Raw genomic sequence first — 111,788 nt, forward strand, 5'->3', positions numbered from 1 at the left:
GTGGGTGGTCGTCTCCGCCCTCTCAGCTCCCAGCCGGTTCTTATCGCTTCCCTATCTCATTTTCCTCCATGTTTTTTCTTATGGATTTAGCTCATTTTTTAAAAACATATTTTTAAAAACATTTTATAAAAATATTATGTGCTTATTGTAAAGAATTGAATGGTACAAAAATGGCAGAAGGAATTACCACATGGTCCCAGATATAAAACCAAGAAGAATGAAAACATGTCCACATAAAAACCTGTACATGAATTTCAGAGCAGAATTATTCGTAACAGTCAAAAAAATGGAATCAACCCAAATATTCATCAACTGATGAATGGATAAATGATAGTATATACATATGATGGTATATTAGTCTACAACTAAAAGGAATGACATATTGATACACACCGCCACATGGATAAACCTTGAAAAAAACGTGCTAAGTGAAAGAAGCCAGACACAAAGGACCACAAAGTAATATTGTTCCATTGATATGAAATGTTCAGCATAAGCAAATCCATTGAAACAAAGTCAATTAGTGATTGTTGGGAGGGTCTGAGAGGAAGAGGTAATGGAGAGTGATTGCTATAGTGTACAGGGTTTCTTTCTGGGCGAGGAGAATATTCTGAAATTAGATAGTGGTCAAGGCTGTTGAATTCTGCATATACTAAAAGCCACTGAGTTGTACACTTTAAAAGGAGACATTTTGTGGCAGGTGAATTACATCTCAATAAAGCTGTTATTAAAAAATGGTAATTTGGATGTGGTTAAACAGGGAAAGTTGAGGTTGTATATATGTTACTAGAATAAAAATTTAAAAAACAACAACATAGGACTGTAGGACACAAAACAGTGAATCCTAATGTAAACCATGGACTATAGTTAATAGTACAATTATAATAATATTCTTTCATCATTTGTAACAAATGTACTACACTAATGCGAAGTGTTAATAGTAGAGGAGGTATATGGGAACTCTATTTTCTGCATGATTTTTCTTTAAACCTACAACTTCTGTAATTAAAAAAAAAAAATGGTAGAAGGAAGAAAAGTGAAATACCCTTTAAGTCACCCCAACCCAAACTCCCCCAAGTCGTCACTCATTCACTCCATAAATTTTCACTGAGGCTGTTCTGTGCAGGCTGTGAGCTGAGGATTCAGTGTGAACCAAACCACTCACATCCTAAGAGCCAAGGCCATCACTATCCATATCCCCACAACCAATAACTGCACCTCTTCCATAATTTCCACTGACTGCATCTCCGGCCCTTAGTTCCTTTCTTTCCCTCTACCACCCCAACTCCAGCAATCCTCTGGCCTTCCCGGAGCCCACAATACAAGGGTCCTACACCTTTTCACTGTTCCTCACCTCCCCCCTGCAACACCCTCTACCTCTGCTTTCCCACCCAGCCCACATTCCATCGTCAGCCACTACCTCCCCTCAACACGATGAACTTCATACTCTGCCTCCTCCACACCTGCACCTGGCAGCTAAATGTGGCTGGAAGGAAACATCCTCTGGCCGGTCTCACTTTAACTTCATGACACGGCTCCCCAGCGGTCTCTCGGTGCCACCCTCCAACTGCTGCATCCTCTCCTCTCCCTGCTAGAAAATGGGGGCAATAATATTTCTGTCCCCTGGGTCTGTGGCCAGAGCTAGCCCCTGGCACATAGTAGGCCTTCAAGCGGGGGTCCTTTCCTCTGGTGCTCAGTCCAGGAGCTCCCTGTTGCCTTGGCCTCCGGGAAGACCCGCCCTGTGGTTGTTTCTTTTGTTCCACTGGTCGGGCAGGTTCTTCGCCATATCCAATCAACCTCCCAGAGGCTGGAGGGCACGGGGCGCCGGGCAGTGACAAGCATGGACGAGCTCAGTGGTGGGAAAGCAGAGATTACAGCTTCCTGCTGGTTGACTGTGCTGGGTGAAGGGTCAGGCTAGAGTCAGACTGTGGGGCCAAAACGGAAACTTACCAGGGCCTCAAAAAGGGTGTGGGAAGGGGAGGGAGGGGAAGCCCAGACAGCCCGGCGTCCTAGTCTGGAGAAGGGCCGCCCCCAGGAGTCCACCACCTCCCTTCAGGGAACTGAGATCAAAGCCCGGAGGAAGGAGGAAGTGTGAACTTTGCCTCATCCATCTGGGGTAAGTCAGGGCTCACCCCGCTGGAAGCCTGCCTTCCCGCCCAACTGGATCATCCTGTAACACTGACCCCGATTTGGCCACATACCCTTCATGACTCCACCTGGGTATAGAGATGTTGAGATGTTTACAGGTGTTCTAGCACTTGCCCTGTCTACCTGTGGAAGGTAACAGAAGCAGTGGGAGGGGTGGGAAAAGCTCTGTCCTGGAAGTCAGGACTCCTGGGGCTTGGCCAGTGGCCAGCTGGGTGAGGTTGGCAGGTCCTGTGTCCTCTCTGGACCTCCGTCTCTTCTTCTGGGAGAAGGGGCAGCTTCAGTCGATGCCTTGGCTCTAGAAGTCTAGCAGGACTTGGGGGGCTTCCCTCTCACCACTGCCCTCAGAGAAAGTCCCAACCCTTCACCCAGCCTTTGGGGCCCTGGGTGAGTTGGTTCCTGCCCCAAACTGGACCTCAGCCCCTGCTGGGTCCCACATGTCCAGTGCTCTCCACCCAGCCCCTCACCTGGCTGACCCCCAGTCACCTAGGGCCCCAGCTTGGCTGTCACTTCTCCTCGGGCAGCCTCTCCTGGCACCTGCCAGCCACCTGTCTTCCCCAACTGAGGACATTCTCTGTTCCCTTGTCCCCGTCAGACGGCACGCCAGGATGCGTTCAGTGGCTGGCATTCGGAAGGAGCAATGAAATGTTATTTTCTGATAAGGTGAAATTCACACACCATAAAATTAACCATCTTAAAATGAACAATCCAGTTCACTTTAAGAACAATCCATTTAGGACATTCACAAGGCTGTGCAACCACTACCTCTATCTAATTCCAAAACATTTTCGTCATCCCCAAACCCACGGCCGTTAAGAAGTCACTCCCCACTCCACCTCCCACCCCCAACCCTTGGTCACTACTAATCTGCTGTCTGTCGCCATGGATTTGCCTATTCTGGATATTTCTTGTAAGTGGAATCGTGATATGTTGCCCTTTGTGTCTGGCTCTTTCACTTACAGTAATGTTTTCAAGGTTCATGCTTCTTGTAGCCTTGTCAGAACTTCATTCCCTTGTATGACTGAATAATATTCCACTGCATGTATGTATACATATAATACATATACATACACACACACACACATATATATATACACTAAATTTTGTTTATCCATTCATCCATTGATGGATATTTGGGCTATTTCCACCTTTTGGCTCTTGTGAACAGTGCTGCTATGAACATGGGTGTATTGTTTGAGTACCTGCTTTCAATTCTTTTGGGTATATACCTAAGCATGGAAGGTTAGTGAATATGTTTTGAATGAATGAATGAATGATGTAGAAGCTCTAGGTACTTGGAGCCATTGTTTGCTTCCCCCACATGGGGCAAGGAGCAAGGCCACCACACACAAAGCATCAGGGGTCTTTGCCAAGGAGGGGGTGCTGTTTGGAGGGGTGCAGATTTTAATGGGAAGTTCCAGTGGGGCTCCGTGCCCCCCCACAGCAGGTGTGAACAAGCCTTGGCCCAGGCCAGGTAACTTACTCTAGAAGTCCCAGGCTGCCTGGCACATGACTTGTAGGCCCTAAACAAAGCTTCGGTACCCCTCCCTGCCCTCTCCCGATCTGTCTTCTGTTCTCTTGGTTTCTCTCCTGCTCAGCCCAGCCCCTCTCTGGGGGCCTGAAGGGCATTTCAGTTTGCCGGATCCCACTGGCTTTAAAGGACCACTTTGAGATTTCTAAACCATATTGTGTTTTCCTGAGGAATCCTTGCTCTGTTTATGGAGGGCAAGAGAATCATCACCCATGCTGGCTAAAGGTCACCCAGATTTCCTGAGTCCCCTTAGCCCCTGCCCCTATCAGCATCTGTCCCCCCAGGATCACATGGCAGCTGGGGGTGGAGGGGAGCCCTGGGTACTCCCAGTCTCAAAGCCCTCGTAGCCCTTGTCTACACTGGGTGCCTGCCCTGGATCCAGTGCTAGGAACAGTTGAGAATCCATAGGAATTGGGTGGGGAACCTCCTCTCCCCAGACAGGCACCCCTGCCTGCAGGATCATCTGACAGCCCCCTCTGATCCCGATCAACGAAAGGCAGTGCCTTCCGGGCTCCTGCTCACCGGCTTTCCCCTCATTCCTATTACCTCGTGTATTTATTTTGAAACAATAAACAGTCTATTTTGAAATAATTTTAGATGTACAGAAACACTGCAAAGACAGTTCTGAGAGTCCCCTCCCACCCTTCCTGTTTCCCCTGTTGCTGCCATTTTTTCAAAACAAAGAAATCCACACGGGTACCGTGCTGCTCACGCCAGCCCCGGCTTCACTCGCTTTTCACCACTTTTTCCACTAATGTCCTTTTTCTGATCCAGGATGCAATCCAGGAACCACATTGCAATTAGTCATATCCTATTTAATCCCTTTAAATACAGTGATGAAAATGTAATTGTCTCCATTTTATGGATGAAGGAAAAAAGGGCTCGGTGAGGTCACTGGGAGGCAGGAGAGGGCTTGGGGCTCGGGACTTGGTGTTTAGAGCCACGTCCACTAGCTGGGTCACCCCGAGCCTTTGTCCCCTTGTCTGAGCAATGGGATCATAGATAATTCCTTTAAAGCTGTAGTGAGGATCGAGGATCGAATGAGAGAAATGTGTCCGTAGGGTAGTGGCTATCCTATTGCTACTGTCAGTGTCATTCTCGCTAAGGGGCAGTGCCCTGATCTTAGAGTCCTGGGTCCTTTGTTGAGGATGCTGTATGGAGAAGCCCCAGCCACTCACCCTCGGGCAGCCCTGGTCTCCAGGAGCCTGCGTACCATAACTGGGGAGAACAGCAGGCAAGGCAAACCTTGCTTTGACTGGCCCTAAAGATCCGCAGATAGAAACCCTAGGGTAGAGTTCCGGTGTGGCCACTGGCTGTCCTTGTGTGGCCACCAGCTGTCCTTGGGCAAGTCCTGGGGCCTCCCTGAGCCCCAGTGTTCTCATCTGTAAAAGGGGACAATCAGAGCCTCTGTGCAGAGATGTAGGGAGGACTCCAGGGGATGAGGCCCAGGGCCGAGTCCCAGGAGCACTCTGTCACCTGAGGGGTGGGGCAGGCGGGTCACAGCCAGCCGGGGCCTCTGAGCAGCCAGGCCTGGTTCCGGTTCCAGTTCCGCCTCTGATTCTGAGTCGGGGCTCCCAGGCCAGCAGCCTAACCCTGCGGAAACCCAGCTTCCCGTTAGGGACAACAAATCATCCTGCCCTCCACGGCCTCACCCCAAATAAGAACTCAGGAAGTAAAGGTTTTTCCTGGCCTTCCTTGCTCTCCAGCTTAAAGAGGTTAAGTGTCTCAAGGTCAGGTGGCTGGTTAGTGCCTTCCCCAGGCCCTTTCCCAGCCACCCGAGTAGAACCCACCCATTCCCCACCCCCCGCCTCCCCCCTCCCCCTCCCTACCACACCCCCCCATTCTGAGACTGAGACCACTTGGGGAGGGGCAGGGAAGGCAGCTGCCTCCTGCCTGCTGGTCTTAATTGCTGGGTGGGGAGCCCCACAAAGGACCCCAGCACCTTGCTTGTCCTGAGGAGCTGCCTGTGAACACTCGAGGAAGGAAGTGTCAAAAGATAATTTTCTAAAAGTGATAAAACCACGACTCTCATATAGATATAAAATGAACACGTGAAACGTTTTATTTAAGTCATAAGGGAACCAGGCATTTGTTTTAACAGGCTCAAAAGGGCAGCGGAGAACATTCACGTTTATATGTCAGGGATAGAAATGAATGTACAAATGGAGGCAAAACTGGTTTTTCCATGAGGGGGTGACCTTTGCCACATCGGGAGCTTCTGCCAGACAAGACAGAATTTGCGTATTTCAGTTACCTATGCTTTACAGAGTTGTAAAATCATTCGAAGACAGTGAAAGGCTGGAATCTGATAAGAGGAGGTTGTGCTCTTTGCAGACACAGTGTAGGACAGTGTTTTCCACGGAGCACACGTACTTTTTCTGCAGAAGGTAGGTCTTGAATCCGCCCCACTCCAGTCTCTAGCATGGATGATCATTCACCGAGAATTACTATGATTCATGCACAGCATGCAAATTCCTTTCCGAATAAATCGGGGAGATTGCAACTCACTTACAAGAAGAGCCTGCAGTCAAAAAGCAGCAGCTGTTAAGAGGAAAGGCTGAAGAACCTAAAGATTCATTTCAGCCAGACTTCGGCCTCTGGGTTACATGGTGGGCTCTTAAACATTCTAGAACATTCTAGAACATGGGTGTCTTTGACATGGTTCTAGAGCAGAGGCCTGAGGATCTCACTGGACCAGTTTTGACCCTAACTCTGCAGTGAAGCCTGGGGCAGTTACACCACCTCCCTGGTGTGCAGCGTCCTTGGCTTTGAATTGGGGATAATAATAGCACCTAATTCATAGGTTGCTATTTTTTAAATATAGCATTGTTTGCTTTTATTTTTTAATTGACAGACTTTATTTTTTAGAGCAGTTTTAGGTTTGTAGAAAAATTGGGCAGAAAGTACAGAGAATTCCCAATCACCTCCTCTACCCTCCACCAAACGCATGGTTTCCCCATCACTGACATCTTGCATGAGTGTGGGAAATTTATTTCAACTGATGAACCAAAATTGATACATTATTTTTAACTAAAGACCATTTTTTATATTAGGGTTCACTCTTTATGTTATATAGTTCTCCTGGTTTTGGTGACAACGTAATGTCAAATATCTACCATTATAGTATCATACAGAACAGTTTCACTGCCCTGGCAACAACTGATCTTCTTACCGTCTGTATAGTTTTGCCTTTTCCAGAACATCATATCGTTTTCTGGAATCACATGACATGAAGCATCTGTCATGGCTCAAGAGGGCTTTTATAACCAAAGGACTAGAGAAAGCACCAGACACGTTCTGAGACATGAGCTTTTATTATAGGGCTTACCTGCAGGGTGGGAAGTAGAGTCACGTTGCCCTGAAATCAGGAGCTTCTCTGAATGGATTCAGGAACTGCTCTGAATGGCTGCCAGTTCAGAGCACAACGTGGAAATAGTCCGCAACTTGGGGGGCTGAATAAGCTGCTTATAAGGGCTCAACATTCCAATGGGTATGAGAGCATAAGGTGGAGGGGGGGGAAGTACAATGTAGGGAGGGATTGATGGTAATCAACAGGGAGGAGGGGAGGATTATAGACAGAACAGTATCTCAGGGAGCCTCAGGCATAAGGTAGTTTTAGGTATAGATTACATTTATCACCTGATATTACAAGGAGAATAGGTCAAACCTTAACTGACCCGGGTCACACAACCTGCTGTGTGCAGTCTTCAAGGCCCTTGGGGAATGCCCTGTGCCTGGGGTTCCCACAGCATTTTTGGACTTTTTTTTGTTTTCACTTAGCAATATACATTCAAAGTTCCTTCATGTCTTTTCATGGCTTAATAGCTCATTTCTTTTTACCGCTGAATAATATTCCATTGTATGGATGTACCAGTTTGTTTATCCGTTCATCTACTGAAGGACATTTGGATTGTTTGCAACTTTTGGCAATTATGAATAAAACTTGCTATAAACATTCATGTGCAGGTTTTTGTGTAGACATACATTTTCATCTCATCTGGGAAAATTCCAAGGAGCTCAACTGCTGAATCATATGGTGAGACTATGTTTATTTAGCTCTGTAAGAAATTCCAAGGTGGCTGCACCATTTTGCACTCCCACTGCAATGAATGAGTGTCCCTTTTGTCCACCTCCTCATCGGCATTTGAGGAGTTGAGCCATTCTGATAGGTGTGTACTGTACCTCGTTGTTGTTTTAATTTGCAATTCCCTAATGACATATGATGCTGAGCACCTTTTCCTACGATCATTCATCTGTGTACCTTGTTTCATGAAGTGTTTGTTCAGATCTCTTGCCCACTTTTTAATTGGGTAGTTTGTTTTCTTATTGTTGAGTTTGAAGAGTTCTTTGCATATTTTTGATACAAGCACCTTATACATGCTTTGCAAGTATTTTTCTCCCAGTTTGTGGCTTGTCTCTTCATTCTCTTAAGGTTAGTAATTTTTAAGAGTAGTTATACACTTTATGTGAATTGTATTTTAAACTGAGAAAGCTATTTATTTGAAAATGTCCTGCAGGAATTTTTTATCAGTCTGGCCATCTCTCCCCTCCCCCAGCCCCTTCTACTCTCTTAGCCCCTCACTGCTGTGTGGCCTTGGTTGAAGGGATACTGGGATGGGGGTTACCAACGGAAAGACTCAGGGATCCCCAGCAACCCCACCCCTTCCTTTGTCCCAGTTCTCTGCTCACAAAGCCCAGGTATCCAACTGCAGGGGAGGCTACCCAGGGGCTCCTGGTGGGACCCTCCCAACAGGTGGAAGGAATCCCAGTATCCCACCGGGAGGGCGTGTTCCTGGGACAGCTGCAGCAATTATATGACCTCATCCCTTTCTAGTTTCCTGACTCATTTTCTCCTCTCATCCCCACTGCAACTACGTGTGGTCAGCAGGCAGAATTATCCTCCACATTTTGCATGTGGACAAGTGGAAAACCTTGGCGGCCACGGGCCAGCCTCCTAGTTCTCTAGGCCATGCTGCCCCCTCGTGGCCCAGAGCCGCACCTGCCTCCAGAGCTGCTGTTTGCACACCTGGAGCCCAGGTTAGCCAGCAGCTTCTCACTGGGTTTAGACAGCAAGGCCAGCCCTGTGCAGATCCCGGCGGCGGGAGGCGTCTCCCACTCCCAGGACTCCCTCTCCCTGCTCTGGCATCTGGTTCAGGTGACATGTCCTCTCACCTTCGCCCAGGGCACTTTGCCTGGCACTTGGCAGGAGCCCTCCAACTGTTTGGGGGTAGGAAGATGGGGAGGAGGAGGAAAAGAGGAAAGGAAGAATAGGGGAGATAAATACACTGCAGAAATCCCCATAAAAGCATCCCCTTATGGGGTGACTTGTAAATGTGCAGCCCAGAAGACAAAGGCGCCCCATCCCGACACCACACTTCCAAACATAACCGGAAAGAAGCTGGGCCACAAGGAATTACAACACAAGGTTACATATTAATGACAGAAAAAAATCTTTGTGACTGAGAGAGAAGCAGCTCCTGACAACAGGGAGCTGGTCTGGCCCTCACGGCTGGGCCCCGGTGTGCTCCTGGGGTGCAGAGACAATCCCACCACTCACCAACATCGGACAAGGCCACGCTGACTGTGACGAGTCAAAAGCAACAACGCTCTGCCGCCACGGCCTGAGCACAGCGCTTCCGAACAAACCAAAACGTGACCTGCTGCTTCCTTAGCAATCACAGCTGGAGTGCCACATCCTAGAGAAAACGGATGAAGTTTCCCAACCATAGGCACCCCTGGTCCCAGACGGCACACATCCAGAGCCAAGACCAGCCTTAGTCTCTGGGCTGCTAAAAAAAAAAATACTGTAAATGGGTCGGCTTCAACACTGGGAATTTAATGGCTCACGGTTATGAGGTTAGGAAAAAGTTCAAATCAAGGAAAGCATCAAAGGTGCTGGTTTCTCCCACAAGACTGTGGCCTTCTGGGGCTTGGGGCTGGCTGCTGGTGATCCTTGGTCCTTAGCTTGTCACATGGCAGCTGGTCTCTCCCTTCTCTTCCGGGTTCCGTTGGTTGGCGTTCAGCTGCTTACTGCTCCCTCTCTCTGCATTTCATCCTGCTTACAAAGGACTCCATTAAGCAGGATGAAGACCCTTTCTGATTGAGCCGGGCCACACCTTAACTGAAGAAACCTCTTCAAAAGGTCCTACTTACAATGGGCTCACACCCACAGGAATGGATTAAGTTTAAGAACATATTTTTCTGGGGCACACACAGTGCCAAACCACCACAAACAGGCATTTATTGTCTTGCAAACTTGAAGCTAGAAGTCCAAAATCAAAACATCAGCAAGGCGATGCTTTCTCCCGAAAGACTGTGGTACTTTGGGGCTGGCTGCCGGTGATCCTTGGCGTTCTGTGGCTTTTCCAGCATATGGTAATGTCCTCTCCTCTCTCTTCTGAGTTCCACTGACTTCCGGCTTCTAGCTTCTGGTAGCTTTCTCTCTATGGCCTTCTCTAGGTCTCAGTAACAGGATTAAAACCCATCCTGAATAACTAACAGCACCGAATGGTGTGTGAATGAGGTGGAAAAGGGAAGCTCAGAGTCATATATGTCACCAGAAGGAAAGTTGGAGGTCAAAAGACGGGAATGTATAAAACTGAATCCTATGGTGGGCAATGTCCATGATCAACTATACAAATACTAGAAATCGCTTCCATGAACCAGAACTAATGTATGACAATACAATTAGAAGTTAATAATAGAAGGGCATATAGGGAAGAACTATATACCTATTGCAAACTATATACTACAGTTAGTAGTATTTCAACATTTTTTTCATAAACAGTAACAAATGTACTGTATCAATACTACAAGTCAACAATTGAGGGGGGGTGGTTAGGGATAGGGGAGGATTAGAGTTTCCTTTCCTTTTTTTCTTTTTTCATCGTTCACTTTATTTCTTGTCTGGAGTAATGAAAAGTTTCTCAAAATTGAACAAAAATTAAGTGTGATGGATGCACAGCTGTATGAGGGTACCCAGGGGCAAGTGATTGTACACTTTGGCTCTTTGGATAATTGTATGGTATCTGAACAATCTCAATAAAAATGAAAAAAAAAAAAAAATCCGATCCAGTTGGCCACAACTTAACTAAAAATAACATCTTCAAAAGGTCCTACTTACAATGGGTTCACACCCACCAGGATGCAGACCAAGAACAAATCCAAACTGGGTTACACAAGCCAATCCCCCACACTCCCCCTTCTGAAATCCCCCTAATCCTTTATACTGGCCCAAGACCTATGATGAGTCCCTAATACCTACTTGTGGAGATGCCCACAGTTCCCGGGCTGCCTGGTGCCCTCACAGCAGCAAGGACAATGAACTTAATTTTGTTGACCACAGGCCAGTTCTTGGTGGCCCCTGACTGATGGGCATCAACATGACCTGGGGGTTCTGATAAAGGAGAGCTGGGAGACAATGCAGCAGGTGACACATGAGCCAGGCAGAATCTCAGGAGCCCAGGATTTCTTTTTCTCCCCATCATAGCCACTCTCGGTGGGTTTTTTGAATTGTTACCATTTTACAGATGAGGAAACCAAGGTTCAGAGGGTTAATAACTTGCCCATACCACACTGAGCACTAGAGCCAAGTCTGAGACCTAAGTTTCCTGCCCCAGAGTCCAGCACTCTTTCCTGCCAGGCCCCCTTCTGTGTGGCATGGTGCCCACCCAGCAAGCCCAGATGCCACCATAGGAGCTTGTGGTGGATGAGCAGACCTGGTGTGTGCAGAGAGCTTGCCTTCTGGGTGGGTGTTGACTCTGCTTGGGGGTGTGGTGGCCTGGGAGGGTCTCCCCAGCAAGAGGGAGGCTCTGGCAGGCTCCACCTTGGACCACCTGCAGCCAACCCCACTGTTGGCGATCTGTGCCCAGAAGCACCCCCGCCTCTCTCGAGTTTGGCCAGGGCCAGGTTTTATTGCTGGGTACCAGGAGGGCCCTTTGCAGATAAGTCGTCTTCACCACATGCCACAGTGAGCAGATGCCCAAAGGAGACGTCCCCAGGGCCACTGCCAAAGGGCCCACCCACTCTCTCCCAGGCCAGCGTTTCCGTATACGAGATCTCAGGTGAACACAGGCAAGCATCTAATAGTTCTGGATTTATTTTAATGTATAATAGGAAATAACATAACTAGGACATCACGTGATTGCATGGATATATTGCTTAGCACAAGGCTAAAGTTGGAAGTGATTTTAAAAAGGTGTGTTGACCTAAAGAAAAAAAATGAAGGAAATAACAGGATAGAATAATAGTGGTCCTTGGTTCCGACAATTGTGGAGGTGGTAAGTGAATGCCTGAAGTTTGGGGCTCACTGCTCTATTCTTAGGGCGAGAGTGTGCTCTGTCTGAAGCCCCCTAAGGGGGTCTACAAAGGAGCTCTCCGAAGCACTTGGAATCGTGGTTCCCATCCAGAAGACTCCAGAGAGAAAAGCATATTTTAATTTGTGCATGGCCCACCACCATGCACGGAAGTCATGAAGCAACAACAGTGGGGAGTCTAGGGAAGAATCTTCTAGGTGGGGCCTTGCTGAGGCGGTGGGCACAGGGCAGCCTGGGGTGGATGGCCGGAGTGAGATTTGGGGGGGCAGGACGAGGAAAGCTGAGGGGATACTTGCCCGGGCCCGGCCCTGGAGGGGTGTGTGAGTGTGTGTGTGCACAGCCTGAGTCAAGGCTGTCGGAAGAAAGCTCAGACCCCTGAACCCAGCATGCAACAGCCACCCGGCTATGTCTGCTGAACCATTCAGGCACACGGGAGGAGGAACCTGGAGGAGGAGATGCAGCGGGCTTGGCTGTCCATCTCGCCCTCTCCTGCCCCTGCCTCAGCAGGACATGTCCCCGAGGTGGGAAGTGCATAGCCAAGCCACCACAAGTCACATTCTTGTACATTTATAAACCAAAGGGAGAAGTTTCCTACTACGATCTCAACCCAAAGAATCCTGTTCCCCATCTTTTAAAACTCAAGTTTTTAAAAATGCACTTTTTAAGGGACACTGGAGTTTTTTTCTCCAAAAGCTCAGTCCTGCCAAATAGAGCTGCTCCCAGCACCCCCTACCAGACAGCTGAAGTGTCAGTGCTAGGGACGTGGGGGCCATCTGGAGACCCCCATCCTCATCCCAACTCTCCCCTGGAAACAGGGGTCAGGGACAGAGCTGCAAGGCTGGGAGCTCCAGGCACAGCAGCTTTCCCAGTGCCCAGGGGGGCAGGAGAGGGTGAAAGCCTGAGGGGTGCTGTCTGTCAGCCCCCCACCTCTGAGCTGGGAGGAGGCCCGGGGTGGCTCAGCCCCTGGCACCCTGGGCGTGATGGGCCGAGCTGCAGCCTGGTCCTGTGGAGGCTCGGAAGGAAAGCGTGCAAGAGCAGGTCAGGAAGGGAAACCAAGGCAGGGCAGTTCCCCTGCAGGGGGCTGGTAGGCGGCTCGCCACCCCGGCGCCCCGTGGGGGACTCAGCAGCACCCCGCGGCGCTCCGCTTCACGTGGCACGGCTTGCAGAAGAGACGGTCGTTCAGGGGGTAGCAGCCTTGGTCCGTGGGCTCCACGGACAAGAGAATCCTGCAGTCCTGCAGGAGGAAACGGCACGTGAGCTCGTGCACCAGGCCTGAGTGCATCCCACACAGAGCCCCCAGAGGAGGGACTCATGGTGTGCGCTGGATACATGCACGGGCTGATTGCACTCCCCGAAGCCAGGCATGTGGCCCCTCATTCCCGGTCTCCCCAACACACCTGGGCCGGGTCCCCATGGGGGAAGACGAGAGACACCTGGGGGTTTACATCCACCGAGGGCCTAGACCAGAAACTGGCACATCGCAGACACGTGACATTAGCTGTTGACTGAACAACAGAATTTGGTCTAGTCCCTTCATTTTACTGGTGGGGAAACTGAGGCTCAGGGAAGGGCGGGGCTTGCCCCAGGGCACACAGCCAGCTCCAGAGCTGGGCTCGCATCAGGCCTCCAGGCTCAGAGTCAAGGGGTCTTTTTGTTGCTCCACTGCCCAGACAGCTTCAGCACTTTAATGTTTCCAATTTTTCAAATCACCAAAGGATTTCAGGACATGGAGGGTGGAGATTCCGGGGCCAAACTTTGCCAGCCATCACTGTTTTGCCCCAGGCCAGCACCTCACCTGGGCATTTACCGGAGAGTAAAAATCGAACAACCAATGTCCCGGGACACAGTTCAGGGCCCGGCTGGGGCCCTTGGGAAACTGCATTGGTCTCTGAAGCCACCTGAGGGCCTGGTCCCCACAGAGACAACTCTGGGGTCACAGGTGTCCATCCTGCCCCAGCAGGGACCAAGGTCACTCTACATTCGGCCGTGGCCAGCCGGGCAGGGTGCCCTCATGTGTCACTTCTCTGCAACTCCACCCTAAGTCTCTCAAGTGGACCCCGTGAGTCTCAAGCAGTCCCGGTATCTGCACTACTGACAATGCCCACGAATCTGCAGGGAGAGCGTGAAGTGCCAAAGGGGCCCGTGGTGACGTCCCCTAAAGAAGACTCAAACGGGGAAAACACCTCAAATACGACCGAATCTCACAAAACCAGCAAAAGCTCTATGGGGTGGCCAAAAGCTGGCTGGACCCGGCTCCGACCAGCTCGAGTTGGAACCCCTTTCCTGAACCTGTTTCTTCCTCTAAAATGGGGATAACAAATCCCATCTCACAGGACCACTGTTAGGATTCTTGAAGGCAATGCATACGGAAAGCACTGTAAAAATTACAAAACACCACACTTACAAAAATGATTTCTCTTCCAACAATGGTAATAAATAATATGGATCACCAAGTAAGGCAAGAGAGGTGAGCCATGTCAGCAAATGAAATCCATTGTCCTCACTGGAGAAATAGCACCCCAAATCCATTTCCAGGCCGCCATGATTCAAAAATCTTACTGCAGGAAATGTAACTGCTGGAGTCCAAATTCCGACTTCCGGCCGCAGCCTGGGTAACTTTCACAGTAGCCTGGGCAAGGCAGGGAGGGTTTATTTGCTCACTAGCCGGGCTCTGATCACCCCCGAACCTTCCTAGGGCTCCAATGGGATAACAACATTTGAATATCATCATTGTTTTTTCAACATGTGTTATCAGCTGGACCTTGAGCTATAACTAATAAAGACAACATAACTATGAAGCAATTTATCAGCTTCTCTACCAAGCTCCCTTGTCATCCTTGGTGGAAAATATAGCCTCTTGGTTTCACATCTGTTTAAATAAATGGGAGTGAACAAACCTTTAGAATTACTCATTGGCTGATTAAGACATTGTTCTGGAACTCCCCAGTTCAATGACACCCACAGAAGCTGCCACCTTGGACACTAGAGAGGAAGAAACTTTGGAGACATGGGGTTGATGAGAGTGGACAGGGCAGTAGAGGATTCTTGAGCCTCCCCAGCAGGACTGGCTACATAACCAGTTCAGGGCAAAATGAAAATGTGGGCCCCTCGTTCAAAAAGTATGAAGAATTTCAAGATGGCAGCAGCAGAGTTTAACACAAGTGCGGGGCTGTTCTCAGTGCAGGGCCCTAAGGGACGCCAGGGACATTTCTTACTGGGACGACTGTGCCAGCTTCTAACCAGCCTCCCCTCTGCGTGCAGCCTGAAGTCCAGCCTCCTCAGCCTGGCACGCGAGACCCTTTCCTCCTCTCTGGCCTCACCGCTACCCCCACCCTCCAGCACGTGTTCCAGACCCTCCCAGAGACCTCCACTGGCTCAGCTTCTCCAGCTTCTTGTGCCACAGTGACTTTCCATGGGCCTTTCCCTCTTTCTGGACTTCCTTTCCCCTCTCTGAATATCTGGTCAACTCCTATTCATCCTTCAAAACCCAAGCTAGGCGTAACTTCCTGTACAAGAGTGGCTTTCAACCCCCCATCCTGGGTAGACTCAATTACTGCTTTCTTTGCCCCAGAGCTGATTATTTACATGCTCTCTCCAGCATCTGAAAGGGGTTTCTGTGGTGTGGCCCCACTCAGTATCTTCTCCCTTCCTGTGGTCACAGAAACCCATCCCCCTGCTTTGTATAGTTCAGCCTCCCTGGCCTCGGAGTGGTCAATCATAGAACCAGCCCCTGGCCTTAGTGATTGGCCCCAGATGGTCATGTGACCCAGGTTGGACCAATCAGAGGTCTCCTTGGGACTCCATGGCTTCCCTGGGTGAGCAGACTGTCTTTCCCTGGGGTTTCAAGATGGGAAGACACACACCTGGGTCATCTGTGGCCATGCACCACATCCCCCTCCTCACAGAGGACGCCAGCCCACAGGAAGAGAAAATGAGGCACACAAACACAAAGGGCCGGACCAAGAGGGATGGGGGGAAAGCCTTGATTATATCACATGAGCTCCTGGTACCACCAGCCCCCCCACGAGCCAGCCGATTCCCAGGCTTGCAGGAAGCAATTCGAGTTGGGTTGAGTTCTGACCAATAGACTTATGTCTGCCATCATTTCCATACCGACTGGTCTCTGCCACTGGACGGTGCGGTAAGCGACTTGGCAAGCAGAGACCCCGACTTACTCCCATGTCCCAGAACCCAGCCCAGGGCCTGGGCCACAGCAGGTGCTCGGTGAGGCTCATGCAGCAGCCGAACGTGCTCCCGACAGCGTGTTGCTAAATCCTCGTGGCTTTACTCACCTCACACCTGTAGCAATTCTCATGGAAATTTCTCCCCATGCACTCGATTTTGAAGGCATCCTTCCCATCTCGGGGGATGATGGGATTATCACAGATGCTGCACATGGGGGCAAATTTCCTGGAGGGAAAAGAAACCTCGGTTCAGGAGGCAGTCGTGCTGACAACCACAGAAATAAGCTGTCAGAACTCACAAGCTACCTCTGGTTCACTTCCCAGAGCTACTGAGACCCGTTGCCAGGGGACTGCACCTGGAGCTACAACCACAAATGTCTATTTCTCGCTGGCAAGAGCGGATGGAGAGACCTGGGTAATTAGACCTGGCTTCCCAGGGTATAATTAGCTTGAGGCAAGGAAGTGAGTGGGAAAGCAGAGAAATCTCTTGTGTGTTCAGTGGGGTTGGGACCCATTTCATTTGTTTTGTAGCTTTGGTTGCTGCTTTTCCCCCTTCCCTTTCTTTTTTTAATTGGCATGTCTCTCTCTCCCCTTAGACCTTGACCAAGGACAGACTGAGAGGTCAGACACTGAGTCTTACGGCTATCTGTGTCCCTCCTGCCTTGTAGGCTCAGAAGGGAGTGAAGAGCAAGTTGCAAAGTGAGGTAGATGGGGGGTCGGGATTGGGGCTCCAATGCTGAACTGCCGCATGCCTCAGTTTCCACATTTGGTAAAATAAGACCTTTAATATTACCTCCCTGTTGCCAGTTTGAATGTATTATGTCTCCCGAAACGCTATTATCTTTGATGTAATCTTGTGTGGGCAGACATATCAGTTTTGATTAGATTGTGATTCTTTGAGTGTTTCCATGGAGAGGCGCCCCACCCAACTGTGGGTGATGACTCTGGATAATTTCCACGGAGGTGTTGCCCCACTCATTCAGGGTGGGTCTGAATTAAATTACTGGAGCACTATATAATCTCAGACAGAAGGAGCAAGCTTGCTACAGCCAAGAGGGATACTTTGAAGAACAAACAGAAGCTGAGGGGGGAGCTGCGGATGAGAGACATTTTGAAGATGGCCGTTGAAAGCAGACTCTTGCTCTGGAGAAGCTAAGATAGGACAAACACCCCAAGGGCAACTAAGAGTGACATTTTTGAGGAACTGCAGCCTAGAGAGGAACATCCTGGGAAAAAGCCATTTCGAACCCAGAACTTTGGAGCAGAGGCCAGCCACGTGCCTTCCCAGCTGACAGAGGTTTTCTGGACACCATTGGCCATCCTCCAGTGAAGGTACCCGATTGCTGATGTGTTACCTTGGACACTTTATGGCCTTAAGACTGTAATTGTGTAACCAAATAACCCCCCTTTTATAAAAGCCAATCCTTTTCTGGTGATTTGCGTTCCGGCAGCATTAGCAAACTAGAACATTCCCTAACAGAATGGTTTTGAGGACTAAACCCAAGTAGAGAGGCTGGCACGATGTAGGTGCTTGAAAAATGGTAGCTGCCAGCCAGTGCACGGTGAAACCTTTGGTGGGTGGCTAAGGTGGGCCTGGACAAGGATGGGAAGATCCAGGTCCCATCCCACACCTGCAGGGACCTGACTCCCAGCACTCAGGCCCAGCTCCTTGGTTCTGCCCGAGTCCCAGCCCTTCGTCCCCACCGCTCCCAGTGCAGGGGCCACTCCTGTACCTGTAGAAGTCGTCCAGGCAGTACACCTCATTCTGGTTGTCCAGGGCGAAGCTCTCGTCCCCGATGCACCGGGCACAGGTGACACATGTAAAGCAGCTGGGGTGGAAGACCTGGCCCAGGGCCCTGATGATATGCTCCTGGACCACCTCCCCGCACTTGCCGCACTTCTCCAGGGTGTCCTGGGACAGAGGACCACTGCCTTAGAGCCCTCCCTCGCGCAGGCCCGCCCCAAGCCACAAGGGGCATGGGTCAGCTATCCACAGGGGCCCAGGAGGCCCACGGCACAGAAGGGAGGCTCACACTCATGCAGTCAGCCCATAACCACCCCCTCAGCTCCACCATCACTTACAATGGGCCGAGCTTGCCTTGTGACAAGGAATCCCACCATGAAGGCGTAATTGCATTTTTTTTTGTTGTTACCGGGACATATTTGGGACTAGTGTCCACCAGGGCCCATAGGAGAAATTTCTCTTAAACCTCAGCCAGGAAAAGGAATTCTGAAAAGAATTGTGTGCTTTTATCTTATGGACAGTACACCTTGAAACTGATTTCCCTTTTCCATTTAGCCACCTGGAAGCTCAGGAAACAGCGTAGGGGTCTTTAATCACAAATTTGGGGGAACTAACTTTCCCTCTGGCCTCATCTCACATACTCTACTTCCATTTTCCTTCTGTTCCAATTTCTTTATTTTGCATCTCATAGTATTGTATGAATTATTTTTAAACTGCCTCAAATCACTTTTGGAATGAGGGATTAAAAAAAAAAAGAGATTCCTGAGGCAGAGCAATAGGCTTTCCTCTAATTCTTCCACCGTTTCTCTGGACATGTTGTCTCCTCCCCTTCCTGTGCTCCTGTTCATTTTAACCTCATTTCACCTGGACGGATGTTCTCTGCCTTTCCTAGGGCTGCTGTAAGAAAGTGCCACAAACTGGGCACAGGTGACACATGTAAAGCAGCTGGGGTGGAAGACCTGGCCCAGGGCCCTGATGATATGCTCCTGGACCACCGGGGTGTGTGCTCTCGCAGTTCTAGAGTCCAGAAGCCTGAAATCCAAGTGCTGGCAGGGCCCTGCTCCCGCTGGAGGCTCTGGGAAGGTTCTTTCCTGGCCTCCTCTAGCTTCTGGGGGCCCTGGATGCTCCTCGACTTGTGGTCGCATCATCCCAATCTCTGCTTTCGTCTTCCCACAACCCTATTCTCCCTGTGTCTGTCCCCACACGGCGTCCTCCTCTCTGTGTCTGTGTCCAAATCTCCCTTTTCTAATAAGGACACCAGTCATGTTGGAGTTGGGGCCCTTGAATCCAGGATGACCTCATCTTACTAATTACAGCTACAAAGATCCTGTTTCCAAACGGATGGACGTGAGTTCTGGGGTACACCATTCAAGCCAGCACAGATGCACAGATGTTTGGTGGGGGCAGCATTTCCCCCTCCTTCCCCTCCTGGGAAAGACGGTAGAGATCTCTCACTGGCATGTTGATGGGGTCGGAGAAATGGAGCGGGGTGGGGGCGGGGGCCTGGCTCCTCCACACAGTGCCCCACAGGAGGCTGTGAACAGATCATTCTGATTTTCCTGGATAGTCCCAACTCCAAGTTTACAAACTTCAGTGTGCATCAGAATTACCCAAGAAACTCGTTAAAAATGCAGATGGTTGGGTGCCACCAATTTGCAGGGTGGGGGGAAGCCCACGTCAACCCAGGCAATTGGGCTACAATTGGTCTGGAAATGCACTGAAAAACACCACCACAAACCATCCAAGAGTTGGAAACCCAATACCTCAGCCTGAAACTCACTCTCCCAGGCTGCATTTGGTACCCAGAAGTGGCACGAGATTCCCTGTTAGGCCACACTTTGGGGGCCTTGTAGCTCCAGATGAAGTAGTGGCAAGAACCTGGCACCCTCCAGAACCGACAGGGGCCTGGGATAGGATCCCAGCTCCACCACCTTCTACAGTAGGACCCCGTGTGGACGGCTGAAGAAAGGCCCCCAACGATATCCAAAGCCCGAGTCCCTCGGTCCTGGGAGAGTGACCTTGCATGGTGAAAGAGATGCTGGGGGGATTGCGTTCAGGGTCTCGAGATAGGGAGACACTCTCCTGGATCCCCCAGGGGACCCCTAAATGCCATCACAAGAGTCCTCCTAAGAGGGAGGCAGAGGGAGATTTGATAGTGAAGAAGGCGATGTGGCCACCGAGGCAGGAAACTACACTGCTGGCCATGAAGACGAGGAGAGGGCCACCTGCCAAGGAATGCGTGGAATCCAGCTCCAGACGCTGGAAAAGGCAAGAAGCAGACTCTCCCTGAGAGCCTCAGAGGGGGAGGGAGACCCTGCCCACACCTTGATTTCAAACCAGTGGAACTGATTTTGGACTCCTGACCTCCAGAACCACAAGAGAACACATTTATGTTGTTTTAAGCTGCCGTTTGTAGTGATTTGTTTCAGCATCCATCGGAAACAAATATCCCCAAGCTTCAGCTTCCTCGTCTGTGGAATGGGTCAAAAGCACCTGCCTGGTGAACTCACTGCCCTCCCCCTATGTGGGACCTGACTCCCAGGGGTGTAAATCTTCCTGGCAACGCAGGATACGACTCCCGGGGATGAATCTGGACCCAGCATCATGGGACTGAGAACATCTTCTTGACCAAAAGGGGGATGCAAAATGAAACAAAATAAAGTTTCAGTGGCTGAGAGGTTTCAAATGGAGTCGAGAGGTCACTCTGGTGGACATTCTTATGCACTATATAGATAACCCCTTTTAGGTTTTAATGCAGTGGAATAGCTAGAAGTAAATACCTGAAACTACGAAACTCCAACCCAGTAGCCTTGACTCTTGAAGATGATTGTATAACAATGTAGCTTACAAGGGGTGACAGTGTGATTGTGAAAACCTTGTGGATCATGCTCCCTTTATCCAGTGTATGGATGGATGAGTAGAAAAATGGGGACAAAAACTAAATGAAAAACTGGATGGGATGGGGGGGATGATTTGGGTGTTCCTTTTTTACTTTTATTTTTTATTCTTATTTTTATTCTTTCTGGTGTAAAGAAAATGTTCAAAAATGGATTGGGGTGATGAAGGCACAACTATAGGATGGTACTGTGAGCAGTTGATTGTACAACATGGATGTTTGTATGGTATGTGAATGTATCTCAATAAAACTGAATTTAAAAAAAGGAAAAAAAAAAAAAAGCACCTGCCTGCCAGGATTGCTGTGGGCATGAAATACCAGCATCTTCCATGTGCCCAGCTCCGTGCCCGGCACCCAGAGGCCCGCCACAGGGGCTTACCTGGTAGCAGGGCTCACAGAGGGGCCGTCCGTCCTTCTGGTAGAAGCTCTGTCCGGCCAGCTGGCGGCGGCAGGTGCGGCATGTAAAGCACTGGGCATGGTACTGTTTCTTCATGGCCTCCACGGCCAGCTGTCGGGGGGACACAGTCTTGTGGCAGAAGGCGCAGATGTCTGGGTGGAGGAAACACAGGCTGTCACCAGCCCCCCAAGAGGGACAGTGCCCAGGCACCACCAAGAACGCCCCGTGGGCCAAGCTCCGCCTCAACCCCCCAGCATCTGGGAGGGTCGCCTCCACTTCCCCATCTGTCAAACTCAGGGGGTCAGGAGGAGTATTGAAAAGGAATGCAAAGGGCCTTTGGAAAGCTAAAAATTAACAGCTGCATATTTTACAACCTTGGGGTAGAGAAGGCCTTTCTAATAATGACACAAAACCCAGAACCCAGAAAGGAAAAGGCTGATACGTTTGAATACTGAAAAATAAAATCTTTCCAGATCGCAAAACCCACCATAAGTGAAGTCAAAAGACAAAAGACAAACTCAGAGAAATATTCGCAACTCATGGCACAGATAAAAAGAGCCAGTTTCCCTAACCTCACCAGGATGGAACCTTGCTTTGCTCACGGTTACCTCCTCAGTGGCTCAAGCAGTGCTTTGTATACTGCAAACACTCACAGCTGTTTATGAAATGAGTGGCACTCGGTGCTGCAGAGGCTGTGGGGAAACAGGCCCTCGGACACTGCTGGTGGGAGTGTAAATCGGGGTGGCGAGTGAGTGCAATTTGGCAAAAGCTATCAAAATTACAAATGCACGTACCCTCCAACCACAGTAATTCCTTGTCTCACAAATAAACCTGCACATGGGCAAAATGACCTGTGTGCAAGGTGATTCATGGCTCATCTCAGCATTATTTGTTACAGCAGGAACTACCCAAGTGTCCATCAATAGGAGACCGGTTGAATGAATTAATGTGTGCCCCCACCAGAGAATATTATGCAGCTGTAAAAAAGAATAAGGATGTTTGGATGGTCTACATGGTGTGTGAATATATCTCAATAAAACTGCATTTTTAAAAAAAGAAGAAGGATGGGGATATAAAATGGTGCAGCTACTGTGGAAAACAGCTGGCAGGTTAACATAGGATTGCCATATCCAGCAACCCCACCCGTGAGTATATACCCCATAAAAATTAAAACAGGGAGTCAGATACTTGTACACCGGTGTTCACAGCAGCATTATTCACAACAGCCAAAAGGGGAAAACAAGCCAAGTTCCCATGAACAGAGGAATGGAAAAACAAAACATGGTTTATCCATACATGGAGTATTACTCAGCCCCCAAAAGGAATGCAGGGCTGATATATGCTACAACACACATGAACCTTGAAAACATTAAGTGAAAAATAAGCCAGACACAAAAAGCTAAATACTGCACCTACCATAGGTAAACTGCTAGAGACAGAAAGTAGATTAGGGGCTACCAGAGGCTGGGGCATTACTGCTTCTCGTTCATCATATTGGGGTGGTGAGAAAATCTTAGTCATGGATGGTGGTGATGGTGGCACAATATTGTGACTGTAATTAATACCACTGAACTGTACACTTAAAAGTGGTTAAAATGCTAAATATTATATATATTTTTTTTTACCACACACACACACACACACACACACACACAAGTTCCAAATATAGGGCCATTTAATGTCCTGATGTGGAATAAGCCTTAAGATGTACTACAGAAAGTAAGCAAAATGCAGAACAACATACAGAGTTTGCTGCCATTTGCGGAAAAATAGGAGAGGGGATGCATCTGGTGTTGGCTTGTTGATGCATAAAATATCTGTGCACAGATATGCAAGATTTTAACAACAGAGGTGGCCTGGATGGAAGGAAACTGGGTGGCCCAAGGATGGGGCAGGAGGGAACTTTTTATTTTGCCCTATGTGAGGGCAGCAAAAAGTGAAGAAAAGTCAAGGCATTTTTGCTGTCATAGCAAACTTTGCAGATGAATATTTAAATGGATTGTAAAGTTATAAAAGAAAAAAAGTTAAGGCAATATGAACGAAACTGGTGCACAAATCCAAGGCCCTTCACTGCAATGTGAGCTGGGGCAGACCCTCGTGGTCCCCACACTCCCAGCTCCCACCTGGAAGCCCCTGCTGGCCCCCCGAGGACCTCCCCAGAATCCTCCTGCCCGTACCTGTGGACGCTGCTCTGTCGGGGAGGCCGACGGGCTCTTCTGGGGGAGGCGGCAGCTCCTCATCCGCGGGCCCCAGGTGACCAGGCTGAGACTGGAACGGAGGCCCGTCCAGCGGGGTCTGGAGGGACACAGAGTCGGGGGTCAGGAGAGGTGTCATCCAGTGGGGACCCCACGCCCAATCAGCCCTACTCTGCAGAGGGGGAACTGAGGCCCGGAGAAGCAGCTGACCCCTCTAAAATCACTCAGAAGGAAGGGAACGGTGGCAGGGGTGGAACCCAGGCCCCCCAGCTCCTTGTCCCTGGTTCCCGCTATCAGACGAAGCCACTTCCTTCTACTTCTATGGAATCTAATGAAATCATCTTTCCTTTGACATTGGACTGACAAGGACTCAGCACTTGTCCTGGAATCTGGACCTTCCCTCCCTTTCCCATGTCCCCACTGGCCTCTTTCCTATGCAGCATGAAGGATTTAGGTTAGACACAGGGAATGCCCTCCTCAGGGTGGAAGGGAATGGCTGAGGTGGGGAGAGGGTGTGGCGCCCCTCCTCTGGGGACCTTGAATAACACGACCAATTTTTCCAGCCTGGGCCCTGGAAGAGCTTAGAGGACTGCCCTCAGGCAGAAAGGACCAAATGACCTCTAGACTTACAATCCTTGAAAGGTTCAGGAAGCCGGACTTTCCCTCTCCCTACCCATAATGCTCCGCTGGGGACCAAGAGGTTGGCGGTACCTGGGGTGGGGGTGGGGGCGGGGGCAGGTGCAGCTGCTCCAAGTCCGCAATGAGAGACGCCCCCGTCGGGACAGGGAGCTCCTCGTACGATGGAGGGGGCGGCAGAAGGAGGTCCGCGTCGGAAAGCGTGTCCTCAGCATCCAGGGTACACGGAGGGGGAGCACACCCTGCAAGCAGAGGGGAGGGAGGCTTGGCCAGAGTCTCCGCAGGGGGACAGAGGAGGTGTCTGCTTACCCAGGACATATGATGTGGTGGTTCCGGGCTCCGGTTGGACCTGGGCTCCAATTCTGACTCTGCTACTTACTTGCTGTGTATCCTTAGGCAAGAGACTTAGTCTCTCTGAGTCTCAATCTGCTCAGCTGAAAATGGGTAGCAATCACTTAGGGATGTTGTGGTTATTAAATGAGATGATGCAGTAAAGGGCTTGGCACGATGAGGGCACATGAGCAGAGCTCAGAAGACGGTAGCTGCCAAAGCCCTCCACCTCAGCTCTCCTCCGCCAGGGTGCTCATGCACCTCGCTTTCTACCTCCTAGAAGGCATGTGTTAGAAGGCAAGCATAACCAGCCCCTAAGGCTGTGGTTCTCAAGGTGTGGCACCAACATCACCTGAAGCACATCACCTGGGCACTGGTGAGAAATGCAACTTCTCAGGCCAGCTCCAGGCCTGAAGCATCAGAAACTCTGGGAGTGGGTCTTAATGAAGCTTCCTGGGGATGCTGATGCTGCTCAAGCATAGGAACCCCAAACCCCAATGAAATGATAGATTCAGGTAACCACCATCAGGTGTTGAAAGCATCAAGTGAAAGGGGGATGCAGGATGCACCAGAGGAGGAGTCCGGCTGTCACCATACGAAGCCGTCGATCATCCTTAGCGGACATGGTGGTGTCTCCTGATGTTACGCTACAGGAATTTATGGGCTATGAAATGTTGTAGCCAAAAAACAAGAAAAAGCCCTCAACCTAATCAGGTCTCAAGAGCCAACTTCCATTCATAATAAATATGAAAGGCAGAGGAGCAAGTTAATGAGACCACAAGTAAAGGGACATTCATACAGAACGTGGGACATTCTAGAGGACCTGACCCCATTTCTGTAACAAGTCAATAGCACGGGGGAGAGGAGGGGGATTTCCCCAGAATTAAGAGACTTAAGAGAAAAAGACCTTACATTATGTATATATCTGCACTGTTCAGTGTGGTACCCCAGCCACGTGCACCTGCTGAGCACGTGTCAGCACGTGACTACTAGCTGGTCCACCATGAGATCTGCTGTGAGACAGTACAAAAAAAAAAAGAATACGATATATGATGAATATTTTTATACTGATTACATGCTGAAATGATAATATTTTTGATATATTGGGTTGCAAACAACATATTATTTAAATTAATATCACCTTGTTTCTTTTTTTTCAATGTGGATACTAGAAAATTCAGAATTACACATATGGCTTACATATGTGACTCGCATTATATTTTTACTGGAAAATGCTGGTGTAGACCTTGTCTGGATCCTGATTCAAATAATTAATCATCTCATTTAATTCTCCTCATTCTGTAGATGAGGAAGTTAAGGTTCAGAAAAGCTAAATAGACCACTGAATTATATGGCCCAAAGGAAAGAGTCGTTACGTAAACCACTCATTAAAAGGCATTTTAAAGACAACCAGGGAAAATTAATTCTGGACTCAGTTAAATGTGATCATAGCACCATGGCGGTGTTTAGAACTGTTCCCTGAAGAATAAGGGGCCAAAATGTCATGTTGACAAAATGCCTCATGGGAAAAAAAAAGGGTGGGGGCAGGCAGAAGCAAATATGGCAAAAATCTTGGTAACTGCAAATCTGGATGTGAGCTATACAAGGTTCCTCGTGCTGTTCTCTCTACCATCGGGTACATTTGAAAGTTATTTGTTGTTGCTTTTTAATTAACACACACACAAGCTAAACACACTGGCACGAACTCATTATCATTACAGGCACAGCTGATGGCCAACACCTGTCTCACAGGTGTCTCACAGGTGACCCGCTCATCTAAAGCTCACAGCCATGGTCACACCTGCTTGACACTTTAGGACCAGAACAGTGATTCTCAAAGTGCAGTCCCTAGACCAGAAGCGTCAGCATCATTTGTAAGAAATGCAAATTCTCAGACCTGCTGTAGGAGAAACCCTGGGTGGGGCCCAGCAGCCTGTGTTTGAACAGCCCCAGGGAGGTGATGCAGCTAATGTTTAAGAACCAACCCTGGCCCCAGATGAGCTATTGTGACTCAGGAACCGATTCACCGATTCACCAAAAGAGCTGGGCCTCTCCTGGGTCCCACCTTAAAGTTCTAGGGCCACTGGCTGTGACAGGTGGCCAGGTCCCAGGAGGACTAGATCGGGAAGCAAGTGAGAGCCAGGGGGGCTGTCAAATGGGATCAAGGGCCTGGGGCAAGGCACAGAAAGGGAGGCCGAGCTGAACAAGATGATTCAGTTCAGGAGGGAGAACAGCTTTGCAAAGAGCAGCCAAGAGAAAAATTGACTTCCAAGTAAGAAAGATGGTGTGGGTGTCTCGTAGGGGGTGGGGAGGAGGGAGGGGAGGACGGAGACATCCTCTACGAGAAAAGGGCTAAAGAAATCCCGGGGGGTTCCTGAGGACCAGGACAGGATGGGGTGTCGGGACGACAGACTGCTGTGACTGGCAGGGAGGAGATCAGGTCCCCAGAGCCAGCTTTTGCATTCTGTGGTCAGATCAGACTCATGGCCAAGCCACATACCTAGAACGTATCTCACTCCAGAGAGTCTGCACCCCAAGATTCCTCAAGATCTGCTCGAGTTGGCAGACAAAACGGCTGACCAGTCCCACATGGTTAGGCCACCCTCTCCTAAGGAAGATCTGCTTTGTGTTTCCACACGCCCGGGCCAGGGAAACCTCCTGGAAATTTTGTGACACAAAGAGGCTGGGAGGAAGCTCTGTTTCCAGGATTTGTGGTTAGGAAGGAGAGAAATTTAGGAGGTTCTGTTGTCACGGAGAAGCACGGCACATGCATGTCCACATATCTCACACACAAACGTGAGTGGCCCCTTCCCCCAACCCCTTTCGGGCCTTGGTGATTGGCATCTCCTGTGGGTCCCTCGGTGGTTTTGGTGGTGATGGACTGACAGGGCAGCCCTGGCCCCTCTCTGGGACAGCAGGACGCTTGACCAGGCACCGGGGTTTGGGGGCTCAGCTGCCATCCTGGGCTGGCCTCTCACCCTTGGCATCTCTGTGCCTTATCGTCCCAACTGATGCCCGACCACCAAGCCATCCCCTGTCATCACCCTCTTCTGCTCCTACCCAACCCAACAGCTGAGACTTTCCATGGGGCTGGCAGGACAAGGATACTCCCTGTCACAAGGCGAAGGGCCAGCTCAGATCAAGCACAAGGGGAAGGAACAGCCATTTAGGAAGCACCATCTTGTGACAGGCTGGTCACATACAGAGCCGAAGCTCCATTTTACAGAAGAGAAAGATGAGGCCCAGAGAGAGAAAACAGCTTGCCTCAGATCACACAGCTAACCAACGGCCCAGCATGAAAGAGAATAAAACCACCTTTTGGCTCTTCAACTGGCCAAGCTCGTTCCTGCCTCAGGGCCTTTGCATTTTTTCCTCAGCTCTGGGAGTTCCACCTCCACCTGGCCAGCTCCATCCTGTGGTCCAGGTGTCAGCTGAAATGTCACTTCCTCCGAGCAGCCATCCTGACCACCCCACGACAAGCTGCATCTTCACCGTGTTTTATTCCTTTAAGGCACTTGGGTTTATTATCTCACTGCTCCCCACACTGGGAAGTAGGCTTCGAGTAAGCTGATAACCTTTCTCTCGTTCACATCACCAGTGTCTGGCTCAGAATTTTAATAACAGTAGATAATACATTTAGCACTTTCTATGTGCCAGGCACTGTGGTAAGCACTTCACATGTGTCTTAACTCTTTTAAACTTCCCAACGACCCTCTGAGGTAGGTACTCTCCTTATCCCATTTTACAGATTAGGAAACTGAGGCACAGAGAGGTTAAGTGGCCTGCCAATGTCACACAGCCAAGAGATGGGGGAGCTGGGATTCAAACCCAGGCACTTGGGTTCCAGAGTCTCCCTACACAGTAGGGGCTCAAATAAATATTTGTTGTATGAATGAAAGACTCCAGAGCCTGCTCTTTCTTCCTTGTCTTGGAGCTGCTTCTGACCTGGCTTCCCCCAGGGCCCTTGCCCTCTTACCTCCATTGGAGAGCTGGGGTGGGACGGCTGGCACCGCCACTGCAGCCCTGCCCAGCCTTCCTACCAAGCCAGCTTCAGGGGTCTTTGTGCCTGTGGCGGTCTCCCAGGGGCGGCCAGGGCGGGCCTCGCAAACCACCTGCCTCACTTCCTTAGCCACAGCCATATCTCGGCGTGGGGGCACCAGGGTGATAAAGACAGATGAGGCGACTCTCTTCTCGGGCTTTGCTGCCATCATCTCGGCTCCTGCAAGGGCTGGGGAGAGGACAAGGCTCAGGGTACAGGGGCACCCTCCACCTGGACACACACGGTCCCTGGGCCAAGGACCCTGACTCATCCCAGTGAGCAGGAGAGCCACGGCCCGGGCTAGCAGCCCAGCCCTGACAAAGAGGGGGTTGGGGGCATGTGCAGGACAGGGCAGGTGCTCAGCAGGTGACCCCCACCCTGCACACCTGGGGGAGCAAAGGGCGGCCCTGCCCTGCTCACCTCACCCACGATTAGCTTCTCTGAGAAGCCCGGGGAAGGAAGAGCTATTCCAGTCCCCTGCCCCTGGCACAGCGTCTGCCAATCCCAGCTCCCAGCTACACCCCGAGTCACCTCCCTCACCTGGATCCAGATTCTCCTGGGAAAGCCGAAGTCCCCGAGGTTCAGGCCAGCGCCCACTGTGGAAAGGAACTGGTGTGAACCATCAGAGCCTCAGAGCCGGGCTCCAGGAGCTGGAGGGGGTAAAATAAGAGTAAGAGCTCCATTCACCAAGGCCCGATCTGCACCCACAGCTGCCCCAGACCCTGGCAGCTATCCCATCCAGTGCCATCCCCATCCAGCAGGTGAGGAAAATGAGACTCAGAGAGGTGAAGCCACTTGGCCAGGGCCCCACAGCAGCGGAGCTGGGGTCTGACCCCTAGCTTTGCTCTGCTGCCCTCCCCCAGCCCTGCCCACAGGCCAGTGTCTAAGGGTTCCCCCATCTTGCCTCCACCCCCAGCCCCATGATCAATCAAATCTTGATGATTCTATTGCCTAAATCTCTCCCTCCAGCCCCTCTTTGACACCAGGGCCTGGTTCAGGAACACCAACCTCCCTAGATGGTCTCTAATCCCGCTTCCTAATCCTGCCCCTGGAGTGACATTTCCAGAGCATAAATCTGACTGTTCCACCTCTGCTCAAAAGCCTTCTGTGGCTCCCCACTACCTTCAGATAAAGTCCAAATTCAACCTCTCTTTTGACCACCTGGGACCACTCACCCGGGTGGATCTCCTTAGAAGCCTTAGAGTGTTTCTACCCCATTTTCCCTCTCCCACCCCTCACAGGGTGAATTGCAGCTTACCCTTAAAGGCCCAGTTCAAACTGCACCTCCTCCAAGAAGCCTCCCCTGATCCCTGACCCTTTCCCCGGGGCAGCTGTGTGCTTCCACAGGGCGCTGACAGCCCCATCACAGGACACCCCGCCCACCCGCCCACGTGTCCGCCCCTCCCAGCCCCTCCCCGCCAACGCGGGTGCCTTCAGCTGACTCTGCCGTCTTTGTGTGCTCCACGGACAGCTCACGTTGCAGACATCAGAGCAAAGATCTGGGAACAAGGCAGCACCTCAAAATCAGGGAGAGGCTCCTCCCATTTCTCAGGTGGGTCCTGCAGACCCTGCCTCTGGGGCCAAGGCTGAGGCGGAGCCCCTGGGTGGGGTGAGTCAGCCACACCCAGCTCGAGTCCTCATGGGCACTCAAGGCTTGTACCCAGGGATGAAAACATACCCTTTTTCTATCTCACCCTTTCTGGGTGTGCCCTTCTGACATGGCCCCTAAACCCAGCCCACGGGTACGTGGGGAGGAGCATAAATAGGGGCCCAGAGAGTGAACTTCAAGAAGTGGGGCTGGGTGGGTAGGATGGAGAGCCCCCAGGGACCCTAATGGTGGCCTTGGAGCCCAAAGGCCCCCACCCCGCAATAGGCCGTTCTCCATCTATCAGAGTCTACCCGGCACCCAGGGCTCTCTTTGGTGACTGGCAGATGATAACAAAAATAAAAACAGCAACAAAGGCACTCACTGATAAAGTGCTTGCTGCGTGCCAACAACTGTGCCAAGAGCTTTATTTACATGCCTCAAAACGTACCTGATTCCCAGCCCAGCTATCAGGAAGGCCCGCTGTGCCCCCACTTTCCAGATCAACCACGAGAGGCCCCAAGAGTTTAAGCAATTGACCCAGGAAATGGATGGCAGACTCAAGAATTCTGACCCAAAAGTCCGCTACTCCTCGGTCCTGAGACAGACACTTTCTCCTCCTTGGATGGCACAGGGGCCCCCAAATTCTCAGGGCTCTTCTCACCCCCGAGTGGCCTAATCTGGACCAGGTAGCCTATGGTCACTGCATTCTGGGCTTGTCCCCAGAGACGGCTGTGGACCTTCAGGATGTCCCCTCTGCGTCCTTCCCAGCCTGCTTTGACCCCTACTCCACCCCAGCTCACCCCCTCCAGGAAGTCGGATCTGCCTGGTTTCTCGGAAAACATCCGCGGCAAATCTCAGCGCTGATGCCAGATGTCCACAGCTGGGCAGCCCTCATCCCTCCCAGCAGTCACTGCAGGGACTTCGGGTCCCAGGGGAAGGGATTGACCTGGGGATTTTCAAAGCCCTGTCAGGCCCCAGGAGGGAGTGGGAGCCCCAGTTTCCCTCGGGCCCACTGACCCCCAAATCACCCTGGAGGGGAATATATGAGAAAGTTCCCTGTGGGACAGCCTCCCAGCCAGCTGAGCCCAGGGGACCCGCTGCCCCCACTCTTCCTCCCCCAGAGGCGAATCTGAGATCCAGTTGGGTAAGCGGAGAAAGTGGGAACAAAGGAAAGGAAAGTCATTTCCTGTCAAGAGGAAGGAAGAAGGTTGCGTTCCAGCCACCCACCCAGCCCGGCTTCAGTCTGCAGCCCTGGGGCAGGGGACAGGCTGGCTGGGGCTGCGGCTGGGGGAGAGGGGCTTCCGGCAGAGCCCCCTCTCCTCACCACTCCCATTCCTATCCACACCGCCCCCACCAAAAATAACCACAAAATGAAACAACTCTGAACCACCTCTAGGCTTTGTTCTTTAACACCTGGATAAAGCAGTCTGTGTTTGAGTCCAGAATTAAACTCACTGGGGGTGGGACTGTGTCCCCTGGGTAAGGGTTCCCTCCCCAACCCCCACCCCAGATAAGCACAGGAGGCACACAGAGCTGGGTTCTACCTCATTGCCGCTGGGCCACCCTGGGCAGGTCACTAGACCTCTCTGGGGCTCCTTTTTTTTTTTTTTTTTTCCATAACGTGAGAATAATGAGGACTGTCCTAGAGGGAGGCGGAGAAGATAAAAGAGGAAAGGGGACGAAGAGAAGGGTCTCTGGTCATTCCGCCCCCCAAGAGGAGGAGCAGCGGACTCACCTTCCAGCATTATCAAGAGCAGGAATCTGGGTGCCGCCCCCACCTCTTCCCGGGGTCCTCAGAGGCCCGACGCCAGGATCCCCCCGCCCGCACGCACCTTGGGGACCCCCAGTCCCAGCCTACCCAGCCCCTGCCCGGGTGTGAGGCCCAGAGAGGGGTAGCTCGGGGCCCCTCCTCTCCCTCGCGTGCCCCTGGCTGGGGAAAGGGGCCCGGAGCTCTCCGCGGCTCGGGAAAGCCCGGCGGCCTCCCGCAGTCGGCGGGGCAGGGCGGCCGGCCCCGGGCTTTAATGCGATCCATGTGCGGGGCGCCGTCTCCTTTGTGCGGGAGCTTCCGCCCTGCGCGCCCCTTCCCCGGCGCCCCGCTCCCGGGTGGGGCCACGACCCTCCCGCCCCGGAGCCCTCCTCCCAGACCTGCCCCCCACTCCGGGGACAGAGAGCGGACAGGAACCCACCCCCACACCGCACCCCCCAGCGTCCCGCGGGTCCCCTCCAGGATCGCCGACGCTGGGATCCCGGCTGGGGTGGGGGCTTGGGCTCCGGCCAGGGCCAACTGCGCTGTGTGCAGCCGAGGCAGGGACGGAAGGACAGCCTCCCCGCGCCGCCGCGTCCCGCTTACCTGGGCCGCCCGCGCCCCGCCTGGGATCCGACGCCCGAGCGAGCCGGAGCCGGGAGCAGCGCGGCGCCTCCCGCCCCCTCCGGGCCTCCCGCCCCGCGCTCCCTCCGCCCCGCGCCGCGTTACCATAAAAGGTGAGGCTGGGGGAGGGGGCTCCGGGCTGGCCGCGGGGCGAAAGCCGCCCCTACCTGCCCCCCACCCCCACCTGCCCGGCGCCGCCCTCCCCCCCTCTTTGTTCTTGGTCGGCTCCTCTCCTGTCCGCCAGGCCTGGGGGGTGGGAGCCCTTCCCCGCTGGCCACCTCCCCGGCCACCTCCCCCTTGTCCTTTGTGCAACTTGAGGGGTTGTTACCCCACCCCACCCCCAGGTCACCTGACTGTGTGTGGGGGCCCCCCCCTACCCTTTCTGGTGGAGGGTCTTATACCCCTGGTTTGGCCTGGGGTCTTCCAGGATCCCAAGAGTCAGGGGACCTGGGTTCTATGGCCACTCATCAACCGTGAGACCCTGGGCAGTCACTCCACCTCCCTGGGCCTCAGTTTTCTCATCTGTAAAATGGGCATAGCGGGGCCTAAGTCTCTGGACTGGCCTGAGGATCAAATATGTTGACAGCCAGGAGCACACAGACAGTGCTCAATACACGCTGGATTAGAGACTTGTTCAGGGGATGCCCCTGGGTGGGGGTCTCAGAGACGTCCAGTGGAGCAGGTCACCTCGCTTGGCCATCCAGCAGGTTCCCAGCCTGTCTGGATCCCCTAAGCCTTTGCATATGGGTCCCAATGGCCTGGGTGACAGGCCCCTCCAGGAGGACCCTGCAACCCAGGCCCAGGAGGCAGGACCAGCTGGTTGCCCACGGGCTCTGTTGCTGACCCCTCCCTTCTCTGTATTTGTCCCCCACCCCACCCCCAGGCTGGGGAGGGGGAGCAGAGCCTGAGCTCCCAGGCTGAGGATGGAGCAGGGCTGGGCCGCCTGGGTCCCCCGAGGCCTCAGGCCTCAGGAACATGCTGGGGAAAGGAATCTGGGTCTGATTCAGAGACAAACAGATTGTTCCTTTGATTAAAGCCCCAGTGGCTGAGGCCAGGGGAGTGCTGGTCCCAGGGCCATTTGGCTCCGGCTCTCTCCCGCGGGCCCCACAGGGATGACTCTGGGGGCTCTGAGGGCTCAGGCTCCTGGGGATCGGGGAAGGGGTGCCTGGACACCTCGCTCCATGCTCCACCCCCCATCTTCCTAAATCGCTCCCCCACTGATTGTCGCCCCCCCCCACCCTTTTCATTTGATCCGTGCAGCCACTCTGCAACAGCAAAGATGTCAGGAGCTGCCTTTTACAGGGGGTTCCTGTTGCTGGTATCCCCCCTACTGAACTCCCTTACGTTTGATCCCCACAAGAGCTCTGTGCAGGAAGGGGAGGGCTGATTATTCCTGCCCCACAAACGGGGAAACTGAGGCTTTGACAGCCTCAAGCTACCCAAGGGGCAAGGGACAGAGCCGGGATTCAAACCCAGAGCAGGGGTGCCCCTGGTGCATGGCTCCTCTAGTGCCAGGGGTAGGGACGACTCTTCAGTTGCAGAAGCAGAGGCTCAGGGAGGTGACAAGGCTTCTTCAAGGTAAAACCAGAATCGAAGGCAAGGCCACCTGAGCCCAGGTCAGAAGAGCCCCGGAGTGGCGACAAGGCTCTGCTCTGCAGCCCTGTCTGGGGCGAGACTTCCCTGTGCCCCCCTACACGAGAATGGAGGGAGTTGGGGGAGCTGCTGAACCCAGAGATAGGAAGGGCCTTAGGGGAAAGAACCCTATCCAGGGGGTTGCAGATGCTTTTTGGGTGGAACTCCCTTTTCAAGTGATTTTTGGTCCTGAAGTTCATTTAAAACTGATAAAAATGGTGTTGTCCTCCCCCAACCCCACACTGCCTGCTGAGCCCCCTCTCTGCCCCCTTCTCCCAGGTGGAACGATGGTTTGGGGCCTTGTCCAAGGTCACACCAACCCAGTGTAGCACCCAGGCTTCCTGTCTCTGCTGACACTGGCTTGGGGGGCTCTAGGGGGCTGTCAGGGCCCAGCTGCCACCACTCACCACCTGTCCCCACTCTGCTGATGCTCCCGGCCGGAGAAGTACGTCCTGGCCAAGGGGATCCAGACCAGCCCGGGTGTCAGTGTCACCGATTGGCAGGTGCCAAACTTCCTGCAATGGAACCCCAGGAAGTGCACCGGACGAGAACACACGCCCTTTGTCTGCCAGCTCAGAGGCCCTGCTCCCTCCTCCCTCCCTGCCCGGCTCAGGCTCAGGCCAGCTCTCTTCCCTCTGCCAGGGCCTGGGACAGGTGAGAGGGCTCAATCTCCCACAGGGGTTGCGGCAGCTGAGACCCCTCCGGGAATGGGTGGGAGAGAGGTTTCTGGGCAAGATCCGGGGCAGTGGGGACATTTGCTGCTGCCCAGCCTGCTGGCGGCTACGGCACCAGCTGCCCACATGGGCGATGGGCTTTGATTCCACATTCACAGACAGTGGGGAGCTCCAGGCGTCCAGCAAATGAATGCTCTGATCACCGAGGGCAGAATGCCCCAGGAAAGGGGGAGTTGGGAGAGGGGCAGAATACGGACTTTCAGAGGAGGTGACGTTTAAGCTGAGATGAGGAGGAGCCAGTCATGAGAAGAATGGGGGGGGCATTACAGGGAGAGGAAGGCAGTGGGGAAAATCTGGACAAGTTACTTCCCCTCTCTGAGGGTCGGCTTCTTCACGTGTAACTCAGGGAGCTGGACTGGCTGCCCTTGAGCAGGGACCCAAATGCTTCCCTTTGCAGAACTGTTGGGGACAAAGGACAGAAAGGGCCCACCCAGTGCCTTGAAACTGTAGCAGTCGTTTTTTCCAGGTCACTCTTGCCTGGTTTCCAAGGCTCTCTGCTCACACTGTCGTCCACACCCTCTCCAGCTAGAACCCGGACCTGGGGCAAGCCTGAGGGGAACAGGATGGAGGGGTCCTCCAGCCCCGGGTCATGAGGCGCAGCCATGGAGGGGGCCGAGGACCCCCAAGGGAAGCCTCGGCCCATCTGGCCTCCCCTTGGCAGGCTCCACCTGGGCCAGGTCAGAGCACAACTGTCCAGTGCATGAGGTTGTTGGGTGGGGGTGGGGGTGGGGGACGGGTCCACTCCTCGGGAACTCGAAGCCCCCCACCTCGCCCTGCTCCCAGCATCTCTGCACCTGCCCTTCCCTCCGTCCTCCACTCTGACTGCTTCGTCCTCTCTGCCTCTGTTCACGTCAGTTCAGCACCTATTTCCCAGCACCTACTGAGTGCCAGGCCCTGGGCTAGGGGCTGGGCAGGGTGCAGCAGCTCCAGAGAAGTGAGTGCTCATGGCAGTGGCAGGGATGGGGGACAGACACCGATATAAGTCAGCTCTGCCCCTTGCCAGCCTGTTCTCTTGGGCAAATCTCTCTGAGCCTCGGTTTCCTCTTGCTACCCGGGTAGCAGTACTTCCCTTGCAGCTTAGTTGTGAGGATTTGATGCGATATATGTGGGAAAATGCCTGGTGCTTGGCAGGTGTTCAGAAGTGATTTCCTTTCCTCTTTCCACCATAGAGAGGACAGAGGTTTCCGGATATTATAGTAAGACGAGCAAACGGCTGAAGGTAAGACAAAGGCCTGATCCCGCTGGAGGAGCTAAGGGACGTCCATGGTTCCTGCCAGCCCACCATCACTTTCCCTGCTTTGGGGAACAGACCCCAATTTCTGTTTGGGGACACCTCACCCCACCTTCAATCCCTGGGGTTCAGGTGGGATTGCTGCAACTCCCTTGGTTCTGAAGATGTACTGTTGGTTCCAAAATGAGAACCAGACCCAATCTCAGCTGTGAGCCTGTGACTGGAACCATTTGGAAGGAGGCAGGATTTCTCCAATTGGGCTCTTTGGCAGGATGGAAGCTCGGTGGCATCTTGCCACCATTTGGACCAACATAGAGGACGGCAGAGCTAGGAGAGAAGGAGACGGAACTGACTTCATCCCTTAGGTTGCTGCATCCAGCCATGCCTGATCTCCTGCCTCGGTGCTTCTCAGTTACATGACTCAATGCCTTATCTCTTTTTTCTTGCTTTTTCTTAAACCAGTTGAAAGCAGAGCCATGACTAATCTCGGCAAGACCTCATGGGACAGGATCACATCCCCCTCTTGGCAAACTCTGTCCCTGTGTCGTCACTCTTGAGGAGCTTTCCTGACTCCTCCTGGAGTTGTGTGAGGAGTTACGTGCTTCCTTGGATACATCCCACCACTGCTGGTTGCACCACTATGCTTTCCTCATCAGACTGGGAGCAAGGCAGTGTCTTTTTTTTTTTTTTTTTTAAATGTAGTTTTATTGAGATATATTCACACAGCATAGAAACCATCCAAACTATACAGTCACTGGCTCACAGTATCACCACACAGTTGTGCATACAACCCCATAATCAATTTTTAGATCATTTTCATTACTCCAGAAAAGAAATAAAAATAAAAAAGAAAACCCAAATCCTCCCATACCCTTTATCTCTTCCTGTTAATGACCCATAGTGTTGGTGTTGTACATTTGTAACTGCTGATGAAAGAGTATTAAAATATTACTGTTAACTGTAGTTCATAGTTTGCAATAGGTACATTTTCCTCCATATACCCCTCTATTATTAGCTCCTTGTAATAGTGTCGTACATTTGTTCTAGTTCATGAAAGAACTTTTTTATATTTCTGCGGTTAATCGTGGACGTTGTCCACCACAGGATTCACTGTGTTATGTATTCCCATGTTTTAACTTCCGACTTTCCTTCTGGTGACGTCTGTGACTCTAAACTTCCCCTTTCCACCACACTGTCAGTTCAGCACTGTCAGTTATCCTCACACGAGCAGCACACAGTCTTTTTGCTCTCTGCCTTCCCAGCACCTCGCATGGTGCTTGACACATGGTAGGGACTCAGTAATTCCTACAAAATAAAGGGGTGTGGGACTGGAGTAGCCATATATACAAATTCCGTGAGAAGCAGTAAAAGGCAGTGAGCAGTTAAGAGTTTGGACTTTGAAGTTGGGCCCACTTGAGTTTAGACTTGGCTCCCACTGATTAGCTGTGTGTCCTTGAGCAAGTCAGATCATCTCTCTGCATCTTGGGATTTTTCCTCCTGGGGAGATGGAGAAAATAGTAATCCACTCCTCAAGGCTACCCTGAGGGCTGGGAGAGAGAAAGCAAAAAAAAAAAAAAAAAAAATTTGCACAGCACAGGGTTATAATTCCTCAGTAAAGAGCTGCCATATTAGCAACCCCTTGCAAGTGGAATGCAAATGTGCTCATCCTTCTCTGCCCAGGGAGTAGCCAGGTAGACAAGGTGGGGGACAGGAAACCAGAGGGCCTGGCCTCTTCACTCCCCTTTCCCTGATTTTGGTTCCTGCTTCTGTTGCCTGGGTCTGGCCCTTCCTTCCCCACTTCCCACACCAAAGTGAGGTCCTTGACCCTTCAAATCGGAAGGGCACGGCCCAGACTGAGTTGTAGTTCCCTCTGGCAGCACTAGAGGATGTTGTCAGGCCCTGGGCTAAGTGCCCTACGTCCATCCTCTTGTTCAATCCTCGCAACAGGTGGGGAAACTGAGGCACAGAGAGTGACTTGCCCAAGGCCACACCCATTAGTTCCTGACAGCTTCTTTCAAGCCCAGGGAGTCTAGCGGCAGGCACTTTTGCTGAATGGGCCAAGTATGTAGGAAAAAGCTGTTCAGAAGCCAAGGGGGCCCCAACCTGGCGACGGTTACACACAAGGAGCTCCCCCATTCTCAGGCCCCAAGCCTGTGTCCCACCTGCTTCACCCAGGCAGGGCCCAGCCTCCGGGCACCTGGGCATGAGTGACTACAGCATCTGGGCCCCCTTCCCCTCCTGGTATGGGGGCCTGAGCTGACCCAGGGCCAGGCCGACCACTCTGTGAATCAGCAGACTCTGGAGTGAGGGGACGAGAAGTGTGAGGTTCAGTGGGCTGGGAGGGCCCAACCTGGCCCAGCCCTTGCCAGTCTGAGCCCCTCTGTGGGCAGATAGGAGGAAATTCTGATGCCAGTCACTTTGGAGGGTCCCTGAGCCAGCCCCAAGCCCGTACCCTCATGGATCCCATCCCCTTACCTGAGCCCCCAGCCCCACTGGAGCTCCCATTCCTGGCAGCGTCTATGCCAACATGGCCTTGGCAATATCTATCTCAGCACCCCCAACCCCAGCCCCCCTCCTTACTAAAGCCTCTAACTGCACTCCCGGCTTCTCTCTCACCCATGACGGGCTTACGGTGAGGTTAACAAAGCGGACACTCAGGCCTCTCATCCCAAGGGCCACCGGGAGGGCTGGGAGTTGCTGGGAGTTACAGAGTGTTCTAGAAGGGAAGAGAAGCCAGGTTCACACAGGAAACATCTCCATTAAACAAACGTTCTTGGCAAATTGTCTGGAGAGACATCAGAAGAATGGGTCCAAATCTCTACAGTGCCAGTAATTTGTTGTGCTTTCCCTTCTCACTCCAAATAAATATTCACTTCCACACAAATTTTATATTCTTTTTCCAAAAGAGGGTTCCTTAAAATTGGATTTTCCCCCTTACAATCCATCCCTACACGGAGCTGGTCGATCCTTCCGGAGCGGTCTCTGCTCAGCCTACCCCGCTCACGGCCCTTCCGTGGCTCTGGTGTGGCCTGGCACCAGCCCACAGCTGGGGCTGCTTCTCCTGCCACGGTGCCTCAGCCTTGGCCCCAGTCACACTGACCCGTGCTTGGGCCCTGTCGTTGGCACTCAGGACATGCCCCCCAGGCTTCTCCAGCGAGGCCCACCTGAACCCCAGACCATATCACTCCCCTCACGGCACCGGGTCCTTACACCCCACCCCTGCCCACAGCTGCCATGAAGGAACCTGCTCCCCCAGGAGCCCCCCAGCCCCACACCACCGTCTCATTTGGCCAGGTGTTCAGGCCAAAAACCTGGGAGCCCTTGGAATTTCTCTCTTTCTCTCAAACCTGCTCTAATTGATCTGGAAATCCTACCAACCTTATAGTCAAAAGATCCCAGAATCCAACCCTTGCCATCCCCTCCACCACTGCCTCCATCGCCTCTCAGCTGAGGTGTTGCACAAGCTTCCGAACTGCTTTACCTGTTTCTAGGCTGTCTAGTCTAAAAACAGCAAAGAGAGGAAGACTTTAAAAATGGAAGTCAAATTAGGTCGTTCCCTTGTGCAAAACCCTCCATTGGCTTCTATCACAGAAGAATCAAATCCTGGCCAGAGCCCTCCGGTCCCCGCCTCCCACCCCCACCCCCCACCCCCACCTCCGTGACCTCATCCCCGCCCCTCCCCCTCCTCCGCGATGCTCCAGCCACCAGAAATTCCCAGCTGTTCCTCAAATATTCCCAGCTTGTTCCCATCTCAGGCCTTTGCGCATGGCGTCTCCTTGGCTGTTTGCTTGGCTTGTTCTCTCCTTTCAGGCTCTACTCAGTTGTCCCCCCCTCAAGGAAGGCAGCTTCTAGGACGGCCCTCGGTGGTCCCCACCAGCCATGTCACGCGTGGGCTGCAGCTGTGACTTGCTTCTGATCAAAGGAATACAGCAAAACGTGGGGATGTTGGTTTCAGTGTTGGGTTACAAAAAGACTACTCATACATGCACAAAAATGAACTCCAAATGGATCAGAGACCCAAATGTAAGAGCTAAAACTGTTACACTCTTAGGAGAAAACACAGAGGAAATCTTCATGACCTTGGATTTGGCGATGGATTCTTAGATATAACACCAAAAGCAGGTGCGGGAAAAGAAAAAATTAATAAATTGGATTTCACCAAAATGAGAAACTTTTGTGCTTCAAAGGACACCACCAAAAAAGTGAAAAGACAACACAGAATGGGAGATGATATTTGCAAATCATATATCTGATAAGGGACTTTTATCTAGAATATATAAAGAATTCCAATAGCGAAATTATAAAAACAGGAATAACCCAATTTAAAAATGGGCAAAGATCTGAATAGACCTTTCTCCAAGGAAAATATGCAAATTGGCAATAAGCCCATGAAAAGATGCTCAACATCATTAGTCCTCAGGGAAATGTACATCAAAACCACAAAGTCCCACTTCCGCTAGAATCCAAAAGTCAGATAATAACAAGTGTTTGGTGAGGATGTGGGGAAATCAGAACCCTCCTACCCTGTTGCTGGGAATGCAAAATGGCACAGCCACTTTGGAAAGCAGTCTGGCAGCTCCTCAAACAATTAAACAGAGAGTTAGCAAAGGACCTAGCAATTCCACTCTTAGGTATATAGCCCAAGAGAAATGAAAATACACATGTATCCACACAATAACTTGTACAAGAATGTTTATAGCAGTGTTATTCATAATAACAAATGACGAATGGATGAATAAAATGTGGTGTATCTGTGCAGTGGAATATTATTTGGCCATAAAAAAAGAAATAAAGTACAGATACATGCTACAACTGGGATGAACCTTGAAAACACTAAGCTAAATGAAAGAAACCAGTCATATATTATATGATTTCATTCATATGAAAGTCCAGAATAAGGAAATCTATGGAGACAGAAGATAGAATGGTGGTTGCTTAGAGCTGGGGTTGGGGACTGGGGAAAGGACTTGGAAGGAGGGTTATAGCTAAAGAGTACTAGGGCTTTTTTTTTTTTTTAGTTCAGTTTTATTAAGATACATTCACACACCATACAATCATCCATGGTGGACAATCAACCACTCACAGCACCACCATATAGCTGTGATTTCATTACCCCATTCTTCGAGTACCAGGATTTTGTTTTGTTGTGTTTTTTCAGGTGATGACAGATAATATTGACTCTGGTGATGGTTGTATGTATCTGTGATTACACTGAAAACCATTGCATTGTACATTTTGGGAGAATTGTCTGGTATGTGAATTTTATCTCCATAAAGCTGTTTGAAAAGCAAACAAACAAACAAACAAACAAACAAAAACCCCAATGGGATGTCAGTATTGGGTTAGAAAAAGACAGTGACTTCTTTCTCCCTGTCTCGCTCTTTCTCTCGTGGAGAGGCCCAGGTGGCAAGGCACGACGGCCAGAGAGGAGCTGGATCCTGCAAGGTGGGAACTTGGAGGTGGGGCCTCCCCGAGTCGGGCCTCAAGGTGACACCACGAGTGATGCTGGGACAGAGGACCCAGCTAGGCCCAGCCCAGACTCCCGACCCTCAGAAAATGTGAGGGAATAAACGTCTGCTGTTTAATAAGTTGAATTTGGGGGTTAATTTGTTATGCAGTGTATCTAACAGATACATCCTCCCTAACACCCACCCTTTCTTACCCAGCTTTATTTTCTTTGCGGCACTAACTGGCCCCTGACGTCACTTTGGTTTGTCCGTCTCCTCCGCAGGAGAGCCACCCCCACGAAGGCAGTGGTGTCCATCTGGCTGATCTCGGCATCTGCAGGGCCTCATGCAGAGCCTGGCTGTGCAGATATTCATCATTACTTGTTGAATGAATGAATATGTAAAGGAAGGCAGGATACAAGGGGACAAGGCCATGGCTCAGAAAAGCCAGCAGTGGGGTGGGGTGGGGGTCCAAAGGGGACAGGCCTGCTCTCTCCAATCCCAGCTGCCCCAGGGGTCACCACCCCTCTGAGCAGAGGCTGGGGGCTCTGGTCTCCACCTCTTCAGGATGGTGTTGCCCTCACCCCAGAACCTTCTTGGTTCTGGACAGTCAGGACCCAGGGTTCGGGCTCTCACGGTCTCCGTGGGAGAACAAGGCCCAGCTTCACACTCTGCTTCCAGACAAGACAATTCACATTTTTCTACATGCTCTGGACTTTATGCCTATTTTTCTTTTCCTTTTTTTTTTTTTGGAGTGGAATTTGCTAAATGCCTCAGAGTGACCTAATTTTTTTATACTTATTGGACTTTTCCCCAAAATAATTTAATAAGAAGAAAGGAATTCTATTCCAGCCCATGTGTCCCACTTTTTGTTTGGAAATCGGTCCCTGTGCCCATAAAAAGGAAAGGATTGCCGAGTCCAGGCCCCTGTGGGTTCCCAGGCTGTGCTGGGGACCGTGAGGCCGAGGAACCTTCCAGCAAAAACATGGGGCTCCGGCTGGAACCCGTCTGGCAGGGGCTGGCACCCGGCTGAGCCATTTCCTCCTGGACGGGGGCTGGTTTCCTGCCCTGAGGCAACCGCGCACACTCGCAGGCAGAGAGGGGTTGGTCTTACAGTGGGGAAGGGACGTCTCTGGGCATTTCCCCCACCTCGGCTACCACACCCTGGGGTGAGAGTTCTGTGCTGGTGACAGGCCCAGGAGCAAGGGTTCGGAATTGGGTCTTCAGCTAACCAACGGGGGCCGTTCTTGGAGGAATGAGCTGAAGCCTCCTGGCCCGAGCCTTGGGTCCAGCCTGCCCGTGTACCCCAGGGAAGGGAGCAGAGATTCCCAGGCCAGTCTTGGCCTGCTCCAGAGCGGCAGCCTTCTGGTGACCACGGTGGCCTTTGCTGAGAGGGGGCACCCATCAGCCTGGAACCCTCAAGCACCTTCTCCAGCCCTCACCTCCTCCCCGATGCCTTCCCAGCTGCTCCCAGGCAAGCCTGACTCACTTGCCCTATGGGGCTTCTCTTGGAAAGGGCCCCCAGCTGGGCCGTCAGTCCCCACGGAACCAAACTGCCCTGCGGGCCGGATGCCTGGGCCAGGAGATCAGCACTGTGGTGGAGCCTCCGACTCCCGGACAAAGGTGGCTGGAACCACATTCCTATTTTTCACACACCCCTGTTAGTGTCTCTGGCCCCAAACCTCCAATAAGAAGGGAACTGCAGGGAGTATACAAAGAACTTGAGCTCCAGGGTCAGGCTGCCTGGATTCACATTCTGGTCTGGCCACTTACTAGCTGTGTGGCCTTGAGTAAGTTGCTTCACCTCTCTGAGCCTTGGTTCCTGAATCGGTAAAAAGGGCTAATAACAGTACCTGCCTCTCGGGGCTGCTGTCAACACTGAAATGAGGCCGTGAGTGTGTGTGCCTACCCCATGCACGGTGGCTGCTCTTGTGACAGCTCAGAGAGGGGCAGCGTTTTGTCCAAGGTCACCTAGCAGGTGGGTGGAGGAGCTGGTTCCCAGCCCAGGGGCTGGGCCTTTTCCATACACTCTGCGGCCTCCCTGAGCTGGGCCCTGCAGGGGATTCGAGGCTGAACAGGGCTGAGATGGAAAAATCCTCATGGGCTTAGAAGAGTCAGGGTCAGAGCTGGGGACCCAAGCCCCCGAGGAGGCCCTGTGAGCTGGGCTGGGACAGGAAGGGACACCATCCACCAAGGCTGCAAGTGGGCACTTGGCCACGTGACGTGCACCAACCCACCCCATCCACATCACCTCCTCAGCCACCTTGATATCAAACCCCACTAAGGGCTGCTGCTCCCCCTCTTCACCCCAACCCGAACTCCTTTCCTCTTCCCTGTCCCCCATGGGACACAGCCGAGACATATCACAGGAGCCTGCCCCAGCCCAAAGAGCTGTGTGACCTCAGAAAAGCCTCTCACCCTCTCTGGTTGCTCATGGTTCTAAGGCACAGGTTGAGAAAATCACCTTTATTGTTGGTGGAGAGAGCAAGGGAGGCTGGAAAAGGGGGAGGCCATTCCGAGGCTGCAGTTCTCCCCCACTTCCCCCAACCCCACCCAGAAACACTGGCCTGAGGGAGATGTATCTTTCACCCACCCTGGGAAATGAGGGACCAAGCCAAGCGGCCTCCAGGTGCCCCCACCCTCCGAGGGGCCCAGCCCCATACCCTCCCCTGCCCCTTGGGGGCCCCGAGTGTCCATCCCGAGCTCCAGGAGGGGGCCAGCCCTGCCACCCCACCTCCAGGCAGCTTCTGGGTGCCCAGGCCTGGGCTGGGCAGTGTGTTGTGGCCTGAGCCAGACTCCAAGTCCTATCTGACACCCGTCAGGACTCATCTGTCCCCTGGGGCCGGGCGGGCGCTGAGGGCGGGAGCTGTCTTGGAGCTGACACTGAACGCCTCTGGGATGGAAAATCCTAAGAAAGTGTGGAGAGAAAAGGCCGGGGGTGGGGACCTCAGACCTCCCTCCAACTCTCCAGGAAGAACCCGTCTCCCACTCTGGGGCCTCTGGCAGGGGCCTATGGGTGCAGGATGCAGTGAGCTGCAGACTGGGCGGGGGTGCTGGTCAGCCGCCCCCGGCCTAGTGACCCAACGACACCCCGGGTTGGCTACAGAGGACTCAAAGCTGATCACTAGGGTAACCTCCCCTCATCCCCACCCCAATAGAGGTCACTCCACTCCTCCTGAACTTGGCCTCTCGAGGCTTCCAGGGCTGTCTGGAGCAGGACTTCAGTGCCCAGGGCACCCACCTGGATCTGGCAAAGATCGAACAGTGTGCGGACGTCTGCCAGGCACCAGAGCTCGCCCAGCAGGGAGATGAGCACGCCCAGGACGTCCAGCCAGCGGCCCACGGTCAGCAGCAGCACGAAGAGGCCGCCCATGCGCACCAGCACCGTCTGGACCTGGCTCTGCATGCCGGGCCGCTGCCGCTGCTCCTCTGCAGGGTTGGGGTGGGGTGGGGTGCCTGTTACTGCCTGCTGCTCCCTGGCCCCAGCCCGGGGTCCAGCAGGGCCCATGCTGGCACCCCTGCCTCCCAGGAGCCACTGCTCATCCCATACACCTCCCTGCCAGCCTCTCCTGCCACCTGGCCAGCTCAGGGCCCGCCAGGTGCCCGCTGGAGGAGCCGCCGGGCCTCCTCTCTTTTGTGCACGCCCACCCGTCCCATGGTGAGCCCTGCCAGCTCCTTCTGCACAATCCATCCCCACCCGAGTGCCTCCTGCCACTCCTGCTGCCCCACCCGGGCCCAAGCCACCTGCTTCTCTCACCCTACAACCCAATTCTACTTGGCAGCCAAAGTGACCTTCTACAAACCTCAACTCCTTCCCTGGCTGATCTGATCCGGGTTTGCTCTCTGTCCTCACCTCATCTCGAACCCAGTCCCCCTTGCTCACCGCCCCCTACCCCCCAGCCATCTGGCTTTCTTTTGCTCACTGAACGTGGTGAGATCATTTCCACCCCAGGGCCTTTGCACGTGCTGTTCCCGCCACCGGGGCTGCTCCTCCTGGTCCTGCTGCTTCCACCCCATCCCCACCCTGCAGCAGGGGCGCTTCCTGGAGCCCAGTCTGAGCCAGGCCCTCCTCTGCTCAAAACCTGGCAGCGGCCTCTCGTCAGACGGTCCAGCCTGGCCGATGAGGGCTCGTGATTGGGCCCCCATGGGGTGTCAATTTTTTTCCGTCATTTGATGCTGCTGTGCTCTCTCTCACCTCTGGGCTTTGGCAAATGAGGTTCCTCTGCCCAGAATCCCCTTCCCTCCTCCCCTCTCCCAGGGAGATCCTGCTTGTCCTTCAAAGCCCAATGCAAACACCACATCCTGGGGGTTCCCACTGAACACTGTCCCCGTCTGAGCCGCCACGTGTGTTGCTCTGCTGCAGGACCCGGCCCAGCCAGCAAGCGGGATGTGAATGCTGGGCTAATGCCGAGTGACCACCTGCCCACTGCCTGGTCCCACTGCCACCCTCACCCTGCATGTAGACAACCAGCAGTGCGTAGCAGATGGTGAGCGGTGTCCAGAAGCGCACAGCCTCCGAGGTGGTCTGGAAGTCCTGGTTGATGAGGGCCACAGCCGCCAGGTCGCCCACCACCAAGGCCACAGTCAGGGCACGGCCCAGCAGCCGGGGGAGGTCGTGGGCACCGGCCAGCAGGCCCAGGCACACGCCGCAGTACTGCTCGCTGCTGTGCAGCTCGTAGAGGCGGCCGACGTGGCGGTGGAGGCGGCGGGCGCCCGTGCCAAGCAGGGCGGCCAGCCCGAGGCCCAGCAGCAGGTTCAGGGTGCGGTGAGGGGCGCCCTCCTGCAGGAAGCTCAGGCCGCACGTCAGCCCGCAGCCCAGTGAGTACTGGCACAGCAGGTAGAGCTGCAGCTTCTCGGTGCCCCGTGAGCCCTGGGGGGAGCGGAGGGGGGTCGGGGGAGACAGGGGAAGGGCATGATGGTGGGTACTCAGGCCTCCCCTCATTGTGGCAGGACCGAGAGGGCTGCCGAGTTACAGAGGCTGCACTCTATAGGAGGCTAGAGACTGGGGGGCCTTGGGAGTCATCCTCAAAGAGGGAATGCTGGCTTCAGGTCACTTCCTAATGGGACCATGTCTCTCAGCTTTATTTTGATCATGTCTTATTACTTGGGACACATCTGCTTGCAGAGGGTGATGGTTCACAGCCTCAAAGACCTGGGACCAAGGTTTGCCTCTGCCTTGCAGACAAGGCTCTCAAGCTCGTGGAGCCTCAGTTTCCTTCTCTTTGTGTGCGGATCATGGCAAACCCTTCCCCCTGCAGTGTGAGGCTTAAATGAGATGGTTCCTCTCTAAGCTTCTAGCCCAGTGCCTGGCATTTGGGAAGCTCTCCATGCGCAGGAGCTATTTTCTTGGGACTGGGGTTGCATCCACGCTGAGTGAAGATTTTGCTTTGCCACCAAAACCCAGGGAAACAACCTGCAACCTCAGTTCACAACCTTACAGAAAAGGGGTGGCGAAAAGACAGGGGTTGCTCTGTGGGGCCCAGCCTCCCACACTCCAGGGCTGGAAGTTGAGGCCCAGCAGCCATGAGGATTCACTGGCCCCTTGCCTGCAATCCCACCTTGCCCAGGGAAAGCAGTGTGGAGACGGCCCTGAGGGAGAACTCGAGCACCACGAGGGCGGCCACCCGGGAGCCCACGACGGTCAAGAACAAGGCCAGCACAGTCAGGTGCAGCGTCTCCAGCGGGGCCCACTGGGCCTGCAGCCGCTCCTTTTCCTGGCTCCGCTCCGGGTCACTGAGGGCAGAGTGGAGCTGGGCAAAGGGGGCCCTGGAGGGGGTCCTGGTGCCCCAGCCACACTCCCTGCAGAGGAAGGGGTGGCCTCTCCACCCCCCTGCCCTCCCCCGGAGGCCAGAGACACAGCGCAGGACCCAGGGGCCTGGCCCCGGCCTGAGTGTGGGACGGGGCAGTGGGCACTCACTTGGCACAGCCCACGAAGAAGTAAACCTTCAGGAGGCTGCTCAGGACCGAGACTCCGCAAGCCCCGATGAGGCCTGAGAGGGCGGCAGGGGCCGGGGCCGGGGGCGGGTTGGGAGGGAGGTGGTGGGTGGGGTCTGGGGGAGGGGCAGGGAGGAGGTGGGAGACTCACATGGGCAGGTGGGGGGTCACCTGCTCCAGCAGGTGCGGTAGGGGCAGGGCTGAGGCGGTACTGGGGAGGGGGCCCTGCCTCACCTTGCAGGATGACATCCAGGAGGCTGGAGCCCCACTCAAGGGAGGGGAGGCCGGGCACCCAGGAGAGGAAGGGTGACAGGGAGAACATGGCGGCCTGGGCTCCGGCTCCAGCCCCTGCCACTGGCCAGGTCTGCTCTGGAGAGAGACCAAGAGTCACCAAGTCACCGGGCAAAGGTGACAACGGAGGGGCGGGGCTGGGAGGGCCCAAAGGCCAGGCAGGGGACTCCCCTGGGGGAGGGAAGGAGGAGGGCCAGGGCCTTAACCCTTCCGGGGCCGTTGGAAGGCCTGGTTCAGGTCCAGGGAGAAGGGGTGTTGGACGTTAACCCCTGCCCGGGTGCTCCCCCTTTGGGTGATGTGGGGTGAGGGGCTATCTTGGGCTGGTCCTGTGAAAGCTGGGGCCCACTTTTCTCCCTAGGGCCTGACCCCCACAACGGCTTCCAGGAGCCCCAGGCTTTAGGTCTGAGTTCTGCCCTCTCGGAAGCCGGAAGTGTGGGCTCTGCCCTCCTTCTCAGCCCAAGGTCCGTCCCTCCAGCCTTTGGTCAGGCTCTGCCCTCCCAGCCCGAGGCCTGGGGTCTATCCTCCCGAAGCCTGAGGTTGGGATCCACTCTCCTGGGCCAGCCCTGGGCCCTCCCCTCCCACAGGCCCGGGTCAGTCTTGACGTTCCTGCTGTGTCCGCCAGGCGGCAGGCATCACCTGGGCCTGGTGGCTGGGGCGGGCCTGCTGGAGTCCCCCTTTCTCGACAGACGGAAAGAGCAGAGGTGGGGGTCCCGGGATGGGGAGAGAGGCTGCCAGCGGCGGGGACTCATTGAAGTAAACAAAATAGAAAACTTTATTGGTTTGGAGTGTGGAAGGTAAGTGGGGCGCTCTTCAAGGACATGGGGCATGGTGGGGAAAGGGGTTCAGGCTGCCTGACGCTGGGCCAGGACTGCCCCTTCAAGGGCCTCAGTGTCCACCCTGGTAGCCCAAAGTTCAGCGTAGGGCCTTAAGAACATGCCCCTGGTGGGAAGGGGGTGTCGTTGGAGTCCAGGGAGAGGGCCTAGGATGAGGACATCGAATGCTGCCACCCACACTGGGCAAGTTGCTTCCCCTCCCTGGGCCTCAGTGTCCTCATCTGAGCAATGGGCACCCTGGGGACTCCCTTTTGGAATTATCATGAGGATGTCTGCAATGGGAGGCCCTCGATAAATGCCCTCAGATGACAACACCACAGCCACACAGTGCACCCCAGGGTCTTCCCATGGGGGTGATGACCCCTCAGGAGCACTCCCACCCCCCACGGTCCTGGGCCTGCCGGGCCCTTGTTGGGGGCACAGGTCCAGGGCATTGCTGAGTTCCAGTCCTGGCTCTGCCACTATGTGGTTTTGGTCATTACTTCACTTCTCCGAGCCTCCACTTCCTCGTCGGTAAAAGGAATTTTACTTGCCTCCTGCTGTTGGAGGATTGAAAGAGCTGATGCACGTAGATCGCCCAGTTCCGAGTGAGCGTCCATGCCAGGAGCAGTTATTGTAACACTGAGTAAGGCTCTGGGATGCGTTATCACCACACAGAAAGGGAAAGGAATTTTCTGGAGGGGAGCGGAGTGAGCAGGGACGTGGGTGGATGCTCTGCACCCACTGGGCTGTGGGGCTGGCCACACTCTCCCCTACTCGTGGGCCACTCTGGGACGGCCAGTCCCCGCAGGGGCGGCCTTGACTCCTGGCTGAGTGCAGGGCTGTGTCAGTGCCCGGGGTGGGGTGGGGGGGCCCCTAAGTGTCCTGCCGCTGGGCCCACCCCACCAGGTTCCGGAGCTTGTCCCAGAAGAGCATGCTGAGAATGGTGTGGGGGCCCAGGCGCAGGTAGGTCAGGCTCAGGCCCTTGAACAGCCCCAGGGGGCCCTCCTGCCGCCAGATCTTCACCAGGCAGTCGGCGAGGCCCCCGTACAGCCGGCCCTGGGGATGGACATGGACGGCATCACTAAAGGGCCAGCGGGCCCAGGCTGGCACAACTGGTCACAGGGCTTCTGTCAGTACTGATGGTGCCTTTTGTGCCAGTCAGGAAAAGGCCCCACCCCCCATTGGGCAAATTACAAAATGGTGACCCTATGGGCTGTGAAATTAGAAAAGGGGTCTCTCCCTCCAGGCACGTGGCAGATTTCACCCCTAACTTGCCCAGGGTCGGGCATATTTGTAGGACACAACCTGCCCTGTCATATGTCCTGGCCCCTGAGCTTCCAGGCCCCTAAAACCCCGGAAACTGGATTTCAGTACCCCCGCTCCTCCACCAACCCCTGGGTGCCCTCAGGCAAGTAAGTCCATGTCTCCAAGCCTTGGTTTCCTCATCAGGAGAATGGGGGTGGTTGTGGGAAAGGAGTGAGATCAGACGGGAAGGCTCCTAGCATGTGCCTGGGACGCGCGTGCTCAGCAAGCAAGCTGATCCAACGTGCCTGAGTGTGCGGCACACCCCTGTGGGTCCCTGGCTCTGTGTGTGCTGGGGGGTGTGCCCCTGCCCCCCCACACTCCCACCCATCCCCAGCTCACCCTGCCAGCTCTGTCCACGGGCTGGTTGTACAGCCGCGTGCTGACCACGTCGAAGGGTGTCATGACTGCCACCACGGCCACGCTGCTGATCATGCCCCCGGCCAGGGCCACCAGCCAGCTGTCCTCCGGGAGCCACTGGGGGACGGCGCGGGCTGCTGACCCCTGCGACGGCCCTCCACCCACCTGGCAGCCTCCCCACCCTCCCAGCGCCCGGGAGCTGAGAGAGCCAGGGAAAGGGGCCCTGCAGCCATTCCCCACCCCACCCCCCGACCCCAGCCCCTTCCCAGCTGCAGGGTTCACGCTGCCCCCCTCCTGCTGACGCCGAGGGCAGGGCCAGGGCCCCAAGCTCTCACTAAGGGGCCCCATCTGCCACCACCCTCTCAACACTCCCCCCCACCCCCCGGCCCCGGGCGGTGGGGTCCGGCTGGGGATGTCAGGGGTGCACTGGGAAGAAGGGAGGCAGGGACCCTCCACAACTGCATGTCTGTGGAAGTGGGTCCAGGGGTCCCTAGCCCCTCACCTGCCGCTCCTGCACCCAGGCCTTGGCGGAGGCGAAGGTGGCCAGCTGGGCTGCCGAGCCCACCATGACGCGGGGCACGGCGCCCCCCACGCCCCGCCACAGCCCCGCCAGGCCCTGTTGCCGCCAGATGGTCGTCAAGGCGCCCAGGACGGTCTGTGGGGAAGGGGCACAGGGTCACTGGGGAGCCCGCCCGGCCCGGGCGCTCGAGGAGCAGCGGCCCTCACCTGGTGGTTGTGCTGGTGCCCCACGGCCATCGCGGCCACCGTCTGGGCCTGCAGCTGGGTTTTCACCTGCGAGAGCAGAGGGGGCTGAGGGTTTGGGGAAGGAGCCCGGGGCAAGCCTGGTTGAGTGGTGTGTGTTGAGGGGACGTCCCTCAGGGCTGCACAAACCCAGGCCTTCCCGATCCCAGCCCTGAATCCTAGGGGAAATCGTGGAAGAGGGCTGAGGGGAGTCTGCTTGCGTTTGCATCTCAGGGTGACCCCGGGCAAGTTACTTAGCTTTCTCTGTGCCTCAGTTTCCTCACCCTCAGAGAGCTGTTTGGAGAACTAAATGAGACTGGACAGCACCCAGCCCATGCCAAGACAGGGGAAGCCCTCGCCCGGTGGCAGCTTGTACCCTTAGCTGCACGAAGCCACATGGGAAGGAAAGGGACCGTGCTAGGATTTGAGCCCTCACACCTCCTCTGCACCCTCCCTGGCTCAGGCCCGGCAGGGCAGGGTCCATGGGGAGCGGCGCCCTGGGCCAGGGAGCAGATTCCAGGTCTGGTCCGGGGTGTTCCCAGGGAGCAGCCCCACCCAGCCTGCCCCACCCCACCAGGCCCACTTCGCCCAGCCCTGGAGGCTGCGGTGCCCCATGGGAGCAGCTCAGAGGGCGGTGGAGGAAGGGGACAGGCACTCACCAGGTAAGCGGGGCTCCCCACGAAGGCTCCCAGGGCCCCGGCCAGGGCCCCCGCGACCACGATGCCCCCGGGCTGCTGGGCGAGGCCGGCCTGGCACGCCAGGCTGTAGCAGTAGAAGCGGACGCTGTTCATGAGGCCTTGGTAGAGGAGGCCGGCGGCCAGTCCCTTCTGCAGGCCCCACAGCCCGTCGGCCTGGGCCACGGCCACCACCGAGGCCACCAAGCCCCGGTAGGGCCGTGGGTAGGTGCCCCGGGCTTGCAATTCCCCCTGCAGCTGCAGCCGCGTCTTCACCACTTCCAGGGGGTTGGTGAAGACACAAGCCAGGCAACAGGCCGAGGCGCCCAGCACCAGGTCCACCACTGGGGGCACCTCCTGCATGGCCTCTGTACCAGGAGCCGGCTGTCCTCGGGGCATGGGCATGAGTGCAGGCTTCGGGGTGGTGGCGCTTAGGCTGCCTGCACCCCCACAGGGCCACAGGGCCGGGGATCGGGGCAGTCTGGGGCCATGTCTGGAGGGCCGGGGATCTAGTGGATCTCAGGAGTCCTCCTGCTTGGCTCAGCCGCTGAGACTGCCCGCGCCTGGGACCTGCCCTTGCCAGCTCTGACCAATCCCAGCTGCCGCTACCCCTCCCACCTCCCGGCCAGGGCGGGGCCTGGACCCTGGGATCTGGGGGAAAGGTCACCAGGGGCTGCAGGAAGAGTGGGCACGGGGAGAAGGCGCCAACCAGCCCGGGCACCTCCTCCTGCCTCCCTCTGGCCCTGGGGTGAGGGGCCGGTGCCCCCGCCCCACCTCTGGTTTACCCAGTCTGGCTGCAGCTCGGAGCCCTGGGCATAGGGCAACTGTCCTGGGAGGCTCCTGGCACACGCCATGCCCTGGCCACGTGGCAACTGCCCCGCTCCCACCCCTGCCACAAAAACCTGTGTGACCTTCCCGTTAAGAGCTTCAGTCTTCCAATCCACTTCCCACTGAGGCAGAGAAGGGCTCCACAGCCCTGCAGAGCTGTTTTTGAATCGCAGGCTCGGCTGTGCTGTGTGACTGTGGGCAAGTCACTGGCTGTCTCTGAGCCTGTCTTCCTCATTTGTAAAATGGGATATCAATCCCAATTCCTAAAGTTCTCTGGAGGATTAGAAATGGATGGGAGCATGCCTAGCAGAGTGCTTCGGCCATCCCCCTTCGCCCCAACTGCCTCTGGCTTCTAGCTTCTGACCCTCCCTTCCTGCCCCCCAATACTACAAGGCCCCTGGGGTATAGGAGGCGGAAGGGCCGTTGTGACACAAGAAGTGACCTCGTGGCTGTGGTCACTCACGCCGTGATCACTTGCCCACCAGACCCATCCCCTCCTCCCAGCAGAAGCTCCTCCAGGTTGAGCAGGAGGCTCTGCGGCTCCTGGATCCGGCTTTGTCCATGCAGAAGGAAAGGCTGGTGGGAGACAGCCAGGCCTGGGGTGGAAGTGGTCCTTGGGTGTCTGGTGATGAGGAACGCCCACCCCCAGCACAGCCACCAGGTGCCCATCTGCTTGGGTGGGGGCCTGGCACCACCGTGCCCTCCTGGGCCTCTGCCTCCATGGCAGCTCTCTCCTGTTGGACGGCCCTCAATCACCCAAGTCTGAACCAAAACCAGAGGTGGGTCCACCCTGCCCGGGACCCCACACCTGTGTGGCTTCCACCCCACCTCCTCTAGCCGACCACCCCTTTCCTCCTAGGGCTGGGCCCTTGAGGTGGTGATCCTATGGCCTCAGGGCCTCAGAGCTCCCCTGCCTCCCACCCCCCACCCCTGCCATCTGCCCCTGGACTGGAAGGCTCAGCCAGAGGCCCCAGGATAGCTCGGCCTCTCCTGGGTTTACCTAGGGCAGCTGGTACTCACCCCCCAGGGCAGGAAGGCAGGAGTCGGGCTTGGCCTGCCCTTCCCCGGGGGCTGGGGGAGCAGGCAGCTGGGCATTGGAGGCGGCCCCGCAATGGGAATGGGCAGTTGCAGGGACCAAGAGGGAGAGCAAAGGTCGGCCAAGAACCCCCCTGGGCCCGAGTTCCTTCAGACAGAGAGCGTCAAGAGGGTCCGGGGGATCCTATTCCCAGCGTGGCCCGGGTGTTGGACCCCAAGCGGGCAATGGACAAGCGGGCAATGGACGGAGGACCGTGTGCGGAATGAATGAATGAGCAAAGGGAAGGAGAGGCCCGAGAGGAGGGGCTGGAGACGCCGCCATCCCCACCCTGGTCAAAAAAAGGCCAACGGCGAGTCATGGCAATATAACGTGTCTATTTTATTTAAAAAAACAAAAAAAACAAAAAAAACAAAACCCAAACCACCTGACCCTTCCCCAACAAGGATCCTTGACAAAGCTCTGGGAAGGGCCCAGCTCCAGCCAAGTGGGGGACAGTCAGGAAGTGTTCACGTGGCCACCACACTGCAGGCTGGTGGGCCCTGCGCCTCAAGCCCCTTCTCCTTCCCCACTGCTCCTGGCAGGAGACGCCCGACTCCCGCTCCCGTGCTCTGCCGGGGGTGGGGAGGGGGAGAGCGGGGCGGGGTGGTGGGCATGCAGGGCCACCCGGCAGGGCCCACAGGGCAGTTGGCGGCACCTGGGGATGGAGTTAGGGGAAAACATGCATGGAGATCTTAGCAGTCCAGCTTCCCTGCATGGCCCAGGCAAGGGTTCAAAAACGAACCAGGATGGCCAGGCACTCAGGGCCCTGGGGAGGCCCTGAGCCTCTGCCTGGTCCCCCGACCCGAGAGGAGGGAGGGTGCTCCGGCCCTCCAGCCCTCTGCTCCACCCGTTAGGGTACGTTACTCTCGGTACCACGCTGGAGAGATGACGGAGACTGAAGGCGGAGGACCCTGGGGAGAAGGGGGTGCCCACAGAGCCCATGGGGCTCAGACTCTCTGACCCCAGCTCTTTCTAGTTGCCCTGTCAGGGCAGGAAGGCCGGGGGGGGGGGATGGGCACTCCATTCTGGACCCCTGGGAGTGGAGACGTCAGGCTCAGTGACCCTTTCTTAAGCCCGGCTCAGTGGTTCTGCCACCCAGGGCAGGAGCCAGCAGCAAGCAGTGAGAGGCCTGGCTCTGGGCACATGAGGACACAGCAATGAGAGTGTGGTGCTGGTCAGCGGGCCCCCCTTTTCTGCTCCCCCAGGGATGCCAACCAGCTCCAGCCTCAGCACCAGGGGTCCCGGGAGGCTCTGCCACGGCAGAGGCTGTCACTCCGCTGCCAGGAGCTGTGGATGAGGCTCAGGGCATCCTCGAATTTCTTCTTGCTAGCAGCTTCCTGGATGGCCTTGTGGGGGAGGTCCACCTGTGGGGGGGACATGCAGGGAACCTGTGAGGAGCAGCAGCAGGGCCCACACGTCCCGAGAGCCAAGGGCTGGGGTTCCTGGGCACGTCCCTTGGCACCAGCTTTAGCCTCTCCCCAGAACAGCTTCATGGAGGGGCCTCTGCGGGTGGCAGGTGGTGCTCCCAAGCTCCTTCCTGGGAAGCTCCAGCTCTCGGGCAGGCCCAAGGTCCTGTTGGAGGCTAGTGCAGGGCTTCCACAGGGCTGGCACATAGACAAGTTGCTCCAGGGTGGAATGAGTGTCTTGTCTGGCAGGTGTTAAGCTCAGGGTGAGGAGGGATGTCCTACATCTTGTCCCCACCATTTAGGTACAGCTCTAGGCTCACTATTGGCACTTAATTCATGTATTTTGACTGGAACTGAGGAGGCCAGGAAGTGGTTTCCTGAGTTCCATTTTCAGCATTAGCCTCAAGAAATACTTGCTAGGGAGCCTGGGTTTTGCCTTCTTGGTCCTAACACTTTTGTGTCCATCTCAGAGCCATTGGTACACTGCTGTCCCCAGAACCCTAGAGGCAGGGCCCCGCCTCTGGCCTCCGTCTGGGCCACACAGGGCCGGGTCCTGGGAGCAGCTGGGGGTTCCTCTCCCAGTCTCCTCAGCTACCTGGTACACGGCTTTCCACCCAGAGCTCAGCGCGGACAGGAATCGGTCCAGTTCAGAAGTACAGCTCAAGTAGACGACCCAAGCTGGGGGCAGCTGATGGCTGTCCTGGGAGAACTCCTAGGCAGAGATGGGGCCTCCAGGTGAGCAGACACAGCTTCCCGTGGCAGGGGGCCCACCTCCATCCCCTCCAGCCCAGCTCACCAGCACACAGTACTCCTTGCCCGGCTCGGTGCAAACGGCGCTGATGTCGGCCAGCTTGGCTGTGCCCAGGGAGCGGAAGAAGCCCGTCTGGCAATCCTCGTGGCACGTGAAGAGGCGGTCATCTGTGATCACCAGGCAGCAGGGGATGCAGGGGCTGGGAGCTACCCCCTGGGGGATGACCTGGGAGGGCGTAGGCAGGGGTGAGAGGAGAAGCAAGTCTCTCCGGCATCCCTCCAGGGACCCAGCCAGCCACTTTCTCCTCCCTCTAGAGGCCAGGCAGACTCTGCCCACCTCAGAATTATGGATTGGGGCAGGGGTGACAGGGAGAGTGGTCCTGGTAGCAGGTGGTCCTGAGCTGCAGGGTCGTCAGTGCTTGGGCTGCCCCCATAGGCCGCCTGTCTGGGCCCTCACAGGTTGCTCCATGGCTGGTGTGGGTTTGGGGAAGGGACCCCAGGGGACCTGGATGGGCTGGGCAGCCCAGGGGAAGGTAGAGGCAGGGGGGTCTCACCCCTTTAGACACAGCCTGGCAGAGGTGCTGCATCCAGTCGGCCATCTCAGCCTCGCTGTCGGCACTCAGCTCCAGGCAGGGCCGGTCGGCGAGGATGACCTGGAAGGCGTGGGGCCGATCCGTGGTGTTGGACCTCCTGCAGCCACCGCACTGCTCCCCCCTGGGCCAGAGGAGGAGGGGTGAAACAGGAGGTGGGGGTGGGGGGTGTGGTGAGAGCCCCCGGGTGGACTCAAGGCAGGCGGACACCAGGGTTTGCCCCAAAGCCCCAAGAGCTGCAGGATGCCGGAAGGCTGTCCACAACCCCCGGGCTCTCAGGGAAGGTCTGAAGCTGCTCGGCAGCCCCGCTGCTTTCTGCACACCTTTTATTTCCAAGATTACCAAGATGCTTCCAGATACCTAATCATGGCCTGTGATTGGCTGAGACCCAGCTCTCAGCTCTGCCTGCCAGGAACCAGCTCACACCCATTCATGTCTTCCAGGGGCCTGGGGCTTTTCACAAGTCTGTGTGGTCCCGGCTCCCTCTCCAGGTTAGGAGCCTCGTGGGGAAGGATCTGCCTCCCCTGTCAGTCTGGACCCTTTCCAGGTGAGGAGCCCCCCGTGGCCCCCCTCCTTCCTGGGGGTTTCACAGCACTCAGAGCTGGGAAAAACTCAGGGCCCTGGGGGAGAGGCTGACCTCAAAACAGAAAAGAGGGGCTTGGCCCCAGGCCCAGCACACTTGGACTTCAGGCAGCAGCGCCAGCCCCTGCGCCTGCCACACCCCCCTTCTCCTGGGACACTCACCCCATGTTCACGGAGAGCAGAGGGATGACATCGGTGCGGTCAGGATACTGGTAGAGGATTCCATTGCTGCAGGGACACAGCACGGCAGGGCTGAGGCCTGTCCAAGGGGTTAGGGACCAGGCAGGGCCTGGACCCTGGGGAGCCCCCCTCAGGCTGTGGCCATGAACCCCAGAGGCCAAGGAGGCCAGGGGCCCGTTTCCTATGGAAGGGAGCGTGAAGAAAGCATTGGAGAGGGACAGCAGGGGAACGCTGTCCCCCTTGAGCCTTGGGGGACAGCTTACAGTCCGTCTGTGGGACCCAGCCCAGGTTTTCACCAGAGGGCTCTGGGATTCCCCAGGACCACAGATGGCTGGCTTTATAGAAAATCTCTCAAATCCTGGGATGAGTCTATGCCAGAGCCTCTGTGGAAGGCGAACCTGAGCAGAGAGATCCCTGCTGGGGACCTAGCAGCCCATCAAACTCCAGGCCCAGAGCTGCTGGGTTCCCACCTGAGGACCACGAAGCAGGTCTTCCAGTGCTCCTTGCCCAGGTAGGAGGTGCCCGCCTTGTAATGGAGCATGCCTTCTTTGGTGACGGTGCTCTCGGGGAGGGAGCAGTGGCAGGGGACGGGCCCCAGGGACTCGTCCGTGGGGTCCTCCCAGTGCACAAGGCCATAGAAGTAGACGGCAACAGTGGACGCCTGCAGAGGGAGCAGCAGGCAGAGCGGGTGAGGTTGGGCCTGCGGGAGGCTGAGGACCAGGTGGAGCTCTGAGAGCACAGGACGGTTTAACCTCAGGACACACCCCAAGTAGGAGGGCCGGCCAGGGTGCGCGCGCACGCGCGCGTGTGTGTGTGCCTGCATGTGTGCGCGTGCACGCACGGGGTAAGGGAGAGCCCCTCCCAGGTGGGGGCTGAGAACTGCTAAAGACCTATTTGTATCCTTTCCCTCTTGTACTAGGGCTGGAGCAGAGAACCTCTATCTCAGGGACACTACTCTCTCTACGTGGGGTCTCACCTCACACTTCGATTCCTGGGCCACAAATTTGGCCAACGCCAGCTTCTCCATAGTGGCATCAGTCAGGATGCTGGGGTAGGGCGGTTCCCGACAGCCTTTGATCATGGCCGACTTCAAAGAAACCAAGAAGAACCTGCACAGGGAGTGGATTTGTTATTGGAGGCCTGGGGAGCCCCCTGCCCTCTATGGAGAGGACCCAGTGGGTGGGCAATACTGTGGGGGCAAGTCCACAGCATCACGGGATGACCTGAACAAGGGCTAACTACTCCCACTGAGGGAAGACTGGACAAGGGGACGGTCAGCAGGATGCCACAATCTTACTGCAAGTCATGTTACTGTTTAAGTCATGGCTTCGTGCCCTCTGCCCTCTGGAAAGCTCAGGCCAGGCCCCTTTCTTCTCTAGAGGTCACACAGGCTGTTGTGATTTACTTTCCTGCCTTTATGACTAGACGCTGGCTCCAGACGGAACATATCTGTGTCCTTCTCTGTACCCACTTCCCACCCTTACTCCCAAGGGTGGTGTCCAGGACATGCCACGCCAGTGGGAGCCCCTGGTTCTCCAGTCCTGCTGGGGGGCCCGGAGTGTCACTCACTCAGCCAGGGCCACGTCAGCCGTGTCCAGCAGAAACTGCTTCCTGCGGTTGGTGCACACCAGCTTCACGGTCTGCTGGTCGAGGCCGACCTGCAGGAAACACACCCTCATGCACACGTGGCTTTGGCCGTGGCCTGGCAGATGAGGCAGCCACAGCCAGACTGAAGGCAGGCTGGGGAGGGAGGAACCAAACTCTGGGGTCTCCAGGAAGTAAATTCTCAAAGGCCTGGGGTTAGGGAAGGATGGTCAGAAATACTGTGGAGGGAGAGGTGTCCTCAAGCTTGGTTCTCACACCCTGCTTCAGGTACAGAGGCTTCTAAGAGCTAAATTGGCAATCACACCCAGGGACAAAGTCAGGGACACGCCTGGTTCTGCGGCTCTAAGGGTGGTGGCCGAGGAGCTCTGCCCTAGAGCAGGCACACCAACTGCGGGGCCTGGACTCACCGACACGTAGTCGAGTTCATTGTAAGAAACGGCCTCTTCCACCAGGTATGGCTTCTCTGTGGCCCCTGAGAGAGGAGACCCCAATGCCTATTACCCCCCAAATGGCCTCTTTCCCCCATTTTCTAAGACCTGGCTCCCCTTTCTAATTGAGGACCCCCGCTTGGCCTGCAAGCTGAAGTGGCAGAGCAGGGGATTAACATAGGGTGCTGGTGGAGGGGAGGCTCCCAGGGCGAGCCTTGGGGCTGCTGGGGCTAGCAACGCTCTCTTGGAGTGCCTGTTGGTTACCACGCTCAGCGGTGTGGGGTAACTGGGCAAGGGTGGCCATCGCCCCCTCCTCAGCCCGTTCTCAGCAGCTGCCAAGCGTCGCCTGGGCGGCGGGTACCTTTCCGGAGCAGGTAGACGTAGCAGTCCGTGAGCAGCACGTACAGCAGCTGCAAGTTGCCCTCCATGTGCCCTGTGCTCATCCGGATCATCTGAGGGGCGAGGACAGGCCTTAGGGGCCGTGGCCGCCCCAGGCGCCTCCCTCTGGATCCGGGCCCAGCCTGCCTCACCCTCACTGTTTCCTCTTCCTTATTCGTGTGTCCCTGGGACTTACTTTGAACAGCTGCTCTTCGTTTTCTCGAAACACATGGATCATCAGCAGGAGGAGATGATTGTTGTCTACTCTGAGAGGGACAAGTGTGGGGAGGATGGGGTGTCAGGCCAGGGCAGGGCATGGGAGAGGCGACACACACACACATATGCACAAACACATATGCACACATACACACACGCATGCACATATGCGTGCATGGAGGAAGCAAGGCTGGAGTGGCTCCGGCTCCCATCAGGGAAGGATCACACGCCTTTCTTCCTTTAACCCAGGCGAGGTCTCCAGTTTTGCTTAATTTGTTTGGGGGTCAGAGGCCCAATGTCCCCTGCTCCAAAGACTGGGAGACTTTCTCCCACCAGTTGCAGACAGCTTTGCTCACCTGAACTCTGATGCGTGAATCATCTCGGAAGGGCTCCCCTGCCCCTCATCCACCCCAGAGTCCTCGGCGCTGCTCGGACATGGGCTGGGCTGGTCTTGCTTGAGCTGGCCAAGAGCCTCCTGGGTCCCTGGCTCCGGCTCGGGCACAGGCAGCTGTTCCTGGGGCTCCAGTTCCTGGGGCCTCGGCTCCTGAGCCTCCCCCTGGGTGTCCTCTAGGGGCCCAGGTGCCTGCCCCTCCGCTCCCCCTCCTCCCTCCTCTTCTTGGCCAACAGCCGCAGGGCCACCAGGAACATGCAGCGGTTGGCCAGGCCCTGAAGGGTCATGGTTGCCACCACCTGGTGGAGCAGTGCTTGGACTCTCGACGGTAAAGCGGTAGAAGTCCATTGGGGCTGAAAGTCCCTCACTAAAGTCGCAACCTGGCGGCCTCTCCGGGGCATCCCTGGGAGATCCGGTTCGAAAGGACTGGTCTGGGGGCTCAACAAGGGTGTGCCAGGTTCTGGGGTCCAGCTGCCCATTGAGCTGGTCAATGACCTTACTCAGGGGCTGCCCCAAGCGCTCCATGGAGGTGTCCTTCATTGCAGGGATGAGCAGGCCCACCTGGCCCAGCTCTATGCGCTCGCTGCTCTCGGCTGTGCTGCTGGGCCCCGCGCCCTCCTCCTGGGCGGGAGCCAGGGCAGCGTCTGGTGAGTCCTGCCCAAGGCCTGGGCCAACACCAAGGCTGTCGCCATCCCCGTGCCTGGCACACTTCTGCTGGGTAGATGCTGGGTGAAGTGGACTTGCTTCCTCGTCCGATCTGGTCTTCTTCTTCTTGCCAATTTTCTTCTTCTTGGTGACCCTGGACAGAAGTGATGGAGAGAGATTTAACTTGTGTCTGAGCACCAAGGCACTGAGGGAAATCAGAGACTGGGGTCAGAGAGACGGTCCTGGGCACGTGACCTCTGGGGCCTGGGCCAATGGGCAACAGTGGCTTGAGAGGAAGGAATCCCTCACTGCTGGCCGAGGCAGGGCGGGGGGCAGGGGCTGGAAGCCAGAACTAGGGAGCCACAGATGGCAGCAGCTAGAACCCCAGAGCAGGTCCTATGAATTCCCACTGCTGGGAACTGAGCCAGCTGTGCTTCACCCCCACCCCCAACTTCGGGAAACGGACGGCATACCACGGCTGGCATGTGGACCCTGAGCTGACCTCACTCCCCTTTAGTTATCATCATGGATAAATTGCTCAGAAATGTACTCAAAATTTTCTGGGCTCAAACACCTGGCTGCCATTTTTTGGTTCCAAGTTGGCAGGAGGGGGCCTGGCTCAGCCACCATAGTTCTGAGCCATTAAGGTTCCCTGCCCAGGGGAGCGATGCCATCCCCTTGCACTGGAGGTCAGACCGAGCACATCCGGTGTATTCAGGGCTAAGGGCATCAAGAGCAGGAGCCAGGGGAGGTCAAGGAGCTGGGAAGGCTCTGGGCCGGCAGTCTGCCTCCTTCTCATCCACCTCCTCCTTTCCTTGTATGTCCCTGATGACAGGATGAAGCTACTTTTCTTTCAATGATGCAGGCTGAATGAGAATTTGTACAAATCACAGAAAATGTGCATTCATTTCTAAGAACCCCCTTGGAAAGAGGTCCAGCCTGGAGGGTGCTTTCTGGTCCTGGAGGGATGAAGGCCCCTGGCAGCCTGGGCACAGCCCCCGTAGCCAGCCATGGTCGTGGCTGGTGCCACCCATCTCCAGGGCTTGGGCCTCCCTTTCCTCTTGCTCTGTGAACTACCGGAAGTGGGGTGGGTTTACTTCTTAGACTCCAGGAAGATGCCCAACTGCCTTCTAGGGAGTCCCAGTCTGTCCTGACTGAAGGACAAAGCTCAGCACGGGTCCCCACTCTCCCTGGGCACCCCCTGCTGACCTGATGACCTCGAGCTCTGGGCAGGCCTCTGACAGGTCCACGGCATAGGGCTCCCCCTTGTCCTGAGAGGCGGTATGCACAGGGGTGGTATCGGAGGAGGACACAGCCTCTGCCGGGTCCTCGTTGAAAGGGTTCTGGCGCTGCGTGGGACTCTTCGTGGAGGCCTTGCTGCTGGCCGGGTCCGAGGCAGTAGAGTGGGGGCCGCTGACCGTGTCTGTGAGATCCCCGTCTGGGAGAATGAGAAAACCGGAGACACCCGTCAGAAGCCATCTGGGGACCCCAGGCCCCCACATATTTATCCCAGGAAGGAGACAGGTGAGTTCCTCCCAAGGAAACGCGATCAGGGTAGCCCTGTTTCAAGAGTGGAAGCCTCCTGACGGGCAACGGGACTGTGCTTTACGAGCGACCGGGAGGGACTGCTGTCGCCACCACCCCGGGAGCCCCGGGGCGCGCACAGCAGCCTGGCTGCCTGGGTGGTAAGAGCTTTAGGCTAAGCAGCTGCTAGGCCTGAGTCCCTTAGGGAAGTGACCTTGACACCTCCAAGGGTAGTGGGGGCCATGAGAGGAGATGGGCCACACACCTCTGAGCCCTTCAGTCAGAGGATGTTAGGGGGGTACCCAGCAGCCCCTTTAGCCCCTCATGCCATTAGCAGGGTGGAAAGATGCCCAGAGGCTCTTCCGAAGGCCCATGCAGATGCAGGTAAAAAGGAATATGGAGAAAGAAATTACAGAAGGAAGCAAACGGGTTAGAGAAAATGAGGGGTGCAGTGGGGAGCAGATGCTGAGGGGAGAGGCTGGGAGCCAAAGGAGTGAGAAGCATGGCGGAGGCACAAGAAGGACCCAGAGAATGAGATGACACAACAGGGGTGGCAAGGATGAGATGCAAAGGGGAGAAGAAGGGGCACTAAGGGGCTGCCCCCAACAGAGGCCACATGGGCCCTTTGGGGGGACTGACCCACAGGCTCCTTCTCTCCAGACATCCCATCAGCACACTCCCAGGGAACAGGACCCGGGTGACCCTCTAGGGTGCTGAGAACTCAGTTTCTTTCAAACCTCAGCTTGTCTGCTGTCCTCTCTGGGCCCTCACCCACAGCTCCATCCTCAGGAGAAGGCAGGGAGATGATGCAGGGTGGAGCTACCCAGCCCGAGAGGAGCCGCTTAAATAAATACCACCATCCTCCCTTGCCCCAACCATTCCTCTCAGGCCACCGGAGAAGGGCAGGGAGAGGAGGGAGGTCCAGTGGGAAGAACGCAAGGGGCATTCACCCAGCGGGACTTGGGAAGATGTCCAATGAGAGCCGAAGCCCGGCTGGAGGCATGGCCTGGGCGAGGGTTAATGTCAGAGGATAAAGCCATCTGCTCCCTCTGCCAGCTTACATGTCCTGCTGGCCACCATCTGCCCAGAAGAGACGTGGCAAACCTGCTCCCCACGGCCCTGTCTTGAAGGGCCCAACCTGCTGTCAACTTCTTAGTGGGTCTTGGCAGCCACCGGGCAGCTGCCTGCTGACGCAGCACATTATCCTTCTTTTTAAACATACACTGTCTTTTAATATAAGGACAAAGGAGGGGACTAAAAGCAATTGCCAACTCTGACAGAAAAATATCAGTGATTTATGAGACTCTTCAGGTTTCCTGGGGCCCTGGAGCTTTAGTTCTCAGATACAGAAAACTATGTCCTTGGGTCCCAAAGAGGGCTCCCGCAAAGCTCCCACGTTCTTGCATCAGCTTGTGGTTCTCCCAGCATCTGCACCCAGGAGGTGAATGATGAGACCACTGCATTGCTGGGTGCCAAGGCTAGGGTACCCACCAGTTCCGAAAATAAGCCAAGGACCATGGACAGGATGCCCCAAATCCCACCCCAGAGCCCCGAGTTTGGAACTGCCCGGAGCCCTGCTTCCCTCCAGGTCCAAGGAGAAGGTGACAGAGCCTCTCTGGTGAGCTTGCTCGGGAATTCTTCCATACTCAAGGAATTCAGGAAAGCAGGAGACCAAAGCTCACCCTACCCCAGGGCCAGCCTGGCCCCCAGCAAGCAGTGCAGTGTGGGCTGTTAGTTCTCAGGCCCTGGGGAGCTCTGAAGGGCTGAAGAGGAAGGTCAGGCCCTGCTTGTCACGTGACTGCAACAGGCAGGGAGTAGCTTGGTCAGGAGTGGGGCAAGTTAGTTGTTAGAATCAGAAGAGAAAAAAAATCAACGCCCAGCATGTGTGCTGCAAGAGAGGCTGAGAGGGCCAGTGACGTCACGATGGAATTCTGGATGACAAGCCAATCTGCACTAAAACATGGTATTCTTCAAGGCTACTGTTTTGATTGGATGATATACTTCATTGTTCCCCATGCCGTATCTTATTTCCCTCAAAGTTAAACTATTTCATACTCGCATTACTTAGGGAAAGATCATCTATCATCCTTTACTCAGGGATCACAGCAGGGAGAGCTGCTGGTCCTCACTTTATGCAGGCTGAGGCAGTGGACATCTCTCCCTGACGCTGGCCCTGGGCCTGCAGGGGCCCACAGGGCAGGAGGCTCTTAAGTAAGGGGGATTTGGATTAAGGAGGAAACGTTATCCTTCTCAGAAACTGCCCCTTGCTTTAAGCAATCATGGGAACCTGGAAAACAGTTTTATGCATTTATACCAGCCCAGAAGTGGGCTGACAGGCAAAAGAACACCCAAGCAAGCTGCTGCCCAGGGGACAGGATGGAAGGGTTGACAAATTTTAATCTGCCCTAAAACCTCAGAGAGAATCTCCCTGCAGGAAGTTTCATCTGTGCCTAGACAGTTTCCCTTATTGGGCCACAGCCTCTTTCACAAACCATCAAGCATGGACCGGAAGAACCAAGCCCTCTTTGATGCTTCTGACACAGGAGTTCCTCTGACCTAAAGAGCTTACAATCCGCATTTTTAAAGGCATTGTTTTCCAGAACAAGTATCCACCCACTGGGCCGGGCCTTGGGGCACTGGCCAGTCGCCCCAGGTGAGCAGTCCCCGGGCACAGAGGCAGGCGAGGGGCTCCACCCGCACGTCCTTCACATGCAGTCGCTTAGTGACTCTGCCATCCACAGCGTAACAGCAAGAGGCCTGGGCAGGGAGAGGGGGTTTGCCTAGGTCAGGGTCTCCTATTGCAGAATTCCATCTGTTAGAACACCAAATTTGGCTTTATTATGATCAGTGACATTATTATCAATAATAAGGAGCTGATTTTGAGACATGCAGCAAGCTTGGCACGGAAACGTTGCAAAACAGGAAAAGAGGGTAACAGCGGACTCTGTCCCACCTTCCCAGTCTGTGCTGGGTACAGACGGCACTGCTGGAAACACATCTCCAAAATCATAATCTATAAAAACGAGGGACAAAACTGAAGATTAGAAACACAGGCAGTGAAAGGACAGGGAGGGTAGGGGCAACAGGTTGGCAAACATCGGGAGAAAACAAGAGAGGAAAAAAAACAAACTTTCCACATTTTATCTCAAACCCTCAGGAGAGCTTACTAGGGCCCCAGTTGCTCCCTGGTTCAGACACTAACCCAGCAGCCTCTGAGCAGCTAGAAAGGCCTCTGGGGATGGCTCCTTTCCAAACCGGAACCCGGTTCTGGCAGAGAACCTGGGCCCCTTGTACCTAATTTCATTTTCTATCCCTTGCCTTCCTTCCTTCCACACCCCAGCAGGTAATAAGGTCCTGCTCCAGTAGCCTGAGTTGCAGACCCTTTAAGACGCTAAAATGAGGTGGGCTCAAGGGAACACTCCACCCATGGAAGTCTGGCTCTTTCTTCAAGGTCCCTCCTTCTGACTTCTCAGGTCCATGAGCCCAACCCAAGGAGACTGAGCTGCCATTTTCAGCTTGTACAACAATGACAAGTCCTGCTAACTGCAAGTCTGAAAGTGACCCTTCCCCCGGGACATATGACCCGTGGCACAAGCAAAAATAAAGAAAGAGAAGGTCAAATTTTCAATGCTGAGGCAATTCTAGGGAGCCCCAGGGGCTGAACTTGTGCTTGGATCCCTTTTCCGAAGGTGAGGTGAGGTGAAGTGAAGAGATCTGGCTTTGCACATGGGTGAAGGTGAGGAAATGGCCAGTTTTATAACTGAACATGGAGGCCAAAGGTATGAAAGAAACCAGGCTGTTCGTCCAGTAAGTTGTTTGATCAAGACAACAAAATGAGCACTAGACACAATGACATTCTTCTCCAGGTCTCTGATGCAATGGATGCAGTCACCTCTGGCACACTGGCAAGTGTAGGTGGGACTACGAGAAATCAGGAGGGGAGATGAGAAACTGGCAAGTCTCCCCTGAACTTTTTGACCTGCCTGGCTCTCTCTTCTAGAGGTTTTTCAGTTTCTTCTTGCTTAGAATCTAGAGGAGGACAACCTCCCCAAAATGGGCAACACTCACCCCTGCAATGTCAGGCAAGAGTTTCCAGGTTGTTCTCCTAATCCCTCCTCACTCAAAACACAAAGGGACTCAGAAAATGAAGACCTGGGAGATGGCTGGCCCTGTTTAATTTTATATTTCAACCACTGGACCAAAACAAGCTAAGACAAGACATCACCCAGCCAGGCTTTAGCAGAGCCTCCTTTCTGCCCCTGATTGGGGCCACTCACCCTCACTGGATGGGGCAATTGCGCTGTCATCCCATTCCAAGTTGGTGGATGTGACGGAGTTGAAGGAGTTGAGGGACAGGCTGTCTGAGCCGTGGACTGAGCTAGGAAGGCGGTCTTCAAAGTCCAGCAGATACTGAGGTTTGTAGTAGTCAGGCATGTAGGGGGCCAGGTCCAGATAAGGAGCATCCTGCGACAGGGTGGAGACAGGATGATTGGTGGGAGGCTCAGGTGGGCCAAGACCATGGCCTTCTGTGGACAGTGACCAGGACTGGGGGCCATGGCTCTGCCTCCGTCATACCCTCCCCTGCTCGCCCTTCCTTGGGAAATCAATGGGTTAAAGCAGTAAATTCAGAGATAAGCTGCTAAAAAGAGAAATACAAGTGGTTCTGGCTTTTAAAGTTATGGGTTTTGGGCTGAGAGAGTTAACAGAGCTGTCAGAACTCAACTATAAGCTCCACCCTCTGACACCTCCTCAATCTCTTTTACTATAAGACTCACTCATTTTCTCTAATTTCTGCTACTAACTAAGTTCCCTTTCAGTCTGGGCTGCTGGGGTAGCGCCAAGGAAGGTGATTCAATTCGGACAGGACAGCTGTATCCATCTTGATGCGCCTGAGGCCAGATGGCGCTTTGGAGCCTTTTGAGCTCTTTCTGGGCTGGGATCTTATTTCTACAGTTCGTGTACTAAGGGAAGCCAGAGGATCTGAAGAGGGTGGCCGAGGGCCCCTGTTGTCAGTGGGGCAGCCCAGAGCCGATGGCACCTGCCTGGGTCCTGGGAAGCCCAGGGCCGAATTCGCCTCACCCCTCCCAGCACCCGTGAAGCGGAATGCTTCAGTGCCGAGATGCTCCAAGCAGTGCTTCCCAACTTTTCTCCAAGTTGGGTTAGAGATAGGAAGAAGCACCTGGAGCAGGAATTCTGGCCATAAATAAGCCAAAAGGGAATCACCACCCTTTTGCTCACCTCCTCTGCTCAGATCCTGAAACCCTTCCCCGATTTGGACAAACAAGAGCACGGCTCAAGCTCTGTTGTTTTCGACAATCTCCCCAAGAGGGACTTGAAAACCAGAACTGCCCACCCACCCTGCCCACTCCTCCTGCTTCACTTAGGCAGCAAGAGCCGTGGTGTCTCACCAGATCCAGGTCAAATCGAATGAACTCCAGCCCAGACACCAAGGTCAGGAAGAGGGTCAGGTGATCGTGGCTGCAGACCAGGGCATTCCTACGAGACAGGAAGGGACGCTGCAGGTTCTGGGGCTGGTTACCAGCTTGGCCCAACCCCACCAAGCCAACTCTTCCAGAGGAAACCCAGCAGATATAGTCTTCACCCTCTCCTTTCTGGCATCTCCCATGGGGTTCAGACCTGCACTGCGCTTTACTGTCAGTGTCTCCAGATTAGGGGCCTGTAGCATGAGGCTCACCGGGCTCCTGGCAGCTGCTATAAATACTCTTCTCCGTAGCAACCCCAGGAAAGGTTGAGCCAAAGGAGGAGTGTGCACCCTAGTCAGTGGGGGGCCTGTTTAAAGGGTCAGGCGGAGGCTGAGCACAGACAGCCCACAGTGGCCCAGGTGGACACGAGGACTTCTGGGGAAGCCATTGCACTGGCCGGCTAGGTGGCTCTCTGGCCATCACTGATATGCCTCAGCACGCAATGCCACGCTAGGCCTCTGCTGTGGCTCTCCAAGGGGTCTGCATAAGACAAGAGTGCCTGGGATGAGACTCTAAAGAGACCCTCAGGCTACATGAAATGGACCACGTGGGCACTCACTTGACGTAGTACTTATGCAGCAGAGCCAGGTTCTCTTGGAACAGCCGCAGGTAGCTCTCCAGGGAGTTCTCATTGAGGGCCAGGTACAGCCAGGCCCGGCCTGCCAACAAAGAGGAGGAGTGACCACAAAGAAAACTGTCAGGGCACTGGCCTTTTGGCCAAGCAAGGGCAGAAAGGAAAGAAAGAGTGGGTGAGGGAACCAACGATGCCAACAGCCTTCTCACTTGTTGGGGTAGGTAACCCCTGGAATCTTTATTTTCTCACACAGACCCTAGTCTGCAGCTTGCCAGGAAACTCTAAGAGGACAGATGGCAAGCTTCACAAAGACTGAGAACACAAGGGGTCCTCACTGATCCTGGGGGTGAACATTCACCCGACTCAGAGAGAAACAAGACTCCTCACCCTGTGCTAGGGCTGGAGCTCAGCAGGAAACCAGCTCCCCTCAGCACCTCTTGCTCTCCTTTGCCTCATCGCCAATGCTCCAACAAACTCATTTCCAGGGAGAAAAGAGGTCTCGTGGAGGGCGCTGGCATTTTAACACCCCACAGTGATCAGAGGGGCTGACCCTGAGGCCACCCTGTGCCCCAAGCTCCCCACTCCCTGGCATCTGCCCGTTACTACTTACTGCGCCCCAGGTTGGTGGCTACATGCTGCAGCACCTCAATCTGTCTGATGGCCTCTCTCCGGGTGAAATGAACCACAAGCACCCAGTAGCCAGAGGAGAGGTCCTGCAGTCTGAGAAAACAGGATAGGAGCCATTAGGACCTGGGTGGGGCCACCCTGGGCAGCTGCAGGACGCCGGTCCACCCACCTTTGTGTCAGGAGTGGGCTCAAGGCAGGAAGCCATGCATTTCCAGCGCATCCCACGGGTGAGCCCCTCACTTTCAGACCATCATTTCATTAGCAGCTAATTCTTTCCCCAATCATTTATGTCTGCCCAGAGACAATTCACTGGGATAAGTGTAGATAGCCTGCAGCCCACCTGAGTGAGGCAAAGTCCCTTTCTGCCAAGAGAAAGAAAAAAACCACAGGCGGACAGGCTAGGGATTTCTCTGGAGGTTCCTCAGGGCCCTGGCTGGGCCCCGGTGGGCCCTACAGTCCCCTCCAGATTCTGTCCACCTTACCCATACAGCAAGGCATGGTCCAAGTGCTCACACAGACGCTGCAGGACCTTATCATGGTTCCGGATGGCTGGGGTCTCATCCTCGCAGGCAGCGAAGTAGCTTTGTAACTGAAAAAAAAAACAAAACAGCCCCCTCCAAAATTAGAAATGGGTAAAGAGGAGGGCTAGAGAAGTTCTGGAATCAAGGCAGCTGAGAACACCAACATCAGACGACGCATCTGTCACAACCAATGGAAAGGCCAACCTCAAACCGCCTTGCACCAGCTGCTTATCCTGTATTGGACATTCCAGAGGACAAAGTCTAGATCCTCAGAGCCCAGGCCCCAAGAGGCACCCAGCAAGAGCTGTGCACGATGACAATGTGATGGCACCAAGGGACTCATGTAGGCTCAGGGTCAGGGCTACGTAACCGCGCTGCACAACTCCATACAGCACTGTCCAGGTAAATGGCCCTGCTGGTGCCCAGTGTGAGTGCACCCCAGCCCGGAGTTGTGTAACACGGCCCTGTTGGAGCTGCCCCTCTGTACATGCTCAGGGCTGATGGACAGGGACACTTGCTCCGAAGGCCTTGTCAGAGGCTGACGTGGGAGTCTGGATTTGCCTAAGAGAATGTGACAAGGTCAGCTATGGACCTGGGTGCATGCCAGGCTCACGTCAAGCCCCACACCAACGACACTGTTTCCAGGCTAGACTAACGGAAAGCAATGTGGACAGGAGGAGAGATGAACTGCCACACTGAGCAAAGCCCACAGGGTAGTGGAAGGCAAGGGCAGCTTAATTGGCTTAATTCAGGCCCAGAAAGCTCCACTACTTGAACCAAGCACTCTGTGGTCACAGAAACGGGGGGGGGGGGGCTTTCATTAAAGCCCTAGGAGGACAGTCCCTCCAACTTCACATTAGCTACTTATGTCCTGCCCAGCTATTGCACTTGTAACGGCAACAAGGGAGGAGAACACAAGAAAAAAAGCACAGTTCTGATACACTGGTTTCGGGACTCTGCTTTCGGGGCTGGACAAACGTTCCCAAGTGTCTTCTGGAAGTGGGAGAGGTGGTGGCAGCAGGCAAGATCCATCAACCGTACCAACAAGCATGCATTCTTGGAGAGAGGCCAACCATTCTGCTGCCACAACAAATAGCCTCTCTTCTCTGTGGCCAGAGCAAAGCACAGCAGTCCTGCTTGCCAGGGGACAGCCCTCGGTCCAGAGAGACAGGCCAATCAGGCCACCAAGACAGAAGGCTTCCAGAACGTAAAAAGCGCCCAGCAGGCCTGTGAGAACTGCACTTGCCCTCGCAGCAACAGCTGAACATCTTCTCATACACTTTAGTACTAAGAACCACAGTGCTGGTGCCAAGTTTTGTTTTTTTTTTTTAATTTTCAAAATCTGAGTTAACCTGAGATCAGAGTCTTAGATGTTAGAGCTGGAAGGGTCCTCAGGGATCTAGTCCAACTCCCTCATTAAAGAAAACAACAAAGAGATTTATTTAGTTCTTGATTGTAAAAGTAACCATACTCAAACACTTGAAAAACACGGGAAAGCATTTCATTCATGTTTTCATTTTTAAACAGAGAAGGTGGCCAAGTCCAAAAGTGGTTAAGTCCTGTAAAATTTTTTAACTAAGTGATGGAAGATATGTGGTTTCCAAATATTTTCTCTCATTTTGTAGGCTGTCTTTTCACTCTCTTAATAAAGTCCTTTGATAAATAAAAGTTTTAAATTTTGATAAAGTCCAATTTATTTTTTTCTTTTGTTGCTCATACTTTGGGTCTGTGATGGTTAGGTTCATGTGTCAACTTGGCCAGGTGATGGTACCAGGTGTCTGGTCAAGTAAGCACCGGCCTAGTTGTTACTGCAAGGACATTTGTGGCTGGCAATAAAACAGAAGGCTGGTTTATTAAATCATCAGTCAATTTGGCTGCAGCTGTGACTGATTACATCAACGAAGGATGCGTCTTCCACAATGAGAGAATGCAATCAGCTGGATTTAATCCAATCATTTGAAGAGTTTTAAGCAAGACAGACAGAGGACCTTCACTCTTCTTCTTCGTCTGACCACAAAGCGTTTCTTGAGGAGTTCATCAAAGTTGCCAGTTTGTTGCCTGAGGATTCATCGAATATGTTCACTGAAGTTGCCAGTTTGCTGCCTGAGGAGTTCATCGAACATCTTCATTGGAGTTGCCAGTCTGCTGCCTGCCCTACGGAATTTGGACTCGTGCATACCCACAGTTGCTTATATATAAGTTTATAAATCTTATATTTATAGATATCTCTTGTTGATTCTGTTTCCCTAGAGAACCCTAAGGGTCTAAGAATCCATTGCCTGATGCAACGTCCTAGAGATACCCTATGTTTTCTTCTAGAAGTTTTATAGTTTTAGCTCTTATATTTAGATCATTGGTCCACTTTGAGTTAATTTTTGTATATGGTGTGAGTAGTGGTCCACTTTCATTCTTGTGCATGTGAATATCCAGTTTTCCCAGCACCATCTGTTGAAGATGATCTTTGTAATGCCCACATCATATTCTAAAATATGAACGTACCATGCTTTAACGATTCTCCTATTGTTAAATCTTTATATTGCCTCCAATTTTTTGATATTACCTATAATACTGCAGTGAACATCCATGCATTCCTGTGTGGGTATTTCGTACACATGTGATACTGTATAGTAAGTGCTGAGAAGTTGAACTGATGGATTGAAGGACATATACATTTACAATTTGGCTGGGTCCTGTTATTTGCCCTTCTGAAATGTTGCACTGATTAATACTCCTAGCACCCTGGCCAATACTTAATATAGTTTTTCTAATTTTTGCCAATCTCGTGAGAAGAGTTCCTAATTGTTTTAAATTGTATTTCTCTGATGACTAGTGCAGTTGGAACATCTTTATTAGCCATTTGTATATCTTTTTCTGCGGACTGCCAATTCATAACCTTTGCCCAATCATCTCCTGGTTGCTTGTCTTTTTCTCATTGATTTGTTGTAGCTCTTTGTACAGTAGGATTTAATCTTATTTGTTGCTATGTGTTATCATTTTTCTCCCAATGTCAACTGACTTTTTTAATGCATTTTTTATTGTGAACTTTAACATATATACATAACAGTGTTAACTTTCAAAGTACAGCTCAACAAGCAGTTATATAGGTAATTTTAAAAAATGCTATGAGTTATAGTTCCACAGTTTCAGTTCTTTCCTTACTGTGAAATATAGGATATATATACAAAGGTGATAACTTTCACAGCACAATTCAGTGAATAGCTACAGAGCAAATTCCAAAGAATGTTATGGGCTACAGTTTCACCATTTCAGTTATTTCCTTCTACCTATTCTAATACCCTAGCATCTAAATATGTATATATATATTTACATAAAGTTTCAGTATTCCTAATCTTTTGTTAAATCCTATCTTATCTGTGGCTACCCCTTCTTCTCATTTAATCACTTTCTCGATCTTCAGGGGAGTCTAGGCAGTGACCACCTCACTTGTTCATAATTGAAAGGGGTGTTGACACCATGGGGAAGGGGGCTGCATCCGATTGTTGTTCTTAAAGAGGCTCTTGCCTCTGGGTTTTAGGACTTGTCTGGCATAAGAACACCCTGGTGGATCTAAGTTTCTGATAAACTTAGTGAAAGTTTTATAGAATCTCCGATAGGTACCTAGGTATTTCAGAACTACTGTTGGTAAGGGCATGGCACACTGTGGCTGTTTGGGATGTCTAGCTGGAGCCTGCATAAGAGAAACCTTCAGGATAGCCTCTCAACTCTATTTGAAATCTCTCAGCCACCAAAACCTTATTTTGTTACCTTTCTTTCCCCTCTTTTGGTCAAGTAGGCATTTTTAATCCCTCGATGCCAGAGCCATTCCTGGGAGTCATGCCCCATGTCACCAGAGAGATTCATTCCCCTGGGAGTCATGTCTCACGCTGGGGGGATTGGGGGTGGTTTAATGAATCTATTGCTGAGTTGGACTCAGTAAAAGGCCACATCTGAGCAACAAAAAAGGTTCCCTGGAGGTGCCTCTTAGGCATAATTATAGGAGGGCTCAGCCTCCCATTCACAACCTTAAATTTCACAAGAGCAAGCCTCAAGATCGAGGGCCTGACTTATTAAGTAACGGGTTGCTAATTTCACATAACATATATTCTGTCCCAAGATAAACAGTTTCTCACATTATCTTCACTTAGTTGTACAATCATCATCACTCTCAATTTTAAACAATTATCATAAAACAAAACATCCCAGAGTTCTTATCAGCCACTAATTATTCATCCCTAGTATTAGTGTAGTGCTGGTAAGATATTCCTATTAAATATAGTCTATAATATGTAATGGCTAGTTTTTCCATATACCACTCTGCTGTTAACTCTTTGTACCAGTGTCATACCTTATATGAATATCATGCTAACTCTTTTTTAGGTTTATAGTGCTGTTCTGTGGGTTACATACCTTTAAACAACCACTTTTGAACATGCTTGCATGCAATGCGAGGCTGATACTTATAATCCCGTTAACAAACCATAATCACACCTGACCATTCCCATACCATCAAGGTCACCCTCACTGTCATGTCCGTCCATATGAGATTATCATTCCCCCGTCACTAGCTTCTGTCTATCTCTAGGTCCCCTATAGTCTACATTCTAAAACACTGATTTTACATTTTTCATGGAGTTCACATCAGTGGTAACATACAATATCTTTCCTTTGTGTCTGGCTTATTTCACTCAGCATTTTGTCTTCAAGGTTCATCCATGTTGTCATATATTTCAAGACCTTGTTCTTTCTTACTGCTGTGCAGTATTCCATTGTACGTAAATACCACATTTCGTTTATCTACTCACCTCTTGAAGGACACCTGGAGTGTTCTTGGCAATTGTGAACAATGTTGATATGAACATTGGTGCACAAACGTCTGTTCATGTCACTGCTTTCAGATCTTCTGGGTATAAAATGAGAAGTGAAATTGCTGGATTGTAGGGTAACTCGATATCTAATTTTCTGGGGAATCACCAAGCTGTCTTCCACAGCAGCTATACCATTATACAGTCCCACCAGCAATGAATAAGAGTTCTAATTTCTCCAAATCCTCCCCAGCATTTGTAGTTTCCTATTTGTTGGATGGCAGGCATTCTTATTGGTGTGAGATGATATCTCATTGTGGTCTTGATTTGTATTTCCCTAATAGCTAGTGAATATGAACATTTTTCATGTGTTTTTTAGCCATTTGTATTTCCTCTTTGGAGAAATGTCTTTTCATATCTTTTGCCCATTTTATAATTGGGCTGTTTGTACTACTGTTGTTAAGTTGTGGGATTTCCATATATATGTCAGATATTAGTCTCCTATCAGATACATGGTTTCCAAATATTTTCTCCCATTGTGATGACTGCCTCTTCAGCTTTCTGAAAAATTCCTTTGAGGTACAGAAGCTTTTGATTTTCAGGAGTTCCCATTTATCTATTTTTTCTTTCATTGCTTGTGCTTTGGGTGTAAGGCCTAAGAACCTACCTGCTATTACTAGGTCTTTTTTTTTTTTTTTTTCCATTCCACTCATTTATTCTTTTTTTTAATCTTCATTTTATTGAGATATATTCACATACCATGCAGTCATACAAAACAAATCGTACATTCGATTGTTCACAGTACCATTACATAGTTGTACATTCATCACCTAAATCAATCCCTGACACCTTCATTAGCACACACACAAAAATAACAAGAATGATAATTAAAATGAAAAAGAACAATTAAAGTAAAAAAGAACACTGGGTACCTTTGTCTGTTTGTTTGTTTCCTTCCCCTATTTTTCTACTCATCCATCCATAAACTAGACAAAGTGGAGTGTGGTCCTTATGGCTTTCCCAATCCCATTGTCACCCCTCATAAGCTACATTTTTATACAACTGTCTTCGAGATTCATGGGTGCTGGGTTGTAGTTTGATAGTTTCAGGTATCCACCACCAGCTACCCCAATTCTTTAGAACCTAAAAAGGGTTGTCTAAAGTGTGCGTAAGAGTGCCCACCAGAGTGACCTCTCGGCTCGTTTTGGAATCTCTCTGCCACTGAAGCTTATTTCATTTCCTTTCACATCCCCCTTTTGGTCAAGAAGATGTTCTCCGTCCCATGATGCCGGGTCTACATTCCTCCCCGGGAGTCATATTCCATGTTGCCAGGGAGATTCACTCCCCTGGGTGTCTGATCCCACGTAGGGGGGAGAGCAGTGATTTCACCTTTCAAGCTGGCTTAGCTAGAGAGAGAGGGCCACATCTGAGCAACAAAGAGGCATTCAGGAGGAGGCTCTTAGGCACAAATATAGGGAGGCCTAGCCTCTCCTTTACAGCAACCGTCTTCCCAAGGGTAAAACCTATGGTAGAGGGCTCAACCCATCAAACCACCAGTCCCCTATGTCTGTGGTCATGTTAGCAACCATCGAGGTGGGGTAGGCCAATACCCCTGCATTCTCCACAGGCTCCTCAAGGGGGCACTACATATTTTTTTTCCCTTTTTTTTTTTTTTAACTTTTTTTTTCTTGAAGATGTTTCCCTACATTATCTTCTAGGAGTTTTGTGCTACTGTCTTTTATATCGAGGTCTTTGATGCACTTTGAGTTAATTTCTGTATAGGGTTTGAGGTAGCGGTCCTCTTTCATTCTTTTGGATATGGATATCCAGTTCTCCCAGCTCCATCTGTTGAAGAGACTGTTTTGTCCCAGTTCAGTGGATTTGGAGGCCTTATCAAAAAATCAGTTGACCGTGGATCTGGAGGTCTGTTTCTGAACTCTCAGTTCAATTCCACTGATCAATATGTCTATCTTTGTGCCAATATCATGCTGTTTTGACTACTGTGGCTTCATAAGTAGGCTTCTAAGTCAGGAAGTGTAAGTCTTCCCATTCGTTTTTCTTTTTTAGAATGTTTTTGGCAATTCAAGGCCCCTTTCCCTTCCAAATAAATTTGATAACTAGCTTTTCCAAGTCTGAAAATGTTGTTGGACTTTTGATTGGAATTGCATTGAATCTGTAAATCAGTTTGGGTAGGATTGACATCTTAATGAAGTTCAGCCTTCCTATCCATGAACACAGAAATGTCTTTCTAACTCTTTGGGTCCCCTTTTAGTTCTTTTAGTAAAGATACGTAATTTTCTGTGTAGAGGTCTTTTACATCCTTGGATTGAAAGGGTCTGTTTAAAGACATGTTTCCCACAGATCAGCACCACAAATACAGATAGGTGCTTGCATGATATACTTCTAAGGTATGACACTAGCACAAGGAGTTGACAACAGAATGGTATATGCAAAAAATCTACATATTGCATAGTAGGGACTATAATTAATAGGAATACCTTATTAGTACCACACAAATACTAGGGACAAATAATTGAGGACTGACAGGGGCTACAAGATGTTTTGTGTCACAAGAATTGTTTAAAATGGAGAGTGATGAGGACTGTACAGCTAAGTGATGATAATGTGAGATATGGATGGATTATCGTGGATATAACATATGCTATGTGAACTTAGGAACTTCGTAACTCAAGACCTCGATCTTGAGGCTTGCTAGGGTGAAACTTATGGTTGTAAAGGGGAGGCTAAGCCCACCTATAATTATGACTAGGAGTCACCTCCACAGAACCTCTTTTGTTGCTCAAATTTGGACTTTCTCTCTCTAAGCCTAATTCTGCAAAGAGTGTCACCCTTCCCCCAACGTGGGACAGGACCCCCAAGATAAAGTCGCCTTCCTGGTGATGTGGGATAAGGATTCTGGGAATTAGCCTGACCCTGGCATCGAGGGATTGAGAGTGCATTTTTTACCAAAAGGGGAAAAGAAATGTAACAAAATAAGGTTTTAGTGGCTAAGAGAGTTCAAATAGACTCTAGAGGCTGTCCTGGAGGTTACTCGTATGCAAGCTTCACCTAGATATGCCAAATGACCACAATGTGATAAGCCCAAGTCTACAGTGGTCCTGAAAATCTTAAAGAATACCCAGATCCCTATCTGAGACTATAAAAGTTTCACTCATTAAGTTTATTCTTCAGAATCTTAAATCCTTTAGAGTGCTCCTATGCCAGCTAAGTCCCAAAACCCAGAGGCAATAGCCTCTTCAAGAACATCAACCAGATGTGTTCCCTTTGCTCATAAAGTTGACACCCCTTTTCAACATGTACAGGTTAGGGTGGTCACTGCCGAGACATCCCTGAAGACTGGGAAAGTGATTAAACTAGAGAAAGGGGTAGCAACAGACAAGATGGAATTTAACCAAGGATTATGAATACTGAATCTTTATATAATTTTCTTTTTCTTAGTTGCTAGGGTATTAGAATAGCTAGAAGGAAAGACTTGAAATGGTGGAACTGTAACCCATAGCATCCTTTGAAATTTGTTCTATAGCTACTTGCTAAATTGTAATTTGAAAGCTATACCTTTTTGTATATTTGTTATATTTCACAATAAGGAAATAACTGAAACTATGGTTCTATAACTCATAACAACTTTGGAAATTTCCCATATGTCTGCTTCTTAATCATATTTTGAAAGATATTACCTTTTTGTATATACGTTACATTTCATAAAAAGGAAACAACTGAAATTGTGGAACTATAACCTATAATATTCTTTGAAATTTGCTCTCTAATTTCTTGTTAAATTGCACTTGGAAAGTTATCACTTCTATGTATATATATTATATTCCACAATTTAAAAATATGATTTAAACAAAAAGAGTGTGCATAAGGTAGGGGGGGAAGAGTAAGGGCTCTAGAGCTAGGAAGCATGGGTCCAAATCCTGACTTTGTACTGAGAGTTGGCCACCTTTAGCAAATTACTTAACCCTCTAACCCTCAATTTTCCTCATCTGTAAAACAGGCTAAAAGGATTGTTTAGAGCCAAGCTGTCCAATACAGTAGCTACTAGCCACATGTAGCTATTTACATTTAAATTATTTAAAATTAAACACTAATGCTTGCCAGTCACATGTGGCTGGTGGCTACTGTATTGGATAGTGCAGCCACTGGACATTTCCATTATTGCAGAAAGTTCTATAGGACAGTGCTGGTTTAGGGGAATCAAATTACATAAATCATGCAAACAGCTTAGCATAGAGCCTGGTTAAGCATCAAGTGCTCAAAAAACATTACTGACATTATTAACAATAACGAACGTATATTCTTGGTAAAACCAATGGCATAGGCCTGGCTAAACATAAATGCAGGTACAAAGACGACATGACGATGCACTCTGCTCTCAATAACTAATATTCTGCTCCCTAGCAGGTGCTTCCAAAGCTGACTCTCTAACCATTCTTTCACAGCAGGTTGATTTTCCATCATCTCAGGACAAGGAGAGCCTGAATTGGTGCTACAAACCAGCAGAGTTCTTGAGAGGAACAGAGAGGGGGAAAGAAAATGTCTATAAACCAGTGATGGAAGGACTCTGGGAACTATGTCAAGTGCTTGAGCTCCCATTTTGGGAGTCGGTCAGCAAAGCAGGACATAAAGGTAAACAAATGGCAGAGGTCTCCCCCCTGAAGTCCTGCTGGGGCAGCAGCCAGGTAACCACTCACACAGGAGGCTCTGAAAGGGCAGATTGGGGGGAAACGAGAGGAAAACAAACGTGGAAGACGTGAGGACTCCAGAACATCAGAATTAATGGAACGAATATAACTCAACCTGAAGTACAATCCTCTTTGATGCCACATTACCCTTTGGTTACCTTCTATACCCGATGGGGGAACCAATGCCAGCTGCAATTACAGCCGTCATTTGTTGAGTGATTCCTATGTGCTCTGGAAGGTGGTGGAGTGGTTCAGAGTGTGTGATTTGGGGCAAATTATTTACCTTTCTAAAGTCAGCTTCCTCATCTGTAAAATGGGCTTAGTAATAGTACCCTCCTTCTAGGTTGTTGTAAGGATTCAAATAATGCTTACACAGTATTTATCAAAGTACCTGGCACCTCATAAACACTTGATAAATTTCAGCAGCTATGATGATGGTGGTGATGACACACTATACAAACACTATTTAATTTAATCATCAGAGCAACCCCACAAAGGAGGTCACAGAGCTAGTTAGTAAGAGCCAGATTTTAAGTCCAGGTCTTTTCATCAAACCTGGGTTCAAGACACCTGAATGAACAAATTAATAAAAAATGTTATACTTTATTAAAGCCTCTTCTAACATGATCTTAGGAGAATTCAAGAAAGAGAAATGCAGCCCTCCTCCCTTTAAGTCTTGAGAACCAAAAGTCCTTGTGCGTTTGAGCTTGGCGTCTTCTGCGGCTCTGCTTCTTGGAAGATGGACTGAGGAGAAAAGCCAGCAAAGCTTCTATAAGAAGAAAGCTTGCCTATTACTCTCCCCACCCTTTGCCCAGCGTCAGCATCTCCCCAATAGTTAGGAAGTGTTATTGTCTGGTTGAAGCAAGTCATGGCTACTCTAGGAGAAGCTTTCCTCATTTCTGAGAAGAAATGCAGCCTGCTGATCAGACTGCCAAGTGGTTCTGCATGATTCTTTCTGCCCACTTAGATTTGGGGAAAAGATGGAAAAATTCAGAGTTAGGAGGAGTCTAGGGCAGGGGTCAGCAAACTACAGGCCCATGGGTCTGCCTCCTATTTTTGTAAATAAAGTTTTATCGAACACATCCACATTCCTGTTTACGTATTATCTGTGGCTGGTTTTGGCTGTGATGGCAGAGTTGTGCACACACAGTAGAGACCACAGGGCCTGCAGAACCTAAAATGCTTATTCTCTGGCCCTTTACAGAAGTTTGTCGACCCCTGCTCTAGAGCCTTGAGCAGAAACGGTGAGGAACGCACCCCTGTGAGAAGCTGGGCTGGGGAGCCATCTCTTGCCTAAAGTTCAGTCCAGCAGTAGCTGGAAGGGGAAGCTCAAGCCTTGAAGATTTATATATTTCAACAAATATTTACTGAGCACCTAGTATGTATTTATTTAACATTGTTCTGATACATCAGTGAACAAAATCTTTGCCTGCAGAGGACTTACATTCTGGTGGTATTGAACAACTGTGTGCAAATATGTAATATGGAATCAAGGAGTAATAAGTACTATTGAAGAAAAAAAAAAAAGAAAGCAGAGCATATAGGATCTATCGCTTCATAAAACAGGGTCAGAGAAATCTCTCCGAGGAAATGACAATTGAGATTGTCTGAGGGAACAGCGTTCTAGAGAAGGGAACAGCAGATGCAAAGGTCCCGAGGCAGGCACGAGAGTAAGGAGGCCTGAGTGGCTGGAGCTCAGATGGTGGGGATGTCAGCGGTGAGAGGTCAGGAAGGCAGCCAGAATGGCTGGAGCTCAGACGGTGGGGATGTCAGCGATGAGAGGTCAGGAAGGCAGCCAGAGGAAGGCAGTCCCGAGGCAGGCCTGAGTGGCTGGAGCTCAGACGGTGGGGATGTCAGCGGTGAGAGGTCAGTAAGGCAGCCAGAGGCCGGGTCATGGACAGGCCATGGTAAGGACTGTTTCATTACCAGTTTGATGGGAAGTGACTGGAAGGCTAGAAACAGGTAAGTAACATACCCTGATTTATATTTCACAAGGTCGCAACAGCTGCTGTGTGGTGCACAGACAGACTGTGGAAGGCAAGGCTGGTGGCAGGGCGACTGGCTAGGGGGCTAAACCAGCAGTGCAGATGGGGGATAACAGAGGCTTGGGTTGATTGTCATGATGGAGGAAAGAGAAGGGGTCAGGTTCAGAATATTCGGCAGGTAGCACCACAAGGATTTATTGCTGGCTTGGGAGTGGGTATGAGAGAAAGGGAGGCATCAGGAATGAGTCTAAGGGTTTTGGTCTGAGCAACCGGTTGGTGGAGTCATTTCCTGGGATGGGAAAATCTGGGTTCTGCTCTGGCCACTGTAAGGTCCAAATGCCTGTCATACATCCAAGTGGGGATGTCGGAAGAGATAGAACTTAAATCCAAGGTACTGGATGAGATCATCCCAGGTGTGAATAATGATGGGTGTCTGGGTAATAAGTCTGGGCACGCCAACAGGAGATAGGGGCCCTCACCCAAGTCATACAACAGAATCACCTGGAGAACTTGTAAAAAAAAAAAAACAAATAACAATGCCCAGACCCCTTCCCAGAGTCACTAATCTGGAGCAGGGGGCAGGAATCTGAATCAATTTGTGAAGCCTCCGAGGTCCCTCCAATCCACAGCCGGGGCTGAGGAGCACTGCTTTCTTCTGACAAGGCAAAGCCAGCGAAAACCAGGACACAAGGCACTCCAGAAGCCAAGCAGAGAAAGGCCTCGAAGGCAAGAAGGGGTGGGAATGACAGCCTGATGGAAGAACCTCACAGATGGCGCTAATCTGGATCCTTTTCAAGCAAACAAGGCCTTTTTAGAATGACATTTATGAGGCAACTGCAACCTTGAAAATTTAGAAGGTATCTGATGAAATTAAGGAAAAGTTTATTATTAATTTTTTAGTGTGTGATCATGGGGGTTATGGGAAAAAATGAATCCTCATCCTTTAGGAATATGTACTGAAGTATTTATGGCTGCCTGAGATCTATCAGAGGACAGAGGGGTGGCTGGGACGTGGTTGACACAAGACAGGCCACGGGACGACAGGAGCTGAGCTGGGTGACGGACACATGGCCTTCACTACACTATTCTGTCTAATGTCTGTCTGTTTTTGGTTGGGGAGGGGTGGAGGAGGGGCAGGGAGAGAAGGAGGAAAGGAGGGGAGAGGAGCAGCAAATACAGAAAACTCATTTGACCAGTTCTGCCAAAAATGTGGTGGGAGAACGGGGTGGAGTAAAGCAGTAAAGTTCTTGAGCAGGAAAGTCCCGGGGGACCCACTGCCCCAGGGGAGGGGTGGCCACAGATGGGAGCCCAGGAGGGCAGGCATGCACCAAGGTGGGCTGGTATTCTTGGGGATGTGAAAATGAAGGTCAGCAGAAAATAAACGAACTAAATCCATAAGCAAGGTCAGCTGAGAATGAGAAGAGAGGTCAACACAAAGTGGTTTTTTTTTAAAGTTGTGTTTTCCCTGGAGTCCACTAACTGTGAGGCATGTACACAGACGACACCTCACACGCTGGGCTTTCTAGGCTACTCTCCCTTCCCTACTTCTGATTCCTGGAGCAGGAGGATGGTGCTCCCTGCTGAGCACCCTGGGGAGACTGGCCTCCCCGACTGTGCCAGGCCCCGTGGCTGCAGGGAGCTGTGAGTGGCCTGTGCTAGCAGGCCAAGGAATGCCTGCGCTGAGCATGTCAGTTAAGTCTGGTCCCACATTCGGCTCTGAGCCGCCACCACCTAACCCTCTCTGTCCGTTTCTCTCTGACAGACGCACACAACATAGAAAACAATTTCTAGAACTATGGTTGGTACCAAGAAATCCTTCCAGAACTGATCCCTACAGCTGACTCTAAGATGGCTGTGAAAGGTTATAAATGGCAAAATGAAAATAAGATGGTGACGGATGCCCTCCTTTCTTTTTCCCTCGCCAGTCAAGACAAGCAAGAGGTTGTGATGCTGTCCTGGGAGCTCTGGGTTCCAAACCTGCTACCAGCTCACTCACAGGCTGTGCTGGAGGTGGGGTGGGAGGAGAGAAGGGTCATCATGTCTGTATTTACAGGACAGGATAGAAACCACTGCCCCTACTGCTTAGGGAGAGTCTGTGAGGCTGGACAGGGAAGTGGCCAGGCCTGTTTCACTGCCTGACCACTACGTGCCCCCCTGGCTGCACCCGCTCCCTTCCTGCTCACAAGGGAGGTGGCAGCTCTCTTCTGCTACCCAGGGAGGAGGTTGCCAGGTAACCGCAGCCTCCCTACTGGCCCCATGGAGACCAAATATATTTGGACGACAGAAAGAGTGTGACAACTGAAGGGGACGAGTCTAGTTGGGACCATATCTCAGACATTTTCACAGCACGTGGTTCCCCCAAGGCAGTTTAAATGCTTTTCCTTCTTGCAAGGTGAATCTCCAGGCTCAAGGAATGAAGATTGTTCTGCCTCTGAACTCAGCACAGGGCTTGACCTCGTTTGGAGGAACCATGGTCTCCTTTCAACGTGGGAAGGAAGATGGTAAAAGGCAAAGAACCAGAGACCTGGAAGGCAACCAATGGCCTGAAGGAACACGCAGTGCCCACGCGAGTCCCCTCCCGCAGGGATGGGAATTGGCGCTGGCAGGACCCCAACTTGGGCTTTTCTGAGCATTCCACACTCAGTGCTTTGTGTGGCACTGGTGGGAGGAGGCAGGGAGTTTTCCAAAGCCTCATTTTAACTAGTCCTTCAAAGCACAGGAACCTTTACTAGGTCTGTGTTCATCTTTCACTTCCCTTTTCCTCTGCTAGAACTATAACATGACCTCATGAGTGCATCCCCCACCCACACAACCAGCTTGTTGCTAAGGAAAAGGGTCATCAAATCCCTGTCTAAACCCCCCAAATCCACTGAAACTGGGACAGAACAGTCTCTTCAACCAATGGGGCTGGGAGAACTGGATTATTCATATCTAAAAGAATTAAAGAGGCCCCCTACCTCACACCCTATACAAGAATTAACTCAAAGTGGATCAAAGACCTCAATGTAAGAGCCAGTACCATGAAACTTCCAGAAGATAATATAGGGAAACATCTTCAAGACCTGGTACTAGGAGGCAGCTTCTTAGATCTTACATCCAAAGAACAGGCAAGAACAAAAAAATAGATAAATAGGAACTCCTCAAAATCAAAAGCTTCTGTGCCTCAAAGGACTCTGTCAAAAAGGTGAAGAGGCCAGACAAGTCAATGTGAGAAAATATTTGGAAAATATCTGATAAGAGACTGATATCCAGCATATACAAAAAAATCCTACAATTCAATGACCAAAGTACAAACGGACCAATTATAAAATGAGCAAAAGATATGAAAAGTTATTTTTCCAAAGAGGAAATACAAACGGCTAAAAAGTACACGAAAAACATTCATCTTTATTAGCTACCACAATGAGATATCATTTCACACCAATAAGAATGGCTACCATTAAACAAACAGGAAACTACAAATGCTGGAGATGATGTGGAGAAATTGGAATTCTTATCCACTGCTGGTGGGAATGCATAATGGTACAGCCACTGTGGAAGACAGTTCGGCAGTTCCTCAGAAAACTACATATCGAGTTACCCTATGATCCAGCAAATTCCCTATTCGGTATATACCCAGAAGATCTGAAAGCAGTGACATGAACAGACATTTGCACACTGATGTTCACAGTAGCACTGTCATGATTGCCAGAAGATAGAAACAATCCCAGTGTCCTTCAACAGACAAGCAAAGAAACAAAGTGTGGTACATACATATGATGGAATACTATGCAGCAGTGAGGAGGAATGAGGTTCTGAAACATGTGAGAACATGGATGAACCTTGAGGACTAATACTGAGTGAAATAAGTCAAACACAAAAGGAGAGACATAGCATGATATCACTAATATGAAGCCCCTGGATAATGCAAAATTAGTGTCTTATGTAGAATATAGGGGACCTAGAGATAGAAGCTAGAGAAGGGGGAATGATTACCTAATATGTACAGACCTGTTAACGATGTTGAACTTAAAGGTATGGGAATGGACAGAGGGATGATGGTTTGTTAATGAGATTATTAGTATCAGTGCCATATTGAAGGAGAACATGATTGAAAAGGGTTGTTTAAAGTCATGTATCTCACAAATCAGCACTACAAATATAAATACATTCTTGTATGATCTACTTCTAAGGCATGACACTTCTACAAAGAGTTAACAACAGAGTGGTATACGAGAAAAACTACCTATGGTATACTATTTAATAGGAATACCTTACTAGTGCCACTAGGGGTAAATAGTTGTGGTGGGGGATAAGAGTTATGGGGTGTTCTGGGTTATGATAATTGTTTAAAACTGAGAGTGATGATGACTGTACAACTAAGTGAGGATAATGTGAGACAGTGATTGTTTATTTTGAACAGAATATATGCTATATGAAATTAGGAGCCCCCCTGTTTAATAAGTAAAGCCATAAATCTTGATGCTTGCTCTTTGAAACTTACTGCTGTAAAGGGGAGGCTAAGCTTACCTATAATTATGCCTAAGAGTCACTTCTAGAGAATATCTTTTGTTGCTCAGATGTGGCCTTTTTCTTTCTAAGCCCAACTTGGCAAATAAATTCATTACCCTCGCTGCTTTGTGGGACATGATCCCAGGGGAGTGAATCTCCCTGGTGATGTGAGACACGACTCCCAGGAATGAGCCTGGCCCTGGCATCAAGGGATTGAGAATACCTTCTTGACCAAAAGGAGAAGAACAGTAACAAAATAAGGTTTCATAGGCTTAGAGATTTCAAATAGAGTCAAGAAGCTATCCTGGTGGTCACTCTTACGAAAGCTTCAGCTAGATACTGCAAATGGCCACAGTAAGCCAAGTCCAAACCAACAGTATTTCCGAAAATCCTAAAGAACATCCAAGTTCCTATCTGAGACTCTATAAAAGTTTCACTCATTAAGTTTCTTTTTCAGAAACTTAAAACCTCCAGATTGTTTCTATGCCAGATAAGTCCCAAAACTCATAGTCACCAGTCTCTTCAAGAACATCAACCAGCTACATCCCCCTTCCCCATAGTGTTGACACCCCTTTTCAACATGAACAAGTTAGAGTGATTATTGCCCAGATATCCCTGAAGATTGAGACAGTGATCAAATGAGAAGGAGGAGGAGCAACAGACAAGATGGGATTTAACAAAGGATTATGATACTGAATCATTATATAGATTTGTTTTTTTGTTTCTCATGTATTAGAACAGCTAGAAGGAAATAACTGAAATTATGGAACTGTAACCCACACTATACTTTGAAATTTCCTCTATAACCACTCGTTAAACCGTACTTGGAAGTTATCACTTTTCTGTATATAATGTTATATTTCACAATAAAAAATGTTAAAAAAAAAATCCCTGTCTAAATCACAATGTTAGGTTTGGAGGACACTGGGGAGACCCTGCCTCCTTTTCAAGGCTAGACAACACAGATACTTCACAGGCTGAAAATGTCAACCCAGAGCTAAGAAGCACGAGGATAACTTCATGGACTACAAATCCATAAGGACGTTTGGGAGGAGCACTGCCATTTGTTCAATGTCTGTCTCCCCTTCTAGAAAGTAAGCCCTGTGGGGGAAGGGCTTCTTGGTATATTTTGGTCACTGCTGATTCCTGGTGCCTGGGAGAGGACCTGGCACAGAATCATCATTCAACAAATGCTTGTTAAATGATGGGTGGTTTTACAGGGGACCAGCTCACAGGATTGACCCATGGGACACATCTGCCATAATTTCATTATGGAGATGGAAAAGGCTCAGAGAGGTGGAAAGTGCAAGAGCCAGGAAATGGTTCAGATCCCAGCTCTGGCTCCTAGAGCATGCTAACTTTGGGCTACTACTTCTCCGACTCTTCATTTCCCTCCCGTGTAACGTGGTCCCGAGCTGCCCTGCAGGCATGTTGGGAGACCAGATGAAATGGGGCGAACATGCCAGGCAGGTGCCGGGCGCTCAGCAGGTGCTGGCTCAGCCTAGCGTTACTCCCCCGAAGTAGATACTTCGGGCCTCCGTCGTCTGGGAACACCAAAAATAAAGGACTTTGGGGGAAGAAACGTGAGGAGAAAAGGTTGCCCTCACCACAAATATTAAGTTGGGAGATTTTTGTGGATTTCAAACAGCCCCCTTCCTTGTTTTCACTTCTGACTGGGTTTCTTAGAATCCGCTAGTCCCAATTCTTAAATACAGTTATCCTGGGAGAAAGAGTGGGAATTATAGGAAATGAATACTTTCTTCCTCGTGAATTTCTGTTATATTTGTAAACACTGATAAGCACAGGGAAAAAGGACAAATTACACATATGTAGAACGGGAGAGGCTGCCTGGGAGGCAGGGCCAGCTGCTTCACTGACGGGTGGACCTGCACCCAGGGCCTGGGCCGTTTACAGCAGCCAGCAGCTCCAGCCAAATGGACTCTCCAAGAAACTCTCCTTGCTCTCCTTCCTCAAATGCAAGTTTTAGGATGTTTGCACCTTGAATGAGCAGCAATACAGAGGAGGACAGGGCTGGAAACAAAAGTTCGCCCAAACAAGCCAGGCCTGCTGGCTACTTTAGACTCTCAAGAGGAGACTCTGGGCCCAGAGTTGTCACTTTATTAGGTTACTGCACTGCAGAGTTCTAGATCCCCAGCCAAGAAACTCGCCTATCAGTGAGACCACCTAGGAAAGCTTTTTATTCTATGGGTAAAAGACCCATGGTTCCTTAGACATGGGCACCACCAGCTTCAGCAGCAACCCGCTCTTGCCATGTGGCGAATCCCGATGCCTGAGACGCACATCAGAGACCCGAGAGGGCAGAGTGACCCACCAAGGAGCCCCATGCAACCTGCGAATGCCAACCCACCTCTCCCCATAGCGGTCACACTCTCCACACCAGCTCCTTTCTTTCCATATTAAAACATGTCTTGACCACCCCACCCTTTGCTCAACAGTGGTTTCTGAACCTAATCCCTTTTTTTCCCCCTAGCTAGCAGTAGATTTTAAATCTTGCTGGGAATTTCTTTTCATGCTGGCCTCCAGCTGGATGAGTTTTGAGAGGAAATGGCAGGAATTGCCAGGGCTCCATCTGAAACTCCCAAGTGTTAATGGTTGCTCTGAAAAGGTCAGCGGTGGACTACCCCTTTCAAACAGGGGGCCCGCTGCTGCCGGGCGGTGGCTTTTTTATGTCTAACCCCAGGTGCAGGTGAACTTTCTGCATGGCCTCAAATCGTCTAACAGGGCCCTCAATCTGGATGGGCCTAATGCTAGAGCCAGTCATGGGGAAAAAAGGACCCAGCGTGTTCTGTGATGAGATGGAAAGGACCATGGCAGCACAAGGCTTCAAACAGAAACCTGCTGTTAGGGCAGCATCTAGTTCACAGACAACCAGACCTTCAAACCGAATGGGCAAGGCTCGGAAAAGGCAGCCGCTGCTGCTGCTGCACCAGTTTCTACGTCTGAGCCCGGGTGGAGTTACTCACGGGGTCGGAGCCCACTGTGGACACTTCAGAGGGTCCTGGCTGGGGGCCTTCCGATGGCTTCCATTACATGAAAGAGAGGAAAGGAGCAGAGAACTAGCTATGGCCGCTGCTGCCAACGTTGGACACAGGCAGGGGAAGAGGAAGCAAGCAGAAGGAATATTGGTCCTTAGCAATTCCATTTATAAAATATGCATACACGTATTATTTTATTCAGGTCTTTGCCCTGGTGACTTAGGTCTGCAAGGATTTCAGAACATTTAAAACTCTTAAGCGTTTTTCCATGAAACCAGAGAGGAAAACATTATTGATCTAAATCAAATGATGGTCAACGTGATTCTCACAAATATCTACCAGGCCTTCTCCAGAAATGAGCTGCTCAGCTACTTTTTAATGCACAAGCAGATCTAGCGAATGTGTAGAGTGGGAACATAGGGGAAAGCCCACCACCCCTGGGGTGCTTGTCAGCCACACGGACAGGTGGGTTGAGCAACAGCTGCAGCTGGTAGATTCTGGCTGGGAGACTCCTGCTCAGCGCAGTGTGTCCCCGGCTGGAAATAGAACAGCATCAGAGCCTAAGTGGCCGGCAGTGAACGCCTGCACACTGACAGGCAGCCGGGAGCCCGGGAGAGAGACGGCTGCGGCTCTGGAGCACACGTGGGAGGCCGGTTCTTTCTTAAAATTCATTTACCCTTCCTTCGGGGAGTGGAATCGTTGCAGAGAAGAGGGAGAAAAGGGGACTCATTTTTTATTTTATACACTTTGAAGTGGTTTGTGTGGTTTTTTTAACTGTTATCATTGTGGTAACATATACATACAACAGAAAATCTGCCACTTTAACCCTTTCTAAGTGTACAATTCTGTGGCATTAATTACTTTTATGGTGCTGTGCTACCATCATCACCTTTCATACTAAAATGTTTTCATCTCCCAAAACAGGGTGTACCAGTTTATATATATTATGTCCCCCAGAAAAAGCTATGTTCTTTGATGCAGTCTTGTGGTGGCAGACATAATAATACTGATTAAGTTGGAACATTTGGATTAGGTTGTTTCCACGGAGATAGATGTGCCCCACCCAACTGTGGGTGATAACTCTGATTGGATAATTTCCATGGAGGTGTGGCCCCGCCCATTCAGCATTGGCCTTGATTACTTCACTGGAGCACTATATAAGCTCAGACAGGCGTGAGCTTGCTACAGCCAAGAGGGACACTTTGAAGAAAGCACAGGAGCTACAGATGTGAGACAGTCTGAAGACAGCCGTTGAAAGCAGACTCTTGCTCCGGAGAAGCTGAGAGAGGACAAACGCCCCAAGGGCAACTAAGAGTGACATTTTTGAGGAGCTGAAGACTAGGGAGGAACGTCCTGGGAGAAAGTCATTTTGAAACCAGAACTCTGGAGCAGACGCCAGCCTTCCCAGCTAACAGAGGTTTTTCAGATGCCAATGTCCTTTCTTGAGTGAAGGTACCCTATTGCTTATGCCTTACCTTGGTACCCGAATGTTGATGTGTTTGTTACCTTGGACACTTATGGCCTTAAGACTGTAACTGTGTAACCAAATACCAACCCCCCCCTTTTTAGAAAAGCCAATCCATTTCTGGTGTTTTGCATTCCAGCAGCATTAGCAAACTGGAACACAGGGTTTGTGTGTTTTTATATTTAGAATGATTTTTCATTTTTATCCTAGTCAGTGTTCCCTGCTGGATACATCACCTCCTTAGGGAAGTCCTCCGGGACCACCTCCTCCAAAGCAAACTTCTGGCTGATTCTGTATCATATTATCCTGCCTAGTGCCTTCTTAACATTTACTGGAACCCAAAATCATCTTTTTATTTTTCTGTCTATTCATTTATCACTCTCCTTCCGCTACTAGAATATCAGCTCCATGAGGGCAGGAACCTTATTTGCCTTGTTCACTCCCAAATCCCTAGGACCTAGTACAGTGGCAACACATAGTAGGTGCTCATAAATATTTTACAATAACTGAATGCATGGTCACTTGATGGGATTTACAAATGTCCATATTCCCTCCCCAGCATGATCTAATGGGCAAAAACAGTCACAATAGACAGCTGGTTAACTACAGGACTGAGCATACCAACTTCTCCAAAAGTGATCCCAGGTCTACCTGGGGAGGACTTTTTGGGCACACACACATACATGTCCATATCCTTGTCTGTATCTATGGTTCTTCCCTCTTCTCTAAGCCTGATGTATACTTCTGAGACAAGGGTTTGGGTCAAGGAAAATAACAGGTGTCAGCAAACTACAGCCTGAGGGCCAAATCCAGCCTGCTGCTATTTTTGTAAATAAAAGTTTATTGGGACACAGCCATATCAAGATGTTTATGGATTATTTGTGGTTGCTTTTGAGTTAAAAGGGAAGAACTGAGTAGCTGCAACAGAGACTATATGACCCATAAAAAATATTTACTATCTGGCCTTTTAAGAAAAAGTTTGCAGAACCCCGAGCTTCAAGAAATCAAGAAGTACAATAAAAGACTTTAACTTGACAACTGCCTGAAAGTAAACTGCAGGCTCACAGAGACATTTGCAAGTAATAACAGTAGCTAGCATTTTATTTTGGCCTTACTATGTGCTAGGTATTGTACTAAGTGCTTTAAGTGTATTATCTCACTCAATTTAATTCTCATTACAGTGGTAGGAGTAGGTTCTGTTTGCTGAAGCTAAAAGAGGTACAGTAAATTTCTGGGACTAACACAGTGACAGAACCAGAATTGGAACTCAGACCATGTCTGTTTAACTCTGAAATCTACACTTGTATCCATATAGTTTCCATGGAAAGCAATTCCAGACACATCTACGAGAATCCCCAGTGCTCTTGAAACTGGTCTGTCTCCCCACTGTCTTTAAAAGACCACCGGTACATCCCCCCACTTCATTGGGGTCACTTAGGCTGCTCCTCCTATCTTGAACACTGGCTTCTTCTCTTTCTCTGAATTCAACCATTTTGCCAAAATCAGTTCAGCCTTCCTTCTCTGAGGGCTTCTCCTTGCCCTTATTATTATTTTTGATTCTCCCCTCAACCAATATACAGACTGTTGGAGGGTAGTGACTGCTGTTACAGCACAGAGCCTTTGCTCATACTGCAAGCAGATGCAACAGGCACTCAGGGCTCCTTAAAAGTTAAAAAAAAAAAAAAAAAAAAAAAAAACCTCTCATGAAAACCACTGCCTTCCCTCCCCTGGAGAAGATGCTGTTCAGTAGAACCACTTGCTGATCCAAATGTCAATACTACAGTCGACTTGGATCTTTCTCTTTAACCACTACATCAGCAACCACAGGCTTTGTTATCTGCACCTGGGATGTTTCTGCTACCCTCTCCCTTCTCAGAACATATGACACCTGCTTCTTATTGTTATCATTTTCATTTGTGTCAACTATTAAACCCTCCAATTTTCCCTAACCCCCAAGGAGCCTGGCTCCATATCAGAACGCAGGTTCCCTTCAGTTCAGGTGGGATAATAGCTAGTAAATTTGGTCTTCCAGTAAATGTTCATCATCACAAAATCTAGGTGCAAAAATAGCTCAACTCACCAATGCTGCTTGGGGCTGGTGGGTACACTGGGGACGTGGTTTCAGGGAGGTTTCTGGGATGCTCGTTGGGTTCTGTTCCTTGATCTGGATGCTGGATACATGGGTATATTCACTTTGTGAGAACTCAAGCTGCACACTTTGGATCTGTGTACTTTTCCGTAAGTATGTTATATGTTAACAGCAATACATAATGGATCTTTCTCTGCAGAATTACACATCACATTTTCTGCATGTAACATCCTTGGGAGAGGACCAGTAAGATCACTTTACTAGTGGTAGGATGGAAGAAAAAGGCCAAGCAAATGTTAAGGCACTGTAGAACAAATTTAGGTGAGGTTGGTCTTCAAGGACAAATCTAATCCCAAGACTGGTGGCCTTCAATGCCTACTACTGTAGCTGAATTCACAGATTCCTACTAGAAGCAGCTACTCTTGATTCAGAAAACCAAATGCACTTCAGAATGCAGTTCTCTGAAACACAGCATACAAAGGAAATGGCTGGCAGGTCTAAAGGGTGTTATATAACAACTTTAGTACTTGAGACACCTTCAGATCTTGTAAAAGCGAGAAACTGGCTCTACCATAAACAAAAAAGCTACCATGCATTAACTCTGGGTCAGGCACCATGCCAAACAACCCTAATGCTACCTCTGCTTTACAGATGAGGAAACTGAGACACGGGGAAATTAAGAACCTCTTACAGATTATTAATGGACAGGGCAGGGATTCAAGCCAGGCAGCCAGACTCCAGAATCCACGTTCTTAACCATGAAGCTAGTCAAGCCTTTGGTTATGATGCACCCAGGGGTGGGCTTCCAGTTTCTAGAGTGCAACTTACATTTTCTAGGGTACATTACAGTTTGATAAAATGTGCTTTATAAGAATCTTGATAAACACACTTGACTCTTTCATAAATGAGAGCCTGATTTACACTGGGTCAGTGCCTTCAAAAGACCCGTGCTCACACAGATGACAGCGGTGCCCATGGCCTCCACCTCTCCGTCAAGGACTCTCCCTCCCCATATATCTGTCTCGAATTCTAAAGACAAAATGCTCAGCCCACCTGAAGCCATAATCAGCCAGATTCCATTAGAAATGTCAGCAGTCTTCCTTTCTCTTCCATTACAAAGGATGTATTGCTTTTTAATGAAGTATTTGCTCATCCTGCTTTCCTTGAGTAAGCAAAAACTATATCCCACTGCATTAGCAAAGCTGAGGAAAACTAATAAAATTCTTGTTGGAGCTCTGCAGTGTTAAACTTTTGATGGTACTTTCAGAGAAACATTTTGGTAAGAGCTTTTTTGGTTCTGCTTTTCTTTTTAAGCCACATTTATTTCTATGACATGTAAAATTGCTTGTCTATGCTACTTTTGAGGAATGTAAGTGGAAAAAAAAACATAGTTATTTAAAAATAATGTTTGATTTAATGAATTCTCTTCATTTTGGTTGAGTCGTTGTCCCCGTCCCCCCCCCCCCGGCCCAAGACATTCTTTTCCTAGTTTCTAGACTATCAGGTAAGACAGGGATTCAAATAAGAAAAAAAATCCAACATTCCTTAAATGACCATCAATTCTGGTTTGGCCATTTAGATTTTAGGTGAATATGAGTTCGTCTTCTGGCACAACACGTCTTTTCCGAGAAGCCGACTTCATCACAAATACAGTTACCTGCCCTTGCTGGGTAATAACTTCTACCTGGAATTGGGAAAACAATCTCTACTGCAGCAAGCCTCACGCAGCAACGGGTCTGTAGTGCCAAGCTCCACGGATCAACATCCAAAACGCAATTCCCAGGTACTTCAGATAATCAAAGTTGGGAAATAAGCCTCTTCAAAACTGCCCTCCTTGAGCAAGATTATTCAGGGAACTTCCCTGGACCAAAGGCAACGTCGCCAGAACACAGAACTGGAAAGACTGGAAGTTGCTTATTTGCCTTCGCACTGACAGCCAGGTACCCTCGGAGACCGCCGGGAGGAAACTCAAGGATGCAGGGGATTCCGCCCAGGGATGCGGGGCGGTCGGGGCCCCCCTAGGAGCCTTCCCGGCAGCTCTGCTGCTTGAGTGGGGGGACTGGCGGTCGCCGGCCCCTCCGGGTGAGGCAGGGTCCCCGGGCCTGGCCTTCGGAAGCTCTGAGGATGCTGACCTCAACTTTGTTCTTTAAAAATAGCTCGGAGGCCGCGGCGCTCACGTGAGCGGCCGTGCTTACCCTCCCTCGGCCCGGGGCTCCCGGCGGCTCCTCGGCCCAGGGGTGGCGGAGGGGAAGGGCGGTGTCCCTGAGCCCCGGGGACAGAGGGCACCCCCGGCCCGGGCGAGCGGCCGGGAGGGAGGAGGGAGCGCAGGAGGGGTCGGGTCTTGGTCCTGGTCCCGGGGAGCGGGGCTGAGAACCGGGCCCCGAGGAGGACGCCGCGGCCGCGCTCACCTTCTTCACCGACAGCGAGATGTTCTCGAGGATCCGGTCCTTCACCTCCCGCGGCTCCATGGCGCCGCCGCCGCCGCCGCCCCGCCGCCTCTTCCCGCGCCGGGGGCCCTGGGCCGCCGCCAACCGCTGCCGCCGGCCGTGCGGGGGCTCCGTGGTGCCGGCCGCGGGGCCCGGCGCCCGCCGCCCGGCCCTCGCCTCGCCCGGCCCCTCGCTCCGCCGCGGCCCGGGCTCGGAGCGCGGCCGGGGGAAGGAGGCCGCGGGCTGCGTGCGGCGGCGGCGGCGGCAGGAACTGATGTCAGGCGGGGCGGGGCCAAGGCCGGCGGCGGCGGCTGGGGCGTCAGTGCCGCGCCCGCATCCGGAGGCGCCGGGGACCCCGGGCGCCCGCACTGACCGCGGCTCTCCCGCCCACGACCCGCATCGCCGGCCCCCCAGACCCCGCCCGCCGGAGACCCCCGGCGACCTTGAGAACCCCTGGTCCCCTCTCCTGGTCTTCCTCAGTCCACAGACCCCGACCCCCGCCCTCCTCAGAGACCCCCGAGCTCCCCCACCCCGCCGCCGGGAACCCGCAGAGCCCCTCAGCTCCAGACCCCGGCTTTTCCTCAGCCCAGAAGCCCCCTTCCCCCCGCCGGCCTTCCTCAGCCCATAAACCCCCAGACCTCGGGCCCCCCTCAGAGACCCCGGAGCCTCCCCATCCCCGCTGACCGGGGACACCGAAAACCCCTTCAGGCCACAGACCCTGCCTGCCCTCCCTCCCCTTCGTGAGCCCAGAGTGTACCCCACTCCCAGTGAGGACTCAAGAACCCTTAACGTACCGACCTCAGGCCCCTGGCTTTGGGGAGTCCAGAGACCCCAGCACCCTCACCCAGCCTTGCCTACAGACCCCCAGCCCTTCAGCCTTCCCTGGCCCCTGTGGTCATATCCATCCCAGAGAAGCCAGCCCCTCTATTATCACTGTCAAATCCTAAACTTTGAGGCCATTTCAGGTCCCTAGTGTCTGTCCCTCGGCACCTCTAAAACACATCCTCTCACTTCAGTTGCAACTCTCCTTCCTACTTCTACCCTTATCTACTTCTTCAGCCCCGCATATCCTGGGAGCCTCAACTCCCTCAGCCCCTTAAACTCACCATATCAATTCCCCTTATCCTCGAATTCACCGTCACTTAAGCCTCCTACTCTTAGAGTTCTCTCCTGTCTGGCTCCTTTCATTTATTTGGTCCCCAGATAAATATATTCCTGGTACACCCATCAATCCCTCCACTCTTTAGTCTTAGACACCTCAGTTCCCAACTCCAGCTCCCTAGTCCTCCCTCTCTGCTCAAGCTATCCCAACCCTCAACGTCCCAGACCCAGTCACTGCATCAGAAACACTGATTCCACAACTTATGCAGGATGGACCATATCCCACCTCACCCTACCCCCCACATACTCAAAAGACACCTTCTCATCCCTCAGTTTCCCAAAGATGAGATCCTTTCTCATCCCTCAGTTTCCCAAAGAGTTTTTATTTGACTGGATAAGGGGACAAAAATAACCTCAGGAAAAGGAAAGAGAACTCTAGAAGCTGGGATTGATGTGCACAGAGGACCTAGGACAAGAGTTGTTAATAATGATGATAACTGTGATAATCAGTGTTTAGTATAACTGTGCGCCACGAAGTGGTTTTTGTACACTTGTGTAATCCTCACACAATTCTTGTAGAGACGAAGAGACTGAGGGGTGGGGGGTTAGGTCATTTGCCTAAAACCATGTAGGTAGTGGTGGAGCCAAGACTCCCACTGAAGAAATCTGACTCCAGAAACAGTTTACATTCTTTTCTAGTCCGAGGATTCCTTTATACATTTGCATGCTACTCTGCAGGAACTTGATCAAACCCTTTAGAGGAAGAAGTGATGTCTCTATAAACCTAGGATCCAGGTCATTTTCTCATTTGTATTGAATTCAGGAAAATAAGATATAATAGCCTCCATGGAACTGGGCAGAGGGCAGAATAAAGACAAGTGGGGATCAAGGCTGCTGACACTGGCCAGGTAGAGGGAAAGGCTGAGAGCAGAAGACACGTTACTTGAATGAGGAAAGAAAAAGCCAGATATCCAAAGGTGTTTGTGGCAAGTAGGAGGAAAGCCCGTCTTGAATGACTAGTTTATTAGCTTTGGTGCCGTCCCTTTCCACTCCACCCAAGCCAAGGTGTTACAGGCCCCAACCTGTCTGACACAGCTCTGGCTCACGAGAACCCATTGAGCCCAAAGTTGAACCAATGAGCATTGTGACCCTTCCCTGTGCTGAACAGCAAGCCATCTTCTGCTGGTGCCATCTTCCTACAAAAGGCTGCTCAAGGCTTGGGCACATGGCAGCTTCAACGGACGTTGTCATTGTTTGGCTCTGTACCTGTGGTGTCTCCCTAGTCTGTGGTTTCAGGCAGCAGTGGAATCTCTCCCATACTGTTTTCATCTTTGCTCATGGAAGGATGGTTACATTCCATTTTTATAACATTCAGGAAGACAGAAGGTGTCGCTGCCTACACAGTTCCTGAGGCACGCGTAGGTATGTGAGTGGGTGGGAGAGGAGGGGCGTATTTTAGTTCTAACAAGACTTCTTACAGGGAAGAGGACAGGGCCAAGTGTGTGTATGTGTTCATGAGCAGATCATTGCACCATTCTGGAGCTCAAACATGGAATCCATCCTGCCAAAAACTAAAAAAAAACTGGGCAAACCTGAAAAAAAAAAAAAAAAAAAAAAAACCACCAGGATGCCTATTAATCCTATTACTGGGAATCATTAAAACTCAGAATTGAAGCTCATTCATCTATTGCACAAGACTGCTGATCATGTGGAATGTGCATGAGACTCTGAGTCAAAAGGCATCAGGAGTCAAAAGCCAACTGACTCACGCTAAGGCCTCTAGCAAGTCATTTTGCCTTCGTTTCCAAAGCAGCCACACAGGAAAAATGGTTTTGTTTCTGTTCTTGGTTTTTTTTTCTTTTTTTTTTTCTTTGTTTTTAGTATTGTCCTCATCTGGGTCTCATAGTGCTAAACTTCATCAGATGAAGGCAAAAGTTAGGAAGGAAATCAAGACCATAGAGAGGAGCACCAGGTTGCCTTTATTTTTCTTCCCAAAGACTGCGTACTGCCTCAGAGGGGAGAGAGCAAGGAAAAAATTATGGCAGCTTTAACCCACGATGCTCCTAAAGGTCACAGGATGATTGTAAGAAAAAGTGGGGCATGCTTTAAGGACTAATCTCCTCCCCACTCCCAAACTCAAGGCAACTATATTCTTGTCCTTAGAAGAGGGAGTATATATTTCCTTGGCCATCAGGCTATGAAGCCATTTGATCCCCATCTAGAGAGGAAAGATTGGAGGGGCTGGTTGTGCACAACAGCAACAGCCCAGGTTCCCAGTCCTTAGCTCCGGCACCTAGAAGTGCAGACAATCTACAACACCAGGACTGGGTAGACTAACACAAGGCAGCATTGATCTAGCTGATATTATTTCAAAGTGTGGAACGTCCAGTTCATACCTCATTACTGTCAGGTCAGCAAGATGGACTGGTGAAAATTGGGATATTGTCCAATCTCCTAGTTTAGAAACCTCCAGTGTCTTCCTGTCATTGCATTTGGAATAAAATCCATACTCTTTTTCTCTGGCTTACAAGGCTACAGGTGATCTGACCCAGCCTCCCTCTCTGACTCATCTCCTCATCTCTCCGCTGGTGTGTGCCAGCCTGCTCGCATTCTGTTTCTCAAACATGCTAGCCTGATCAGACCTGATGGCTTTTGTTGGGAATGCTCTTTCTGGGTATGGCAGACGCCTCTTGGTGTTCACCTAAACTTGCTCTCTTTCTACAGTGATACGATTGTAGCTAGGTACAGTGCTAGACTATATTTCCCAGTCTCCTTTGTAGTAGGCACTGCTATCTGATGGTGCTCTCTCCAATGGAATATGGAATGATCTACTTCTGCTCTGGGCTTCTAAGTGAGTGGGTTCTCCTCCTCCATGTTTCTTCTCCTCCCAGCTGGGATGAAGCAAAGGGGATGTCGGAGATACAGGATGTAACTGAGTAACTACATGGAGAAGTACCTGCCAAACACCTAGGACAGTAACATAGGCAAGACACAAACTTCTTGTTGTAATAAACCATTGAAAATATGGGGCCACATTGTTCCCTTAGCATAGCTAACCTAATAATCCCAAAATACTCACCTGGCAGGATCCTTGTAGTAAGTCAGTTCTCAATTTAAATGTTACCTTCTCAGAGAGACCTTTTTACCCGGTTACTCAACATTTAGTAGCCTCGAGTCCCTCCCAGCATGTCAATCTAGTATCTTCATCATAGAATTAATTGCTATCTGGCATTTTCTTATTTGTTGTCACTCTCCAGAGACTTCTCTGATGTAAGCTCCATGGGAATAGGCACTTTGCTCAGCCCATTCAATGCTGTATGCATAGCATCAACAGTGTCTGGCATATGGCACTCAGTGTTTACTGAATGAATATCTTCTCACTAGTTTTTAACTCAATTGGGATGCAAAGAATTTTTTAGCTGGCCATAGCAGTAAAAGGAAGAAAGAGAACTGAGGACAAAAGTAGGGCTCCTTCCTTGACATGCTAAGCCCTGTGTCTTGGGGCTTGCCCCTATGAAGCTTGTTACTGCAAAAGAGAGGCTAGGAGACTCGGGCAAGATGGCGGCATAGAGAGGCGTGGAAGCTAAGTAGTTCCCCTGGAACAACTACAAAAAACCAGAAACAACTAGTAAGTAATCCAGAATAACTGCGGGGGATAAACGAGACCATCCACTCATCATACACCAACCTGAATTGGGAGGAATGCCCGAGAACACAGCATAAAATCTGTAAGTAAAACCTGCGGAACCAGGTCGGGAAACCCCCTCCCCCATAGCCCGAGCTGCGGAGCCTCGTGGTGCCAGAGAGAAGCTCCCTCCCAGCAAGCGAATACAGCTCAGCTGAGCTCCATCTGGGGTTTTAAGTAGCGAGTGTGAACTGCTCACTACAGGTATGCAGCCCCAAAAAACAGACAGAGGCTTTGGGTGACGACTGACCTGGGAGAGCAGGAGGGTCGCCTTGGACCGGGTCTGAAGGGGACTATCTGTTTCTTTTTTGGCTCAGTGGAGAAAGCCCCAGTCATTTTCAGTTTCCAGGGCTGTGACTCTGGGAAGGGTGGAGACACCACAAGCAGAGAGCGAGACCATTGAAATGCTAATGACCTCCACCTGGGGGGTCTGTCTTCTCTAGGAGGAAAGGGGTGGGGCCCTTTCCATTCAGAACCAGACCCCAGAGCCTGGGGGAACACGGCCATACCTCCTCACACCAGTCAAGAATTATAGGCTAACAGGCGTCACCTGCTGGGCAGAAAAGCACAGTGACCTGAGGCATCAAAGGGTGGAGCAATTTTCTAAGACACACCCTCAGGGAAACCAGATACTGAATATTTCTTCCTTCTGGGACCTGAGCCTGTTCTGGTCTGGGAAAACCTGATTTGGATAACCAAGGAAACCATGCCTAGACAACAGAAAATTACAACCTACATTAAGAAAAACAAAGTTATGGCCCAGTCAAAGGAACAAACGTACACTTCAACTGAGATACAGGAATTTAAACAACTAATGCTAAATCAATTCAAAAAGTTTAGAGAAGATATTGCAAAAGAGATAGAGGCTGTAAAGGAAGCACTGGACATGTATACGGCAGAAATCAAAAGTTCAAAAAACCTACTAGTAGAATCTATGGAAATGAAAGGCACAACACAAGAGATGAAAGACACAATGGAAACATACAACAGCAGATCTCAAGAGGCAGAAGAAAACACTCAGGAACTGGAGAACAAAACACCTGAAAGCCTACACGCAAAGGAGCAGATGGAGAAAAGAATGAAAAAATATGAGCAACGTCTCTGGGAACTCAAGGATGAAACAAAGTACAATAATGTACGTATCATTGGTGTCCCAGAAGGAGAAGAGAAGGGAAAGGGGGCAGAAGCAATAATAGAGGAAATAATTAATGAAAATTTCCCATCTCTTATGAAAGACATAAAATTACAGATCCAAGAAGCGCAGCGTACTCCAAACAGAAGAGATCTGAATAGGCCTATGCCAAGACACTTAATAATCAGATTATCAAATGTCAAAGACAAAGAGAGAATCCTGAAAGCAGCAAGAGAAAAGCAATCCATTACATACAAAGGAAGCTTAATAAGACTATGTGCGGATCTCTCAGCAGAAACCATGGAGGCAAGAAGGAAGTGGTGTGATATATTTAAGATACTGAAAGAGAAAAACCACCAACCAAGAATCCTGTATCCAGCAAAGCTGTCCTTCAAATATGAGGGAGAGCTCAAAGTATTTTCTGACAAACAGACAATGAGAGACTTTGTGAACAAGACACCTGCCCTACAGGAAATACTAAAGGGAGCACTACAGGGTGATAGAAGACAGGAGTGTGTGGTTTGGAACACAATTTTGGGAGATGGTAGCACAACAATGTAAGTACACTGAACAAAGGTAACTATGAATACGGTTGAGAGAGGAAGGTGGGGAGCATGTGAGACACCACAAGAAAGGAGGACAGATAACGACTGGGACTGTGTAACTTGGTGAAATCTAGAGTATTCAACAATTGTGATAAAATGTACAAATATGTTCTTTTACGAGGGAGAACAAGCAAATGTCAACCTTGCAAGGTGTTAAAAATGGGGAGGCATTGGGGGAGGGATGCAATCAGCATAAACTAGAGACTGTAACTAATAGAATCATTGTATTATGCTTCCTTTAATGTAACAAAGGTGATATACCAAGGTGAATGCAGATAAGAGGCGGGGATAGGGGAGGCATGTTAGACACTTGACATTGGTGGTATTGTCTGATTCTTTATTCTACTTTGATTTAAGGTTATTTTTCCTTTTGCTGCTTCCTAGCTGTCATTTTTTTGTTTCCTCTTTCTTTTGCCTCTCTGCCTTCTTTGACTCTCCCTCCTGCCTTGTGGAAGAAATGTAGATGCTCTTGCTTAGTATGAGCAGAATGTTCAATTAGGATGAACTTAAATGTTTGGAAATGAACAGGGGTGTTGGTAGCAAGGGATGACAGTGTGATTGTGAAAACCTTGTGGATCACACTCCCTTTATCCAGTGTATGGATGGATGAGTAGAAAAATGGGGACAAAAACGAAATGAAAAAATAGGGTGGGATGGGGGATGATTCAGGTGTTCTTTTTTATTTTTATTTTTTATTCTTATCTGGTTCTTTCTGGTATAAGGAAAATGTTCAAAAATAGATTGGGGTGATGATTGTATAACTGTATGATGGTATGATGAACAGTTGATTGTACACCATGTATGACTGTATGGTATGTGAATATATCTCAATAAAACAAATTAAAAAAAAAAAGTAAGGCTCCTTCTCGTTACACCTAATTTGGCCTTTCCGTTCTAGGAGAATAATAGATGGGGAACTATGATCAAAGTCTACACAGCCATTAGCAGAGAGGGGCTGTTTGCCAATGTCCCAAACCAGCCTTCTATGTGAGCACAGTCAGAAGTTCCACTTCACATGGAGGCTTGCAACCTTACCAACCGTAGAATGTCATTATCTTAAAATCTACGTTAAACCTATAATCAGCACTTATTTGTCAAACCTACAAACCAGTCTGAATGACCTGGCTGGGTTTCAGGCACAGTTCTGCCACTAGCTGTCATCCTACTTATGCACAATCCCTCAGGGCCTCTGAGATGAGGAAACTGAGGCAGCATAATGGTGCCCATGGATTCAATCATTCATTCAACATCTGTGGTGGTTTGCAGCTGAATGCACCCCAGAAAAACGTTCTTACACTTAATCCATTCCCGTGGGTGTGAATGCATTGTAAGTAGGACATTTTGATAAGGCTACTTCAGTTAGGGTGTGGCCCAATTCAATTAGGATGGGTCTTAATCCTAATACTGGAGTCCTTTATAAGTGGAATGAAGTTCAGAGAAAGCCACAAGAAGCAAGAAGCTGAAGGCCAACAGAACCCAGAAGAGGAGGGAGAGGCCAGGAGAGGCCGCCAAGTGCACTGCCATGTGACAGAGGAGCCCAGGACCAAGGATCACCAGCAGTCAGCCCCAGCATGCCAGTCTTCGAGAAGAAAGCATTGGCTTGATGATGCCTGGATTTGGACTTTTTCCTGGCCTCAAAACTGTGAGCTAATCAATTCCCATTGTTTAAGCCAATCCATTGCATGGCATTTGCTTGAGCAGCCAAGGAAACTAAGACAATATCTGAGTGCCTACTATGTGTCAGGCACCGTTCCAGGCACTGGGGCTATTGCAATGAAAAGGACAGACATAGATCCCTGCCCCATGGAGCTTACATTCTAATGGGGGAGATTAATAAACAAGACATATAAGTGAAATGTAGAGTGTGTTAGGCAGTGGTAGGGCTAAGGAGAAAAATAAAGGGAAGTAACATAGGAAGAAGGGAGAGTGTTTAACATTTTTGATAAAGTAGCCAGAGAAGGCTTCAATAAGGTGATATTTGAGAAGGACCTGAAGGAAGTGAGAAAGAAAGGGAAGAAAGTACCTGGAGAAAGAGCATTCCAGGTTAAGGAAACAGCAAGTACAAAGTTGCTGGGGTGGGAGTAAGCAAGGAATCCAAGGAATACGGAGGTCACGGTGATTTAGAGCCTAGTGAGGGGAAGGGAAATAGATGAAGGCAAAGAAGTGAAGGGGGCAGTAGAGATATTATAATGACTTTGGCTTTCACTCTGAGTGAGATGGGGATCTGTTGAAGGGTTTTGAGGAGAGGCGCTATCTGATTTAACAGAATAACGCTGGCTTTTGTGCTTAGAACATAACGTAGGTAGATGAGGGCTGGAGCAAGGAGACCTGTGGCAGTAACTCAGGTGAGAAGTGATGATGCCTGGAACCAAGGTTCTAGAAATGATGAGATTTTCAATATATTTTGAAGTGGAGTCAACAGGATTTAGGATGGGTTGGACGTAGGGCCTGAAAAAAAGGAGTCAAAGTTTTAGGCGTGAGCAATTTTACAGATGAGGTTGTTGTTTACTTCTCAGGAAGACTATATGAGAGGAGCAGGTTGGGAACTGGTGGAGGATTAGGGGCTTCGGGCACCTCAATTTGAGGTATCTGGGCTGAATAGGGAAAATGTTAACTTCTGTAACTTTCTAGGAGAAACCAAGCAAGGCTAGCTGTAATGTTTTCTGAGGAAAAAATTCATAGAGAAGGATCAGTAATTGGTTAATCTCACTAGTACATTTAATATCCCTACAAGGAAGCAGTAATGGGTGAGTATTTAGCCCTTTTCTATGAAGATGGCAATATGCTTTTCTTGCTACATATTTTGAGAGTTAGAACTGTGGTGTTTTTTTCTTAAACTAATTTTTTTCTATATTTTTATTCCTATTTTTAAATGTATGACCTACTCTTTTCTTACACTGCCATAAGTCTCCCAAAGCATTTACTCCCGATATATTAAAATTCTTCTTTACAAAGTTACAGTGAGTTCCGTTCTCTGTACCAAGGACCTCTAATTCTTTCCTCTAATAACTGATTGACTCACAATTTGTACCACTATAAATCAGAGATCTTTCAAGTACTAGAAATCTCACTTCAAATGAAATTGGATATCAAAAGATTGAGATCTGACAAATGGCAAAATAATAATTGTGTCTTACCTCCAACTGGAAATAGCCTTTGCTCTTTTCATTCTCTTAGATAGGCAAAAATGGGTAACCACAAGGGGGAATTTATCCAGACTACTCCCCATGTATACCCACTGGTCCACGTACACTGAAATCCTCTCAAATAAAGGCTCACAGCACAAACTCATACACAAAGTAAGACTCTACACTGGTTATTGAACACAAGAGCGTTTCTAAGTTACTCCAGAGTCTTGATAGGGCTAATTTTAAATCACTTAGGAAAAAGAAACACAGGCACATATCTAGAAGCTTTAGGAAAAAAGTTGTCTTGGAACTCAACAATAGGAAATCAACTCCAAACAGTTCAGAATTATGGGTCTCAATTTGTGAGTGACTGGGATTCAAGACAAAACTCTGCTCCCTACCCAGACATTAGAAAATTGGTATCCTTTCTCTATTAGGCAAGAACTGGGTTACCTATTCCCTTCTTATCAGACACACAGCTAGTCCATGTTTCCTTGCCTCTCCTTCAGCTAGGCATGGCCAGGTGACTGAGCTTTTGCTGATTTTGTGTGAGAAGCAATGTGTACCATTTCCAGGTCTAGCCCATAAAAATCTCTCAAGCGTGATCCTCTCCTCTCATCCATCATCCTCCAACTAAATGTTGAAGGCCAGGACAACTTTGGAAACTACATGCAAATGGAAGAGCTGCTGGAATTTCGGGTCCCTGAAAGACAGCATGGAGGACCCTCCAACCTCATCCTACCTCCACTGACTTGGACCCACACTGGACTGTTGGTGAAGGAGAAAGAAGGTTCTCTTGTGCTAAGCTACAGATATTTGGGGTGGGTTTGTCATAGCAGTAAGCCAATACAGAAATTGATATTGAAATGGAATGTTATCACAAAAACCTAAAATATGACGTTGGTTTGGTGTCCAAGAAGAAAACTGAAAATGGAGGCTAGAGAAATGGAGACCCAAGTTATTCAGGGGGCAAAGTATTTGGTAAAACAATCTCGTCTCGCAACTTGGATGGCTGACTACATTAACTAGATAGCCTGTAGCTCTAGTCTAAGAGGAAGGGATGAAGTCATGTTAGTGTGTTGACTTTTGTGTTACAAGCATTACAAGAAAGAGCTAAGCCTAGGAAAGAACTGGCTGATCATAAGCAGAAATGAAAAGAGATAGAGCTAAGAAATTTGGGGCCTTAAAGGACTGTAAAAGTCAATATTCTTCTAGACCTCAGGAAGCTAAGTTTGAAATAAGCTTTGGATACCAGGGTGTAGTAAGACAGGTCCTGTAGCAAAAATCCTATTAAGTTTTTCCCACTCAAAGCTATTTCAGATGAACTTAAGGTACACATCATTGAGAACAATATGGAAGAGAGCAAAGAAATGAATCAGGCTTGAACACTGTGTATACGAAAGAACTCTTGAGTGTGGTTACTGGCATGCAGAAGTGACTAGAAGCAAACTGATCAGAAGCTTACCAAGTATAACTAAGCAAACTGTTTTGCAAAGAAAAAAGCCATTGACTTTTCCAAGCCCATAAACAACTTCTTAGGCCCCAAACTTGTATCAGCAGTGAGCTGTGTAATTCCCAAGGAGGGCAAACTCAACACCTACCTCAGATGGAGCTGTGGAGGAAAATGGACAAGGGAGTTTCTTCCAAAAAGTGTATCAGAATCTAAAGGAACTTCCCCAACTGTCATAATGCTTATTCAGCAGGACTTTCTAACTGCTAGGACTAGTGACTGCTACTTTTCCAAATGGGAGTTTTTATTGTTCTCCTGTTGCTATTCCATCATTGTAAGTGGAGCAGATAGCTATCTGATAGCTTACCAGTACAGAGTTAGCCAGACCATATACAGCCACAACCCAGGCCTGAAGGAGAGGACAAGGCACCACAGGGGCCTATGGACTTTGACATCAATGGAGTGTCTGGATAGGACATGGGGCCATCTCTTTTGGGGAAAATATTGTGTGGTCTATTCATGAGGTGAAATGGAGGGACTGCTAGCTGACCACCAAACTGTACTATTCCTTCTGGTTACACAAGTGGCTTATATTTCACAGCCTCCCTTGCAGTTCCAGCCACTGGAAATGTGGGTAGAGAAGTGATGTACAGCACTTTCAGGCTTTGTATGTAAAAGCTCACATGAACAACCCTCATCCTCTTTCTCTGGCATGCCAGCTGGGTACTAATGTCCAAGATAATCTTAGAAGCCCTACGTCAAAGAGTGCAGAGCCCCGCTAGCCTCAGACCTTGAATGACTGACTGCATGGGACAGAGCCCTCTACCCACATCAGACTGTTAAGACAATTTACTCCATCTCTGGAAATTCCATTTAGCATTCCTGAATCCTTAAGGCTAACATCTAATGAGCACTTATTATTGCCAGGCACTGTTCTAAACACTTCACATGTATTAACTTATTTAATCCCTACAACCAGGAAACTGAGGCACAGCGAGGTTAGGCAACTTACCCAAAGTTACACAGCCATTAAGTGGGCAAAGCTGTAATTCAAACCCAAGCAGCCTGGTTCTAGAAAGTAGAAGTACACTCTAGAGAGTGTAATTCAAACCCAAGCAGCCTGGTTCTAGAGAGTACAGCCTTAACTACTATCCCCTATTGCCAGTGTTATTTCTATGACTGTGCATCAACCATTTCTGCAGCTATAGATTGCACAGATTTTACATTAGAGCATTGCTATCTTCTTGCAGAAGTTACTTTAATGGCTCTGAGATGCCCATTTCTTCTGGGGTTCAGGCACATGCCCATAAGTCAGTTATTTAATGGGGCAGGGAGGTAGAGACAAGGACAAAAGTTCAGCAGTCACTACCTCAATTTAAAAGAAACTGATCAAACAGAAGTCTTATGATAAAAACTTTATTGTGTTAAATATCAAATATTTTACACATTGCTTTTTCTTCAGAAAGTTCCTATTAAAAAAAGAAAATAAAATTAAATGTTTTGATTATTTAGGGCTGACTTGCATTTCAGTATTTGACAAAAACTCAAACCCAAATGCATCCAGTTCACTCAGCTGAAGACAGGTCCTATGTTCAGCCCCTAAACCAATGGCACAATGCAACCAACTTTGGGATTCCTGAGTTTGGTTCCCTTAAGTTCTCAGAGTTTTCCCAACTCCCAAAACCAAAGCTTTAAGGGAGTGACTGAGCTATTGGCAGGCTTATTTTGCCAATCAGTCTAGTTCTTCTCGTAAGACGCAGTAGTCTCAAAGCTTAAAGAAAAGTCAGAAAATCGTGCCATATATGAGCAATTGCGAGAATAAATCGAGGGCAAAATGGGTTTCTATTTGTTGTGATTTGCCAAATATGGCTATAAAACTAGTAAACCTTTTTTGAGTGCAAAAGGCATTAGCCCAACCTGCCATGAAGAGATTTTGAATAAAAATGAGCAAATCAATTTTCATCGTAGGTGCACAGTTAAAAAGACAAATTCAGTCAGGATGTTGAATTGCTCTGAGTGTTACCACCAGACTATTTCAAAAGGATGATCAGGGAAGTACAGAATGCAAAGCTAATCAATCAAATAGAAAGGTCTCGGATGGTACACATAAGGTCAGAAACCTGGGGGCCTTTGGGGAGGTAAAAGAAGTCTAGTCAGCATCATGTAATTTCAAGATAGAAGGAATCTGAAAACAAACTGATCTGATTGTCTCTGGTAGGAAATTAATACAGATCTACCTTTCTTTAGGCCACAGATGCATTCTTTCAGAGTTTTGTGTAAAATGAACTCTTGTAAACAAAACCATTTCCCATTAGAGACGGATTTTCCCAAGGAAAAATACCCCAGCACGCCCCCATACAAATCAGTTAATGAAAAGCTCCTTGAAGTACATATTTAAAGAAATACAGTTCAGTAAAAATTAATCTGATTTTACATTCCACACCCTCCACCCCAGGTCTTCTACAGTTTGCTCAACTGTTTTAGGTAAAAGAAACATTCTCTAACCCCTATACCCTTGAACCATTTTCTCTGGGCAGATTTCATACCATAAGGTCATGCCCCAAAACTTATCAACTATATCTTCTCACCTTTTACAGTCTCCAGAGGGTCTAGATAACCAATCACTAATACATAACTGATAATTCTTTGAGAAAGTTTTCTAACTGTAAACTCAGAAATCACTAGTTAACTCAATCTATCTGCCTCAGGATTACAATAGATATTGCAGCACTTCAAAGAATATCCCTTTGATGGAGCTGTCTGTAGAAAAAATTAGCAGAGGCTTGAATCTCCTTGTAAACAATTCTGCCCACCATTCAGTCCCAGAACCATCGCTGCTAGATTTTCTGTTCTATATTCACATCGCCATTTTGCATGCAGCTGCTTTAAAACAGCACATCCTGCAAAATCCTCTAAGACCTGCAAGCCTAGATCGTCTGTATTCCAGAGTGGTTGTCCTCAAAGCGGGTGGGGAGGACACCATAGCACTCACCACCCATCTATCCCGGGTGGAAGAAAACACTGGTGGGTACTTAAGACCATCTGCCATTTACTCGCTGTACTTCTCCCATTCTACCCACTTATTCTCCAGCACTAGAAATTTATTTCTGAATATCTGAGCTCTTCAGGTATTTCTATCAAATATTAGAATTTTGTTTTTTGTTGGTTTGATTCCATTTTGAGCCTGATTGTCCCAGCATGCTCTGATTTTAACCAAATCACTCTAGTATGGCTTAAAAAACAAAAATCTTGCCTTGAAGCTAAAATATGTTTCAAGTCTCCCTACTAGAATGAAAGCTTCACGAGGGCAGGATTTTAATCAAATGTTTTAGTCACCAGGGTTTGGCACTTAGGCACTCAATATATGTTTGATGACAAATCAAAGAAATACCATTGCATTCTTACTCAAAGACTTATATTGCATAGCTTTCAAGAATGCCACTTTTCTGTTGAAATACGTAAGATTTTCTTGAACTTTTTCTCTCCCTTAACATTCATAACACTGATAGTACAACAAAGAACATAGTAAAAATATCCAGAAACCATTTTTGGTATGCCTGACTCAAAAATCCAGATTATAATCCTTCTATCTGGTGAGCTAATGATTTGGTGCAGGATGATTTTGAAGCAATTTAATCAAGGTGAGCCTTGGGATCACTCTATACATGCCTTCTATACCCAGGAAGGCAGTTTCAACACCACCCCCCTTACAACCAGTTTTTCCCAACAAATTTTGATGGCTCTGCTATTTGTAAACTAAGGCACAAAAGAAAAATCAAGTACATCAAAGGTTTACCCCTAAATCCTTTAGTTTATTCAATGAACTCCTAGTAACACTTCCTGAGGGATCACTAAGGTATAAAACTTGGGCCATGATTTTACATTTCCAGTTACTCAAGGGCATGCTTTGAATTTACTTTGTTGCTAAGAGGAATTGGCTTGTTTAGTTCTCTCAGAGAAAAGTTCATCTTCTAGGGAAGGGAACTCTTGATAACTCTTTCTAGTTCAGCCAGACTACACTAAATTGCCAACATTCAAACGAGAAATTTGGCTTTTTGGTGAGTATTCGTGCTAGAGAATGGCAGAAGGCATAAGCCAGTTAGCTTCTTTTATGATACATTACCAGTGATAAGTATGAAATACGTAGCAGTTCAATTATTCCCACCTACTCTCACTGCAGATGGCAAACAGGAAAAGGATATCAGAATTCACTGCCACTCCCCTGGCTGGTTATTTGCAAGGGTGTTTTTATATACATGGTGGGACAAAAGCTGCCATAAGAGAAGAATGTATCTATAGATAAAAAAATTGCTCAATTTTAATCTGTGTAAAATTAACTGTAGGATACTTGTCAATCACCATATATGCATGATATTACACATGTATAAATAGACACACGAGCTAAAAAGTTAAACCAACTATATTTTTATGGCTTTCACTAGAGAGAGAAAACTGTGGTAAGGGAAGATTCCATTTTAACTGGTTATCATAAAATCAGTAAAACAAACAAATCTCACATATCCTTCTGCTTATATGTAACCATCTTGCTAGAGTAATGTTTTGGGAAGAAACATACAAGGCTCGGTCTTCCTTTAGGACATATGGAGACAAGGAGCGCTAAAAAGCTGTGTAGGCAGCAAGGCAGCAGAGTTTTAACATCTAACCACCATCTACCTGGTTTCCTTTGTTAAGCAACTGGTTATCTTTAAATGTTAGTGACTAAAGCCCAAATTGTGGGATGAGGCGCTAGTGGCTGATGTCTTGAGGCCTAAACAAGTTCAGACAGAAAAAATTCTTACCAGCTTCAATGGGCAAAATCTATAGCCTAGGTATGGCTGTCTGTTACCACGCAGATCCTGATACATAGGAACCAACTTGAGGGAAACTGCAAAAGTTATATATTCCCTCCTCTCTTTGGTGAATAAAGAAACCCCTTTGGAGGTAAACTCTGACCACAGAGCTGTCCATTACTGGTTACAAAAAGGAGCTATCCAGTAAAGCTGTCCATTTGTGGGCACTGCTGGCCATTATCAGTTCTGTAGGCAATCGATGAGTTCACAATGATTTGATCTTATTCTTAGAAGTTAATCTATAATTTCTGTACTTCTAGAGTTCCTCAAGTGTTAAACATTGCATAAAGCCGACAAGATTCAATAGTGCCATGTTCCTTAATACCCTCTGCATTTGTTCTAGAACTGCTGAATTTAAAAATAATATAAAATCCTAAAAATGTCAACAACTTTATTTTCATACATATGATGGACAGGAATTACAATTTTAAAAATCAAAAGCAATTATATTGAAAAAAATGGCAAAAAAGCGACAAGGCTATTTGGCAAAAGGGTTAAACTCATTCGAAGTATTCCCAACAAAAATACATGTAAAACTATAGGCCTATTCAATGTTCTCCTAAAAATAAACAAACATATAGATACATAAAAAACTACTCTCATGAAACCTTTTCCAGACTGATATTCTATATTCTACCTGGGGCTGTTTCCTAAATCTCCATATTGTTAGAATTCAGTGGCCATACCTCTGAGCAGTGCCCCAAGTTTGTTCTGCTCACACAGAAAACCAGTGAAGACCTATCTTTTCACAGAGGGCTTTTTTGGAGTCTCTTATAATAAATTCCCCCCATACCATATCTACTGCATCCCATGACCCCAAAGATCTGTAAGTTTAGAAAAAATTCCTAAACTCATAAAGCAAATACAGGGCCCATTGCATTGCTACTAGATTTTGCTTCAACCATAGCAACAACTACTTCATTTCAATCACAGCTCTGAGAGTCAGTTGACAGAAATCCTACAAGCAGTTTCCTAGTGCATCTTACATCTTTGGTGTAGGGCAGGCAAAAGGGTCTACGTGTGGTTGTCTAAAAGAACATTCTAAAGACAACCAGATAACGTTGTTCTTGAAAACAGTAAACTGCAACTCCTGTCAACCATTTCCTAACTTCAGAAAGGATCATGATATATCTGTGTGAATTTCCGTCACATCACTAGGAAGTTTTATAACACACATATAAACATCTTAGCAAAAAGAAAGGAGTTGGAATAGGGTAGAAATGTCTCTCAGTGCCTGCAAATTAAAATTTTAGAAGTCCTGAGATATGAGCTTCAATTGTGATTGTGCTCAGTAACTTGAAATCTGATGGAAACAAATAAGCTTTCAAGGAGTCAGGCTTCTGATAAAATCGTTTAACACTGAGTTCACAAATCATCCTTCAAAGCTTCTGTCTCAAACCTGTTGCAAACTGTAATCTGGAATCAGGAATTATCATTCTCAAAATTCTTTTCAATAAAACCAAGATTCCAGACTCCTGTTAGTACCTAACAGAACAGTTTCTTTTCTAGGAAAGAAGCATCTAAAATCTATCCAGTAGGATTATT

General features: G+C 50.6%; 4 protein-coding genes and 1 long non-coding RNA gene across 12 annotated transcripts; 1 reads left to right on the plus strand and 4 right to left on the minus strand.

The window, feature by feature from the left end:
* Nucleotides 1-11,758: 11,758 nt before the first annotated feature.
* On the minus strand, nucleotides 11,759-32,425 carry FBLIM1 (filamin binding LIM protein 1). Of its 4 annotated transcripts, none has more exons than XM_037828424.1 (9): nucleotides 32,351-32,425; nucleotides 28,953-29,062; nucleotides 28,350-28,601; nucleotides 24,119-24,285; nucleotides 23,390-23,507; nucleotides 21,195-21,364; nucleotides 17,909-18,087; nucleotides 16,284-16,401; nucleotides 11,759-13,225 (listed from the first exon to the last, which is right to left on the minus strand). In XM_037828424.1, exons 3-9 carry the CDS (start codon nucleotides 28,582-28,584, stop codon nucleotides 13,112-13,114), a joined length of 1,101 nt encoding a protein of 366 aa, XP_037684352.1. In that variant the 5' UTR covers nucleotides 28,585-28,601; nucleotides 28,953-29,062; nucleotides 32,351-32,425; the 3' UTR covers nucleotides 11,759-13,111. The 4 variants fall into 4 exon arrangements, with proteins under 4 accessions (XP_037684352.1, XP_037684355.1, XP_037684351.1 ...); XM_037828427.1 differs by having other exon boundaries at nucleotides 28,953-29,008; nucleotides 32,351-32,398; XM_037828423.1 differs by lacking the exon at nucleotides 32,351-32,425 and adding an exon at nucleotides 30,801-30,994 and having other exon boundaries at nucleotides 28,953-29,008.
* Nucleotides 32,426-43,894: 11,469 nt separating this feature from the next.
* On the minus strand, nucleotides 43,895-47,715 carry TMEM82 (transmembrane protein 82). The gene is made up of 6 exons (XM_037828428.1): nucleotides 47,581-47,715; nucleotides 47,330-47,402; nucleotides 46,971-47,145; nucleotides 45,865-46,282; nucleotides 44,654-44,841; nucleotides 43,895-44,320 (listed from the first exon to the last, which is right to left on the minus strand). The coding sequence occupies exons 1-6, from the start codon at nucleotides 47,666-47,668 to the stop codon at nucleotides 44,231-44,233; spliced, it is 1,032 nt and encodes a 343-aa protein (XP_037684356.1). The 5' UTR covers nucleotides 47,669-47,715; the 3' UTR covers nucleotides 43,895-44,230.
* Nucleotides 47,716-48,385: 670 nt separating this feature from the next.
* SLC25A34 (solute carrier family 25 member 34) lies at nucleotides 48,386-52,091 on the minus strand. Of its 2 annotated transcripts, XM_037828433.1 has the most exons (5): nucleotides 51,515-52,091; nucleotides 50,841-50,906; nucleotides 50,617-50,769; nucleotides 50,097-50,231; nucleotides 48,386-49,508 (listed from the first exon to the last, which is right to left on the minus strand). In XM_037828433.1, the coding sequence occupies exons 1-5, from the start codon at nucleotides 51,932-51,934 to the stop codon at nucleotides 49,326-49,328; spliced, it is 957 nt and encodes a 318-aa protein (XP_037684361.1). In that variant the 5' UTR covers nucleotides 51,935-52,091; the 3' UTR covers nucleotides 48,386-49,325. The 2 variants fall into 2 exon arrangements, with proteins under 2 accessions (XP_037684361.1, XP_037684362.1); XM_037828434.1 differs by lacking the exon at nucleotides 50,841-50,906.
* A 1,659-nt stretch (nucleotides 52,092-53,750) lies between these two features.
* Nucleotides 53,751-94,453, minus strand: PLEKHM2 (pleckstrin homology and RUN domain containing M2). 4 transcript variants are annotated; one of them, XM_037828429.1, is made up of 20 exons: nucleotides 94,275-94,418; nucleotides 69,294-69,400; nucleotides 68,795-68,904; nucleotides 68,170-68,269; nucleotides 67,536-67,623; nucleotides 66,405-66,591; nucleotides 65,081-65,140; nucleotides 61,813-62,041; nucleotides 59,924-60,757; nucleotides 59,548-59,617; nucleotides 59,335-59,425; nucleotides 58,953-59,017; nucleotides 58,510-58,598; nucleotides 57,917-58,049; nucleotides 57,411-57,601; nucleotides 56,923-56,988; nucleotides 56,143-56,302; nucleotides 55,635-55,814; nucleotides 55,434-55,550; nucleotides 53,751-54,796 (listed from the first exon to the last, which is right to left on the minus strand). In XM_037828429.1, the coding sequence occupies exons 1-20, from the start codon at nucleotides 94,332-94,334 to the stop codon at nucleotides 54,659-54,661; spliced, it is 3,075 nt and encodes a 1,024-aa protein (XP_037684357.1). In that variant the 5' UTR covers nucleotides 94,335-94,418; the 3' UTR covers nucleotides 53,751-54,658. The 4 variants fall into 4 exon arrangements, with proteins under 4 accessions (XP_037684357.1, XP_037684358.1, XP_037684359.1 ...); XM_037828430.1 differs by lacking the exon at nucleotides 65,081-65,140 and having other exon boundaries at nucleotides 54,659-54,796; nucleotides 94,275-94,453; XM_037828431.1 differs by lacking the exon at nucleotides 94,275-94,418 and having other exon boundaries at nucleotides 54,659-54,796; nucleotides 69,341-69,368.
* LOC119527910 lies at nucleotides 53,767-58,054 on the plus strand. The gene is made up of 3 exons (XR_005215502.1): nucleotides 53,767-56,725; nucleotides 57,260-57,451; nucleotides 57,860-58,054. It is a non-coding gene; the product is annotated as an uncharacterized LOC119527910 (long non-coding RNA).
* Nucleotides 94,454-111,788: the final 17,335 nt, after the last annotated feature.

Source organism: Choloepus didactylus, chromosome 2 (assembly GCF_015220235.1).
Source record: "Choloepus didactylus isolate mChoDid1 chromosome 2, mChoDid1.pri, whole genome shotgun sequence".
In the NCBI taxonomy this organism is placed as follows: Eukaryota; Metazoa; Chordata; class Mammalia; order Pilosa; family Megalonychidae; genus Choloepus; species Choloepus didactylus.

What these genes read in the sequence shown, in the direction of transcription:
- FBLIM1 (XM_037828423.1), bottom strand. Translation starts at nt 30,895, where the DNA reads ATGAGGGCTGCCCAGCTGTGGACATCTGGCATCAGCGCTGAGATTTGC. An exon ending in CCAGGAGAATCTGGATCCAG is followed by an intron (nt 28,602 to 28,952) that starts GTGAGGGAGGTG and finishes TCCTCTCCCCAG; the next exon opens with CCCTTGCAGGAGCCGAGATG. An exon ending in ACCCCAGCTCTCCAATGGAG is followed by an intron (nt 24,286 to 28,349) that starts GTAAGAGGGCAA and finishes CTCTGCTTGCAG; the next exon opens with GGTGTGCTCCCCCTCCGTGT.
- TMEM82 (XM_037828428.1), bottom strand. Translation starts at nt 47,668, where the DNA reads ATGTTCTCCCTGTCACCCTTCCTCTCCTGGGTGCCCGGCCTCCCCTCC. An exon ending in TTCTTCGTGGGCTGTGCCAA is followed by an intron (nt 47,146 to 47,329) that starts GTGAGTGCCCAC and finishes CTCTGCCCTCAG; the next exon opens with TGACCCGGAGCGGAGCCAGG. An exon ending in TCGATCTTTGCCAGATCCAG is followed by an intron (nt 44,321 to 44,653) that starts GTGGGTGCCCTG and finishes ACACTTTCTTAG; the next exon opens with GATTTTCCATCCCAGAGGCG.
- SLC25A34 (XM_037828433.1), bottom strand. Translation starts at nt 51,934, where the DNA reads ATGCCCATGCCCCGAGGACAGCCGGCTCCTGGTACAGAGGCCATGCAG. An exon ending in TGGGGAGCCCCGCTTACCTG is followed by an intron (nt 50,907 to 51,514) that starts GTGAGTGCCTGT and finishes CTGCTCTCGCAG; the next exon opens with GTGAAAACCCAGCTGCAGGC. An exon ending in GGCACCAGCACAACCACCAG is followed by an intron (nt 50,770 to 50,840) that starts GTGAGGGCCGCT and finishes CCTTCCCCACAG; the next exon opens with ACCGTCCTGGGCGCCTTGAC.
- PLEKHM2 (XM_037828429.1), bottom strand. Translation starts at nt 94,334, where the DNA reads ATGGAGCCGCGGGAGGTGAAGGACCGGATCCTCGAGAACATCTCGCTG. An exon ending in AATTGCCCCATCCAGTGAGG is followed by an intron (nt 65,141 to 66,404) that starts GTGAGTGGCCCC and finishes TCGTTTTTATAG; the next exon opens with ATTATGATTTTGGAGATGTG. An exon ending in CCCAGGAATCGAAGTGTGAG is followed by an intron (nt 57,602 to 57,916) that starts GTGAGACCCCAC and finishes CTCCCTCTGCAG; the next exon opens with GCGTCCACTGTTGCCGTCTA.